Source organism: Dasypus novemcinctus, chromosome 8 (genome assembly GCF_030445035.2).
Source record: "Dasypus novemcinctus isolate mDasNov1 chromosome 8, mDasNov1.1.hap2, whole genome shotgun sequence".
Taxonomy (NCBI): domain Eukaryota; kingdom Metazoa; phylum Chordata; class Mammalia; order Cingulata; family Dasypodidae; genus Dasypus; species Dasypus novemcinctus.
The window spans coordinates 27946853-28091031 of record NC_080680.1 but is presented as its reverse complement, the minus strand read 5'-3'; the positions used below and the strand labels follow the sequence as shown (position 1 = coordinate 28091031).

Sequence of the window (144179 nt, the reverse complement as noted above, 5' to 3'; positions counted from 1 at the left end):
TCTGGTTTCTGTCACTTATAATTCTCTTTTTTTTTAACTGAAAAAATATATATTACTATTCACTACAGTCCATAGATTAGGTGCAGTCTAGCTCAAATACCACCCTATTATTAACATCTTGTAACATTAACATACACTTGTACTGCTTCATTGAAAAACATTCTTGTACTATAAATCACACTCATCATCTGCAACAGGGTTCGCTATGGTATATAGTTCATGTTTCATCCTTTATCTTTTTTCTCATAACATACATGTCCCTAAACTTTGCCTTTCAACCACAATTATACCTCCACACAGACACTACTAATTACATGCACTCTAATGTGCTGTCATCACCTCTATCCAATTCTAAGCATTTACCGTCAACCTTATTACCAGTTCTGCACAAATTAAGCCACTGCTCTCTATTTTCTATCTTCATTCTAACTTCTGGTGATTTTGGTGTCCTTCAACTTAGTCTTCTAGCTATTAACTCTATGGCTAGCTATTAACTCTATGACTTTGCTCAGTACATTTAGTTCATACTAGTGAGATCATACATATTTGTTCTTTGTGTCTGGCTTGTTTCATTCGACTTAATATCCTCAAGGTTAATCCATGTTGTCATGTGCATCACAAATTCATTTCTTTTTATAGCTGATTAATATTCCATAACTTGCATATACTGTATTTTGTTTATTCATTCATCAGTTAATGGACACCTGGGTTTTTTTCCATCTCTTGGCAATTGTGAATAATGCTGCTATGAATGGTGTTGTCAAATGTCTGTTTGTGTCTCTATTTTGAATTCTTCTGAATGTATAGCTAGAAGTGCCATTGCTGGATCATATGGCAGCTTTATATTTAACTTACTGAGGAACCACCAAATAGTCTTCCACATGACTGCACCATTCTACACTCCTTCCAACAGTGGGTAAGTGTTCCTATTTCTCCACATCCTTTCCAACACTTGTAGTTTTCTGTTTTTCTAATAATGGCCATTCTAATGTGAAATGTTATCTCATTATAATTTTGATTTGCATTTCCCTAATAGCTACTGATGTTGAATATCTTCTCGTGTTTTTTTGCCATTTGTATTTCCCCTTTGGAAAAACATCTATTCATGTATTTTGCCCATTTTTTAAATTGGGTAGTTTGTATTTTCTTGCTCAGTTGTAGAATCTTTTTATATCTCATAGATATTAAACACTTGTCGAATATGTGGTTTCCAAATTTTTCTCCCATGATGTAGGGCTGCCTTTTCACTTTGGTCAGATGCCTTTTCTGAGTCAATAGAGATGATCATGTGATTTTTCTCCTTTGATTTGTTAATGTGGTTGTCTTAGTTTGCCACAGGGCTGCCATTGCAAATTACTAGAAATGGGTTGGTTTTTATAATGGAAAATTCATTAGGGCTAAACGTTTACAATTCCAAGGCTTTGAAAATGTCCAAATCAAGTCATCATCAGAGATGCTTTCTCACATAAGGTGGGCTGCTAGCAGATACTAAAGTCTTGCCACATGTGTAGGCAAGATGGCAGGCCTGCCAGTCTGTCTACTTTTTCCTCATGCTCAGCTGTGGGTGATTAGACATCTCTCCCTGGGCTTCATCTTCTTGAATCTCTCAGGACTTCTCTGTCTTTCTGTGACTGGAGTCCTCTCTCACATGGCAGGGTCAAAATGGTAGAACTCCTTTTCACTGTGTCTCTTCTTTCTCTGAGTATTCTCAGTTTATGTAAGATCCAGAGAGAGGGAGAGACCCAACCTGGGTCACACTTCACTCACGTAATTCAATCAAAGTTCCCTTAACTGAATCTAATCAAAAGGCCCATCTACAATGTGTTTATAGGCACAGGAATTAGTTAGCTAAAGAACATAATTTTCTGGCATCCAGAGAAGATGAACCAGGACAGTAGTATATTACATTAATTTTCTTGTGTTGAACCACCCTTGCATACCTGGGATAAAACCCAGTTGATCATGGTGTATAAGTCTTTTAATGTGCTATTAGATGTGATTTACAAGTATTTTGTTGAGGATTTCAGTGTCTCTATTAATTTAGAGAGATTGGTCTGTAATTTTCTTTTCCTGTAATATCTTGATCTGGCTTTGGTGTTGGGTGATGTTGACTTCATAGAATTAGTTAGGTAAATTAGTTAATTTTTTGGAAGAGTTCAACCAAGATTGGTACTAATTCTTCTTGAAATGATTGGTAGAATTCACCTGGGAAACCATCTGATCCTGGGGTGGTTGTTGTTGTTTTGTTTTGTTTTTAACACCAGAGCCAGGCATGAATCTGGGACCTCATTTGTGGGAAGCCGGTGATCAACTACTGAATCACATCGACTCCCTTGGGAGGTTTTTGATGACAAATTCAATCTCTTTTTCTTTACTTGTGATTGGTTTATTGAGGTCTTATATTTCTTCTCTTGTCTGTGTAGGTAGTGTGACAATTTGAAATTTTTTTATGAATCCCCAAAATGAAAAGACTGTTTTTGAACTAATCCATTCCTGTGGGTGAGACTCTTTTGATTGGACTACATCAGTAAGGCATGCCTCAGCTTGGGTATCCACTCTCTTGCTCATTGTTAAATAAATAGATACAGAAAGAGAGAGAGAGAGAGACACTGAGAGAAAGGAAGCTGCCATATTGATCCTGCTATGTGAGATAAAGGAGAAAGTAGAGAGAGGGCTCCATGTTTGTGTACAGCTATAGAAATACAGAAGCCCCAACAGGCTGATAGAGATCCCAGGAGTGCACAGAGGCATGAAAAGAGGCTCCCAAGGAGCTCGGCCCATGGAGCAGTTCAAGGTTGAGAAGATGAGCCCTGCCATATTTCTGATTGCAATGTGGCAGGACACCCAGCATCAAGAGTAGTAGGCTTTGGTGAGAAAACATCTCTGATGGTGCCTTGATTTGGACATTTCATGGCCTTGAAACTGTAAGCACTTACCCCAAATAAATTACCTTTATAACAGCCAACACATATCTGGTACTTTATGTCAACAGTCCTGTGGCAAACTAAGACAGAAATTGGTACCAGGAGAGTGTGGTTCATGCTGCTTTCAATTAAAAAACATGTTGGAAGGGCTTTATAAATGGATAAGGGTTACTTTTGGGAGGAATTGAGAGAGATGCTTGATAGAAAAGGGCTATATTGATTTGAAGAGAGTGTTGGTAAATATATGGATACCAAAGATAGCTCTTCTAAGGACTTAGAAGGAAATGATGAATGTGTTTTTGGAAACTAGAGGAAAGGTGATTCTTGTTTTGAAGTGGCAGAGAATTTAGCAAAACCGACTCCTGATGTTAGATGGAAGGCAGATTCGAAAATGACAACCTTCGACATTTAGCTGAGGAGATTTTCAAATTTAATGTGTGAAATGTGGCCTGGCTTCTACTTTGTAGCTTATAGCAGAATGTGAGAAGAAAGAGATAAGTTGAAAACTAAACTCTTAGGCACAAAAAAACACAGAAATTGGTAATTCAGGAAATTCTAAGCTTCCAGAAAACAACCCCCAGGGTATAGTGCCCCATGTAGGGACTTACCTGAACTTGAAAACAGGCGGCCATTTACTTGTGAGTCAGCACTGGAAATGCAGTTATCCAGCAAAGACTTGTGGGAAGTTTTACTGTTTGATGGCTGTGACCCCTGATTCCTGCATGCTAAACCAACAAGCTTTTAGCAAGATCTGTATCAATGAAACCACTGTCAGCCTGGACTAAAAGAGATAGAGAGGAGAGAGATTGAAGGAGAAACAGCCTCAAGAGGAAAACCTTGGAAGCTAAGGTCTGAACATGGGACATCTTCTCAGGCAAGAAGAAGGACTTCACCCATGTGTATGGATAGGGTTAAGTTTGCCCTGGAATTTCAAGACGGTGAATCTTCCAGCCCATTGTTCAGGAAGATTTTGGCTGCCCCAGACTATAGAGAGGGTGGAGCACATTCCCCAAAGATTTGACAGTGTTAGGTTGCCACCCTGTTGTCCTGAGGGGGTTAGACTTGTTGAGCCAGAGATTGGGTAGAATGTTGCCACCACCTCCCTGTACTAAGGGTATCTCCTGGGGAAAATCTGGCTATAGTGTTCTTAGGGGATGAAGTTTGGAGCTTGGTTGCCACCACCCAGGTGCTTGATGAGGGTGGAACCAAGAAGATGCACTAGACAAGCTATGATGGGACAAACTCCCATGAGGCCCTAAAGAGAATGAGATGTGGTTCTAGAGATGACTCTCAGAATTTGAAATCTAGTGGAGTATAGTCTGCAGGTTGTTTTTTTTTTTAAACTGTTTGGGCCGTATGACTCCTGTTTTCCTTCCAGTTTCTCTTTATGGTACTGCAAATGCTTATTTTGTGACTGTTCCTCATTGGTATATTGGAAGCAGATAACTTGTTTTCTATGTTTCACAGGTCTACATATGGAGGAAAATGTTGCCCCAAGACAAACTTATATGCCTGTAACTGATTTTTATGAGATTTTATACTTAGCATTGCTACTGAAATGATTTAAGGCTTTCTGAAATATTGTGATGGAATGAATATTGGATATGGAAAGAACATGCCTTTTAGGGATTCAGAGGGTGGAGTGTGACAGTATTAAGTTCTTTTATGAGTCCCCAAAAGAAAAAGATTGATTTTGAAATAATCCATTTTTGTGGTTGTGGGACCCTTTTGATTGGTACTATGTCAGTGAGTGTGTGAGTCTCCACCCTCTACTCAGTCTTATATAAATGGAGACACGAAAAGAGAAACAGAGTGAAAGGAAGCTGCCATATTGATCCTTCTGTTGAAAAAAAAGGAGAAAGGAGAGAGAGAGGACTCCAGTTTCACCTACAGCTAGAAAAACAGAGAATCCTCAAGAGACTGAGGAGAGGTCCCTGAGTCTGGAACCAGCAGAGAACAGAGTCATGGAAAGAGACCCTGATGGGCTGGGCCCACAGAGTAGCTCAAGGCTAAGGAGATCAGTCTGGCTATATGCTTGATCACCACATGGCAGGACACCAGAATCAAGAGTTGTTTACTTTGGTGAGAAAGCATCTCTAATGGTGCCATGATTTGAACATTCCACAGCTTCATAATTGTAAGTGTTTACCCCACATAAATTCCCTTAATAAAAGCCAACACATTTCTGATACTTTGCATTGACAGTCCTGTGGTAAATTCAGACAGGTAGTTTGTGTGTTTCTAAGAAGTTGTTCATTTTATTTAAGTTGTCTAATTTGTTTGCATGCAGTTGTTCATAGTACCTTCTTATGATCTTTGTTATTAATGTGAGATTAGTAGTTATGGTCTTCCCCTCGTTTCTGATTTTATTTATTTATATCTTCTCTCTTTTTTTCTTTGTCATTCTGGCTAAGCATTTGTCAACTTTGTTGCTCTTCTTGAAGAACCAACTTTTGGTTTTGTTGATTCTCTCTATTTTTTGGTTGTTATTCTCAATTTCATTTATTTCTGCTTTAATCTTTTTTAATTCTTTCCTTCTGCTTGCTTTGGGATTAGTTTGCTGTTATTTTTTCTAGTTGCTCAAAATGTGTAGCTAGATCTTTGATTTTAGCTCTTCTTTTTTTTTGTTTTTGTTTTTAATTTTTTATATTTTAATGTATTTTTACTAAAGAGGTTGTGAACTTACAAAACAATCATGCACATGTGTGGAATTCCCACATAACACTCCTCCACCAACACAGTACATTATTGTGTAATATTTGTTACAGGTTATAAGATAATATCATCAGACTTACCACTAACTATGGTCTGTGACCTATATTTGGCATATTTTTTCCATACTCCCTATTATTAACGCAGTACATCTTTGGCACTGATGCAAGAATATTACAGTATTGCTCTGTCGTGGTCCCTAGGGGAGCAGCGACAGTCTCCCAGGTACAGTGGTGGGGACCGGGAGGGAGTGAGGGTTCAACAGTGAGCCCCTGATACTAATGACTATGCTTGTGAGCTGATAAACCCAAAATAATAACAAGGCCTAGAGCAACTTTGTGCCTGGGAATTTCCTTCTGTCAGCCTTCATGTTACTCAAATGTGGCCAGTCTCGAAGCCAAACTCAGCATGTAAATGCAATGCCTTCCCCCCAGCGTGGGACATGACACCCGGGGATGAGCCTCCCTGGCAACGAGGGACCACTATCAACTACCAACTGATGATGCAACTGGAAAATGACCTTATACGGAAGGTTCAATGCGGATCAGCAGAATATCCATGTCTACATAAAATACCATGACTTTAAAATGCTGTTTGACCTAAAGTAAGGGGGAAATGGAAAGGAGAAATGAGTTTATATGGCTACGAGTTTCTAAAAAAGAGTCTGGAGGCTGGCAGAAGGTTTGCCCTCATGCACAACTGAGCAGAGTCAGAGAGACAGATAAAGCAGATACAACCCCCAGATATTGGTTCCTTTGAGGGCTAAAGAGACCCATGGGAGTTATGGTCATGGCCGATGGGGTTAACTACCAGGGCAGATGGCCCCTCTTTGGAAATGGTGTTTATGTGTGATGAATCTGGACTCAGATGGGATCTCCCTTCATAAGACTTTCATGCTAATGTGCTGGAGGTGCAGTTAATGTTGGGGTTTAAGATATATTTAGGGGATTTGAATCTCTGGACTGACAATGTGATAGCCAGATCCTGAGCCTCAACAGACTCCAGCACCTACAATCTGATTTACTGGACTTACCACACTCAGCTAAGATGGAGGTGAAGAAGGACAACCACCACACCATGGAGCCTAGAGTGATTACAACTGAAAATGGGAGGATTGCATCCAGCATCCAGGTGGAATCTGAGCCTCCTCTTGACATAAAGGTGCAATGGACACAACCAATCCAGTGTCCACATAGAAGAGGTGGCATTGGATTGGGAAAAGTGGACATAATGGACAAAGGGTATGGGGAAAGGCAGGAAGAGATGAGAGGTGGAGGCGTCTTCGGGACATGGAGCTGCCCTGGATGGTGCTTCAGAGGTAATCACCGGACATTGTAAATCCTCACAGGGCCTACATGATGGAATAGAGGAGAGTATGGGCCATGATGTGAACCAATGTATATGAGGTGCAGAGGTGCCCAAAGATGTACTTACCAAATCCAATGGATGTGTCATGATGATGGGAACGAGTGTTGTTGGGGGGGGGGAGAGGGGGGGTGGGGGGGTGGGGTTGAATGGGACCTCACATATATATTTTTAATGTAATATTATTACAAAGTCAATAAAAAATTAAAAAATTAAAAAAAAAATACCTTAAGTGGAAAATCAGTATCATCCTCCATAAATTAAAAAATAAGCAGCACAGTGAAAAAAAAAAAAAAAAAAAAAAAGAATATTACAGTATTGCTGTTAACTATAGTTCAGAGGTGACATTGATTGTATTTTTCCCATGCTTCTCCACATTCTTATTCTTGCCACCTTGCAATTGTGATATACATTTGTTCTACTTCATAGAAGGACATTCTCGTGTTTCTACTATTAACCACAATTATCATCCACCTCTGGGTTCACTATGTTATTCAGTCCTTAGATTATTCTCTAGCTTTCTTTCACTTGACATTTATAACCCTAGACTACCTTTTCAGCCACAATCCCATTTATAAACCAGCTGTGTTAGTTCTACTCACTACAATGTTTTACCATCAACTCTATCCATTTCCACACTTTTTTAGTCAAGTTAATTGAAACTTCTACATATGTTAAGCATCAGTTTCCCTTCTCAGCCCTCCTATCTCCTAATAACCTATACTCTGTTTTAACTCTATTCGTTTAGTCTTCATATTTAGTCCATAATAGTAAGACCATGCAATTTTTGTCTTTTTGTGTCTGGCTTATTTCACTTACATGTCTTTAAGGCTCATCCATGCTGTCATATGTTTCTCAAATTCATTTCTTCTTACAAGCAACATAGTATTCCACTGTATGTATATACCACGTTTTGTTTATCCATTCATTGATTGATGAACACTTGGATTGTTTCCATTTTGACAATTGTGAATAATGCCAGTATGAACATCGGTGCGCAGATATCTATTTACATCATGGTTTTCAGTTCTTCTGGATATATTCCTAGTAGAATTGCTGGGTTATATGGCAGGTCTATATTTAGGTTCCTGAGGAACCACCAAACTGCCTTCAGAAAGAGTCTGCTCCATTTTACAGTACCATCAACAGTGAAGGAGTATTCCTATTTCTTCACTTACTATCTAGCACTTACTGTTTTCTGTTTTTTTTAAATAATATCCATTTTATGTAGTGTGAGATGGTTTCTAATTGTTGTTTTCACTTGCATTTGCCTTGCAGCTAGTGATATTGAACAAATTTTCATGTGCTTTTTGCCATTTGTATTTCTTCTTTGGAGGAATTTCTACTTAAGTCTGCCCATTTTTTAATTGGATTGCTTGTTCTTTTATTGTTGAGTTGTACAATCTCTTTATATAGAAAGGAAATCAATATTGGATATTTGGTTTCCAAATATTTTGTCCCATTCAGTGGGCTGCCTTTTCACTTTCTCGTCAAATTCCTTCGAATCACAAAAGTGTTTAAGTTTGAGGAGATCTCATTTATTCATGTTTTCTTTCATTGCTCATGCTTTTGGTGTAAGGTTTAAGAATCTACCATCTATCCCAGGTTGGGAAGATGTTTCCCTATATGTTCTTCTAGTAATTTTATGGGTATGTGTTTTACAGTTAGGTCTTTGATTGATTTTGAGTTAATTTTTGTATAGGGTGTATGATAGGGGTCTTTCTTTCTTTCTTTCTTTCTTTCTTTCTTTTTTGATATGGCTACCTAGTTCTTCCAGTGCCATTTATTGAACAGACTATGCTGTCCCAGCTGGGTGGGTTTGACAGCCTTGTCAAATATCACTTGACCATAGATGTGAGTGTCTGTTTCTGAACTATCAGTTCAGTTTCCATGGTCTATGTGTTTATTCTTATGCCAGTACCTTGCTGTTTTTACCCCTGTAGCTGGTAAGATGATTTAAAGTTCAGAAGTGAGAGTCCTCTATCTTCAGTCTTCCTATTTAAGATGTTTATGATTATTCAGTGCACCTTACCCTTCCAAATAAATTTGATAATTGTGTTTTCAATTTCTTTAAAAAATGCTGGTGGAATTTTTATTGGGATTTCATTGAATCGGTGTATCAGTTTGGGTAAAATTGACATCATAAATGAAATTTAGTCTTCCAATCCATGAGCATGGAATGTCCTTCCATTTAAGTAGGTTTCCTTTTTTAAAATTTCTTTTAGAAATGCATTGTAGTTTTCTGCGTACAAGTGATTTACATCCTCGGTTAAGTTTATTCCTAAATATTTTATTCCTTTAGTCACCATTATAAATGGAATTTTTTCCCTGACTTCCTCCTCAAATTGTGCATTACTAGTGCATAGAAATACTACTGATTTTCGCATATTAATCCTGTATCCTGCCATTCTGCTGAAGTTGCTTATTAGCTCTAGTAGCTTTGTTGTAGATTTTTCAGGATTTTCTAGGTAGAGGATCATATCTTCTGCAAATAGTGAAAATTTTACTTTTTCCTTCCTGATTGGGATGTAGTTTATTTCTGTTGCTTGTGTGATTGCTCTAGTTAGAGTATCTAGCACTATATTGAACAACAACTGTGACAGTGGGCATACTTGTCTTGTTTTCTATTTAAGTGATAAGCTTTCATTATTTCAACATTGAGTACAATGTTAGCTTTGAGTTTTTCATATATGGCCTTTATCATGTTGAGAGAGTTACCTTCAATTCTTACCTTTTTTAGTGTTTTTTAACAAGAAAGAATGCTGCATTTTATCAAATGCCTTTTCTTTGTCAATCTATAGGATCATGTTATTTTTCTTCTTTGATTTTTTTACATGGTGTATTATGCTGACTGGTTTTCTTGTGTTGAATCACCCTTGCATGCCTGGTATAAGAACCACTTAATCATGATGAATAATTCTTTTAATATGTAGTTGGATTTGATTTAGCAGGTATTTTGTTGAAGATTTATGTATCAATATTCATTAGAGAAATAGGTCTCTAATTTTCTTTTTTATGTAGTAACTTTTTCTGGCTTTAGTATTAGGGTGATATTGGCTTAATTGAATAAGTTTGGTAGTATTCCTTCTTGTTCACTTTTTCAGAAGAGTTTGAGTAAGATTGGTATTAAAACTTCTTTGAATGCTTGGTAGAACTCACTTCTGAAACCATCTGGTCCTTGGCTTTTCATTTTGGGGAACTTTCTGATGACTGTTTCAACCTCTTTACTCATGATTGGTTTATTAAGGTCTTCTATTTCTTCCTGGGTTACGGTAGGTTGTTTGTATGTCCCTAGGAATTTTGCCATTTCACTGCATTGTCTAGTTTGTTAGCATACAGTTGTTCAGAGTATCCTCTTATGATCTCTTTTATTTCAGTAAATAAAAGTGGTCATAAGTGGAGTCAGTAGTGATATTCCCATTTTCATTATTTATGTCCATCTTCTCTTTTATTTTTATTTTATTAATAACAGTTTTGTTCTTAAAGTAACTTTCATTTAATAGAGTACAGCTACTCCACATTTTTTTTGGGGGGGAGGAGGTAACTGCATGTGTGGGCCATCTTTTCCAGCATTTCACTTTCAGTCTATTGGTATCCTTGAGTGTAAGTTGAGTCTTTTGCATATAGGTAGCTCATATTTCCTTATCCATTCCCATTCTGTGTCATTTGATTGGGATGTGTAATCTGTTATCACTGAATATTACTATTGGAAAGATATTTCTTCACCCATTTTGACTTTTTGTTTTTTTCTGCCATATTTTATTTTTACCTATCTTTTCACACTCTTAGTTACATTTACTGTAATAATGTTCATTTCACATCCTCTTCCAAGCCTCTCCCTACTGTCTATTCATTTTACTATTTCCTGCAGAGCTGGTCTCTTGGTTATAGACTCTCTAAGTTTCTGGTTATCTGTGAATATTCTAAAGCCTCCCTCATTTCTGAATGACAATCTTGTTGGATATAAGATTCTTGGCTGGCAGTTTTTCTTTCTCTTGTAGTATCTTAAATAAACATACTCTCTTGCCTCCATGGTTTCTGATGTGAAATCAGCACTTGTTCCTCTTATGTGTCCCTCATATATGATGCATCACTTTTCTTTTTTTCTCCCAGAATATTCTCTTTGTCTTTGGCATTTGACATTCTCATTAATCAGTTTCTTGCGTTGGGTCTATTTGTTTTTATTCAGTTGTTTTTATTCAGTTAGTATGCTGTGCTTCTTGGACATGGATTTCCATGTCATTCAGTATGGGTGGGAAATTTTCAACCACCTTTTCTTAAAATATTCGTTCTGCTTCTTTTCCCTTCTCCTCTCCTTCTGGGACACCCATGACATGTATGTTTGCATGTCTCTTGCTGTCCTTTAGTTCCCTGGGAGCCTGCTTACTTTTTTCCATTCTTAAAATTTTTTTATCTGTTCTGTCATGTAGTCCCTTTTGGAAACCCTGGCTTCAAGCTCACTGATCTTTTTTTCTTCTGCCTCCTCAAATCTGCTGTTATATGCCTCCAATGTACTTTTAATTTCATTTATTGTGCCTTTCATTCCCATAAGATCTGCTATTTTCTGGGTATGATTTCTTTGTTCTCACCCACTGTCTTCTTAATATACTTAATCACTGTAGCCGACTCAATGAATTTATTAAGGAGTTTTTTGAACATCTCTGATTAGTTGCCTCAATTCCTTTATGTCATCTTTAGGCTTATTTGTTCCCTTGACTGAGTCATATTCCTGTTTCTTGGTACCATTGTAATTTTTTGTTGGTGTCTTGATATCTGGCTTACTAGATGTATTTATTGTAATTGCAGTTTTTCTCTTTAGTTTAGGGCTTTCTTGCTATTTCTTCCTTTTTGGTTGTACAGTAGGAGCTGAGGATGTAGTTGATAATGTAAGCTCTGAAGTGTGATGCTGCCCACATTGCCCCAGGAACCAATGAAGCTTTTCCTACCTTTCTCCTTTGTCAGGGTTAGGGATGGAACTACAGTCATGCATAGTAATCTAAGCTGTGCAGGCCAAATACCATTGTAATTGTCCAGAGAGACTGACAAAGCTCCACACCCCTTGCTCCCCTGCATGGGGCATGGATGGGGCTGCAAGTGTGAGCAACAAAGTATGCTTTGTGGGTCAAAACTGACTGCAGTTGCCCAGGTAGACTGACATAGCACCAGTCCCCCTCATCCCTGCCAGGGATGGGGATGCACCTTCTGGAAGCCCAACAATATAATCCATCTGGGCCTAAAGCACCTGCAGTTTCCCAGAGAGGCTGAGGGAATACTGGCCTTTCTGCCCTTTAAAGAGTAGAGATAGAACCACAGGTGCCCATCAGTCCAGTCTGTGCAAACTGAGAATGCCTGCAGTTGTCTCGAGAGGCTGAGAACACATCAGCCCCCTCCTATCCTATTGGGGTGTGGGGGTGGAGCCAAAGGCATCCAACAGTCCAGTTCATGCAGGCTGAAAGTGCCTGCCATTGCCTGGAGATGCTGAGGAAACACAGTTCCCCTCCTATCCTATTGGGGGGTGGAGATGGAGCCACAGATTGCTGACTATTCAGACTGTATGGGACAAAAGCAACTACAGTTTCCAAAAGATGCTGTGGAGACACCACCTTCCTCTTTTCCTACTGGGGGTGTGGTGGAACCACAGGCATACAACAGTCCAGTTTGTGCCAGCCCCAATGTGCCTGAAGTTGCTAAGGAAACACCAGACCCCTCCTATTCTTTGTGTGGGAGTGGGAGAGGAGTACTAGGTGCTCAATAAATCAATTTGTGCATTGCAAAAGAACCTGAAGTTTCCCAGAAACCCAAGAAAACAGAGCTACCCTCCTATCCTATTGAAGTATGAGGATAGAGCCTCAGCTATCCAACTATTTAGTCTGTGCTAGCCAAAAGCACCTGCAGCTGTATGGAGAGGTTGGTGCAACTCCCCCCACAAGCTTTCTCCCTCCTGGAGGATGGGCTAGTTCCTAGGCTAGGGTTGCAGTCCAATCTGGGTGAAAAGAAACTGGTGCCTACCATCACTGTGATTTATAGTCAGCCCTGTTTCCTGTCATGCAGAGCACAGAGTTAAAATTGTGGCTACCACTCTCTTTCTGACTTGAACAGGTTCAAACTTTAGCTGTTCTTAGGATTAGACTTTAGCCAGGTGAATTTACTAATAAGCTGAATTCAGCACCCATCTTTATCTTTCTCCCCCATTTTTGGTTAATTGAGGTTCCAACTCCAGTCACAGAATAGCTCCCAAGGCAGCTTGTGCCACCAGTGGAGGATGGGCACTGGCTTCCTTAGCCTGGAGTGCTGTATTTACAAATCTTCACTACAGATTGACAGTCTTCTCCTTCCATTGTTTCAAGGATGTTGCAGGATGCAACTTTGGTCTGGGGCCCCCAAACATGTGCTTTAAATGTTTCTGGATGATACTAACTGCCCTGTAGGATGAGCTGCCTCAGAGCTCCTTTTTCTGCCACCATCTTGCCTCATTCCTCTATCCTCTTGCTTAATATAAGCATTTTAGGGCTTACTCTCAGCCCTGCCTCTCAGCACTGCCTTTGAGGCATCCCATAGGTTCTGATATGTTGTGTTTTCATTTTTATTTGTCTTGAGATATTTACTGATTTCTCTTGCAATTTCTTCTTTGGCCCACTGATTAAGAGTGTGTTGATTAACCTCCATGTATTTGTGAATTTTCCCTTTTTCTGCTTGTCATTGATTTCCAGCTTCATTCCATTATGATCAGAGAAAGTGCTTTGGATAATTTCATTCTTTTCAATTTACTGAGACCTGTTTTGTGACCCAGCATAGTCTACTCTGGAGAAAGATCCATGAGCACTTGAGAAGAATGTATATCCTGCTCTCTTGGAGTGCAGTGTTCTATATATGTCCATTAGCTCTAGTTCATTTATCATATTGTTCATGCTTTTTGTTTTCTTATTGATCCTGTCCATACATTCTAGCCATTGGTGAGAATGGTGTATTGAAGTCTCCAACTATTATTTAGAGATATCTATATCTCCCTTCAGTTTTTTTTTAAGATTTTTGAAACTTCTTTGTTCCCCCCACCTTGCCATTTGCACTTGCTGTCTGCTCTGTATGTCCATTTGTTGTACATTCTTCTGTGTCTGCTTGTCTCCCATTTTTGCATCATCTTGCTGTGCTGGCTCTCTGCAGCACGGACTGTCAGCTCTCCATGTCATGAACCATCAGCTTTCCATGGCATGGGCTGCCAGCTCTCTACAGTGTGGGTCAGCTTGCCTTCACCAGGAGGCCCCGGGAATCAAACCTGGGTCCTCCCTTATGGTAGACAGGAGCCCAGTCACTTGAGTCACATCTGCTTCCCTCCTTTCAGTTTTGCCAGTATTTGCCTCATGTATTTTAGAGGATCCTGGTCAGGTGCATAAGTATTTATTGTTGTTATTTATTTTTGGTGAATTACCCATCTTAACAGTATATAATATCTGCGGCCACCCCTCGGGCTGAAGTGTGGTTTGCTGGCCTGGCAGGGGAGCAGCCGTGGTAGGCCTAATTCCGCTGCCCCCATAATAGGGTGGCTGGTCGGACTCACCGCCACCCCTGAAGGGAGCTCGGCATGGGCGCAGAGTGCCCTCGGGCCTCCCCTTCTCGGCAGCCATGCTTCCGCGGCCGCCCCTCCTCCCAGATAGCGCCACATGATGCCTTCTTTCTCCCTGCGCAGGCGCAGGGCAGAAAAATCCAGTCTGCCCTTTTCCCTCCCCCCGACAGCAGCAACAGCCAGGCGTGGGCGGAAAAATCCAGTCTGCCCTTTTCCCTCCCCCCGATAGCAGCAACAGCCAGGCGTGGGCGGGAAACTCCAGTCTGCCCTCTACCCCAGCAACAGCAGCCACCAATCACTAAATCCTGCCACTTCCCCCAGCACAGCAACAGCCAATCCCTAATCACCACCCCTCCCCCATCCAGTACCTCCCACTGACCTCTCTCCGGCAACCAATCAGAGCAGGGTGTGGCTTCGACCAATCAGCCTTCCCCAGCCCCTATAAAATTGTTGCCTCTCCCTCAATAAAGTTGGACTTGCGTGTTTACCTTGTCTCCGCGGTGGTTCTTCTGCCGTGCGCCCTCCAGTCCTGAGAGCCCCCGACAAGGGCCTGGCCTCCCTTGTCCCCAGTTCGTCGCCTGCTTCTCCGGGCGACCCCCTCGTCGCTGGCTTCGCCGGGCGACCCCGTCAGCCGAACCGCGCAACCCCTGTGAGACCGACCCCTTGTCTGCTGCTGGACCGACCCCTCGTCCCAAGTGGGACCGACCCCTCGTCCCGAGCTGGACCGACCCCTCGTCCGCAGCCAGACCCCACCTCTACCGACCGAGCAAACCGTCGCAAATATCCTTCTCCCTTTCTTATAGCAGTTTTACATTTAAAATCTTTTAAATCTGATATTAGTGGAGATACTGCATCTCTTTTTTGGATACTGTTTGTATGGTGTATTGTTTTCCAGCTTTTCACTTTCAGCCCAGATGTGTCCTTGGATCTAAGGTGAGTGTCTTGTAGATAGCATACAGTTGGCTCATTTTTTTTTTTTTTTTCCACTCTGCCAGTTTGTTGCTTTGGATTGGGGAGTTCAGTCCATTAACATTCAGTGTTATTACTGTAAAGGTGTTACTTACTTTGACCATTTCTTCTTTTGATTTCCTTTGTCATATCTTATTTTTGTCTCGTTTTTACCCTTTGAGTTACCTTTGCTAATAATCTTCACTTAAATATTCTTCTCCAAGCCTCTTTTGCCTATCTTTTCCTTCACACTATAACCTTCCCTTTTACATTTCTTGTAAAATCATTCTCTTGGTGACAGATTTTCTCAATTTTTGTTTATCTTTGAAAACTTTAAACTCCTGACACCCTCATTTTTGAAGGACGGTTTTGCTGGATAAAGAATTCTTGACTGGCAGATTTTTTCTTTCGTTATCTTAAATATATCATACCACTGCCTCTCACCTCCATGGTTTCTAATGAAAAATTGCCACATAGTCATATTGACCATTCCCTATATGTATTTAATTCCTTTTCTTTTGATTTTTTCAGAATTTTTTCTTTACCTCTGGCATTAGACATTCTGAACTATAGGTGTCTCAGAGTAGGTCTCTTTGGATTTATTCTGTTTGGGTATTTTGTCCTTCATATATGTTAATATTTATGCTTTCATAAGGGTTGGGACATTTTTGGCCATTTTTCCTTCAAATATTCCTTCTGTCCCTTTTCCATTCTCTTCTCTTTCTGGACAGCCATAATACATATATTTGCCCATTTTACACTGTCATTCAATTTCCTGAGACCCAGATTAATTTAGGAGATTTGTGTGAACATCATTAATTAGCTGTTTTAAATCTTGTGTCTCATCAGGATTTTTAATTTGTTCCTTTGGCTGGGCCATATTTTCCTGTTTCTTAGTATGGCTTGTAATTTTTTGCTGCTGTCTTGACATCTGATTACATTGGCAAGTTTACTCTAGTGGTCAGTTTTTCTATCTTAGCTATGATTGTACTTTTGAGTGATTTTGTTTCTTGGCTCACCTTTTATTTTTTTTATTCATATTGTTTGAATATATTAAAATTGTCCTTTTTAAGTTATCAAAAGACATCCAGGGAATGGATTTGGCTCAAGTGGTTGAATGCCTGCTTCCCACATGGGAGGTCCTGGGTTCGGTTCCTGGTATCTCCTAATAAGCAAACAAACAAGAAAACAAATGGAAAAAACAGTTTGGGGGAGCTGATGTGGTTCAGTGATGGAGTGATGACTTCCCACATGAGGTCCTGGGTTCAATCTTCAGCCTCAGTACCTTAAAAAAAAAAAAAAAAAAGAGGACCAGAGCTCACTATTGGGTCACAGACCAGGTCCAAGGGGACCCAGGGAGAGGGACAGGAGAGACTCAGAAATGCCTTTTTTCCCCTTCACTTTCCAGTTTGCCAGCAGTTGGTGTTCTTTGTCGAAGCTTTCCACAGAGGTGTCTCCTCCAAACTCCTCCGGCTGGTGTTTCCATGACAGTTAGAGTTCACAGTTCAAAGCCTGGCCCTGCTGTTTAAACTCACTGAACATACTAAACTCACTGAAACCACAGTCAGCTCTCTGCCGCAATCTTGCTCTTCCAAGGGATGAAAACATCCTCTTCCAGGGAGGAGAATGAATGTTCACTCTCCTTTTAGCCATGTGTGTTACTGAGGCTCTTTGCCTCGAGGGTGAGGGGTGGGTGCTGTTCCCTGCCAAGAGAGCAAGTAATTCTCAGTTTTCATTTTGGCCTCATTATCTCGCTGTCCCACTCCTTCCTGGATGATGTTTGGCCTTCCCCTGGTGTGCAGATCCCCAAAGCAGTCACCTTAAACAGCTTTTGCCCTTCCTCCTCTGTTTTTCTAAGAGAAATGAGCCCTGCCAATCTACTTTGATGCCATCTTCCCAGAACTCTCCTTCAGAGAGCTCTCATTGTGTCATTTCCCTTATGACTATTGGTGAGAAACTTATATTCTAATCTCCCAGTCCATTGTCAGCAATGTTATTTGAAAATATTGTCTCTCAATTTTTGGGAGATTTTTAACTATAAGTTCAATACCTTTAAGAGATTTAGCAGTAATCATTTTATCTTTCTTCTTCAGTCTGATTAAAGATGTGTATTACAAACTCTAGGTCAACTTGTAATTTATTTTTTTTAGTGTAAATAGTAAGTCAATAGTGGAGATAAAATGGAATCATTAAAAAATGACTATTTAACCTAATAGAAGGTAAAAAATAAGTAGAAAGGAAATGAATACACAAATATAAAACAGCTGACAAAATGATAGATTTCAGTCCAGCATAACAATAATCACATTAAATGTGAATGTCCCAGCTCTCCGTTCTATACAAAATGGAGAAGTCAAATTTCACTCTATTACTTTCTGTCTATTACATGAAAAACCTTGGACAAAAACATGACAAAAAACACCCAAAGATTCTGAATAATAGAAAACAGGGAGACTGCAAAGGACTGGAGGAATGACCCAGTGGAGAGTTCCCTGTGTGTTTGTGTGTCTAGGTTTGTACATTTGTGTGTGGTACATAATGCCTCCTGTATATCCTGACCTGGACACTGGAGAATCTCACAGCACAGAAACAGCAATGGGACAGACTAAAAGATAAGATAACCCTGTTCTCTCTTGCCCTGAAGGACAAAACCATTCTGATAATACCAGCCCTCTAATACTTTATCTCCCTCACTGTATGTGTGTGTGGGAGAGGGTCATGACTTTTGCCTAACTCACTCTGCACAGAAGCTAGCACTGCATCTGTGTAAGCCATCATAGCCCAGCAGCAATTATTCAGCTTCCTGTCTTTGCGTACAGGTGCTTGCAAAGGTTGTGTTTATGATCAGAGCCCTGATGATACTCCTCTATTCATTGCATCTTCAGAAGTTGTATGTATATATGATTCCTTTATTATAATGAAATGACTCTCTTAATCCTGGGTAGTATTTCTTGGTCTAAAATCTACTTTGATATCCATTTAAGCTTCTTTTGATTGTTGCTAACAAAGTATATCTTTTACTGTTCTTTTACTGTCCACCTATCTGTCTCTATATACAACAGGTTTCCTGTGACAATTATAGTAAGATCTTGCTTTATTTTCATCAAACTAAAATGTGGAGTCACAAGTTTTGTGAAAAGATCAGGGGGTTTAAGAATTATCCCCATATAAGGAATAAAAGTTAAAGTTTTTGTCAACTTAAGCTTTCTCTTTAGTTGAATAAGAAGTGAAGATTTAGCCACACAAAAGGAATGTGTCCTACTGTAATCTTCTCCAGTCTAGACCTGGATCTTCCACCTTAGATTTTCTTCTCTCACTATATGCAGGAGTCTCTTCAATTTTCCTCAGGCCAATGAAGTCCTACCATATTAGTAAAAACTTCATACATTCCATTTGAAGAGGTCCTATTGCATCATTTCTGGGTTATAATTTAAAATTCATCTTCTCAGACACAAGTATATCAAGGTTCCAAGCCATGAGCAAGTTTGAAAAATAGGTTATTGAATTCTGATTCACTCTTCTTAGCAGTAGGAGCTGTAGATATGCCAATTCTTTAACTGGATGATCTTTTTGAGTACACATCTATCGAATGCACTCAATATTTATCGAAATCCTATATATGCTAGTACTAGAGATAAAATAAGGAATAAAGTACAACTTTTGTCTTTAAATATTTTATCTAATGTAAGAGAAAAGCTACAAGGCAGGTGTTTTCAATGTAATATCTCCAACCATAGCTAGAATAGTATAACAAGATTTTATAGGAATTCATGGTTTTAGATTACCTAGAACATCTTATGAAGAGAAAATGATACTAAGCTGCCATCTGAGAAAAATGTCTAAGGTATCAATTGCAAATCAATAGCAAATAAGTTCCTAGGACAAATATATTCCTAAGGAAAATAAAATGAACAGAAATAGAGAGAGGAAAGAAAAAATTTCATTCTGTTATCTCAACTATTTCAATATGGAGAAATATTGAAGGCAAACTGAGAAGTTGAAAGACATGAAGCTAATGAGATAAGCAGGGACCCGATATTAAAAGCCTTTGTATTTTATACTAAGTAATAGGAACTTTATTCTGGACCCACTGAAAATTCATTTAAGCAGGAATATGTCAGATTTTTTCATCTGAAAGTTCAACTTTCTATATATGATCATGTGGTTTCTGTATTTTATTTTCTGTAGTGTATTGCATTAATTGATTGTCAGGTACTAAACCTTGCATTCCTGGGATAAATCCCACCAGAGTAGGGTGCATAACTCTCTTTATGTGATGTTGGATTGATTCAGTTTGCTAGTATTTTTTTGATAACTGAATCCATATTCATAAGAGATAGTGGTCTGTAGTTTTTTGTTTAGTTTTCTTTTTCTGATGTCTTTGTCTTGTTTTGGTATCAGGGTAATTCCAGTCTCATAGAATAAGTTAGGATGTATTCCTTCCTCTTCTATGTTTTGGAAGTTTGTGAGGAGTTGGAATCAGTTCTTTAAATGATTGGTAGACTTCAGTGATGAAGCCATCTGGATATGGATGGACCTGTTTGTGAGGGTAGATTTTATGATTAAAGTAGTAATAAGTCTATCTCCTCACTTGTTATAGGTCTTTTCAGATTGTCTATTTCTTCTTGTGTCTGTTTCTGTAGATTTTGTTGTTCTGGAAATTGGTTCATTTCATCTAAGGTTTTTAATTTGCTGGTGTACAATTGTTCATAGCATTCTCTTATATCTGGTTTTATTACTCTAAGATCTGTAGTAATGTTCTCGTGTTACTTTCTGATTTTAGTTCCTGAGTTTTCTCTCCCTTTTTCTTGATTAAACTAGTAAGTGTTTGTCAATTTTGTCAGTATTTTCAAAGAAACAGCATTTGATTCCATTGATGTTCCTTGAAATCAATGCATTAATTTTCACACTAATCTTTTTTCTCTTTTTTTTATTAGAGAAGTTGTGATTTACAAAACAAACATGCATAACATGCAGAATTCCCATACATTACTCCTCCACCAACATCTTACATTGTTATGGAACATTTGTTACAAATTATGAAAGAACATCATCAAAATGTTATTGCTAACTGTTGTTCATGGCTTACATTTGGTGTATTTTTTCCATTAACCACCCTATTATTAACACTGTGTATTGGTATTGCACATTTGTTATAGTTGAGAGAATGCTTTCATATTTGTACTGTTAACCACAGCCTATCATCCATGAATCACTATACACTCCATCCAAAGTGTACACTTAGTGACTCTCAGTTTCATAATAGAATTGTGCTGTCATCACCATAGTCAATTTTAGAATGTTTTCTTTACTTCAATAGAAAAAATCCCATACATGTTTATATTCCCCTATTATTGGCCCTTAGAACTGATAGAGTAGCTTCTTTGCAATTATGCAAGAATATTACAATATTACTGTTAACTTAATACCCTAAGTTACATTAGTTGTGTTTTTTCTAAGTATCACCATACTCTTAATTCCTTGTAATAGTGATGTACATTTGTTCTAGTTCATAAAAGCACATTCTTGTATTTACGCAATTAACCACAGTCCTCACCCACAAACAAGTTCGCTATGTTATTCAGTTCCTAGATTATTCTCTAGCTTTCTTTCAATTGACATTTATGTCCCTTGGCTATTCCTTTCATTCACAGGGTTAAGTTGTACTCACTATAATGTGTTACCATAACTATATCCATTTTGAGGCATTTATAATCCACCTTATTAAACATTCTACGTGCATTTAAGCATCAGCTCACCCTTTCAGCCATCATGCTATCTCCTAGTAATCTATACTTTAGATTTTGCATTAAGTGAATATTTTATAATGCAGTATTTACATTTCTTTAATGATTTCTTTCATGATTTTTTGAGATATTTCATTAGTGGTTGTTCTGGGGCTTACCATATACCTCTTAATAGATCAGAAAGAGCTTCAGATTTATACTAATAATTCCAGTGAGATATAGAAATGTTCCCCATTTATATCCCTAATCCCCATTCCCATTATTTGTGATATTATTTCTATACATATCACAACTATAAATGTTACAAAACAAATAATACCTTATTATAACTATTATTGAGTATAATTTTATGTCTTTTAAAGATGCTAAGATTAGAAAGGGGAGTGTATTAATCAGCTAAAGGAGTGCGCATGCAAAATACCAGAAATCGGTTGGTTTTTATAAAGGATATTTATTTGGAGTAGGAGCTTACAGATACCAGGCCATAAAGCATAAGTTACTTCCCTTACCAAAGTCTATTTCCACATGTTGGGGCAAGATGGCTGCCAACATCTGCGAGGGTTCAGGCTTCCTGGGTTCCTCCCTTCCTCAGGCTTCTTTTTCCTGGGCTGAGGGTTTCTCTCTTCCCGGGGCTTGCTTCTGTTTCTTATGTGAGCTTACTTCCCAGGGCTCCAGTTTAAGGCTTCAGCTTCAAACTCCAACATTAAAACTCTAACATCAAAAACCCCCCAACTCTGTCCTTTGCCATGTCTTTTATCTGTGAGTCCCCACCCACCAAAGACTGAGGACTTAACACCCTACTGGCCTACTTTGCTTGATTACTTAATCAAGCAAACCTCTGAATCCAATATAATCTAATATGCCCAAAGGAAAAGATCAGTTTACAAACATAATCCAATATTTCTTTTTGGAATTCATCAACAATATCAAACTGCTATGGGGAGCAAGTATAGCCTTTGCTATATTAACCTCCTTATATATCACTTCTTGTTCTCTTCATTTACTCATATAGGGTTATTTCTTTAGCTAAATATAGTTTGATCCCATCTCTCTCCTTTGTGCTGCTATTGGAAAATATTATACATAAATATTATAAATAAAGATTGGAGAAGAAATACGTATTTATATAATCTTTTATAATTACATAATCATCTTTACTGGTGCTTTTTTAAAATGTAGATTCAAAATACAATCTGTAGTTCCCTACTTTTCGCCTGAAGAATTTCTTTTTGAAAGTTCTCTTTGGTAGATATAGGATTCTTGGTTGAAAGTTATTTATTTTGAGCTTTTTGAATATGTTATCCCACTACATTCTGTTCTGCATTGTTTCCTAAGAAGTCAACTATTAATCTTACTGCAGTTAAGTTATAAATGGTAAGACAATTTTCTCTTGCTTTTTTAGAGAGTTTTTCCTTGGCTTTGACTTTCAGCATTCTTACTATGGTGTGTCTATATGTGGATTCATTTTCACTTACCCTATCTGGAGTTCATTTAGCTTTCTTTGGTGTGTATACTGATGTTTCTCAATAAATTTGAGACATTTTAATCCTTTATTCTACAAATATTTCTCTTCTCTCTTCTGGTATTCTTATTACATATATGTTTGTACACATAATGGTGTCCCACATTTCTCTGAGACTTTATTTTTCTTCACTCTTTTTCTCTCTGTGTTTTGGTTTGCATAATCTATATCATTCTATCTTCAAGTTCATTAATGCTTTCTTCTCCCAGTTCAAAACACTGTTGAGCTCCTCTAGTGAAATTTTCATTTCAGTGGTTATATTTTCAACTCCAGAATTTCCATTTTTGTTTGTTTGTTTCTAATTCATACCTATTTACTGACATTCTCTATTTGATTCAGTATTCTTATCATATCTTCTTTTATGTTTCTAATTACGATTTCTTAATTCTTTGAATATATTATAATGGCTACTTTGTCTAAGTCCAGCATATTCACTCTGATAGTCAGTTTCTGTTGCCTGAATTTTTTCTGATGTAAGGATTATATTTTGAGTTTCTTTGAATGCCTCATAATTTTTTTTTGTGGAAATTGGACTTTCTAGGCTATGTAGCAATTCTGGGGCTTGTTGTTAATTTCTTGTTTACTTATTTTGTGACTAGCTGTGCAATTTTAGTGAAGCCTATTTCCTCCCACACACAAAGCCTCTAATGTTGCTTCTCAAGGGACACAATCTTGGGTATGCCCACAGTCACTGTGGGATGACACTTTTTTTCAGGGCTCTTTTTGACTGCTTTTCCTGACCACACCCAGCCATTGTACTCCAGTAAATAGTGACTGATTGCTCTATTTTAACAATAACCTGAGACAATTACATCACAGACTGAATTTAATCAAATGGGCACATGTAAAGGGACATTTATAAATGTCAGTATTTGAGAACTTTATCTGATCCCAGAAGGGTTCTTTACATCTTCAACTTTCCCCATGCCTCTCCAATCAACTAGTAGGTCTACATCCTAGCTTTTATCTCCAATTTACCTGTCCTAATTTCCTTTCACCATAACTTCTACTGTTTTTGAGAATGCCCTTAGGGTTGAACTTCTCCATATTCTGATACAAATAAAGTCAGTTCCCTTGGGAGAAGGGGGTATTTGGAGCTCTGTGTCCTATGGCATACTTCTCCCCCAGGGTTCTGGTTCTGAGGGAGGGCAGGGGCCACCATATCTTCTCTCCAAGTTACACACCTGCATTACTTTTAACCTACATATATCAAGTGTGTTTCTTATAGATAGCATATTGTTGAATTGTACTTTTTATGCATTCTACCAATTTCTTTCTTTTCATTTCATTTTAATTTATCTATATAAATGATTCTCACTTAGGGAATAGTTTTGCTCCCAGAGTATATATGGCAATGTCCAGATATATTTCTGGTTCACTTCTGGAAGCATGGCACTGGAATCTAATGAGTAGAGACCGGGGATATTTTTAAACATCCTACAGTGCACATAATAGTCCCCCATAACAAAGAATTCTCAGCTTAAAATATCAGTGGGGCCACTATTGAGAAACATTTGTCTGTAGTATTTTTGAGTATTCCACTTTGTGTAACTTTTAAATTTTATTGAATTTTATTCAATTTCATTTTTTGAAATGTATCCATAAACCATAAAATCCATCTAAAGTGTACAGTAAATGGCATTTGGTATAATCACAGAGTTGTGTATTCATTACTGCATTCAATATTAGAGCATTTCAGTACTCCAAAAAGAAAAAAAAACCTACCCCTTAACAGTCAATCCCTCTGTCTTTCCCCTGTATACATAATTGCTAATATATTTCTGTTGCTATAAATTTATTTGTATTTACATTTTGTATAGATGGAGCCAGACAATATGTAGTACTTCATGGCTGGTTTCTTTTACTTAGCATACTACCTTTTATTCTGTTTTTTACCATTGGTGGAAGAATTTTAATATTACTATTCCCTATAGTCCATAGTTTGCTTTGGTTGTATTTTTGTCCAAATGTCACCCTATTATTAACATCTTGTAATGTTAACATACATTTGTTCTGTTTCAGAGAAAAGCCTTATATATTCACTATTAATCATAGCCATTGTTCATAAGAGGGCTCACTATGCTATACAGTCCCATTTTTCATTTTTCAACTTTCCTTCTAGTGATATACAGGACCTTAGACTTTCCTTTTCAACCACTATCATACCACTATATTAGCGCTGCTAATTACAAACCTATAATGTGCTTTCATTACTTCTATCCATTTCCAATCAGTTTTAGTTTTATTTTTTTAAAGATTTATTTATTTCTCCCACCCCCCTCATTGTCTGTTCTCTCTGTCCATTCACTGTGTGTTCTTCTGTGTCTGCTTGTCTTCTCTTAAAGTGGCACTGGGAACTGATCCTGGGACCTTCTGAAGTGGGAGAGAGGTGCGCAATCTCTTGCACCACCTCAGCTCTCTGTTCTACCGTGTCTCTTATTGTCTTTCCTCTGTGTCTCTTCTTGTTGCATCATCATGCTGCACCAGCACTCCTGCATGGGCCAGCACTCCTGCGTGGGCTAGCTTGCTTTGCAGCCCAGCACTCTTGTGTGGGTCAGCTCTCTATGCAGGCCAACTTGCCATGTGGGCCAGCTTGCCTTCACCAGGAGGCCCTGGGAATCAAACCCTGGACCTCCCATATGGTAATTGGGAGCCCAATCACTTGAGACATATCCACTACCCTCCAATGAAATTTTTTTAAAAGATTTATTTATTTATTTCTCTCCCATTCTCCCCCCTGCTCTGGTTGTCTGTTCTTTGTGTCTATTTGCTGCATCTTCTTTGTCTGCTTCTGTTGTTGTCAGCAGCACAAGAATCTGTTTCTTTTTGTTGTGTCATCTTGTTGTGTCAGCTCTCCATGTGGGCGGTGCCACTCTTAGGCAGGCTGCACTTTCTTTTATGCTGGGCAGCTCTCCTTATGGGGCGCACTCCTTGCGCGTGGGGCTCCCCTATGTGGGGGACACCCCTGTGTGGCAGGGCACTCCTTGCACGCATCAGCACTGTGCATGGGCCAGCTCCACACGGGTCAAGGAGGCCTGGGGTTTGAACCGTGGACCTCCCATGTGGTAGACAGATGCCCTAACCACTGGGCCAAGTCCGCTTTCTCTTCCAATGAATTTTAAACAACCTTTTATCAGTTCTGCACAAATTAAGCTACAACTTTCCATTTTCTATTCTCATTCTGTCTTCTAGTGACCTGTGTTCTAGTTATTATCTCCATGAGTTTGTTCATTTTATTTAGTTGATATTAGTGAAATCACGCAATATTTATCTTTTTTTGCATCTGGATTTCTTCATTCAACATAATATCTTAAAGGTTTATCCATGTTGTCATATGACTCACAACTTCATTTCTTCTTACAGCTGAATAATATTTCATCGTATGTATATAACACAATTTGTTTATCCATTCTTCAGTATGTAGACCCCTAGGTTGTTTCCATCTTTTGGCAATTTGTGAGTAATGCCAGTATGAACATGGGTGTGAAGATGTCTACTTGTATTCCTGGTCTCAGTTCTTCTGGGTATATACCTAATAGTAGTATTGCCAGACCACATGACAGATCTATGTTTAACTTCCTTAGGAACCACAAAACACTATCCCATAGCACCTATATCATTCTACATTCCCAGAAAACAGTGAATAAATGTTCCTGTTTCTCCACATTGTCTCCAATACTTGCAGCTTTCTATTTTCTTTTCAAATAGTAGCCATTATAATAGGTGTGAAATGGCATCTCATTATAGTTTTGATGTGCATTTCTCTAATAGCTACTGATGTTGAATGTCTTTTTTTTTCTTCTCTCCTTTTGTATTTCTTCTTTGGAAAAATGTTTTGCCCATCTTTTAATCAGGTCATTTGTCTTTTTATCATTGAGTTGTAGCACCTTTTTATATATCATGAATAGTAAACCCTAATTGGATAGTGATTTCCAAATACATTCTCCCATTGAGTAGGCTGCCTTTTCTCCTTCTTGACAAAGTCCTTTGAAGTGCAATAGTGTTAATTTTCAGGAGATACCATTCATCTGTTTGTTCTTATGTTGTTCATACTTTGGATGTGAGGGCTAAGAACCCACCTCCTACCACCAAATATTGAAGATACTTTCCTACATTATCTTCTAGGAGTTTTATGGTCCTGGTTTTTATGTTTAGGTCTTTGATCCACTATGAGTTGATTTTAGTATAGGGAGTGAGGTAGGGGTCCTCTTTCATTCTTTTGGTCATGGATATCCAGTTCTCCCAGCATCATTTGTCAAAGGGACTGTTCTGTTCCAATAAAGAGGACTTGGTAGGCTTGTCAGAAATCAGTTGACCAATTGTTAAGGGGTCTAGTTCTGAACTCTTAATTTGATTCCATTGACCAATATGTCTGTGTTTATGCAAATACCATGCTGTTTTGACCACTGTGGTTTTGTAATATGCTTTCAGTTCAGAAAGTTTGAGTCCTCTGACTTTGCTCTTCTTTTTGAGGATGTTTATGGCTATCCAGAGCTCCTTTCCTTTCCAAATAAATTTGGCAATTGACTGTTATATTTCTGTAAAGTAGGTTGTTGGAATTTTTATTGGGATTTTGTTGAATCTAAAAATAAATATGGGTAGACTTGACATCTTAATATTGGACATAGAATATCCTTCCAATTGTTTAGGTCTTCTTTGATTTCTTTTAGTACTATTTTGTAGATTCCTGAATACAGGTCTTTTTCATACCTGATTAAATTAATTCCAAGATATTTGATTATTCTTGTTGCTATTTCAAATTTTGACTTCCTCCTTAGATTGTTCATTACTAGTGTATAAAAACACTGCTCATATTTACATGTTGATCTTGTATCCTGTTACTTTGTTAAACTAGTTTATCAGCTCTAGTAACTTTGTCATTCCTAGTGTATAAAAACACTACTGATTTTTGCATGTTCATTTTGTATCCCATCACTTTGAACTGTTAGCTCTAGTAGCTTTGTCATAGATATTTTGGAATTTTCTAAATATTGAATCATGTCATCTGCTCAAAGAATTTTACTTCTTGTCCAATTTGGATGCCTTTTATTTCTTTTTCTCGCCTAATTATTCTAGCTGAAACTTCTAGCCCAATATTGAATAACAGTGGTGACAGTGGGCATGCTTGTATTACTCCTGATCTTAGAGGAAAAGCTCTCAACCTTTCCCATTGAGCACATTGTTGGCTATGAGTTTTCTATATATGCACTGTATCACCTGCATACTTGCCTATCATTCAGAGTGTTTTTGTCAAGAAACAGTGCTGGCTTTAGTTAAATGCCTTTTCTGCATCAATCAGCCAATTAAGATGGTCATGTGATTTTTTTCCTTTGATTTGTTAATGTGGTGTATAACATAAATTGGTCATCATACCAGGATTAAAACTTATTTCATCATAATATATAATTCTTTTAATATGCTTTTGGATTTGATTTTTAAATATTTTTTTGAGAATTTTTTGCATCTATATTCTTTAGAGAGGTTGGTTTATTCTTGTAGTCATTTTATCTGACTTTTGTATTAGGGTGATGTTGGCTTCATAAAATGAGTTAGGTTTTTCCCTCCTCTTCAAATTTTTGGCAGAGTTTGAACAGGATTGATATTATTTCCTCTCAAAATGCTTGGAAGAATTCACCTAATAAACCACCTAGGTTTGGGAATATTCTTTAATGAGAGATTTTGATGACTGATTCAATCTCTTTACTTGAGATTGGTTTGTTGAGGTATTTCTTGCAGTGTCAGTATAGGTTATTTATGAATTTCTTGGAATTTGTCCATTTCATTTAAATTGTCTAATTTGTTGGTATAGTTTTACATTATATCCTCTTATGATCCTTTTTATTTCTGTGGGGTCAGTTATGTTTCCCATTTTATTTATTTTTATCCTCCCTCTTTTTTCTTTGTTACTCTATAGCTAAGGGTTTGTCAATTTTATTGATCTTCACAAAGAACTTATTTTTTAAAAAGATTTATTTATTTATTTGTTTATTTATTTCCCTGCCCTCCCCCCCCACCCCAGTTGTCTGTTGTCTATTTGCTGTGTCTTCTTTGTCCGCTTCTGTTGTTGTCAGCGGCATGGGAATCTGTGTTTCTTTTTGTTGCGTTAGCTTGTATTGTCAGTTCTCTGTGTGTGCGGCACCATTCCTGGGCTGGCTGCACTTTCCTGCTGGGCGGCTCTCCTTATGGGGTGCACTCCTTGAGCGTGGTGCTCCCCTACATGGGGGACATCCCTGCATGGCACAGCACTCCTTGCGTGCATCTGCGCTGTGCGTGGGCCAGCACCACATGGGTCAAGGAGGCCCGGGGTTTGAACCGCTGACCTCCCGTGTGGTAGACGGATGCCCTAACCACTGGGCCAAGTCCCCCGCCTATTTTTTGTTTGTTGATGCTAATTTTTTTTCTCAATTTCATTTTTTTCTGCTCTAATCCTTTTTATTTATTTCTTTCTGCTTGTTTTGGGATTAGTTTGTTGTTGCTTTTCTACTTCCTCCAGTTTTTCAGTTAGGTCTTTGATTTTAGCTCTCTCTTCCTTTTTAATATTGGCATTTAGGGCTATACATTTCCCACTCAGCTCTGCCTTCACTGCACCCCATAAGTTCTGATAAGTTGTGTTCTTGTTCTCATTCATCATAAGATATTTGCTAATTTTTCTAACAATTTCTTCTTTGGCCCACTGATTGTTTAAGCATATGTTAGCCTCCATATATTTGTGAATTTTACTCTTTCCCTCTTAGCATAGATTTCTAGCTTCATTCCATTATAAGAGAAGATTTTTTTGTATAATTTTAATTTTTAAAATTTATTGAGACCTGTTTTGTGACCCAACATGCAGTCTATCCTGGAGAAAGAGCCATGAGAACTTGAGAAGAATGTATATACTGTTGATTTGGGAAGCAGTGTTCTGTGTATCTCTGTTAGGTCTAGCTCATTTATCATATTATTCAAATTATCTATTTCCTTTCTGATTCTCTGTCTAGTTCCATCTGTTGATATGAGTGGGGTACTGAAGTTTTCAACTGTTACTGTAGGGATATCTATTTCTCCCTTCAGTTTTCCCAGAGTTGGCCAGGGCACCCTGGTTAGGTCATTGATAATTATCATTGTTATTTATTCCTGGTGGAGTTCCCCTTTTATTAATATATAATAGCCTTCTGCATCACTTACAACATTTAAAGTCTCTTTTATCCAATATTAACATAGCTATCCCTTCTCTGTTTTGGTTACCTTTTGTATAAAATATCTTAATCCAGCCTTTCACTTTCAGCGTATTTATATCCTTGGGTCTAAAGTGAGTCTGTTTTAAATAGCATATGGATGACTTCTATTTTTTTAATCTAGTCTGTGTGCCTGTGTCTTTTGATTGAGAAGTTAATCCATTAATAGTCAATATTCTTACTGTAAAGGCAATACTTACACAATTTTATCATTTGACCTTCATATATCATATCTTATTTATGTCTGTTTTATTACCCTTTTGTTCACCCTTTTGGATAATTTGCATTTCTCTTATCTCTAAACCTCTCTCTCCTCTCTTTTCTTTTCAGTCTGCAGAGCTCTGTTTAATATTTCTTGTAGATTTGGCCCCTCATTAACAAACTCTCTTAGCTTTGGTTTATCTGTGAATATTTTAAACACACCCACATTATCGAAGGACAATTTTGCCGGATAAAGAATTCTTGGCTGGCAGGTTTTTTCTTTTAGTATCTTAAATATATCATACCACTGTCTTTTTGTCTCCATGGTTTCTGATGAGAAATCCACAATAAATCTTTTTGGACATCCCTTGGATCACTCTTTTCTTGCTGCTTTCATAATTCTCTATCCTTGGCATTTGACATACTGAATAGTATGTGACTCAGAGTAGGTCTATTTGGATTGTTTCCTGTTAGGAGCTCTTTGTGCTTCTGGGATATGTATATTTATGTCTTTCGTAATGGTTGGGAAATTTTCAGCCATTATTTCCTCAAATATTCTTTCTTCTCCTTTAACCTTCTCCTTTTGGAATGCTCATGGCATGTATATTGGTGCTCTTCATGCTATCATTCAATTCCCTGAGCTCCTCAATTTTTTCTATTCTTTTCTCTATCTCTTCTTTTTTAAAAATTTCAGCTGTTTTGTCTTCTAATTCTCCGATTCTTCCTTCTGCCATTCCAAACCTATTTTTGTATGCCATGAATGTATTTTTTACCTCATCCATTTTGCCTTTCATTCCCATAAGCTCTATTATTTTTCTATTCAAGCTTTCAAATTCTTTTTGCTCACCCAGTGTCTTCTTAATATCCTTTATGTCTTTAGCTGTATTTACTTTCAATGCCTTGAGTTGATTGAGTTTTCTTTGATCATCAATGATTAATTGCTCCAAATCCTTTATCTCATCTGGCATTTTGATTTGTTCCTTTGACTGGGCCATATATTCTAGTTTCTTAGTATGGCTTATAATTTTTTGCTTATATTTAGGCATCTGATTATGATAGTGAGTTTACTCTGATGGTAAATTTCTCTTTCCTAGGGTTTTATTTTTGTCATCAAACATGTGATATGACTTCTCTTTCATTCTTCGTTCAACTTATTCTAGGTATTTAAAATTTCCCCTTTTTAACTGATCAGTACAAGTCTAGGGACCCACTAACTTGGTTTAGACCAGTTTCCAAGGGCCTTGGGGAGGGTGACAATAAAGGCACCAAAGAGTTTCTTTTTTTTTAATTTCTTCTGAGGTACACTTTCCTGGCCTGCCAGCATCTAACACTCTTTGGCAAAACTTTCTGCTCAAACCCTAGTGGGGAATGTGTTCACTGGATCCACCACTGAGTGAGCAGTGCCAAGGCAATGTCCAGGAAAGTTCTTCCCTCCTGCATGGGCTTTTCAGAGCCAAGCCTCACAGTCAAACTTGATGATCAGAAGTCCCTCTCCCCCCTCGACCACACCCTAGGGAGGAAACAAATGCCCACTCCCCTCTGTGTCATCAGCTGCCAGTCTGGGTTGGTAAGGAGGGTGTTTGAGAAGGTGACCATCTTTAGGTCTCTGTGGGCTCCCACATGGAAACAATGGTGCATCCATACCTGAAGAGGACAGCTGGAAACCATGGGATCCAGCAGATCAAATTCATTGGACAAAAGCTAGATCAACAGTAAGCTCTGTTTCTTCTTCTCTCCTTTCCTGGGGAAATGGAGTCCTGCAGCCTCTCAGTCTGGAACCAAATGACCTGAAGCTGTCTTCTCTGAGAGAGCGGGAGTTGGGCACCAGCAGCAGTCCAAGTTACTCACAGATCTTCACCATAGAGTTTCCTTCTCTTAGCTCCTCTCTCTTCTGGGTGCTTCCCAGCACTCCACTGGTTTCCAGCGCCCAAGAGCAGTTGTTCTAGACAGTTTCTACCTGTACTCTAGCTATATTTCTCCCATGTTGTATCATTTTTAGTGGTTGCCCTACTGATTACAATATGTACTATGTACAAACAATATGTAATATATACACATGTGCAAAATTTTTATAACAGCACAGTCAACTACTGTCAACATTTTACCACTTCAAGTGGAATGTAGAAAAATATTACATATATAGGTTCCTTTTATTTTATACTTTCTGGTGTCTGTCTTAAATTTTAACTCTAAATTCATTGATAGCGACATCAGACAATATTATGTTTGCTTTCAATTATAAACCCAATATGAAATAATTAAGAAAAGCAGATTAGTCAATTTACCTGTATATTTACCCTTTCCATTGCACTTTGTTGATTTCTAATATTCCAGATTTCATCCCATTATTTTCTTTTTGCATAAAGTACTTCTTTCGGCTATTTTGTTACAGCGGGAGACAAATTCTTTTAGTTTTTTTGTTTGTTTTTAAATCTGAGACTGTCTTCTTTACTTCATAATCATTTCTGAAGAATGTTATCATTGAATATTATGGTATTCTGAGTTGAATTCAATTCTTTTCTTTAAGCACTTGCAAATTGTACCACTTTCTCCTGGATCCCATTGTTTCTGTTGAAATATCTGAAAGTCATTTAAATTGTTATTCCTGGGTATACAATATGTCTTTTTCTCTCTGCTTTCAAAGCTTTCTCTTTGTTTTTAGTTTTCATAAATTTGATTATGATGTATCTGTGTGTGAAAATTTGGGAGCATACCATGTTTATGTTTTGTTCAGCTTCTTGAATCTGTATGTTTATGTCTTCCATCAAATTTGAAGCACTTTTAGTCATTGCTTATTCAAGTATTTATCAGACTCTCTTTTCCCTTTGGTACTCAGGTAACATGATATCAGTTATTTTTTTATTGTTCCAAAGGTCTGTGAAGTTCTGTTCATTTTTAAAAAATCAATTTTTCTCTCTTTTGTTCAGATTGGGTACTTTGAATTGATGTATTCAAGTCACTGATTCTTTGTCTTATTTCATTTTGGCCATTAAGCTTATAAGATGAGATATTATTTTGTTTTTGTTGTTGGATTTTTCAGATTTTGGAACTCTCATTTGATTTGCCCTTATATCTTCTATTTCTTTCCTGAATTTTTCTGTTTTTGTCATTTTTTCCAAGAATTTGTAAATGCTTATTGGGGCAATTTTATTTTAGCTGCTTTAAAATCTATGTTTGCTAATTAATGCATTGGTGTTTACTTGGTGTTGGAGTCTGTTTTTTGTCTTTTCTCATTTCTGTTAAGGTTTTTCCTGGTTCTTGATATGAAGAGTAATTTGAGATTGTATCCTGGAGATTTTAAGAATTGTTACAAAACTCCATGTCCTATTTCAGTCTTCTGTTTTTTCAGGTATTCAACCTCTTCAGATTCAAAACATGTGTCTTGGCCCATTTTTGTGGGTTGTTCTTCAAATGGTGACTAATTTCTCAAGCTTTTTCAGTTATGCCCTGTTGTGTCCTACTTATATGCTGTCCCAATTTTAATCTGAAATTTGGACAGTATTCCACACTGGATTTCCATTCTCAAACATTTTGCTTTGCTGTTTCTTGTTGGTTTCACATGGAGTTTCTTAGAATTCCCCCAGGAATTCATACAGATACTTAAAAAATCCATGTATATAACTCCTCTCTATACTCCTTCCATTGTCTAGTTGGGAGGGGATAGAGTACTGCCTCATTATTCAGGATTGGGAAGTTGCAGTACCTGGTAGGAAGAAAGAAGAGTGATTCTGTTATTGGGAGGGGATAATGGGCAGGGCTCTGAAGTAGTCTCTCCTACTTTAGTGACTAATGGGGATGGAGAGGGGTATGGCATTTTCATGATGTTCATTTGGAATAGAACAGGTATGATCAAAATATTTCTATCTTATTAGGATGGCCTTTTCTTTATCCTTTGCTTAGAGACAGTGGACGTTCTTGGGACATTTTTGTTCGTGCCCAAAGAAACGAAATCTGTTGTTTTCTCCAGATTGCAGTCCTGTCTAGCAGTTAGACTGGGATATATGGAGTTAAAAACAATAACAAAAATAAACCTCATAGAATTCACTGTGAGGTCATTCCTGGAGTCCTGCAGTCTCTAGCTTTTTTGCCTTCTTTTCTCCATATTTGTATATTCTAGAAAGTATTGTAGTCCTCAAAATAAATTATATAAAAATTTTTTAAATTACTATTAAGTAATCATAAGAGTAATACGTTGATGAAGAATATCACCTAATTGTTAACCAATGATAATCTCTGAAATGTGAGAAATGAGGAATTTTAGTTAACATATTAGATATTTTATTCATTTTAATTTTTACAATGAGCATGTAAAACATTTATACTTTGGGAAAATAGTCAAATAAATAAATATTTGAAATACAGAATGTGATTCCTGATATCAGATAAAGACTGGAGATTTCTAAGACAATTATTCATAGAGATATATACCACTTCTTTTCAGGCCAACAAAAGAGTACATCTTATTCTCAATTTCTGATTCCTCAGGAATATGTAGATTTCATTATACTTCTAAAATCCAGTTTTTAAACCTTTAATTGCAAAAGGTACAATGTTTCACATTTGGTAATTCAACCAAATTAGGGATTTGACTCTTAAACAGAAAACCAAAATGAAATACAGTCAATGTGTGCGTATATACATATAGATAGAATATGTATATGTATCCTAATTCAGCCTAGTAAACATTTATTGAATTTTAATGTAAAGGCACAAAACAAATATTTATATTTTATGCAAAAAACAATTGCATTTTTGCAAAAAAAAAAAATACAGGTAAGACATCTTTATAAAGACAAAAAATGCTAAAAGTAAATTGATCAGACAACCAAGAGTGGCATTTCCATTTCTTGGAACTTCCGTTAAGGAAAGCTTGCTCCTTTTTCAAAGATTATTGATCCTGAAAAACATTTAAAGTGCCCATCTTAATACTGAATAGTACTGATAAGTAGTTATGGATATGCCACATTCTCTTAATACAGACATCCTCAGCATTTAAATATACAAGTGGTTTAGCATTTATAAGTGACAATAAAAGGGTGGAACTTTAGATTCTTTTTCTTCTTCTGATATTAAGGGGCTACTATTTCATTATCTGACTTATTTTCTTACCACAATCATTGACTAATTTTATGGTTTCTGTCAGAGAAGCATTACAAAATGTATCCTTCCTATTGTGTTGTTTTTCCTCTTCTGTAGGACTCAGAATCTACCAAACACTATATGCATCACTCTTCTTCATATTTAACATAAATAAATGTTAATGAATATTTCAGACTTTCTGGTGCCATCAGGTCCATCCTTCTTGATATTACGTGTAAGAGCTAATGCATTTGGCATTAGCTTAGGGGTTCTAGTAGGCCCCTTGCAAGACACTTTAACTCTTTTTGAGTGCAGTCTCTATAGAACTTTGATAATCAAAGTATGGGCATATGGCTAGCAGCATTGCCATTACAGTGGAGGTTGGTAGAAATGATTAAGAATCCTAAGCCCAGTCCAGAATTAGTGAATCAAAATTTACAGTTTAACAAGACTTCCAGGTGATTTGTATGTATATTGATGCTTGAGAGTCACTGTCTTTGAAAAACTTTTGTGACTTTTAATTTCTAGTTGTATTTTGAATGTGCACACAATCATTATTTCCTATACCTTTCTTCCAAATACCTCTGTGCAAATATACACATACAGATAAATTATACCCCTGAGCTCAAGCAAGGTTTTTCATTACAGCAATAAAGCAAATAAGATCCTTTTAAGTTTCTATGTTTTATGGAGATAAATATAACAATAAAATATAATATTAGAAAATGTAGTATGGAGGGGTGATATCATCAACATGGCAACATGTAAGACACTCCTCAGAAACAACCAATAAAAGAACAAATCCCACTTGCTTGGAACTCTGGAGGATAATAGAAACTGGAAAAGGATTACACAAACGCTGAATCAAAAATAAGGAAAAAAAAACACCAAAAAAGGTAGGAGGTCTGACCTGGACCCTTACTTGGTCCTGTACAGCTTAAGAATCACACAGAGGCAGCACGGCCTGGGCCTCTTTTGCTGCAGATGTAGGTCACAGAGCCACTCAGTACAGAGTTAGAACTGGCAAGCACATCCAGGCAAAGGGACCCAAGTCTGCAGAGACCTGGGGTGGAACACAGGGGCTCACTAGCAAGTGCACATGAAAAGGTCCCAAGGAAATAAAAGAGACCATGACAGAACTGATGGAAAGAGTTGCACACACTCAGCCCATTCTCTGATTGCAGGATCACTCAAATGAAAAAATTGGACCTTTTTGGATTGACCCAGTCTGGCTCCCCTGTGTGGGACTCCCTTAACAGGGAAGAAACTACAGGCAGAAAAGCCTCACAGAAAAAGAAAATAGGGTGGTTGGGAAGTTAACTTCTGTAAAGCAGGACAGACCTGAGATTTGGAAAGTGTAATAAAAAGGAGGTTCTGAGTGAGGGAGAGAAGACTGCTGGGGAGAAAATTGTGCACAAAAATAAATAAAAGATCAGAATTCTTAGAGAAGGAACAGAAGAAAGGATGCTTTCTCTGGAGGTGAAACAATGCACATAAAAAAGAAACCTTAAAATTTGTATCACCTATCCAGGACAAAAATCAGGTGTAGAAGTGCTGAGAAAACCTGAACAAACACAGGCTACTTGAAAAGTCCAGCATAAGTTGGATCAGGCATCAAAGAGGATCCTTAATACATAAACAGACCTTCAGAGTTAGCATATCAAAATAATCAGAAGCCCAGACAGCAGCAAAAAAATTTACAAGCCATACTAAGAAACAAGATATGGCTCAGTTAAAGGAACAAATTAATTCTTCAGAAAAGACACAGACTTTGGAACAACTAATGAAAGAAACTCAAACACATCTCCTAAATCAATTCAGATGAAGAAAAATATGGATAGAAATAAATTAAAGGTTGATATAGAGCTAACAGTTATTAAGACAATGTATGAGCAAAATAAGAATTAGAAATTTAAAAAGAAATATGAATTACGGCTATGAAAGACATCCTCATTTTTTTTTTCTATTTTTAATGGAGATTAAAAATACATTAGAGGGAAGCAGATATAGCTCAAGTGGTTGAGCGCCTGCTTTCCATGTATGGTACCTCCTAAAACAAACAAATGGGGGAAAAAAACCTCATTAGGGAGCAGATGTAGCTTAGTGGTTTGAGCACCTGCTTCATATGTACAGAGTTCAGTCCCTGGTGGCTCCCAAAAAATATATTAGAGTTATACAACAGCAAATTTGAACATGCAAAAGAATCAATTAACTAGAAGACAGGATAATTAAAATCATACAGTTGGAAGAACAGATAGAGAAAAGAATAGAAAACTTTGAGGAGTATTAAAGGTACTTGAGTAGCAGCATGAAGCATACTAACATCATGGGAATCCCAGAAAGAGAAGAGAATAGAAAAGGGTCAAAAAGAATATTTAAGGAAAGAAGAGCTGAAAAATTCCCAGCTCTTATAAAGTCATAAATATACATGTCCAAGAAGTATAGCATACTTCAAACAGAATAAAGCCTAATAGACCTACCCTGAGACACATACTATTCAGAATTTCAAACCAAAGATAAAGAGATAATTATGAAAGTAGCAATGAAAAGCAATTTGTCATAAGTAGGTAGTCAATAAGTACCAATTTCTCATCAGAAACCATGAATGTGAGAAGATAGTGCTATGATACATTCAAGGTACTGAAAAAGAAAAACGGCCAATCAAAAATAGTTTATCAGGCAAAACTGTCCTTCAAAACTGAGGGATAATATATAACATCCAGAGATAAACAGAAATTGAACAAATAAACAGATATTGTGGAGTTCAACACAAATTGATGAGCCCTATAAGAATTGTTAAAGTTGTCCTTCAGGTTGAAAGGAAAATAACAAGAGTGTGTGGCTTGGAGCAGTGTGAAGCAGTGAAGATCATCAATAAATGTAACCAAATGGGAAAATGCAAAACACAGTATTATTGTATCCTCAGTATGCAATTCTACTTTTAATTACTGTAAGTTAGAACACAATTGTGTAAGAAATAGTCATATATCCCGATAATGGACACCGAATATAAAGAGGTGATGTAGGACAAAACAACATAAGGAAGGGAAACAAAGAGATATGGGAGCAGAGAACGTATATGCTACTGAAGTTAAGTTGGTATCTTTTCAAATTAGTAGGTTATAGACATAGAATGTACAATACAGACCCTAGGGTTACCACAGAAAAATGTATTAAAAATACAGAAATGGAACTCAGAAAGGGGTCACTTAGATTCATCACAAAAGATCAACTATACAGAAAAGGAGGTCACACTAAAGGAAAAAGTGACAAAAATATATGACATTTAAAAACCTCCACGGGATGGAGGAATGGAGTGTGGATTGGAGTGGACTTACTGATATTCTATTCAGGAATATTGTGATTAGTAATCCAAGAAAATGTGGCATTGGTGTGGAGAAAGTGGCCATGGTGGCTGCTTGGGGGTAGGGAGTGGAGGAAGAGATGAGATGTGGGGGCATTTTTGGGACTTGGAGTTGCCCTGGGTGGTGCTGCAAAGACAGTTACCAGACATTGTATGCCCTCCCATGGCCCACTGGGTGGAATGTGGGAGAGTGTGGGCTATGATGTGGACCATTGGCCATGAGGTGCAGTGGTGCTCAGAGATGTATTCAACAAATGCAATGATTGTCTCATGATGATGGAGGAGATTGTTGCTATGGGGGGAGGAGTGGGGTGAGGGGGGTGGGGTGTATGTGGGGCCCTCATATTTTTTTAATGTAATATTAAAAATATAATGACAAAAAAAACACACCTAAGGGCAAAATGGTTGAAGTAAGTACTGCCTGTACAGTAATAACACTGAATGTTAATGGCTTAAACGTCTCAATCAAAAACCACAGATTGGATGAAAATGCATGATCCAACTATATGTTGTTTACAAGAGACTCACCTTAGATCTGAAGACACAAAAAGGTTGAAAGTGAAGGCTGCAAAAAGAGAATCCATGCAAATAGGAACCAAAAGAGACCTGGGGTAGCTGTACTAATACTGGACAAAATACACTAAGTCAAAAGCTATTACAAGAGACAAAGAAGAACACTTCAAATTAAAGGATCAATCTACAACGAAGAAATAACAATTAAAAATATTTATACATCAACCACAGTGTTCCAAAATACATCAGGCAAACACTGGCAAAATTCAAGGGAAAAATAGATGTCTCTACAATAATAATTGGAGACTCCAATACACCATCTTCATCATTAGATGGAAAAATAAATAGAAGATCAATAAGGAAATGAAGAACTTGAATAATATGATGAAGGATTTAGACATAACAGATAAATGCAGAACATTGCACCTCACAGCATTAGGATACACATTCTTTTCAAGGGTACATGAATTGTTCTCCAGGATAGAACACATGTTGGGACACAAAACAAGTCTCAATAAATTTTAAAAGACTGAAATCATATAAAGCATCTTCTATTATTGTAATTAAATGAAGTTAGAAATTAATTATGGGCAGAGAACTGGAAAATCCACAAGCATATGGAAATGAGGTAGCTCACTCTTAAACAATGGGTGAAAGAAGAAATACAAGAGAAATCAGTTAACTATCTTGAGATGAATGAAAAGGAAAACACAACATATCAAAATTTATAGGATACGATACGGCGAAGGTAGTGCTTAGAGGCAAATTTATAGCACTAAATGCTTCTATTAAAAGAGAAAATACTAAAATAAAAGACCTAACTGCATACTTGGAGAAACTAGAAAAGAACAGCAATCTAAACCCAAAGGAAGCAGAAGGAGAGAGATAAAGATTACAGCATAAAGAAGTGAAATAGGTAATAAAAAATACAATAGAGAATATTAACAAAACCAAAAGTTGGGTCTTTAAAAAGATTATTAAAACTGACAGGGAAACGGACTTGGCCCAGTGGATAGGGCGTCTGTGTCTACCACAAGGGAGGTCCAAGGTTCAAACCCGGGGCCTCCTTGACCTGTGTGGAGCTGGCCCACTCGCAGTGCTGATGTGCGCAAGGAGTGCCGTGCCATGCAGGGGTGTCACCCGGGTAGGGGAGCCCCACGCACAAGGAGTGCACCCTCTAAGGAGAGCCGCCCAGCACGAAAGAAAGTTCAGCCTGCCCAGGAATGGCGCCACACACACAGAGAGCTGACACACAAGATGACGCAACAAAAGGAAACACAGATTCCCATGCCGCTGACAACAACAAAAGTGGACAAAGAAGAACACGCATCAAATGGACACAGAGAGCAGATAATGGGGCGGTTGGAGGGGTGGGGAAGGGGAGGGAAATAAATAAAAAATAAATAAAAAAAAAACAAACAAAAAACCTGACAAACCTTTACCTAGACTGACAAAAAGAGAGAAAAATGAGGCAGGCGTGACTACTGACCCTGCAGAAATAAAAAGGATCACAGGAGGATATCATGAGCCACTGTATGCCAACAAATTACACAACCTAGATGAAATGGACAAATTCCTAGAAACATGCAAACAACTTACACTGACTCTAGAAGAAATAGAATATTGCAGCAGATCAGTTACAAATAAACAGATTTAAACAGTAATATAAACCTTCCAACAAAGGAAAACCCAAGGCTAGATGGCTTTATATTTGATAACGAACATTCCAAGAAGAATTAATACCAATACTTCTCAAACTCTTCCAGAAACTTGAAGAGGAGGGAACACTACCTAACTCATTATATTAAGCCAACATCACCCTGACACCTGATGTGGAGAGGGTGGCCACAGTGGCTGCTGATGGTAGGGAGACAAAAGAAGAGATATGGTGTGGGGGCATTTTCAGGATTTGGAATTGTCCTAGGTGGTGCTGCAGGGATGGATGCTGGACATTGTGTGTCCTATTGTGGCCCACTGGGTGGACTGGGGGAGAGTTTGGACTACAGTGTGGACCACTGTCCATGTGGTGTAGCGGTGCTCCAGCGTGTATTTGCCAGGTGCCAGTGGATGTGCTGCAATGATGGAAGAAGTTGTTGATGTGGGAGGGGTGGGAGGTATATGGTGACCTCATATTTTTTTAATATAACATTTAAAAGAAAGAAAAAATAGGTAATACAAGAAAAGAAAATTACAGGCCAATTATTCTTCGGAATATAGATATAAAAATCCTTAACAAAATACTAGCGAATCAAATCCAACAGCACATTAAAATAATTATATGCCATGATCAAGTGGGATTTATCCCAAGTTTGCAGTGGTGTTTCAATATAAGAAAACCAAGTAATGTAATACACTACATTAATAGAACGAAGGGGAGAAAGAAAACATGGTCATCTCAATTGATACAGAAAAGGCATTTGACAAAATCCAGCAGTTTTTTTCCTGATCAAAACACTTAGAAAACTAGGAATAGAGGGAAACTTGCCCTACAAGATAAAGGGCATATAACAAAAACCCACAGTTAACATCATACTCAGTGGTGACAGATTGAAAGCTTTCCCTCTGAGATTGGGAACAAGACATTGATGCCCACTGTCACCACTGTTACTCAACATTTTACTGGAAATTCTAGTCAGAACAATTTTAAAAGAAAAAGAAATAAAAGACACCCAAATTGGAAAGAAGTAAAACTTCCACTATTTGCAGATAAAATGACCCTATATTAGAAAGTCCAAAGAAATCAACAACATAGCTCCTAGAGCTAATAAATGAACTCAGCAAAGTGATAGGATACAGGATCAACACACAATAATTAGTACTGCTTCTATACACTAATAATGAGCAGTCTGAGGAGGAAATCAAGTAAAAAATTCCATTTACAACTAAAAGAATCAAATATCTGAGAGTAAATAACCAAGGATATAAAGGACAATATGAAAATCTTCAAAACGTTGCTGAAAGAAATAAAAACAGACCTAAATGGAAGGACATTACATGCTCATGGATTCAAAGATTAAGTATTGGTAAGATATCAAGTCTACCCTACATGATGTACACATTCAATGAAATCTCACCCAAATTCCAGCAGCCTTTTTTGGAGAAATAGGAAAAGCCAATTATCAAATTTCTTTGGAAGATTAAGGGGCACAAATAGTCAAAATCGTCTTATAAATGAAAACCAAAGCTGGAAGAGTCATGCTTCCTGACTTTAAAATTATTACAGAGAGTAATTTAAAATAATGGTAAATAATGGTAAATAATTTAAAATAATGGTAAAAATAAGAAGGTACTGGCTCAAAGATACATATATAGACCAATGGAAATGAATTGAAAATTCAGAAATAGACCCTCACAACTACGTCCAATGTTTTTTTAACATCAATTTTTTCATTACACATTAATAAAGAATCCATCCAAAGAGTACAATCAGTGGTATTCAGTATAATCATGTATTTCTGTATTCACCATCCCAGTCATTCCCTGAGTACTTTCATTATTCCAATAATCATAAACATAAAACAAACAAACCTCATCACATCTCAGTCTCCCTCTGCCTCAGCTGACATACATAGCTGCTATTATTTTTCCTTCTCTCTAGTATTTATATTTTGTATTTCTATTTTGTAAAAACAGTCTTATATATGCAATAGTCCCCATAATTTGTGTTTTACAGGTGGTTTTACTATTGTATACAGTCCCATGTTACAGGTTTTAGCTTTCCTTCTAGTAACATACATGAGCTTAGACTTTCCCTTTCTACCACTGTCATACCCAAGTTACAAACACCATGATATGCTTTCACCATTTGTATTCATTTCCAAAGATTTGCAGTTTAAACTTCAGCTTTCTAGTGATTACCCTTCTATTTTCTGGTAACCTATATTCTAATTAACTGCATGAGTTTACACAATGTATTTAGTTCATAATAGCACAGATATACAGTATTTGTCCTTTTGTGTCTGGCTTGCTTCACTGAACATAATGCCCTCCAGTTTCATCCATGTTGCCGTATGCTGCAATAATTTTTTTCTTAACTGCTCCATAATATTCCATTGTGCGTATACACCACAGTTTATTCATCAGTTGATGGATACCTGGGTTGTTTCCAACTTTTGACAATCATGAACGATGCCGATATCAACATTGATATGCAGATGTCTGTTTGTGTCTGTGCTCTCAGTTCTTCTGGGCATATCGATAGTAATGGTGTATTGCCACATCACATGGCATGTCTATATTCAGCTTCCTTAGGAACTGCCAAACAGTCCTCCACAGTGGCTGTACCATTCTACATTACCACCAAAAGTGGATAAGCATTCTTAACTTCCCTCATTCTCTCCAGCACTTATAGTTTTCCAACTTTTTAATTGTGGTTATTCTAATAGGTGTGATATGATACCTCATTATAGTTTTGATTTACATTTCCCTAATCATGTCGAACATTTTTTCATGTATTTCTCTGCCATTTGTGTTTCGTTTTTGGACAATTGTTTTTGAAAGCCATCTTTTTTAAAAAATTAATTTATTGTAGTATGTCACTCATACATAAACATACATAAACAATAAGTGTATAATAATAGTTATGAAGTTACAAAGCAGACATATATAACAACATAAGGACTCGCATAACTCACCATACCACCAATAACTTGCATTGTTATTAGACCTTTTTAACCCTAATGATTAAAGAGCATTGTCAAAATATTACTACTAACCAAAGTATTTTCCCCCAACCAACCCTATTGTTATTATCTTTATATCATTTATATATAACAATTAAGTGTATAGTAAAAAGTTGTGAACTTACAAAGCAAACAGGCATAACATCAAACAGGGGTCCCATATATAAGCCTATTTGTTGTGAGACATTTCTTACAAATTGTGAAAGGATATTGTCAAAATCTTGCTATTAATCATAGTCCTTATCTTACATTTGGTGTGTTTTTCCCCCAACCCACCCTATTATTTTTTAAATATATTTTTTATGACAGAAGTTGTAAAGTTATAAAACAATCATGCACATGTGCAGCAATTCCCAAACAACACCCCCAAAAAACACACCACATTATAGTGAAACATTTGCTACAGATAAGATAATATCATATGATTGATTCCATGTCCACAGTGTACATTTGGCTCACATTTTCCATACTGCCTCATTATTAGCACAGTACTTCTTTTACATAGATGCAAGAATATTATATTATTACTGCTAACCACAGTCCGTAGGTCACTCCAGCTGTGTTTTTCCTGTGTTTCTCCACATTCCCAACACCCTGCAGTAGTGATATACATTTGCTCTAGCTCACAAAGGACAGCCCTGCATCTGTACCATTAACCACAATTCTCATCCACCTCTTAGTTTACTGTGCTATCCACTTCCTGGATTATTCTCTAGCATTCTGTCAATTGATATTTACATACTATTTTCAGTCACATCCCCATTTATAAACTAGCTGTTATTCACTATGTTACCATCCACTCTATACATGTCCACACTTTAACAGTAAAGCTAATTAAAACTTCTACATACATTAAACATCAGTAGTCCATCTCAATCCTCCTCTTATCCCCTTTAAGAATCTACCACCTACCACCAGGTCTTGAAGATATTTTCCTACAATTTCTTCTAGAAGTTTTATTGTTCATGCTTTTATTTAGGTTTTTGATCCATTTCGAGTTAATTTTTGGATAAGGTGTGAGATAGGGGTCCTCTTTCCTTCTTTTGGCAATGGATATCCAATTCTTTCAGCACCATTTATTGAATGGATTGTTCTGCCCGAGCTGTGAGGGTTTGATAGACTAGTCAAAAACCACTTGACCATACATGTGAGGGTCTGTTTCTGAACCATAAATTTGGTTCCATTCGTCTATGTGTCTTTCTTTATGCCAGTATTATGCTGTTTTACCATGCTGTTTTTATAGCTAGGTAATATGATTTAAAGAGATGAAGGTTTGCTTTTCCTTTTTATGATGGTTCTGGCTATTCAGGACCATTTACCCTTCCAAATAAATTTGATGATTGTGTTTTCAATTTTTTTTTAATGCTGGTGGAATTTTTATCAGGATTACATTGAACCTGTATATCAATTTGAGTAAAATTGACATCTTAATGATATTTAGTCTTCCAATCCATGCGCATGGAATGTTCTTCCAGTTATTTAGGACTTTTAAAATTTCTTTTAATATTGAGTTGCAATTTTCTGAACACAAATGCTTTACATTGTTGATTAAGGTTATTCCTATTTGAGTTTTATCTGTCATATTTTATTTTCACCACCCTCTTGACACTTTTAGTTACTTTAATTGATATAAGCCTCATTTCCAGACTCTCTTCCAGGCCTCTTTCTCCTACTTTTCTTTTCAGGCTCTAGCACACCCTTTAGTTATTTCCTGAAAATCTGTTCTCTTGCTTAGAAATCCTCTCAGTTTCTGAGAATATTCTATTCTCGCCCTCATTTTTGAAAGACAGTGTTGCTGGATATAAGATTCTTGGCTGGAAGTTTTTCTCTTGTAGTATCTTAAATATACCAGACCACTAGACCACTGTCTTCTTGCCTTCATGGTTTCTGGTGAGACATTAGCACTTAATCTTATTGGATATCTCTTATATGTTATGTGTTGCTTTTCTCTTGCTGTTCTCAGAATTATCTCTTTGTCTTTTATGTTTGACATTCTGATGAGTATGTGTCTCAGAGTTGGTCTATTCAGATTTTTTTTCAGAGTATGTTGTGCTTCTTGCACATGGATATCTATGTCCTTCAATAGGGTTGGGATGTTTTCTACCATTATTTCTTCAGATTCCTTCTGCCCCCTTTTTCCCTTCTTTTCCCCTTCTGGGACACCCATGACATGTATGTTTGCATGCCTTTTACTGTCATTTAGTTCCCTGAGACCTTGTTCAAATTTTTCCATTCTTTTCTTCATCTGTTCTTTTGCATGTTCACTTTCAGAGGCCATTTCTTCAAGCTCATGGATCCTTACTTCTGCCTCCTCAAATCTGCTATTATATGATTCCAATGTTTTTTAATCTCATTTATTGCACTTTTCATTCCCATAAGATCTGTTATTTTTCTATGCATGCTTTCAAATTCTTCTTTGTGCTCATCCAGTGTATTCTTAATATCCTTAATCTTTTTATCCATCTCATTGAATTTATTAAGGATTTGTTTGAACATCTATGTTTAATTGTCTCAATCCCTTTATGTCATCTGGAGGCTTAACTTGTTCCTTTAACTGGGCCATAGCTTCCTGTTTCTTGGTGTGGGTTGTAATTTTTTGTTGGTTTTTGGCATCTGGCTTACTTGAGTGTTTATTCTGGGTGCAGTTTTTCTCTTTAGTTTAGAGCTTCCTGCCCTTTCTCTCTTGCCAAGCATGTAGTTTGTGCTGTAAGCTGTGGAGGCTCAAGCTACCCTCATTGTGCCAGGGACCGATGAAGCTTCTCCCAGCTTTCTCCTTTGCCAGAGGTAGGGACAGAGTCACAGCTGTTGGAATAATCCAAGTCACAGAGGCCTAGACTGTATTTACCCAGAGAGACTAATAAGGCTTAATGCCCCTTTCTCCCCTGTCTGGGACAGGGATGGAGAGGCAGGTGTGGAGAGCAATCTATGCAGTGCGTATCCAAGATGATCATAGTTGACCCGGTAGACTTCCAATTTTTGTCTGTCACTGAAAGTTACCTGCAGTTACCTGGATAGGCTGGTGCAGCATCTGCCAGCCTCCTCCCTACCAGAGGCAGGGCTGAAGCCTAGGCTAGGGCTCCAGGCCAATCTAGGTGAAAGAAACCAGTTCCTACCATCATTGTGATTTTCGGTCAGTCTCTTGGTTTCCCCTCAGGCTGGGGTCGGAGTCAAAATGGCTGCCACTGGCCTCTTTCCAGCTGGGGCTGATTCACACCCCAGCTGTTTCAAGGGTTTTATCTTAGCCAGCAGAGTCTACCAATCAGTAGCCAAAATCAGTCGCCAGTTGTCTCCTTCTCCCCTGTTTTTGGGAAATGGAACTTCCAATTCCAGCCACAGAATAGCTCCTGGGGTGGCTCATGCAGCCAGAGTAGGATAATCACAGGCCTCCATGACTTGGCCAGTAATTTCCTGGAAAGGCTGGAGTAGGTCCCCAGAGCTTCCTCTCTGCTGGAGGTGGGACTTGGGCCTAGGCTAGAGCTGCAATCTGATCTGGTTGAAAAGAAGCCAATCTCCACCAGCACTAGGATTTTCAGTACACCGTGCTTCCCCTCATGTCAGGTGTGGAGTTAAGATGCAGGCTTCTGGCCCCTTTCTGGCTCAGACAGTCTCCAAACTTTATATGTTCTCAGTATTATACTTTATCCTGCTGAATTTCCTCATCAGTAGGTGAAATTGGTGCCCAACCGTCTCTTCCTCCCCTTTTCTGTGAAGTGGAGCTTTCAATTCCAGCCACAGAACATCTCCTAAGGCGGCTTGTGCCTCCAGTGGAGGGTGGGCACCGGCCTCTGGGGCATGGAGCACTCTACATACGAGTCTTCTCAGCAGATGGGCAGTCTCCTCCTTCCATTCCTTCGAGGATGTTGCAGGATGCTATTCTGGTCTCCTGGAGCCCCCAAACAGGTTCTTCAGCTAGCTCCAGATAGCTCTGGGTGTTTACTGACTGCCCTGTAGCAGGAGCTGACTCTAGGAGCTCCTTACTCCACTGCCATCTTGCTGGTTCTCCCTTTTGCCCATCTTTTAATTATGTAGTTTGTCTTTTTATTGTTGAGTTGTATGATCTTTTGGTATACTATGGATATTAAACCCTTATTGGATATGTGATTACCAATTATTTTCTCCCATTGAGTCAGCTGCCTTTTCACCCTTTTTCACAAAGTCCTTTGAGGTGCAAAATTTTTTTCTTTTGTTGCTTGTGCTTTGGAAGTAACATTTAAGAAGCTATCGCCTACCACAAGATCTTGAAAATGTTTTCCTACATTTTGTTCTAGGAGTTTTATGGCTCTTGTTTTTTTATTTAGATGCTTGATCCATTTTGAGTTAATTTTTTATAAGGTGTGAGATAGGAGCCTTCTTTCTTTCTTTTGGATATGAATATTCAATTCTCCCAGGATTCATTTGTTGAATAAACTGTTGTGTCCCAGCTAGGAGGATTGACTACTTTGTCAAGCATAGACTCGGGAGGGTCTATTTCTGAGTTCTCAATTTCCTTCTATTCATCACTGTGTCTGTCTTTATCTCAGTACTATGCTGCTTTTTCCCACTGTAACTAGGGAATATGCTTTAAAGTCAGGAAGTGAGAGTCCTCAAACTTGGTTCTTTTTAAATATCTTTTTGGCTATTTTTGACCCCTTAACCTTAAAAATAAATTTAATAATAGGTTTTTCCACTTCTCCAAAAAAGTCTGTTGAGATTTTTGTTGAGACTGAGTTGAATCTGTAAGTTAGTTTGGGTAGAATTGACATCTTAATGATGTTTAGTCTCCCAATCCTTGAACTCAGAATGTCCTTCTATTAATTTAAGTCTTCTGTGTCTTTTAGTAATGTGTTGTAGTTTTCTGAATATAGGTCCTTTAGTTCCTTGTTTAAGTTTATTCCTAAATATTTGATTTTTTAGTTGCTATTATAAGTGGAATTTTTAAAAATTTCCTCCTCAGATTACACATCAGTAGTATATAGAAGCACTATTGATTTTTGCACATTAATCTTGTAGCCCACCACTTTTCTGAACTCATCTATTATTTCTAGAAGCTTTGTTGCAGATTTTTCAGGGGATTCTAGATATATGATCATATCATCATCAAATAATGAAAGTTTTACTTCTTCCTTTCCTAATTGGGTGCCTTTTTATTTCTTTCTCTAGCTTAGTTGTTCTAGCTAGAACTCTATTCTAGCACAATAACTAATAACAATGGTGATGGTGGGCATCATTGTCTTGTTCCTGAAATCACCTGGAAAGCTTTCAGTCTTTCACCATTGAGTATAATGCTAGCTGTAGGTTTTTCATATATGCACTTTACCATATTGAGAAAGCTTCCTTCTACTCCTGTCTTTTGAATTGTTTTAACCAAGAAATGGGGCTGTATTTTGTCAAATGCCTTTTCCACATCAATTAAGAGGATTATATGATTTTTCGTCTTCAATTTATCAATGTGGTTCATTACACTAATTTATTTTCTTGTATTGAATTACCTTTGCATACCTGGGATAAAACCCATTGAATGTGATTCTTTTAATGTGCTTTTGGATTTGGTTTGCAAGTATTTTGTTTAGAATTAGAGATATTGGTCTGTAATTTTCTTTCTTTTTTTTTTTTTTTGTAGTATCTTTATCTAGTTTTGGTATTAGGTTAATGTTGGCTTCATAGAATGAGTTTGGTAGTGTTCTTCCCTGTTCAAATTTTTGGAAGAACTTGAGCAAGATTGGTATTAGATTGTGTTTGAATGATTGGTAAAATTCACATGTGAAGTCATCTGGTCCCAGCCTTTTTATTTTGATGACTGTTTCAATCCCGTCACATGTGATTAGCTTGTTGAAGTCCTTTATTTCTTCTAGGGTCAGTGTACATGGCTTTTGTGTTTGTAGGAATCTGTCCATCTCCTCTATTTTGCCTAGTTTTGGGCATACAGTTGTTCATAGTATCCTCTTATGAGCTCCTTTATTTCTCTGACATCAGTGCTAAAGTTTCCCTCTCTTTTCTGATTTTATTTATTTGCATCTTGACTCTTTTTTTCTTTGTCAGTCAGCTAAGTGTTTGTCAATTTTATTGATCTTCTCAAAGAGCCAACTTTTGGTTTTGTTGATTCTATTTTTTTGTTGTTTCATTTATTTCTGCTCTAATCGTTACTATTTCTTTCTTTCAGCTTGTTCTGGATAAGTTTAAAGTTCTTTTTCTAGTTCTTCCACGTGTGTAATTATATCTTCAATTTTAGGTCTGTCTTCTTTTTTAATGTAATCATTGAGGGCTATTATTTTCCCTCTCAGCACTGCCTTTTCAGTGTCCCATATATTTTGATATGTTGTGTTCTCATTTTCAATTGTCTCAATCGTCTTGCAATTTCTTCTTTGACCTCCTGATTATTGAAGAGTGTGTTATTTCATCTCCATATATTTATGAATTTCTTCTTTTTCCATCCATTATTGATTTCCACCTTCATTCCATTATGATCAGGGAAAGTGTTTTATATAATTTTAATCCTTTTAAATTTTTTGACTCTTTTCTTGTGACCCAATATATGGTCTATCTTAGAGAAGGATACTGAGCACTTGAAATGAAAGTATACCCTACTGTTTTGGGGTGCAGTGCTGTATAGGGGAGGTCTTCCTATCCACTGTGCGGGCTTGGTAACTTATATTTGTGGTTTCAGCTTCTTCATCTCTCTATCTCTCACCCTCCTGGGAGTTGTGCAGCACTGTCCTGGTCTGCTGACCCCCAAAGCAGGTTCCCTGGACAGCTTTTGGCTCTTTCTCCTTGGTTTATGTGAGAGCACTGAGTTCTGCCTGTAAGTCAGATGCCATCTTCCCTTCAGTATGGTTTTGACAGGACTGCCACATCTACTCAATTGGGAAAGAATAGTCTCTTCAACAAATGATGCTGGGAAAACTGGATTTCCATATGCAAGAAAAATGAAGAGCAATGCCTATCTTACACCATACATAAACATTAACTCAAAATGGATTAACAAACTAAATATAAGAACCAGGAATATAAAAATCCTAGAAGGTAATGTAGGAATGCATCTTCAGGGTTGTGTGATAGGCAATGGTTTCTTAGACTTTATACCCAAAGCATAATCAACAAAAATGAAATACATCAATGGGAACACATCAAAATTAAAAACTTTTTTTTGCCTCAAATGACTTTATCATGAAAGTGAAAAGACAATGTACCCAAATGGAGAAAATATTTGGAAACCATATATCTGATAAGGGTTTAATATCTAGAAAATATAAAGAAATCCTACAGTTCAGCAATAAAAAGTCAGAAAATCCAATTAAAAAGTGTACAGAAGCCTTGAATCTCAAGAGGTTACACAAATGACCAAAATTAAACTAAATTGCTCAGCATCATCAGTTACTAAGGAAATACAAATCAAAACCACAGTGAGATACCATTTTACACCCACTAGAATGGCTACTATTTTTAGAAAAAGAAAATTACAAGTGTTGGAGAGTATGAGGAGAAATAGGAACACTCATTCATTGCTGTTTGGACTGTAAAATGGTGCAGCTGCTATGTAAATTTGGTAGTTCCTCAGAAAGTCAAGTATAGAATTACCATAAAACTTGGCAATCCCACTTCTAGGTATATACCCCAAAGTATTGAAAGCAGTGATTCAAACATGAATGTTGACAGTAGCATTATTCACAATTGCCAAAAGATGAAAGCAACTAAAGTGTCTAATAAATAGGTAAGTACAATGTAGTGTATACATGCAATGGAATATTCATGCCTAAAAAAGGAATGAAGTCCTTATACATGCAACGACATGGATTAAACTTGAAGACATCATGTTGACTGAAATAAGCCTGACACAAAGGCCAATATTGTATGATCTCACTGATAAGAAATAATTAATATTAGAAAACTCAGAGTCAGACTCTGGAATACAGGTTACCAGGGTCAGATTGGGGATAAGGAATGGGGATTTAATGCTTGAGTTTATAAAGTTTTTGTTTGGGTTGATTGTAAAGTTTTGGAAGGTGGTGATCGTAGTCCAAACTTGTGGATGTAATTAACATTCCTGAATTATATATGTGAATGTGGCTAAAAGGGGATGTTTTAGGTTGTAGAATTTTTTTTTTTAATTCAGTATGCTTCTGTCTCACTCTCAGCACTGTAATGACTATAAGTAGAATTAGAATGAAAGTCCCTTTGTTTATACCTCAGAAGATGACAATTAGAGCTATATCAACAACTGTGGACTAAGTATGTAGCAGATACTGTAAATGATAAATGGAATCTCATCCTTTCAATCTGTGGGAACAAAAGTTATGCATAGACATGACTTCAGTTGTTAATGGATTAGCTAATTTTTAGCTTTCACTTAAATAGTACATTAGTCAAAATCATTTCTGTTCTAGAAGAGAGAGTTCCAACCAGCTTAATGAATATTAGCTCATATAACTCAATTTTCCACTGAGGTTATCTGCTTCAGAGGGTCAAGATATTTCACAAATATCTGTAATCTGTCTAGTTAAATATCTACCAGTAATCTCTACCTAAATATCTGCCTTCCTTCATGTGGACTTCATTTTTAGGTTAGAGCTATACCTTTGAGGGTGAAGATGGCTCCATATTTTTTATGCCTTTTATTCTCATTGAGATTCCCATCTTCCAGAATCCATATGAATCCTTGCAAAAGACTTTGCTCACATGTGGATGACATGTCAAGCTGAGAACAACTGCTCTTTTCTGATAATGGGATACTCCAACCCAGTTTGGTTCAATGTGGATTCTACAGGATAGCTTTTCTGTATATCTAAATTGTGCATACATAGGATGGAACTTTTTCCATTACATCATATGTCAAGCTTAATTAAATGTATTTAATGAAATGGAGGGCCAAGGTGTCAGCAGAGTAGGGAGCTCTAGGAGTGAGCTTATCCTACAGTGCAGTTAGTAAACACCTAGATTTATTTAAAGTACTACTTTTGGCATGAGGGCAAGAGGGGTTGATTGAAAATCACAGTAATGGTATGGACCAGCTTATTTTCAACAAGGTCAGATTGCATGCCTAAACTAGGGTTGAGCCACACTTCTGGTGGAGAAGAGACTGGGAGTGGGGAACTGTACCAGCCTCTGTGAACAACTGTAGTTGCTTTTGGCCCACACAGACTATATTTTTGGGCACCTGTGGCTTCATCCCTGCCCCTTGGCTCTCTGGACAACTGCAGCTACTTTCGACTTGCATAGACTAGACTGTTGGACACATCTCTGGCTCCACCCCTACCCCTGACAGGAGAAGAAGGAATAGTGATCCCCCAGCCTCTGTGGGAAATGCCAGTAGCTTTCGGCCTAAATGGAATAGACTTTTGGACATATTTCTGACTCCATCATTGCCAGTGATGGGGTAAGAAGAGGTACAATGCTCCCTCACCCTCTCTGGGCAACTGAAGTCACTTTTGGCCTGCTCGGACTAGATGGTTAGGCATACCTGAGGTTCCATTCTGCCACTGGCAGGGGAGGGCAGCTGGTACTTTGTCAGTCTCCCTGGCTAACTGCAGTCAGTTTTGACAGCACATATTAGTTTGCTGCCTACAGTGCAACTCCATCCCCACCCAAGGCAGGGGAAGAAGGGGCTTGGAGCTTCATTAGTCTCTCTGGGCAACTACAGATGGTCTGGGCCTTCCTGGTTTGGATTACTGCACATGACTGCAGCTCTCTCCCTATTCCTGGCAGGAGAGACAGTGGGGAGAAGCTTCAACTGTTGCTGCAGCAATGCCCGCAGCTTCAGATTCCATGGCTTAGAGCAACAATAGCATCCTTGGCTCCTATTCTGCAGCCAGCGAGGGAAAAAGGGCAAGACACAGATGAAAAAGGGCTGAAAAAAATCAGATTGACTAAACAGGAGCCACTATAAATTTCCAAATTAAATAGAACCAAATACCAAAGATGGGCTGTACCACAATGCCAATCAAATTGAAAGCCCTAGACTAAAGAGATAAATGGCACACAGAATAAATAATCTAGTAAATTGGATGCCTATACACCAACAAAAAATTACAATACATACCAAGAATCAGGAAGATATGGCCCAGTCAGAAGAACATACTAAGCCTCCAGATGACATTAAGGAGTTGAAACAACCAATCATAAAATATTCAACCAAATCTCCTTAATAAATTCAAAGAAATGGCTAAAAAATTATAGATATTAAGACAACACTGGGTGAGCACAAAGAATTTGAAGGCATACATAGAAAAATAGTAGATCTTAAATAATCAGTGGGTCAAAGAAGGAATTGTGAGCAATCAAATACCTTGAGGTTAATGAAAATAAGAACACAATATATCAGAACCTTAACAACATATCAGAAAGTTAAATTTATAGCAACTAAAGTGTACATAAAAAAAGAAGAGCTAAAATTAGTTACCTAACTACACAGCTGGAAGAACTATTAAAAAGAACAGCAAACTATTCCCAAAGCAAGCAGAAGTAGTGAAATAACAAAGATCAGAGCAGAAGTAAATGAAATTGAGAAGAAGAAAAAAAGAAATGATTAACAAAACCAAAAGTTGGTTCTTCAAGATCAACAAAATTGACAAACTCTTAGCTAGACTGACAAAGAGAAAAGAAAGAATATATAAATAAATAAAATCAGAAGTGTAAGTGAGACTACTGACCCTACAGAAATAAGAGATCATAAAAGGATAATATGAACAACTGTATGCCAATAAACTGAACAATAGAGATTAAATGGAAAAATTCCTAGGAACATATAAATAATGTACACTGACCCTAAAAGAAACAGAAGACTTCAATAAACCAATCACAAATAAAGAGATTGAAACAGGCATCAAAGAATTCTCCAAAATGTAAAGCCCAGGAGCAGATGACATCTCAGTTGAATTCTACGAAGCATTCGAAGATTTAATAATTATCTTACTCAAACCCTTCCATAAAATGAAATAGGAAGGAATGATACCAAACTCATTCTATGAAGATAAAGATATTACAAAGAAAATTACAGACCCATTTCCCTAATGAATATGGATGCAAAAATCCTCAGCAGAATACTCACTAATCGAATCCAACAACAGTAAAAGAATTATTCATCATGATTAGTGGGTTTTATGCCAGGCATGCAAGGGTGGTTCAACACAAGAAAATCAATCAGCATAATACACCATATTAGTAAATCAAAGTAGAAAAATCACATGGTCATCTCAATTGATGCAGAAAATGCATTTGAAAAACTATAACTTTGTTTCTTGATGAAAATACTCCAAAAGATATGAATTGAAAGAGTCTTTCAGAACATGATAAGGCCATATATGAAAACCTCACAACTAACATTGTATTCAATGGTGAAAGATTCAAAGCTATCCCATTAAAAATGGTAAACAGACAGGGATGGCCACTGTCACCACTGTTTTTCAGTATAGTTGTAGAGGTTCTAGCTAGAGCAATCAGACAAGAGAAAAGCATCCAAATTGGAAAGGAAAAAGTAAAAGTTTGGCTATTCATTGGTGAAATGTTCCTATAACAAGAAAGTCCAGAAAAATCTATAGCAAATCTACTAGAGCTAATAAATGAATTCAGCAGAGGGCAGGATGGAAGATTAATATGTAAAAGTCAGTAGTGTTTCTTTACAGTAGTAATGAGCAACCTGAGGAGGAAGTCAGGAAAAAAATTCCATTTACAATGGTGATTGAAAGAATCAAATATTTAGGAATAAACTTAATGAAGGACATAAAGCACTTTTATTCAGAAAACTACAAAGCATTGCTAAAAGAAGTCAAAGAACTAAATAAATGGAAGGATATGACATTCCATGTTCATGGTTTAAAAGACTAAATATGGTTAAGATGTCAATTCTACCCTAATTAATAAACATATTCAATCCCAATAAAAATTCCAATAGCTTTTTAAAAGAAGAAATGGAAAACCTAATTATCAAATTTATTTGGAAGAGTAAGGGGCCCTGAAGAGCCAGAAACATCTTAAAAAGAATGAGTGAAGTTAGAGGACTCTCACTTCCAGACTTTAAATTATATTACCTAGCTACAACGGTGAAAACAGCATGGTACTGGCATAAAGATAGACATATAGACCAAGGAACCAAACTGACTATTCAGAATTAGACTATCACATCTGTGGTCAAGTGAATTTTGATAAGACAGTCAAGCCCACCCAGCTGGGCCCAGTCTATTCAACAAAAGTTGCTGGGTGAAGTGGACATCCATATCAAAAATAAAGAACAAAGGAGGTGAAGATGGTCAACCACCACACCAGGGAACCGAGAGTACAAGCAGGAGAATCCCATCCATCAGCCATATGGCTCTCGATTCAGAGGTGGAGTGGATATCACCAGCCCAGGGTCCACAGGATGGAGGAATAAAATATGGATTAGAGTGGACTTACTAGTATTCTACTATAGAACTATTGTGACTCTAGCAATGGAAGAAACTGTATCACTGATATGGAGACAGTGGCCCCGGGAGTTGCTGAGGGCAGGGAGAGGGAAGAAGAGATGTGATGTGGGGGCATCTTCTGGACTTGGTGTTGTCCTGAATGATATTGCAGGGACAGATGCAGGACATTATATATCCTGCCATAACTCACTGAATGGACTGGGGGAAGAGTATAAACTACAATGTAGACTATAATCCACACCATGTAGCAATGCTCCAAAATGTATTCACCGAATGCAGTAAATGTGCCACAAAGATGAAAGAGGTTGTTGATGTGGGAGGAGTGGGGTGGGGTGGGGTGTGCAGTATATGGGAACCTCATATTTTTTAATGTATCATTTTTTTGTGATCTATGTATCTTTAAACAAAAAAGACAAATAAGAAATTAAAAATTATAAATAAGTAAATAAAATTTAAAGGAGTTCCTAGCTCTAAAATTCAAAGACTTAATTTCCTACAATTTCAGGTTACCTACTTTCCAAGTTTATTTAGTTATAAACTCTACTTTTATTCTGTAAATTTATCACCTTTTCCATTTCATTCAAAAGACTACATCATTACTTTTTAAATAGCATGGTGCTTTTACTTCTTCAAGTTGAAAGAATGTGTATACAATCCTTATAATTTAGGAAGAAAATACCAGGCCTTAGATCTTAATCTGTAACTTAGTATACTCTTTTCTTTGAACACATGAATAACTGATACAACAGTTAAAAAAACCAATGATTAGTACATTTTTGTCACAAGTATGGTAGACAAGTGATAAAAACCCTCAAATCCCTTCTCTTTTACTTAAACAAGAAAAAGCATGTTTCACTAATCTTACATAGACACAGTACTAGAAGGCCTGTGTTTTTATTTCCGTTATATCTCCAAAGTATGTGGACTAAACAGACAATCAGTGAATGCTGGGATAAAATAGATGTCAACAGATTTTCCAGTGAAAGAGCTACGGAAAACTATAAAATTGTCTAACTTTTATGAAAATTGCATATATAATTTTAGGACTATAAAAGTCTTTATGATTATTCCATCTCAAATTCATGCTTTGTGTAAGAGCAAATTGAATATCAAAGGCAAACAAAAATCAGCACAAGGATATACAGATAATTACTATCAAGATTTCCTGTTTATCCCTTGTATCTTTTGTCTGGATTAATTATTCCAGAGTCTTGTCTTTCTCAGAAATTAAAATGACACGGTAGTTACAGAGAAAAATCTCAGGGTGGTGGTTTAAGTCTCTTGTATGTTTTTCTCCTCCTTTCTGCTCCCCCTTATCTGCTTTCTATCTTTCTTATTTAAACAGTCTCACTATCCTTATCAGAGAATTGGGGCACTGTTAGTTGACATGCAATTTACATCCACTGAAAGCCTAGAATTACACTGTATCAAACCTTTCTCCCCAGGCTACAGATAAGAAACTACAAAATTGAGATTTGGCTTTAGTTTATTGGTTTGTATTATTATATTGGATGACTAACTTCAAATATATTACTATATTTGCATATTTGCTGCAATAGATAAAATGCTTCAGTGAGGTATATCAGGGCATCAGAATTCCTAATTCCCTTTAAGATCGGAGTTAAAAATATTTTGACTTTCTTTTAAATAAGAAATATACCTAGGAAATTATTTCTTACAGAAATTTTCTTTTTTTCCATTGGAATAATATAATGGAAAAATGTCTTTCTCCACAGAAATCATTTCTTTTTAACATGGCCTACTTTCTGTCCCACTATTATAATAATAGTTTAGTCTTTATTAATATATCTAAAATTAAACAAAAATTCTAGAAATAAATGTTTTGTAACCTGGATCAATTTCCAGCATGACAGCATGAGAAGCTTCCCAGCAAAACTGGTGGAAATTATTAAAAAGTTATTTTTAATAACCAACAATTGAAAGTCTCTGGAAATGCTCTGAAAGGCAAACTGCAAGTAAAGAAAATCTATGAAAATTTAGTGTGAACAGGAGAATCTCTGGTATTTTAGCCAAGGACCTGCTTACTCCCTCCTCCTTCCCAGTTCAGAGAATCAGAAATTCTATTACAGACAGCTGCAGCCAAGAACACAGGGCTCCCTATATTCCCAGTTCCTAAGTGGATGAATTTTCTCATGAGGAGCACGACTTAGGTGTTTCTCATCACAACTGCTGTAGCTGGCTGTTGTTGAGACTGTCATAGGTGAATGTGATTAAGAGGTAGGGGAACTAATTTTCTGTCCAGCCTCCATTCATGAAACAGAGGCTCTACTGTGCATATGGAATGCTGAAAATACTGGGGTCCCAATAGCCATTTTCCCAGCTTATGAGGCAGTGGTTCCATTCACAGGAGAGAGAAGGTTAGAGGACTTCATGTTACTGCACTCCCCCCTACTCATTATTGTTCAGCTCCTACATTGGGGTGTCACTTGAAAGAAACTTGCCATTGGCCCCTCCTCAATCTCCAGAGACCTGGTGTATTAGTTAGCCAAAAGGGATGCTGATGCAAAGTATCAGAAATATGTTGGCTTTTATAAAGGGTATTTATTTGGGGTTAGAAGCTTATACTCAGAAGGCCCTAAAGAGTCCAACTCAAAATACTATAAGAGGTACTTGCTCACCCAAAGTCATTTGCCATGTGTTGAAGAAAGATGGCAGTCAATATCTGTGAGGGTTCAGCCTTCCTCCTCCTCTTAAGGCTCCGTGGTCCCAGCTTCTTCTGCTGTAGGCTGGGATAAGATGCATCTCTCTCCCCGGGACTTGTTTCTTTCTGGGCTTAGCTGCTCTGTTCTCTTCACAAGGTCAGATGTAGTCTATCAAGCTCATCTCTCTTCTTCTGCTATGAGCCTCTGCCATGACTAATGAGCTGTCTCTATTTCTCTGTGTTATTCTCCTATGTGTCTACTTCTGTGTGAGAATCTGTTTTATCAGCCCAAGGGGACTGGGAGTCAACACTAATTCACATTCTAATGATGTGGTTGAATCAAAGCCCTAATCCTAACATAATTTAATCTCTTTTGGAATCTGTAAATAATATCAAACTGCCACACATGACCAGAAGTTTTGCCTGGTAGAAATGCAGGTCATAAAACTAGCAACTCTTAACCTCCTTCCAAAGGAACTAGGTTTATTTGAAACATAGTATCAGAAAATATAAATCTTAGAACATGCTCAAAAATAGTGGATGTTGTGGAGAACAGAATTAGGAAGAGAGTCACAGATCTAATGAAAATACATGCTAAACTGTAGACCAGCTAGTTTGCAGGAGAGAACTTGGAAAGAACAAAAAGTGACTCAAAAATAGATGCATCATAATAAAAATTCTGACAAAGACAAGAAGAAAATCTTAAAGGCAACGAAAGAAAATGATGCATCACTTAAAGGGGAACTCACAAAAGATAACGGATGACTTCTCAGCAGAAACAAGGCTAGAAGGCAGTAGGATTACATTAAAGTACTCAATTATAAACTTGTCAACCAACAATCCTGTAAGAGCAAAAATTTTGTTCAAATGAAGGGGAAATACTAACTAGTTCAGGTAAGCAAAATCGGTGAGAATGTGTTGTTAGCTGATTCATCTTATTAAGAACACTAAAGTAAGTTCTTTAGTCTGAAATTCTGTGACCCCAGGTGATAAATGAAATCCACAGAAATAAAGAGCACCAGTAAAGGTAATTGTGTAATACATAACAAGTACTAGCAATGCATATTTTTTCCTTTATTCTCAACTGATTTGAAAAACAGTTATTTAAATTAATGAATACATAATGTATTATAATTCTATAAAATAATACATATATAATATATTGTTAGGCCTGTAACAACACAAAAGAGACGGATGGGAGCAAAACTGTAATAGGCTTAGGAAATGACAAAAGAGGGAAGAGTAGTAACTATAACAATGCATTGATGAATATGCAACTTTAATAGATGTAATATATACCACAAAAAGTGAGAAAGAGGATAGAGCTAAATAGGGTAACATTTCTGTAAATCATTAGTATTAAGGGAGTATAAATCTGACATTGATGCTAATAATTTGAAATGTGTATGGTAAACTCTACAACCACCACTAAAAATCTAATGCTGAAATAGAGCAAAAACGTCATTTAAAAAATTAAAATGTGTGATGGTTTGTTGCTGGATGGATGCCAGAAAATCGAGTCCTTAGAGCTAATCCATTCTTATGGGTATGAACCTATAGTAGATGGCTCTTTTTAATTAGATTACTTCCATGGGGCACGACCTAGGGTGGGTCTTAATCCTCTTATTGGAATCCTTTATGAAGGCAGTGATACAGAGAGAAACACAAGGAAGGGAAAAGAGAAAAAGGGACAGAATGAGAGAGAAAGCCACTGAAGCAGGAACCTGAAGCACTGAGATCTAGAAGAGAAGGGAGAAACCAGCAGACACTGTCATTGTGCGTTTCTATGTAAAAGGAATCCAGGATTGCTTACAGTCAGTCTTCAAGAAGACAAGCATTGCCTGATGAAGCCTTGATTTGGACATTTTCATGGCCTCAGAACCGTAAACTTATAAGTTAATAAATTCTCACTATAAAAGCCAACTCATTTCTGGTCTATTGCTTTTGGCAGCTTACAAACTAAAGCAAAAATGATACATTAGAAAATATCCACTTAATACTAGAGAAATAGTAAATAAAGAATACAGGAAAAATACTGCACAAAATATATGCACAATAAAAAGTAAGATGGCAGACATAAACCCAAGTATATCAATAATAACATTTAATATTACTGGATTTAAACAATCCAATCAAAAGGCAGAGATTGTCAGCGTGGATAAAAACCATGATCCAAGTATATATTATCTAAAGGAGAAACACTTTAGTTTCAGAGACACAAATAGACTAAAAGTAAAAGGATAGAATAAGCATGCTCATCATGTAAATGGCAGCCATAAGAAAGTTGGGGTGGCTACAATATCAGATAAAATATACTTTAGAACAAAAAATGTTACTAGAGATGAAGAGGGAATTTTATAATGATAAAAGCATAATCAATAAGGAAGATCTAACAATTTTCAATATATATGCATGCAATAGCAGAGCTCCGAAATATATTAGGCAAGAACTTACCAAAATGAAGGGAGAAATAGGCAATTCAAAAAAAACAAGTGGGGAATAAAAAGCCATTCATTTAGTAACTGGTAGAACCACTAGGCCCAAGATCAACAAGGAAAGAGCAGACTTGAAAACACTATAATCCAATAAGAACTAGCAAACATCTATAGGGTACACCATCTAACAACAGCAGAATATAAATTCTTCTGAAGCTCACATGGAACATTCTCCTTGATATACAGTGTACTAGACCATAAAACAAACCTCAATGTGTTTAAATGGATAGAAATGATACAAAGTATTTTCTACAACCACAAAGGAATGAAATAAAAAATAACATGAATACACTTGGGAAACTGTCATGTATGTGGGAATTAAACCACAGACTCCCATATAATCAAAGGCTCAATGGAAAAACCATAGGGAAATTAAAAAATATTTTGAAGTGAATAAAAATGGAGGTAAAACATATCAAAACCTATGAGAAACAATGAAGGCAGTACTTAGAAATGAATTTATATCTAGAAATGCCTATATTTAAAAGCAAGATCTCAAATCATTAACCTAACTTTCTGCTTTAAGACACTGAAAAAAGAAGAGTAAACTAAACCTAAGAGAAGCAGAGGGAAAGAAATAATAAAGATTAGATGGGAAATTAATGAAATATGGAAAAGAAAACTACAGAGAAAATCAAGGAAACCAAAAGCTGGTTCTTTGAAAAGATTGACTGAATTACAAACATTTATCTAGTTTGACCAAGGGGGGGGGGGAAAGAGAAGTCTCAAATTATTAAAATCAGTAGTGAAACAGGAAACATTACTACATACTTTACAGAAATAAAAATGATTATAAATGAATACTGTGGACAATTGTATGCCAACAAATTAAATAACTTGAAAGGACAAATTCTTAGAAAGATACAAACTGCTGAAGCTGACTCAAGAATAAGTAGACAATCCAAATAGAGCTGTAACAAATGAGACTGAGTAATAACAACAAAGTTACCACCAAGAACAACCCAGACACAGAAGGTTTGACCACCGAATTTTATTAAACATTCAAAGAGGAATTAATACCAGTTTTGCAAACTCTTCCAAAATATAGAAGAACACTTTCCATAAAATTTGATGTGGCCAGTTTACCCTGATAACAAAACCAGACAATGACATCAAAAAAGGAGAGCACAAATCCTCAACAAAATACTAGCAAACTGAATCCAGCAACATCTAAAAAGAACTATATACCATGGCCAAGTGGGTTTTATCCTAGGGATGTAAGGTTGTTTTAACATCCTAAAATCAATTAATGTAATATATCAATAGATTAAAAAACACAACTCATGTGATTATCTGTTAGATGCAGAAAAAAATCTGACAGAATCCAACACTCATCACGATTTCAATAATGAAGGTAGGAATAGGAGGGAATGTCCTTAACCTAATAAATGGCATCAAAGAAAAACCCACAGCTAATATCAAACTGAATGGAGAAAGTCTGGATGCATTCCCCTTCAGAACAGGTATGAGACAGGGCAGGTAGGCAAGAAAAAGAATTTTAAAAAGAATCCAGAGTGTAATTGCATCCATCAGCCATATGGGATCTAAGCCCCCTCTATATTTAGAGGTAGAGTGGATATCATCATCCCAGGGTCCACAAGATGGAGGAATATAATATGGATTGGAGTAGACTTGTTGGTATTCTACTATAGAACTGTTGTGACTCTAGAAATGGAAGAAATTGTATCATTGATGTGGAGATGGTAGCCACAGGAGTTGCTGAGGGCAGGGAGAAGGAGGAAGAGGTGTGATATGGAGCATTTTTGGGACTTGGAGATGTCCTGAATGATATTGCAGGGACAGGTGCAAGGCATTGTTTATCCTTCCATAACCCACTGAATGGACTGGGGAAGAGTGTGAACTACAATGTAAACTATGATCCATGTGGTGTGGCAGTGCTCCAAAATGTATTCACCAAATGCAGTGAATGTGCCTCACTAAAAAAAGGGGATGTTGAGAGAGAGAGAAAAAAAAGCATCCAGATTGGAAAGCAAGAGAGAAAACGAGCTCTATCCCCAGATGGCATGATCTTATATATGGAAAATCTTAAGGAATCTACTGAAAAACTATTAGAAGTAGTAAACAAGTTCAGTAAGTTTGTACGATACATCAGTATACAAAATCAATTGTATCACTGTACACTTGCAATGAGCAATTCTGAACTGTAATTAAGAGAGCAATTCCACTTACAATAGCATCAAAAAGATAAAAATACTTCATAATAAATTTAATAGAAGTTCAAAGTAACCTCTGAAAACTATGAAACATTGTTGAAAGAAATTAAAGATATAAATAAATGAGAAACATCCCATGTTCATGGATAGAATTCATATTAAGATGACATCTCTGCCCAAATTCATCTAAAAGATTCAATACATTTCACATCAGAATCCCAGCTGGATTCTGACAGTAACTGACAGTTTCATGATAAAAATCATATAGAATTGCATAGTACCCAAAATATCCAAAATAACCCTGAGAAAAAAGAAGAAATTGAATTGAAGGACCCAGTCTTTCCAATCTCAAAGCAAAAGTAATCCAAGACAGTTTGGTCCTCACAAAAGGATAAGCATATTGATTCTTAGTTTGCTAAAAGCTGCCAAAAGCAATATACCAGAAATGTTGGCTATACAATAGGAGGGGGCGGGGGGGGGGGGCAGAGTTGTTGTTTGCAAACTTACAGTCCCAAGGCTGAGAAACAAATAAAGGCATCATCAAGTAATGCTCTCTTCACAAAGACTGGCTGCTGACAATCCTGGACTCTAGGGGAAGGCACGAGGTGGAATCTACTGATCTTGCCTTCTGCTCTGGGCTCCATTGCCCACAGCTTCTGGCTTTGTGTTTTTCTCTCAGGTTTTTCTCTGAACTCCTGTGTCTTATTCTATATATTTATCCTGTTTATAAAAGACTCCAGGAAGAGGATCAAGAGCCACCCTGGGCCACATCTTACTGTAATTTTCTAATCAAAAGGACCTTAAATGAAGTAATCTAATCAAAAGTTTCACACCCACAAGAATGTATTAGTTTTCAGGACATGATTTTCTGGGGTCCATATAACATCAAACCATCTTACTGCACCCTCTGGACCATAAGGATATATGATCTTTCCATATACAAGATACATTAATTCCATCAAAATATTGTGAAAAGGCTTAAATATTTTTAGTAGGAGTATTTATTACAAAATCTTATAATCTTGACATACAGTGAAATGTCTGACTGGTTCCATGTTCAGTTAAGTCCTCACAGGGTGCACCATTCTCTTGGGACTCACTTTCCAGAAGCTCAGAATTTTCTAAACCATCAGTTTTTGGTTTCTTTGTGCCTCGGAGTTGAGTACTCAGCTTATCCCTTTCCTCTCACATTTTATGATGAGTTTCAAGAAGTCAGGTCACAATTTCCTCATTTAATTTGGAAATCTACTCAGCTAAATATCCAAGCTTGTCACTTTCAAATTTTACTTTCCATCCAACATCAGAGGACAATTTTGGAAAGCTCTTGAAAAACAAATATTTCCTTTTTTCCAGTTTTCAGTGACATATTTATCATTTCTGTCTAGGGCCTCATTAGAAGTACCTTTAATGTCCATTTTTCCACCAAGTCTCTTCAAAGCAATCTAGGCCTTTTATATCAAGCATCTCACAATTCTTCAGAATTTTCTACTTACCCTTTTATAAAACTCCCCGCATTTTTGGTATTTGCAATCACAGCTCCCACTCCTGGAAACAAAATCTGTTTTAGTTTGCTAAAAGCTGCTGAAAGCAATGTACTATAAATAAGTTGGCTTTTACAATGGGGTTTTTTGGCTTACATGCTTACAGTTTCAAGGCTTGAGAAGAGTGTCCAAATCAAGGTATCTTCTGACAACTCTCTCTTCCCAAAGACTGGGTGCTAGTGATCCTGGACTCCATGGGAAGGCACGTGGTGGTGTCTTCTGGTCTCTGCCTCTGCTTCTGGCTTCGTGTCTTTTTCTTAGCTTCTGTGGGTTTCTTTCTGAGCTCTTGTATCTTTATCTCTGTATCCATTCCATTTATAAAGGATGCCAGTAAGAGGATTAAGACCCACCCTGGGCCATGCCTTACTGAAGTAGTCTGATTAAGAGACCTCTAACTGAAGTGATATAATCAAAAGGTTCCACTTACAGTAGGTTCATACTCACGGGAGTGGATTCACTCTAAGGATATGATTTTCTGGGATCCATCTGGCATCTGACATTCATGTCAGTCAATGGGATAGAACTCAGAATCTACAAGTAAACCTGTGCTTCTTTGGTCATTTGAGTTTTTACAAGTGTGCCAAAACAATTCAATGGGGAGATGATAGACTATTCAAGTTGGTGCTAGTAAACCTGATAATCACATGAAAAATAATGAAATTGAAATCTTATTTCACTCGGTATGTAAAAGTTAACTCAAAATGGAACAAAGATCTAAATATAAGGCCTAAAACTATAAAATTCCTAGAAGAAAGTAAGGGTTAATCTATATGGTCTTGCATTTGGCAATGGAATCTTAGGTATGATGCCAACAACACAGACAACTAAAGAAAATAATAGGTAAGTTGGACTTATCAAAGTTAAAAACTTCTGTGCTTCATAGGACACTTTAAACCTGGGGTTCTTAACCTTTTTTGTTCCATGGACCCCTTTACCAGTCAGGGAAAAACCATGGACCCCTTACTAAGTCCACATTATACTGTGTATTATTTAATAACTATATCACACTGACTTGAATTTCACTTCAAGCTCACAGATTCCTTGTTTAAGAATCCTGCTTTAAATAAAAATACAACCTACAAAATAGGATAGAATATCTGCAAATCACATATTTGATAAGCAACATATATTTAGTATATTAAAAGAACTTCTATAACTCAGTAATAAAATAGCAAATGGCCCAGTTTAAAATGTGGGAAATAGTTCTAAACAGATATTTTTCCAAAGGAAAAAAATGAAAGGCCAATAAGCACATGAAAATATGTTCAACACCACTGCCAATCAGTGAAATGCAAATCAAAACCAAAATGAGGTACCACTTTACACCTCATAGGATGACTAGACTCAAAAAGTCAGAAATTGGCAAGTTAGCAAGGATGTAGAGAAATCTAAACCCACACATGCAATCATTTTGGAAAAGAGTTGGCAGTTTCTTAGAAGGCTAGACATAGAATTACTATATGAACCACCAATTTTACTCCTAAGTATATACCCATGAGAAATGAAAACAAATGTCCACAACAAATCTTATTCTCAAATGTTTATAGCAAAACCATTGATAATAGCCAAAAGGAGGAAACAGCTCAAATGTCCAACTGAAGAATGGATAAACAGTACTATAAGCATACCATGGAATAATATTTGGTCACAACAAATGAAATAATGTTACTTGCTGTTATATAACATGAATAAACTTGAAAATATTATGCTAATTGGAAGAAGACAGTCATAAAGGATCACATATTTTATAATTGTATTTATATGACATGTCCAGAATAGAGAAACCAGTCTCTGATTTCAGTGACTTTACAGTCCTAATACCTATCTCTTTTATTACAGGAATTTACATGACAAAATCACTTTTCAGAACTAAAATGAATATGTAAAGAAGTATATGTCATTTTTATAACTTATACTGTTACCAGAAAAGCTAAAGTCATTCTGATTTTGATGAAATAAATGTATATGTTTGATCATTTAATTCCCCTGAGTTGGTGTCTATTACTTGTAAATGAAAGGACTCCTAAAGTATATCACTTAATTCCTTCTTCAATCTGAAATGATAACAGATTCTTCCCCTTTGTAGAATGTAAAGACAATTAGGGACAGGCTAAGAATAAACATCTGAACAAATATAGCATGCATATATATACATATTTATCTATCTATATATCTATCTTCTAAAAAAATACTCACGTTTTGGTCTTTTTTTTCTTAGCTATCATTAATTTCATATGTATACTTTTTTATCTGTTGTCTTCTATCATCCTGATTTAAGTTGTATTTCATCAGTAATAAAAGGCAGAATACAGTGATTAAGACCACAGATTCTGGGGCCAGGTTATCCAACTTTCCATTCTGGGTCAACTTCTCACCTGTTATGGGATGTTCAACAATTCACTTAATCTTTCTTGCCTGAGTTTCCTTATTTGTTGAATAAATAATAATAGTATGTGATAAAATTTATAGAAATATATTTGTGTTTTTAAAAAATCCTGGCACACAGTAATACTATATAAGTTTTTGTTAATAAATTTATATAGAGTAAAATTTATTTTGTCAATAAATTTATATAGAGTAAAATAACTTTTTAAATACACTTCCAGAATGGACTGGGACATTAATGCAAGAAACAGATTGTGTACATATAAAAAAATTCACATATGTAAAAGGAGTATAATCTAATAGGGATGGGATGAGTTATTAGGTATCCTATATATTTTACAGTAAAGATGTTATCTGTGGGAAAAGATGAAGTTAGAGCTTCAGTTTATAAGACACACAAAATAAATTACAATGCATTAAAGAGTTAAGTGAAAGAGGCCTGGAAGAACACATAGCAAATATATAACCAATTTCTGGAATGGAATTTACAGTCTATGCAAAACAAACCAAAAAAAGCATAGGAAGTGATAATGAAAGATAACATTGTTATTTTAAAGAACATAAACCTTTACAATTTCCAGATGTTGAACTCTCACCATAAAATTGAAAATATACTAGGAAACAAATTCTTACAATTAAGAGTTACTAGATTTAATATCTACAATGTTAAAATAATCTTACAAATCAAGATAAGCCACATGTTAGAGGAATAGGGAAAAAATTGTATTAATTAGAATTGTTTGGTAGAGTTCACTCAAACTAGATGAGAAAAAAAAAATTGCCTCCTTTTTGAAAAATCTCAATGTTGTGTCTGAATTAAAGCAGAGTTAGATCCAAAGGGAGTAACAAATTCCTGAAAATATTTCCATTCTTTCCATCTTTCAGTCCTATGGGCTTCTCTGCTTGGCCTCATTCTTAGACCGTTTTCACATGTCAGTATGATGTCAGCAAGGTGGTCATAGGCCGACCCACTTTTCCATTGTTCTTAGAGTTTTCAATAAAAGAACACGGAGGATCATCTTTCTTTCAATATACATATATCAATTTTTATACAGAGATTCTGATTTTATCTAATTGGAGTAAGTGGTTATTTGCAGTGAGGGAGCTCCTTTGTGAGGAGGTACATCAGGGTTGTGGGTGAGAATAGGCAGAAATAAACCATAGATTACTAGGAACAAAGGGAGGGATGTGTCCCCAAAGGAAGGTGTCTTAGATGAAAATTATACACATCCATTAAAGTATAAAATAGTACGCCACCAATACATTACAAATGGATAATCATGAAAAAAAAACCAGATTCATTAGCAAATAAATAAACATTAAGAAAGCACATGTAAAATTTTTTCACATTAGAAGGGGTTTGATACATTATGCCCCAGAGGCATTGCTGGTAGGTATTAAGGTTTGTATGACTGGATGAAGTACAAATTTGCAAAATCTAATTGAGTATTTAAAAGGTTCATAATCTCTGACACATGTCTAAAAATCTCTTCTAAGCATGTAATCACAGAGTAAAGCATATTTACAAACAAGAGTATTTATGATATTATTATCTATATTAGGAAAAAACTAAAACTCAAGTAAAATGCCATCAATAAGAAAGAAAGATTAAATGAATTATGTTGATTTAATACCAATAAATATTACGCAGTCCTTCACATTTTGTATTTAAAGAATTTTTAATAATATAAGACTACATAGAACACTGTTAAATGTCAACAGAGCTTTAGTCTAGATTGAAGGATTATTGTTCATTTTCCTTTTACAATTTGATTTTCCAAGTTTATTTTTAATTTAATAAAAACTTTTTTAATCATAAAAAATTTAAAATATTTCTTATTTTAACCCTAAGTGACTAAAATGTTCTGTTTATAAGTAATGTACATTTTATAAAATGATGATAATCGTTGCATCATTGTAAAGGTCACTCAGTAAACATTTAAGTTTATTATTTTGATATTTCAAAAAACACTTTCCAGAAGTGATATACATCCTGATCAAGTGTATTTTCCACTAAATACTTTTAGACATATAAAGAAATTAAAAGGAGAAACAAATACAGACTGTCTGATTCCTCATTCAATGTACCATGATGAGAGAACTTAGAAAAACATGGAAAGAAAACAATATACTTGCAAATGCTATTTTTTCCATTCTTCAGGGATGAAATTATGTTTTACTTAGCCAATATTTTCCTTGGCAGTACAATCTTGGGATAAGAAAATTTGCCATTAAAGACTATACCAAAATTTAAAAATTTGCCATTAAAGAATATAACATGAAATTTATGAATCCGTACAAATGGCTAATGAACATGTTTAAAAAGCATTCACTTTCACTATAACATAAATAAGTGCATGCTAAAACAATCATTATAATACTTATAAATAATAAGCAGTGATTATATGTCATTTAATTTTTACATTAATATGAGTATTATTTTAGTAATGGGTTTTACTAGATTGTTCATATTTTTCTTCAATTGCAGATAGGAAATATAAATGAATAGAAATTAAAAACTTAGGTATGTAAGGCCCCTGGGCTCAGAGGTGCAGATGCTTTTGAATAGTTTTGAAATGTCCAGTGGACTTTCAAAACTTCGTATATTTGTGTAATTAAAATATATAAATTTGTACAACTGTGCTAAAACTGCTACAATCATTTCTATTCCATTGGCAGATCATCTTCCTGTGAAAACAAAAATCCTAAAAACAGCAACAACAAAATAAAGGTGCTAAAAAGAAATGGAACCAATGAAAACATTTTAAGCATCTTATAGCCATGTGGGGAACTAAAGAAAACTGAAGCACCAAAAGTCTGTTCTGTAACAGGCCTGTTAGCATAGTGCGTGTATGTCCTATATCACTGCAAAGTCAGTGCCCAACTTCTCCTAACCGAACTATTTCATTTAGAAAATATACTAAGTGAAACAATACACGATTCTGTAACTCTGAGTTGAATTATTCTCAGTCAATGCATTCAGTAATTTGTCCTTATCCCAAAGCAATTACTTCAAGGTTTGGGGTGCAGAGTTTAATCATGGTTAACGTATTAAACTTATCCTCATGCATTGTCCTCACAAGATAACTTATGAACTTATGGGTGCATGCTAGGAGGCTTTTTGTATAGTCTCTGCTCATTTTTAGCAAGAAAATATCCTCTTGATATTTACTGGTCTGTTTCCTTTTTACCTGCCAAATTACTTCATGTGGAATAATCTCCTCTGTAACTGTTCAAATAATAAATAATCTATAGACACATAGGGAACTTCCTTGTAGGAAGCCAGAGATAGAGCATTCACTCATCCCAATCGCTTTGCTTTCCTTCAGTGAATTTCCTCAGCATGTTTTAAAGGCTGATTACATCGCTCCATGAAGCTGTCTGTCTCTGACTGATAAAAAGATAGTTAGCAAAAAGGAAATCCTCATGTTCTCCAAGTTTCTTCATTAAAAATATGCTTTTTGTATTTGGTTGCAGGAAGAGCCAGAAATTGCTGTATATTCAAAAAACAAATTGATTTTAAAAGACATTGTATTCTTCTCTCAGTGAAGAATGCGCCACCCCACCACAAAATGACTTTTTATTTAACAGAGGCTATTAATGTGAGTCTCATCTAAAATATTACTTTCTATGATTTCATCTGAAAGGCTTTTCAAAAAGTTAACATGTATTTGTAGATGATAGTGTTAAAGATTTTTAAAGAGGGTATTAGGAAGTTTGACCAAGGAGCAGTTTGGGGTTGTTGCAACTCTAAACTCTTTAAGAGAGCATCACCATGGAAACAACACAACCTTTCCAGGGTGCTCTGCTTCAGAGTACTGTAATCATGTCACAGGTGATGTTATCACTCTCTTGTTTCTTGGAAAGACCCTAGACTGTGGAAACCTACCAAGTTCTCTGTGCCTCATCTTGACAATGCTTGCAAATAAAAAATAAGCTTTCTGTAGTCTTCCAATATACTTAAAATCCTATAACGGTATTTTGCCCAGGTGGTTCCCTGAAGGTGCACTGTCGTCAGGAACATTTAGTTTTCCAGTGTGGCTCAACCTGAACAGTCTGGCTTTGCAGCCCTCCATCTTCCGTTTATGGCCAGAAGGGCTATGTCTGCCAAATTATAAATGAGGCTGTATCTTCTCTCCCTGGACTCCTGGCCTTTTCCCATCAGTTATGGTCTCCTGACCACACAGCTTATTTTTTAAGTTTAAATCGTGATTTAAAAACCTAATTAGGCTTTCCTTGTCTCAATGTGCTGGTTTGGGTCCCCTCTTCTAGACAGAGTGTACCCTCCAAGTTCTAATTCCCCATGTGTTTTCCTGTTTGCCAGTGATTGTGAATGAAAAAAAATAACAAACATGCTAGAATTTTTTGAAAATTTGAAAAATGAACATGAGTGTCTAGCCTATTGAGAAATAAGATCATTTGAGAAAGTATTTTTTTAAGAACTTTTTAAAATAAAATTAACCTTGGATGGAACCCCAGTACATAAGACAAGTTAACACAGAGGTGAGGTTTCAGATCTTTTCTCCCTTGTCTATTATGTCAACAGATCCCTGGAGTTCCATTGAATACTACTGCAACAAGAAAAAGAATGGAGTTGTGTTTGGATTTGTCTGTCAGCTCATCTGTATATTCTAGGTGCTATAGGGGTTACTAACTCAACTGTGTACAGGGAATAAGAATTTAATATAAAGAAATGAATTCCTCTATATTGTGCATGCCCATTTTTAGGGCAGATTCTGCAATTGTAGCCATAGTGAAAAATTCTGGAGAGTGGGGGTAGGTGGAAGGATTGTTAAATAATCTGATTTTTTTTTTTTCAGAAAGAAGCTGCAAACACAGATTTTTCATGTGAAATACTCTGGTTTTTAAATGTTGGCAAATAATTAAAATATATAGTGCTGTTAACCAAAATAAACTCATCTGTGAACCAAATCTAGTCCTTAGGCATCAATATATGATTCTTGTACATTATTGCAATTTAGATGTTTAAAGACTTGCATCTCATTAACATCACCTTATCTTCACATACTATTTCTAATATATTCATTATTATCCTGAGAATATGACCACTTATTACCACTATCATGACTACTACCCTATTCTAACCACCATACCTCACCTGATTCTAGGCAATGCCTCCTAAGTGGTTTTGAGTTCTGCTTCTATTCTTTGTATACCTAATTCATTATTTACATAATAAAAAGAGGGATCTTTCCAGAATGCAAATCAGATCATGTAACTTCTTTGTTCAGACTTCTCCAGTGACTAATAAAACCTTAACCTGACTCCATGAACGAGCCCCAAGTCCTCTTTTAGAACTTGCCTTCCTGTCCCATTACTCTTGCTCAGTTAACACATTTCTGGCCTTCCTCTTGGTCCTTGAATATGTCTTGCTCATTGTGCTTTTGGGCTTTCACTTTACCTGTTTCCTCTTTGTGAATTGCCCATCCTCCAGCATGGCTTACTTCCTCATTTTATTCAAGTCTCTACTTTTCAGTGAGAGTTCCCCTTCCTTATCTAAAATAAGTTGATCTTACCATTTCCCATCTCCTTGCCAGTTTGATTTTTCTTCTAACACTTATCACTATCTTATATTGTTTTATATGCATCTATTTATTTTCTGTCTCCCTCAACAGATTGTAAGCTCAAAAGGATTGGGACTTTATCTTATTTTTCCTGCTCTACATAATATCTATAAGACTACCAGTTACACAACAAATGCTCAATCACTATTTTTAGGAAAGAATTAAGTGAAATAATTAGTATATCACCACTATTAACATAGCCCAGTAACACTACCTTAACACTAATCTTTTCTCTTTGTGGCTTAGACTTCTCACTGATCTTTCATTCTAGTCATTCTACATATGCTCCCTGATTAAATTTCCTAAAGCAGTAGCCAACCTTGTTAGTTCCATATTATATTCTAAGCCACCAACAGTTTTTTAGGAGTTCCTTCTCTATATACCTATGCACACTTCGGGCCTATGTTGCTTGTAGCCTTTATCACTGTTTGAAATGGTCTAGTTTCTTATCTATATCCATCACTAGAAAAACTCTAGCAGTGTCTTTTATAGTGAATATAATGGTTTACATTCCTGTAGCCCTTCAGAATTTATGAATATGCTCACATGTATATTACCTAACTTAAATGTGTGATGTTTAAAATTCATAAGGGAAAACCAAGACTCTAAGAATCTAAATGACTTCTTTAAATCATGCTCCTTTAATGGAGCATAATTTTAAGTAAGTATTTCAGATTTCAAGATTATTTTGCCCTTCCCATTGTAAGAAAACTGCATAGCAAACAAACCAAATTCAAATTCTTATGTTTGGCAGAAAGGACCTTAATAATTTGATTTTGAGCCACCTTACTAAATTTACTGACAAAATTTCTCCTTAAATATTCCAAAATTTAGTTATTTCATTTAAAAAATTGCTAGTAAAAAAACCTCTTTCTCCTTCTGAGGATATATATATTATTTCTCTATAACTGTAATATCTCTCCTACCTTTCTCCTATGTCTTGATCCTATCTTTTTTCCAAAGCGCAACTTAAAAACCATGACCTTAAAAATAACTTTTGTCGTATAGCAACAGATATCTATTCTGAACTGCCAAAACATTTTATCTAAAAATTTATTAAGGAAATATTAATTTTCAAACTTCTATATGTTGTTATTCAAGCAAGCACAAACCTAAATTCTATATACATAAAATGTGTTCCAGTTACTATACAATAAATTCATCTAGACAGTGTTGAATTCAGTTTATCTTTAGTTTCTCCATAGGTCATAGGCCTGGTTACCAGCTAAGATTAAATTCAGCTGCATATGGGAGGAAGCCAAAGTAAGTGACTTATATCCAAAAATGATATATGAGAAGGAGAAACATGGCTCCACAGTCATCAGAGATCCAGACTGCCCCTGCTGCTGCTAAACACCCCTTAGCACCAGACTTCTGTTATTGAGAAGGTCTGATTAGTCAAGATGTTTTTGAACTTCTATCCATGGCATTCATGTTACAGAAAAGAAGGGGGAAAGGGCGAGACACACCACAGCATCCATGACAGATGGATATACCTAACATAAGGAGTTCAGTGCCATGTCAGTTGGCCCTACCTTGGAGTTTCTGTTCCTGAGTGTGATGGAGTTGGACTCAGATGTGACCTTTCTACACATGCCTCTTCTGTTACTTTTACTGGACCTGTGGTTGGTGCTGGGGTTGGTGTATACTCAAGAGACCTGAATCTCTGGACTGTCCATGCGACAGCCAGGCCCTGAGCCTCAGCAGACTTGAAACTCCTACCCTCTGGTTTATTAGACTTACCCCAGCCAGCTAACAGGAAGGTGAAGAAGGTCAACCATCACACCAGGGAGCCAAGAGTGCCTACAAATGCAAGCAGGAGAATTGCATCCACCATCCATGTGGAATCTAAGCCCCCTCTCGATATAGAGGTGGAGTGGACATGACCATCCCAGGGTCCACAGGATGGAGGAATAGAGTGTGGAGTAGAGTGGACTTACTGATATTCTACTGTGGAACTATTTGTGATTAGTAATGGAAGAAATTGTAGCATTGATGTGGAGAAAGTGGCCATGTTATGGTAGCTGCTGAGAGTAGGGAGAGGGAAGAAGAGATATGATGTGGGGGCATTTTCAGGACTTGGAGTTGTCCTGGGTGGTACTGCAGGGACAGATGCAGGTCACTGTATGTCCTACCCTGGCCCACTGGGTGGGCTGGGGTGAGTGTAAACTACAATGTAAACATTATCCATGTAGTGCAGCAGTCCTCCAAAATGTATTCACCAAATGCAATGAATGTCCCACGATGATGAAAGAGGTTGTTGATGTGGGAGGAGGGGGGTGGGGGAGTATATGGGGATCTCATATTTTTTTTAATGTAACATTTAGAAAAAAAATAGAGAAAAAAAGATCAAAGGAAAAAAAAAATAAGGTTGAAGTCCAATAAGTGGAAAAGATGTATCTGACAAAAATTAATGAAGTTACATTGACATTGGACATAATAGATCTGAAAGCAACAGACAGATTCCCAAAATCAGGAAGGGAACTGGCCTGAGACCCACTATGGCTAATTAATTAGCAAATTTGGCTAGCTGTACTCCAATTCTGAGCACAGCTGAAGTTTAAAGCCACCAAAGCCACAAAGAGTCTACAGCCTTTGCTCTATCTCTGCCTCCAGCAGAAGAGAAAGCAGGGGTGATTGGAAAACATACAAGACTCCTGGGATGGTAGGGAATCGGTTCAGTGCTCCAAGGTTGTAGAGCTGCCAGCAGCCACTTCTTGGGCCCCCATACCCAGTATGAGTGAAAGTTGGGTGCATTTTGATCACTTGTTCAGGACAGGGTAAATTAACCCTGTCCACTTTAAAGGACTTCTAAATTCCTGGTCCCAACATGCCCCAGGAAAGAGGAAGCACTGTGTAGCCTGAACACTCTCTTGAGGCAGCGTGTGCAGATTTACCCTGCCCACCTCGTCCCCTCCCCCCGAAACAGGTTGTGGCAGTTAGAGTACTCAGGTCCCAGGGCCTGGGAGCTGTGCAGCAGGCCTGAAGGCTGGCAGCCTCAATCTCAACCATCTCTCCATAAGGTGCTACTTTAAGTGGAGAATTAAATGTACAGCAACACTTTAGGGCAGCATTGAACAGCTGGATGAAGTTAGGTAATTGAGTGAACTGGATAATTTAGGAAAGCATAGATTTGGGGAGGCATCAAAAAGAAGATTGGTGGCTTTTAGGGTCTCCTCACCAGAGCACAGTGGAATTGATGTACACCCCCTTCATGGGTCCTTGGGCCCATTCTGGCTGGGAAATCTGATCTGGAAAGGTTGTCACCCAAGGGACAGTCGGACTAAAATTAGTCCTCCAGGTAACAGTAGCTAGAGAAAACAAAAGGAGTATTACAAATATACAGAGAAAATAAAAAACAGAACAGATTAACATTCCCAAGGAGGAAGAGGGGAAAGAAAGCTTGCTCCTTAGGATGAAATAAGTACATATATAGTATAATCTCAAAAAATTGTACAATATATACAAAGTGAAAATTAGATGAATAAGAGCTGAAAAAATATGATTTGTTAAGCATGAGCTATTATAAAGTTTCAAAATATGTTGAACCCAGTGTCAAAAAAGGACCTTGAGCAAGAAGCCAAGCAATAAGAAAGCTGTATTCTAAAGAGAGAAACTGAGCAGAGAATAAACATTAAAAAAAATCGGATGCTGATTTTTACAAGCCATAAGGAAAAATAGAAATATATGGGCCAATCAGAGGAACAAATTAATCCTCCAGATGAAACACATGATATGAAGCAACTAATCACAAGTATACAAACAAATCTCCTTAATAAATTCAATGAGATGGTTAAAGAGATTGAGGACATTAAGATGTCAAATAGCCCTTTTTTGCAGAAATGGAAAGGCCAATTAATGAATTTACTTGGTAAGGTAAGGGACCCCAAATAGCCAAAAAATGTCTTAAAAAAGAATGAAATTAGAAAAGTCTCACTTCCTGTCTTTAAAGCATATGACTTAGCTACAGTGGTAAGAACAGCATGGTTTGGGCATAAAGATAGGCATATTGACCAATGGAACCAAATCAAGAATTCAGAAATAGACCATCACATCTACATCAGTGTTTTTGGACATGGCTGACAAGCCCACCCAGCTGGACCAGAATAGTCTATTCAACAAATGGTGCTGGGAGAAGTGGATATCCATATCCAAATGAAAGAAAGAGAACCCCTATCTCACACCTTATAAAAATTAACTGTATCAAGGACCTAAATATAAAAGCTACAACCATAAAACTCTTGGAAGAAAATGTAAGGAAACATCTTCAAAATCTTGTGGTAGGTAGAGGTTTCTTAAGCCTTACACCCAAAGAATGAGCAATGGAAGAAAAAAATGTAGATAAATGGGACCTCTTCAAAATTAAATACTTTGGTCTTCAAAAGACTATCTCAAGAAGGCAGCCTACTCAGTGGGACAAAATATTTGGAAACTACATATTTGAAAGAGGGTTTGATTTCCATATTATATCAATATAAAGTGATCATACAAATCAAGATAAAAAGACAAGCAACACAATTTAAAAATGGGCAAAAGACTTCAATACATATTTTTCCAAAGAGTATATAACAAAAATCACATGAAAAAAAAATGTTCAATATCACTAGCTATTAGGGAAATGCAGGTCAGTACTACCACTAGGAGATAACATTCGTACCTATTATAATTGCTGCTATTTTAAAAACAGAAAACTATAAGTACTAGAGAGAATGTGGAGAAAAAAAACTTTCCACTGTTGGTGGGTCTGTAGAATGGTGCAGGCTCTGTGGAAAACAGTTTGGTCGTTCCTCAAAAAGCCAAATATCGCGCTTATGTATGATCTGGCAATCTTACTACTAGAAATATATACCGAAGAACTGAAAGCAAAGATGTAAACTCATATTTGCTCACCGATATTCATAGCAGCATTATTGACAATCGCTAAAAAATGGAATCAGCCCAAGTGCCCATCATTGGATGAATAAACAAAATGTGGAATATACAAACAGTGGTATACTATTCAGTTGTAAGAAGAAATAAAATTGAGATGCATATGACAACATGGATTAATCTCGAGGATATTATGTTGAGAGAAATAAGCCATATACAAAAGGACAAATATCATATGATCTCACTAATATGAACTAAAATTTATGAATAAACTCACGGAGTTAAAATCTAGAGTATATATCACTAGGAAATAGAATGATGGTTGAGAAGGGGGAGCTGATGCATACATATTTTAAGTATGTAAAATATTTAATAAGGTTGGTTGTAAAGTTGTGGAAATGGATAGAGTAGATGGTAACACATTAGAGTGAGTGTAACTAACATTGCTGACTTATAAATGTGATTGTGGTTGAAAAGGGTGAGTTTAAATGTCAGTGGAAAGATAAAGGATAAACTTAGGACTGTATAATTTAGTGAGCTCAGGGGTGGATAAGGATCTTGGTTAATAGTACAAATACAAGAATGCTTCTATGAACTAAAACAAATGTACTTCATTACACAAGGTGGTAAGAGTATAGTGATGCATGGGAAAACACAATGTAATTTATTGGAATATAATTAATTGTAATATTGTAACTTTCTTGCATCAATTCCAAAGAAGGTACTATATCAATGCTAACAATAGCGGGTTTAGGAGAGTATGAGATTTTCCTTTTGGAGTGATGAAAATATTCTAGAAATGACAGCACAACTCTGTGATGAAACCGAGAGCCACTGAGTGTGCACTGGAGATGGATTGTAAAAGGCATGGGACAGTATAACACAGAGAACCCTGTGGTGGAAGATGGACTATGGTTAACAGTATACATAGGAGAAAGTTCTTTCATGAACTATAACGAACGTACAATACTAATACATGGTGTGAATAATAGGATGATCTATGAAAAATACACCAATTGTAAACAATGGACTATAGGCAGCAGTAATATTTTCTGGTGGTGGGGTGATGTATGGGAGTCCTGTTTGTTATGGATGACTGTTTTGGAAGCTCACAGATTTTCTAATTTAAAAAAATAATTTAAAAACCTGCTAAGTAATAGAAACTAGACACAATGTATTACATTTTGTATGATGACATTTATATAAAATGTAAATATAAATAAATATATAGAGACAGAAATAGATTAGTGGTTATGTAGGGCTGGGCATGGATAGAAATTGAGAGGTGACTGTTAAGGGGTATGGAGTTTTTCTGTTTGGAATGATGAAAATGATCTAAAACCACAGATTGTACACTTTGGGAACAGCTTTATTTTTTAAGTTTTTTTTTTTCTCATGCATCTCTTTTTATTTTTCGTCTTTATTTATTTTTAATATTACATTAAAAAATTATGAGGTCCCCATATACCCCCCACCCTCCTCATTCAACATCTCCCCCCATAACAACAATCTCCTCCATCATCATGAGACATTCATTGCATTTGGTGAATACAGTTCTGAGCACCACTGCACCTCATGGTCAATGGTCTACATCATAGCGCACACTCTCCCACAGTCCACCCAGTGGGCCATGGAGGGACATACAATGTCCGGAAACTGCCCCTGCAGCACCACCCAAGACAACTCCAAGTCCTGAAAACTCCCCCACATCTCATCTCTTCATCCCACTCCCTACCCCCAGCAGCCAAGATGGCCACTTTCTCCACACCAGTGCCACATTTTCTTCGATTACTCATCACAATAGTTCATGAATAGAATATCAGTAAGTCCACTCTAATCCATACTCTATTCCTCCATCCTGTGGACCTTGGAATGGTTGTGTTCACTCCACATCTATATCAAGAGGGGGCTTAGATTCCACATGTATGCTGGATGCAATCCTCCTGCTTTCAGTTGTAGGCACTCTTGGCTCCCTGGTGTGTTGGTTGACCTTCTTCACCTCCATGTTAGCTGAGTGGGGTAAGTCCAATAAACCAGAGTGTAGGAGCTGAAGTCTGTTGAGGCTCAGGGGCTGGCTATCACATGGTCAGTCCAGAGATTCAGGTCCCCTGTGTATACATTAAACCCCAGCACCAACTACAGTTCCGGTAAAAGTAATAGGAGAGACTTGTGAACAAAGATCACATCTGAGTCCAGCTCCATCATACAAAAACACAAACTCCAAAGTAGGGCCAATTGACAAGGCACTGACCTCCATCTGCCATGACCATAGAACCTGTGGGTCTCTGTAGCCCTCAGAACAACCAATACCTGGGATGGTATCTGTTTTATCTGTCTCTGGGACTCTGCTGAAGTGTACATAAGGGCAATTTTGTCTGATAACTTCCTGGCTCTTTTTGGAGACTCATAGCCATATAAACCCATTTCTTTCCATTTCCCTCTTTTATTCAGGTCAAAAAGCATTTTTAACTCCTGGTATTATATGTAGATTGAGATATTCTGCTGGTCCAAGTTGACCCTTTTATTCAAGGTCATTTTCTAGTTACATCATCAGCTAGTACTTGGTAGTAATCCCTCAGCACCAGGGAGGCTCATCCCCGGGAGTCATGTCCCATGCTGGGGGGAAGGCAATGCATTTACACGCAGAGTTTGGCTTCGAGACTGGCCACATTTGAGCAACACGGAGGCTCCCAGGAGGTAACTCATAGGCACCCTGCAGCTCTAGGCCTTGTTCTTATTTCAGGTGCACAGGCTTACAAGCATAGTCATTAGTATCAAGGGCTCATTGTTGGACCTTCATTTTTTTTTTTGGTCTTTGCCATTGCACTTGGGGGATTGTTGCTGTTCCTTTAGGGACTGTGATAGAGCTCCCCTGGCTAGGAACTCAGCACTCCCTCAGTTGTGGTTTTTAATTGTATCCACTATGAAAATATCCAAACATTTTTATGTACCCTGGATATATGCCCTGTAGAATCCCCTGCCAACCATGTGTCCCCTGTCAATAACATCCCACACCAGTATTCCTCCCCTACCATTGTTGAACATTTCTGTGATCCAAAACTTCTTCAAAAGTGAAGCCCAATATATTGCCAGTTTTCATTAATAGTAAAATGGAATACAGTGATGAGTTTAAGGGTTAGATATAAAATACATATTAATTTAGAAAAATTGAGGTAAAAATAAATTGGGGTATCAAAAAATTAAAAAATGCAAAAGCTTAGTTTTTGATGTTCTGCCTTCCATCATTGCAATAAGCATTGTCCTGTATGCAATTGGCAAGGCAACTACTTCCATCTTTTCCTCAGTGTCTACATCCTGTCTTTTTCTTTTCTTTTTTCCAATTATTAAGCTTATCTTCACAAAAGTTTTAGATCACAGTAATTTATATATACAATATACAGTACGCCCACGTATCCAACATAAAACCCTTTTCCCTTCCACAGCAATAATCTTTTTACATATTCATACTATATTTACTGAAACTGATGTACAGATATTGAGACGATACTTTCAAACAAGGTAACATTTGGGTTTACATTGTGGTTTATACTTTAGACTATACAATTTTCTAAATTTTTAATTATCTTATGTTTTACATTATGATTTACTTCATTTTAGCCTATCAGCCCCTATATATTTTTGATGTAATTTTACATGTCTTATATCTATCCTTCCGTACTCATGTGGAAAACTTCTATTGCCCACACAGTTACATTGGTTCCATCTATTCAATATCTCTTTCCCCCTCCCTTTAGGGCCCACAGTGACAGTCAGTCTTCGTTGCTTGAAGGACCATGTTCAGAGATACTTGCAACAGTGTTGAGGGCTTGACATGCTCAAATGCCCTAATGCACTGGGAGCCACCATTTCTCTTGAGAGATACAATTCCCTCTATTTGAGAGCATCAGTCCTCCCCAGAATGTGGGTATACCTTCACTCTCATTATATGGGTCTCTATCCAATAATATAACCCACTATGGCAAAATGAGCATACACATATTCCCTAGGAGCCTGTCCTGCATCAGAATATTCCCTTTAAGCATCTTAAACAGGTAACCTTCCTTATTATATTTTTGAAAAGGTTTTCTCTGCATTATACTCTCAACCAAATACCTGACAATCTCCTATGTTCGTATGTTGCCGCAACCTTCCCCCCAATATCTTGGGCAATATTACCCATCCTCCCATCCCTAGCCCCCCTCAAGCCCACAAAGCTCCACCCAAAGGTAACCCTATGCCCCCATTTTATCCCTTCCTTGTACAAATACTTACCTCCTGCTTATCATAGATTTCACCCATGTAGGTGTCAGCTTACATCCTTCCGCTACCCTCCAATTTCCTTTAAGCCTATCATCCAGTCTCTAGCTCTCTGAGGCAGCTTGGTTTACTTATTTCATATCATTGAGGTCATGTAGTATTTGTCCTTCAATGCCTGGGTTGATTCACTCAACATAAGGTTCTCAAGATTCATCCATGTTATCACGTGTGTTTGTATTCGTTTTTAAAGCTGAGTAGTAGTCCATTGTATGTATATACCACATTTTATTTATCCATTCATCTGTTGATGGGCATTTGGGTTGATTCCAAATTTTGGCAATAGTGAACAATGCTATTTTGAACATTGGTGTACATATATCAGTTTGTGTCCTTATTTTCAGTTATACTGGGTATATACCCACCAGTGGAATTGCTGGGTCATATGGCAAATCTATGGCTAGTTTTTTGAGAAACCGCCAAATTGTTCTCTAGAATGGCTGGATCCTTTTGCATTCCCACCAGAAGTGGATGAGTGTTCCCATTCCTCCACATCCTCTCCAGCATTTGTAGTCTTCTGTTTTTTTTTCATAGCTGCCAATCTTATGGGAGTAAGATGGTATCTCATTGTAGTTTTGATTTGCATTTCCCTGATAGCTAGGATTTGGAGCATTTTTTCATGTGCTTTTTAGCCATTTGTATTTCTTCTTTGGAGAAGTGTCTGTTTAAATCTTTTCCCCATTCTTTAAATGGGTTGTTTGTCTTTTTCTTTTCAAGATATAGAAGTTCTTTATATATGCAGGTTATTAGTCTCCTATCAGATATATGGTTACCAAATATTTTCTCTCATTGTGTAGGCTCTCTTTTCACTTACTTGACAAACTCCTTTGAGGTGCAGAAGGCTTTAATTTTGAGGAAGTCCCATTTATCTATTTGTTCTTTTGCTGCTCATGCTTTTGGTGTGAAGTTCATGGAGTCATTTCCTATTACAAGGTCTTGTATATTCTTCCCTACACTGCTTTGCAAAGTCTTAATGGTCTTGGCTCTTATATTTAGGTCTTTGATCCATCTTGAGTTGATTTTTATATAAGTTGTAAGTTGGTAATCCTCTTTCATTCTTTTACATATGGATATCCAGTTCTCCAGGCACCATTTGTTGAATAGGCCATTCTCTCCCAGTTGGGAGGGTTTGGTGGCTTTATCAAATATTATATGACTATATATGAGGATCTATATCAGAACTCTCAGTTTGGTTCTATTGGCCTGTGTGTCTCTCCTTGTGCCAATATCATGCTGTTTTACTACTGTAGCTTTGTAGTATGTTTTGAAGTCAGGTAGTGTGATTCCTCCAATTTCGTTTTTCTTTTTCAATATGTCTTTGGCTATTCAGGGCCTCTTTCCTTTCCAAATAAATTTTATAGCTAGTTTTTCTAGTTCCTTAAAGAATGCTGTGTTGATTTTTATTGGGATTGTATTGAATGTGTAGATCAGTTTTGGTAGGATAGACATCTTAATAATATTTAGTCTTCCTATCCATCAACAGGGAATATCCTTCCATTTATTTAGGTCTTCTTTGATTTCCTTGAACAGTCTTATGTAGTTCTCTGTTTATAAGTTTTTCACATCTTTAGTTAAATTTATTCCTAGGTATATGATTTTTTAAAATTTACTATTGTAAATGGTATTTGTTTCTTGATTTCCTCCTGAGCTTGCTCATTGTTGGTGTACAGAAATTCTACTGATTTTTGTGCACTGATCTTATAACCTGTAACTTTACTAAACTCATTTATGAGTTCTAGAAGCTTTGTTGTAGACCTCTCAGGGTTTTGTATGTATAGGATCATGTCATCTGCAAATAGTGAAATTTTGACTTCTTCCTTTCCAATTTGAATGCCTTTTATATCTGGTTCTTGCCTCAGCGCTTGAGCAAGTACTTCTAAGACAATGTTATATAGAAGAGGTGATAGTGGGCATCTTTGTCTTCCCAATCTTAGAGGTAAAGATTTTAGGATTTCACCATTGTAAACAATGTTGGCTGTGGGTTATTCACATATACTCTTTATCATGTTCAGAAAATTTCCTTGTATTCTGATCTTTTGCAGTGTTTTTATCAAGAAAGGGCTGCTGTATTTTGTCAAATGCTTTTTCTGCATCTATAGATACAATCATGTGATTTTTTTCCTTCAATCTGTTTATATGGTGTATAACATTGATTGATTTTCTTATGTCAAACCATCCTTGCATACCTGGAGTGAATCCCACTTGGTCATGGTGTATAATTCGTTTAATGTGTTGTTGAATACCGTTAGGAAGTATTTTGTTGAGGATTTTAGCGTCTAGGGTCATTAGAGAAAATGGTCTGTAGTTTTTTTTCTTGTGGTGTCTTTGTTTGGCTTTGGTACTAGGGTAATGTTGGCATCATAGAAGGAGTTAGGTAATGTTCCTTCTGTTTTGATTTTTTGGAGGAGTTTCTGCAGGATTGGTGTTAGTTTTTTCTGGAATGTTTTGTAGAATTCATCTGTGAAGCCATCTGGCCCTGGGCTCTTCTTAGTTGGGAGGTTTTTAATGACCAATTCTATCTCTTTACTTGTGATTGGTTTGTTGAGATCATCAATTTCTTCTTTCGTCAATATAGGCTGCTTATGTGTTTCTAGGAATTTGTCCATTTCCTCTGAATTGGCATTTTTGTTGGAATATAGTCTTTCAAAGTATTGTCTTATGATAGTCTTTATTTCTGTGGGGTCAGTGGTGATATCTCCTTTCTCATTTCTTATTTCGTGTATTTGCATCTTTTCTCTTTTTTTCTTTGTTAGTCTAGCTAAGAGTTTGTCAATTTTATTCATCTTCTCAAAGAACCAGCTCTTGGTTTTGTTTATCTTTTCAAGTGCTTTCCTATTTTCTATTTCATTTAGTTCTGCTCTTATCTTTGTTATTTCTTTCTTTCTTCTTCCTGTGGGGTTACTTTGTTGTTTTTTACTAATTCCTCCAAATGTGCAGTTAGTTCTTCAATTTTTGCTCTTCTTTTTTGATGTATGAATTTATGGCTATAAATTTCCCTCTCAGTAGTGCTTTTTCTGCATCCCATAAGTTTTGGTATGTTGTCTTATCATTTTCATAAGTTTCAAGGTAGTTATTAATTTCTTTTGAGATTTCTTCTTTGACCTACTGTTTTCTAAGAGTGTGCTGTTTAATTTCCATATCTTGGTGTGAAATCTGGCCCTCTGGCCTTCGCAGATTTCCAGTTTCACTCCACTGTGGTCAGAGATATTATTTTGTATGATTTTGATCTTTCTGAATTCATTGACCCTTTCTTTGTGGCCTAGCATATGGTCTGTCTTGGAGAATGATCCATGTGCACTTGAGAAAAATGTATATCCTGCTGTATTCGGGTGTAATGATCTGTATATATCTATTAGATCCAGCTCCTCTAATATACTGTTCAAAGTTTTTGTTTCTTTATTGTTTCTCTTTTGAGATGTTCTGTCCAACATTGATAGTGGTGTATTAAAATTTCCCACTGTAACTGTAGAGGCACCTATTCTTTCACTTAGTTTTTCCAGTGTTTGCCTCACATATTTGGAGGCACCCTTATTAGGAGAGTAAATATTTATGATTGTTTGATCTTCTTAAAAGATTATCCCTTTCACTAATATGTGTATCCTTCTTTGTCTCTCACTATTGTTTCGCATTTAAAGTCTATTTTGTCTGATATTAATATAGCTACTCCTGCCTTTTTTTGGTTATTGTTTGCTTGTAAGATTGTTTTCCAGCCATTCACTTTCAACCTCCATGAATCCTTGGGTCTAAGATGTGTTTCTTGTAGACAGCATATAGATAGGTCATATTTCCTTACCCAATCTTCCAGTCTGAATCTTTTGACAGGTGAGTTTAATCCATTGGCATTCAATGTTATTACTTTCAAGGAATTATTTATGTTAGCTATATTTTGTTTGGACTTGTGTTTGTCATATTTTGTTTGTTTTTTTTCCTTCTCTTTTTGTCTTTTTTGTTGTTCTTACAGTCTCCTCCATCTCTGCCTCTCCTATTTTTTTCTTTCTTCCTGCAGAACTCCCTTTAGTATTTCTTGAAGGGCAGGGTTCTTGTTGGCATACTCTTTTAATTTTTGTTTATCTGTGAATATTTTGAACTCTCCATCATTTTTGAATGCTAGTTTAGCTGGGTAGAGTATTCTTGATCGGAATTTTTTTCTTTAGTACCTTGACTATATCATACCACTGCCTTCTTGCCTCCATGGTTTCAGATGAGAAATTAGCAATTAATCATATGGAGTCTCCATTTTATGTGATGGTTCTCTTTTTTCTTGCTGCTTTTAGAATTTTCTCTTTGTCTTGAGCATTGGATAATTTGACAAGTATATGTCTTGGGATTTATGATGTTTGGGGTGTGTTGTGCTTCCTGGACATGTACATCCATCTCTCTCAGTAGATTTGGGAAGATTTCAGCCATTATTTCCTCCAATATCCCTTCTGTCCCCTTTCCCTTCTCTTCTCCTTCTAGGATACATATAATATGTATGTTTGTGCTTTTTTGCATTATCACTCAGGTCCCTAAGTCTAGCTGGATTTTTTCTATCTTTTTATCTATCAGTTATACTATCTGTTTGATTCAGATATACTGTCTTCCATGTCGCTAATTCTCTCCTCTGCCTCTTCTAATCTGCTGCTATTTGCTGAGAGTGCATTTTTGATTTCTTGAACTGTGGTGTTCATCACTATCATATCTGTTATCTTTTTGCGTATGTCTGCAATTTCCTCTCCAAGTATTTTCTTCATATTGTTAATCTCTTCCTTTGCTTCATTAAGTTTGTCTCTAATATATGTTTTGAGATCTTTAATTACTTGTCCGATGTTCTGTTCCCCTTCATGGTTTTTAGTTTGTTCCTTGGATTCGGTCATGTTTTCCTGATTATTGGTTTGCTTTGTAGTTTTTTGTTGCTGTCTGGTCATCATTTTATCTTGGCAGGTTTGATTAGTTCCTTAGATTCTTTGTCTAGTCTTGGGGATTAATTAGTTGTTGTTTGTGCATAAGTGTTATGTCTTCTCTTTGTCACTTTGTTCTTCTTACTCTATTTTCTTGTTGCTGGCTAAGTTCACTTTGAAGGAAAATATTAGGGCCAGGGAAAGCAAAATAAGTAAGAAAATAAAATGTATAAAGTAATATTGGTAATAAATGTTAACAGAGCAACAATGTGAGATCTGGGAGAATGGATATTAGACTAAGTTAAGTTGTGTAGAGTTATAGCAGTAAGTAGAGTGCCTATAATGAGATAGTCAACTAAATATGGGGAGGAATATAGTATGAATTAAAAAGCCAGTGTTTTCATGAGAGAACTAAAGAGAAAAGAAAGACAATAATATCAAGAGTGGATAAAAGACAGAAAATAGAACAAAGGTATTAGAAATAAAAAGGCAGACAATTTGAGGGCCACTGAAAAGGCGGGGGAATGTAAGAGAAACAGTAGATGATGGAGGATAGAAAGATGTGGGGGAAAGGGGATAGTGTCGGTGGCCAAAATCAATACGCACAGAATAGTGGAAATGGAGAATGAGGAAACACAGCAAGTATGAAGTGCTCTCTGTTGCACCTATTATATAAAGAGAATAAAATAAAATAAGAAGAAAAAGAGAGAAAAGAAAAAAGAGAAGAGAAAAATGGGGGGGGGGGGGAATAAGGGAGAAGGAACAAGCAAGAAAAAGAAAAAGAGGAAAAAACTACATAAATGAGAAAGTACCTTGGGGGATAAAACAGGAAGAAAGACCAGGAGAAAATGCAATATTAGCAACCAAAAAAAAAGAAAAAAAGAAAAAGAAAGAGAAAAAAAAAACAACGTTTTAAGCTAGGAATCCTCTTTTCAGTTAAATAATACACTTAGGGATCTGACCTTCCCCTTTTCTTCTTTCCTCACTTCTCTCTCTCCAAGAGCAGCAGGAAAGCTGCCTCAGAGGTCCAATAGGAGATTCAAGTGGGTCCTTGTTGAATCAACTCAACACAGAAGACTATGGCTCTTTATTTCCAGTGTGAGATCACCTACACCTCACCAGAAACCCCAAATATGCTACTGGAAGCTTGGATAGCACCTCCTACAGTCCCTCCCCCTTAGGTGTGCTAGGAGAGGTCTAATTGATTTTCTGACTCCACCTCAGACCAAGTTTCCTATCCCAGGACATTTAGGTAAATTGGCCTTTCTCAGCAGATTCACCTCTCCTTTCTTCCTAGACTCTCCCCTTGACAGCTGGTACACTCCTCCAAGTTCAAGGAGTGAGAGAGAGGAAAAAAAACACAAATGCTAAGGACTAGAGTAATCAAGGATCTCAGATGGACCGCAGGGCGCAGTGGATTCAGGGATGGAAAGTCTGTGATATTGCAGACTCAAGGTGTGTGAGTCTCTGGAGCGTGGGCCACCAGGGTTTAGGGGACACAGACCTGGAAACCACGCATCCGGTTAACAGGGGGCCTGGGAGCACCATAGCACAACACAGCCTTCAGGGATCCCCACAGCTGGGTGCCAGCCCTAGGGGGAGGGGTCCCGCCCATAACCTCTGACATCGACCTCCGTGTCAGAAACCCAAAATTCCACCTCTCACAAGAATCTCTTCTGTCACTGTCTCGCCAAATCGACATCCAGACACCTCCTGCCCTGCAAGCCCCCGAAACAGCCTGCTCAGGGTTTGGGAGCACCACTGCACAACAACGATTTCAGGGACCACCATGGACAGGCCGCCAGCCCTAGGGGGAGGGGTTCCACCTACAACTTCTGACCTCCTTGTCAGAAACTGTAAGTTCCACCTCTTGAAAGAATTTCTTCTGTCACTGTCTCACCAAATCGACATCCAGACACTTCCTGCCCTGCAGGCCCCTGAAACAGCCCACTCAGGGTTTGGGAACACCCCACACAGCAAAGATCCCAGGGATCACTGTAGCCCGGCCGCCAGCCCTAGGGGGAGGGGCTCCACCCAGAACCTCTGACCTCCATGTCAGAAACCCAAAATTCCACCTCTTGCAAGAATCGCCTCTGTCATTGTCTCACCAAATCAACTTCCAGACACCTCCCACCCTGCAAGCCCCCAAAACAGCCCACTCAGGGCTTGGGAACTCCCCAGCACAGCAAAGCCTTCAGGAATTGCCACTGCCAGGCCGCCAGCCCCAGGGGGAAGGATCCCGCCCACAACCCTGACCTCCGTGAAAGAGACCCAAAATTCTACCTCTTGCAAGAATCTCCTCTGTCACGTCCCACTAAATCAACATCCAGACACCTCCTGCCCTGCAAGCACCTGAAACAGCCCATTCCAGCAGGACTCCAACCCTACTCAGCTGCTTCTTTGCAGGAGAGATTATGAGGTGCACTCACTCAGACGCCATCTTGCCTCACCTCCTGGGAACAGCTTTATGGTCCCTATTAGTGCTTCTAATCCATATAGTTCTGAAAATTGCCTGTTTGCAAAATATGCTGAAATTGATGCAAGAGAAAGAAACTGGACTTAATGTGTTCTCATTAGATACGTGTAAAAAAGAAATGACTATGATGATAACATTCCAATCTTGGATGCACTAAAAGTCATCACCAGTATTTTGTTTGAATATGCCATGTGTCAAGGAGCAGAAGCTTTTGAAATCCAGCATTCTGGGTTGACAAATGGAATCTTCAGGAAATATTTAAAAGATAGGTCATTAGAAGACAAGAAAATTACTAAATGAAGTTGCAGAAGAGATGGGTAAAAAGTCACCTTACCAAAGGCAGACAGGTTTTAGAAATACAAAGTAGTTTATCAGAAAAGAGAGCACTTACTGATCCAATACAAAGAATAGCATGTTCTGCAGAATCTCTGATGTGGGATCTGCAGTGGGCCAAGGTACATGAACTTCCAGCAAGTATGTGTCTTAAATCTCAATGTGGAGTTCAGATTCAGTTAGGATTTACAGCTGAGTTTTCCAATGTTATGATAAATCTAAACCATTATAGCCCAGAAACCACCTGAAATAATAATGTGTGATGCTTATGTTATTGATTTCCCACTTGACTTAGATATTGATCCAAAAGATGCAAATAAATGGAGTCCTGAAGAAACTGACAGTTATTTAGTGCCAAAGAATCTTCCCAAGCATGACCTTTATACTAGACTCAGTTCACTGCAAAAATTAAGGGAACATCTAATTTTTACAGTTTACGTATCATATCAGTACTGAGGATTTGAAGATACTGTAGAAGAGAAACAGGAAGTAAATGTTGGGAAAACTCTCATTGCTAAATTAGACATTCATCAAGGTTTAGGAAGAAGATTTGCTTTCAAACTTGTTGTTATGTCTAAACCCTTGCCAGAGACCTGTATCCACATCAGATGCAGCTGGATATTATCATTCTTCTAAAGATTCATTCCCCAATATTTACCATTTACATCCTCATAATTCAAGCTATGTTCTGCCATCAGATAATTGTCATTGCAGCCGGATTCCAGATGCATTTATTTCATGACATCAAATCTACCATAATTCATCCCAGTTTGGTAGAAGTAATGTACCTGAAGAGACAACCAATGAAATGCCATTTAATTTCTCCAAAGGGCTGTGAATTACTGAAAATGGAATTCCTTGGTTTTTGAAAATTAGCACATTTCCAGTAGTACTTGGTGAGGCATTGTGGAAAAGCAAATGTAAAGAAAGAGTAACAACTTTTTCATAGCAAACTCAGGAACATCTACTTGGAGATGCTGAATTGTTTTCTTTAGCCAGTGACTTCTTTTTTTTTTTTTTAAGATTTTGAAAATTTGATTGATTTGTTCAGTGAGAAGAATGTAAGGACACTTGCTTTTATCATGGCTGCTCTGAAGTAGGGCAATGAGAATGGTATTATTGTAGAATAAGTCATTGTATTTTTAGGACCAGAAGAAACCTTGGTGGATCTTTAGGCTTACTTTTATCAGTGGGAGAAACATATTAAGGCATCTTGTCTAAGTGAAAGCAATGGACAGAATTGAGGCCTCTGTATTTCCATTTCTGCCTCCTTGAACAGTTCTGAGACAGGTATTATTCTTGTAGATAGATTTGGTAGATAGATAGAGTCTATCTGTATACTCTAAAGTAAATGTACAAACTTTAATTTTTGATTATAGGACTTTGCTGGAAGTATCAATTAAAAGGTCATTATGTAATCTTATATAAAATGGGCCAAAATTTCTCATTCATAAGGTCATCTTAGTAGAAGCAGGAAGTTGAGAGGTAAAATGTTTTTGCCTATGTTAAAGTTAGACAGCAAAGGTTAAGAATTTAGATGTAATTTAATAATTTTGGTAACTGCTTAACTGAATCGCCTAAACATTGATAGTATCTGTTAGTAACATGCATCTTCTTCTTGAGTTTTACTGGCCTTAGAGGAAAGACAACATTTCTATTAGGTTTGATTCCACTTTTTAAAAGGAGGTTAAAAGGAGAACTGGTAATATCAAGTTAAATGATTGAATTAGTCTTTTTCACATGTCACACAAAGAAAACCCCAAATCCAGAGAACTTCACTTGATGAATTCTACACACATTTTAAAAATAATTAAACCAATCCTTTACAAACTCCTTAAAAATAGAAAAGGAGGGAATACTTTTCAACTCATTCTGTGAAACCAGTACACCTTGATACCAAAGCCAGACAAAGAAATAACAAGAAATAAAAATTATAGACCCTTATGAATACAGATGCAAAAATCTTCAACATAATGCTAGCAAATCTAGCAAAGCATATAAAAAGGGTCATACATCACAATTGTGGGATCTGTGGTGAAGGGGTGTGATATGGGAATTCTACACATGTGCATGATTGTTTTGTAAGATCACAACCTCTGTAATGAGAATATATTATACAAAAAGGGTTATATATCAATACCAAATGAGATTTATCCCAGGAATGCAAGGTTAGTCTAATATCAAAATATCAATTAACATAATAAACCATAGCCAAAGAATAAAGGACAAAACATACAAGGTAATATTAATGACTCTGAGAAAACAGTCTACAAAATCCAACACCCTTTCATGATTAATAAACTCAACAAACTACGAATAAAACAAAACTTTACCAGTTTGATAAAGGACATCTGCAAAAAAACCCACAGCTAACATTGTGCTTAATGGTAATATACCGAATGCTCAATATTTTGCTCCTTAGATCAGAAATAGTACAAAAATATCGACTTTTACCACTTCTATTCAGCATTGTACTTAAGTTAAAGTAATTAGCCAAGAAAAAGAAGTAAAAGGCATCCAGATTGGAAAAGAAGAAAAACTATCTCTATTCATAGATAACATGATCTTTCATAGCATCAGAAAGAATGAAATTAAAGTTTTATATGCTAAAAATTACAAAACATTTTTTAAAGAAATTAAGGAAGCTCTAAGTAAATAGAAATATATTCCACATGTTCATGGATTGAAAGATTGTTAAGATGGCAATAGCCCCAAATTGATTTACAGATTCAATGCACTTTCTTTTAAAATCCCAAGTGACCTTTTTGCAAAAATTGATAGACTAATGCTACAATTTATACAGAAGTTGAAGAACCCCAAAACAGCCAAAACGATCTTCACAAAGAAGAACAAATTAGGAAGATACACACTTCCCATTTTCAAAACTTACCACAGTAATCAAGACAGTGTGGTTGGTAGAAGGATGCAGACAAATGGAAGAGAATAAGAGACAAGAAATAAATCCTACATTTATGGCTTTTTGACAGTGTTTCCAAGACAAACGGGGAAGATACAGTCTTTTCAAAAAACAGTGCTGGGACAACTGGAGAGCCACATGTAAAAGAATGAATTTGGACATCTTCCTCACACCAAAGGCAAAAATTAACTTAAAATAGATAATAGATATAAAACTATAAAAATTTTAGAAGAAAACATAGGGAAATATTTTCAGGATCTTTAATTAGGCAGTGGATTCTTAGATTTTACACAAACAACAAAAGAAACAAGAAAATATAGATAAATTGGAACTCATAAAAAATTTAAAACTCTGTGCCACAAAGAATAACATGAAAAAAGTGAAAAGACAACCCACAGAATGGGAAAAAAAAATTTCCAAATCATTTATCTGATAAGGAGTTATATCTAAAATAAAGAACTCTTAAAACTCAACAGTGAAAAACAGCCCTATTTTAAAATGAGCAATGAATTTAAGTAATCAATTCTCCAAAGAGAATATGCATGTTAACTATTTTCAGAAAGGGCAAATCTAATCACAATGAGATACCACTTCATACCCAGTAGGATGGCTATAATCAAAATGACAAACAATAAAGTATGTGTTGTTGAAGACATGGAATGGTTGGCACCCTTGGACATTGCTGGTGGGAATGCAAAAACCATGTAGCTGCTTTGTATAAGATAGTGTTCCTATATGACCCAGCAGTCCCACTGCTAGGTATAGGTATATATTGAAAACATATGTCCACACAAAAAGTTGTACACCAATGTTCATAGCAGCATTATTCATAATAGCCAAAAAGGGAAACAACTCAAATGTCCATCTGCTGATGAGCAGATAAACATAATGTGGCATATACATACAGTGGAATATTACTCAGCCATAAAAAGAATGATGTTTGGATACATGCTAGAGCATAGATGAGCCTTGAAAATTTTATTATGCTAAATGAAAGAAGTCAGACACAAAAGGCCAAATACTATATGATTACACTTGTGAAATGTCCACATTAGGCAACTCCACAGAGACAAAGTGGATTAATGATTACTTAAGGTTGGTGAATTTGTGGATAATGGGGGAGGGGGCAAGGTGGGTGGGTGACTGCTAATGGGTATGGGGATTCTTCTTTGGGTGATAAAAATATCCTTGATTGTAGGGAGGGTTTCACAGTTCTGTTAATATATTAATATAATACTAAAAGTCATTGAACTATACACACTAAGTGGGTGAATTTTATGTATGTGAATTATATATATCAGATACATGGGAAAATACAAATAATATTTACTACATCTAACAGCAATATTGTAATATTTTTGCATCAATTTCAAAGAAGGTATTATATCAACAGTAAGGGTAAATATTAGGGAGCATGGGATATTTTCTTTTGGTCTAAGGAAAACATTTAAAGTTTACTGGGGCAATGACTGCACAACTCTGTGATGAAAGCGAGAGCTACTGAGTGTACATTTTGGGTAGAATGTACAAGGCACAGGACTATAATACAGTGAATCATGTGGTAGAAGATGGACTGTGGTTAAGAGTACAAATCTGAGAGTGTTCTTTCGTGAACCATAACAGATGTACAGTACTAATACATGTTGTTAATAATAGGGGCCATATGAAAAATATACCAAATGTAAGCTATTGACCATAGTTGGAGTTATATTTTGATGATGTTCTTTCACAATCTGTAACAAATTTTCCACAACAGTGTAAGGTGTTGGTGGAGGGGTGATGTATGGGAATTCTGTATATTATGCATGATTGTTTTGTAAACTCACAATCTCTCTAACAAGAAAAAAAACCCCATATTCGACCAATTAAAATAATCTCAAGAAATTTAAAAGAGATTATGTTCTAGAATCACAACACAAATATTTTAGAAAGCAAATATAAAAAAGAGTTAGAAAACAATGCTTGGGAATTACCAAAATAAAGCTAAATAACTTATGGATTGGAAATATATATATAATCCAACTAACAAAACTTTTAGAACTGAATGATAAAGAAAATACCTCATATTAAAAATATATGTGATTGGGGAGCAGGTATAACTCAGTGGTTAAACACCTGCTCCCCAAGTACAAGGATCCAGGTTCAATCCCTAGTACTTTCTCTCTCTCTCTCTCTCTATATATATACGCACACACATACATATATATATGTATGCATATATAATTTAAGCGACATTTAGAGAAATCAGTAGTCTTACATTGTTCTTGTTTTTTTTTTTTCAAGGCGGTATTGGGGACTGAACCCAGGACCTCATACATGGGAAGCAGGAATCAACCATTTGAGCTACCTCTGCTCCCCTACATTGTTCTTCTGAGAAAATAAGAAAGGCTAAAAAATAGTTGCTAAATATCTCATTTTAAATGTTAGAATAAAGAACAAAATAATAAATTTGAAGAATTTAGAGGGATGAATTAAAAAAAGCATCAATCAGTAAAATAGAAATAAGATACAATAGAGAGGAACAACAAGCCAAACAGTTGTCTAAAGCTAATGAAATAGACAAACCTATGATGAGATTGGTCAAGAACTAAGAAGAAAATAAGCAAGAAGATAAAGTGAAGATGTAACTATAAATATATCAATGTTTAAAAAGGCAATAGTATAAACAAACTACAAATTTGAAAACTTTAATGAAATGGATAAATTACTAGGAATAAAAAGCATAACTCACCTTAACTGTATCAAGAAAAAGTAAAAACCAGAATAAGCCTATATCCATTAACAAAAATGAAATCCAATATTAATAATCTTTCTACCAAAAACTCCTGGATGATTTTACTGGCAATTTCAAACAAAAATTTAAGAACTGAATAATTCCATTTTTATGCAACCTCCTTCAGAAAGATAAAAGAAAAAATAGAACAATCCATCATACATTTGATAAGGTTAGCATTATCATTGATGCTATAACTTCATAATATGAAAAAGGAAAATCCTTATTCCTGAATTTATATGGATAAATTATATGGATTCTAATCATAAGAATTTAAAGCTGAATCAAGAAATGTATAATAAAAATAATAATAGTTATATTAATAATGCAGTATTATAGCATGACCAAATCAGCTTTACCCTATAAATAAGAGGTTGGTTTAACATAAGCAAATCAATTCATTCAAATGATCATATTAATGGATTAAAAATATGTAGAAAAGGCATTTAATAAAATTTGGTATCCATTCTTGATTAAAACTCTAACCAACTAAGAATAGGTATAGTAGCAGATGCTTGTATTCCTGTTCCTCACATTGTTTCTGATCATTTGATTTCAGCTCAGCATATACTTTAAAGCATTTGACTAAACATGTATTTGTTTCCCAGAGCCTCCATGCTTTCTCTAGAAAGCACAAAAGCCCTTGGTCTTTACATGGACAGCCCAGAAAGGCTAAGCAATTAATACACAGGGGTAATACTGAAACAATGGGTTTGAGAAAAATGTTTGAAGGATGCAAATAAAGATAAGAAATTTTAAAAACTGAACATGAATAACATTCTCAGAGAAAGGCTTAATTCTGGAAGAACATAGTAGGAGTAGGATTTTCACTTTTTCTCCTTTAGGAACTTATTGGAGTCAGTAAACACTCATCAAGCATCTCCTTTGTCAGGCTCTATGCTTCCCATGTATATTCTTGGAAGAGCAAATGAGTCCGTAATCTATAAAGTAAGAAGCAAAATGGCAGATAACCAAGACAGGAAATTAGAGATTTTGTCAAGAGTTTATATTCCTGCAGGCTCTGAGAACTTTTGATTGATTTAAAATAGGATAGGGATGTAGTCAGACAGGCTCTAGAAATGTGGAAAAATGAGCTCTGTATTGGCAATGGAAAGTCTAGTACCATTTTTGTACCACTAAAGTTGACTCAAGTGTTTTGAAAATCAAGAGAGACAATTCCAATATAGTTTCCTCCTTTAAGAGAGTATGGATTTAACATTTTTTCAGCACTGAGTGAATGACAGCAGAAAGGAAAGTTGTCAGTCAGGATTAACCACACTTTTAATATCTGATAAAGCAAAAATAACCATATTTTTTGTTTAGCATTAGGTATCTAAATAAATGTTGCTCAGTAGATCTGACTTTAGGCAAAAGATTGATTATTGAGTAGTTCAAATAGAGTATTTTCCTTTTTCAATAGAGGAAATTATTCCTTCTCTCATGTTGAGACACTGAAAATGATTTTTTAAAGTAACAAATGTCATCAGACCTTTTATAAGGAGTTTACCTACCTCAAAGCACATTGTCTTTTGATGTTGCTAGAATGGAAAGGTCAGGGTGAACTAATGAAATTAGATACATACTGCATGTTTTAAGGCAGCCACAAGCATTGTTCAGAGCACCAAACAAACATGAACAACAACTCACTCTGGTTTGTAGGATAATTTTTCTGGTTTTTAAAAGATGGCATGAGCTATCATCTTAGAGTATATGTTTTGATGGAGAGGCTTGATTAGACTCCCATCTATTACACCCTTTATCTGGTCACCTGATGGAATTTTTGAGTCTCACAAATGTCTTTTTTTGAAAGACTTGAGCCCAAGTATGTTACTTCTCTTCCTTTACATTCAGACCAGTATTTTGAATTAGAAATTTTGAAGAACAAGAAATATTCTGTTTAAAAGCATTTCTCTTTTTAAAAATTGTGAAATGGCTCCTTCTCTACTTTTTAATATATGATACACAAAAACTAAAATGAATCCTGGAATATATCAACAGATATTGTCAAGGAAAATGAGAAATGCAAAATTACTAATGAAATGGTAGGTTAAACCAGGGGTTGGCAAACTTTTTCTGTAAATGGCCAGATAGTAAATAGTCTAGGCTGAGTAGGGCATAGAGTTACTCAAAGTTCCCATTCTATCACAATATCAGGCATAGACTATAAGTAAATTATTAAGCATGGCTGTGTTTCAAGAAAAGTTTTTTGATGGACACTGAAATTAGAATTTTATATCATTTTTACATGTCATAAAATATTATTTCTCATTTGCCTTTTTCAACAATGAAAAAAATGTGAAAACCATTCCTAGCTCATGGGCTCTACAAAAGCATACAGCAAGCCAGGCTTGGCCTGGGAGCCAAAGTTTGCCATCCTCTGGATTAGACATATATCATGGGCATGAATCTTACTATTCAAGTAAAGTATTCAGAACCTAAATTTTTAATTTCCACCACAATATAACTTAATTCATAAAACAAGCCTGCTTTCTGCAAGGATGGTAGAAAAAATTTGTCCTGGTATTGAGGTTGAAGTTTTAAGAGGCTGATGTAATGATAAGGCACCTGATCTGGGTATAGGATAAGGTACATCTATTGCTCATTGTCATCTATCCATGCTGGAATCTCCTGATTCTTTTTCTGGTTGATTCTTTTGGCCTTTGGTTATTAATCAAAACAGGAAAATGCTGAATTTAAGTTAACAAGGGTTCTTTCTCCTTTTATACCCCTGACACTCTTTTTCCTGTAGTATACTCAAGGATAGGGCACTCCGTGAGCTGTGGGGCTGTTTAGACAGGCCATACAGCCATACCACTTGGGTACCTCAATCTACCATACTACAGAATGATAGTTAATAGAAATAAAGGAGATTTCTCAGAATAAGCTAAATAAAATGCTTAGAATATCTGTGACAATGGTACAGTATTAGTATTCAAAGTAGTTCAGTGTGAAAGGGTAAAATCAGCTAGATTTCCTTCCTAAAATGCCATTTGAGTTATTTTTACCCTAAACATAGCATGCATTCTTAATTTAACTACTTCATATTTCACTGGAAATGTATTTTTTCTGACCCATTTCTAAACTATATTCTTTGACTTGATCCCACATCTGGTATCTTCTTATATGTCCTCATATTTCACCAATATTAAAGTTTACCTCTGTGTGAGAAATACCAGGCCACACCTGTGTCATCACTCTGAGAAGGTCACAGGACTTCAGTCATGAAATAAAATTTGCATCTTAGTGGAAAATTAAGGGTTCACTTTGGAATAATAATTCATTATTAAGAAAACTTTGTTTTTCTGGTACAGGCAATCCTCAGACACTTCATGCTTTGTACTTTCTTCATTTAACAGTCTAATGATTCCAAAAATCATCACTTTTAACATGGTTATTCCTTAACTACTGCTAGAACTAGCCAAGGGTTAAAGAAGAGGAAGAACTGCCAGTTTCAATGATGCAGTCTTTTAAAAACAATTACAACAGTGTTGTTCACAGAATTAACCATAAATAGTTCTCACACTAACAAATCTAAGAAAAAGATCATGACCATGCCCACATCTTTTCCTCCTCCATATACTTCTGAGATTTTCTTTGTAGAAACACAAAAATTCTACACTTAAAAATACATTATACAATTTTCGTATTTTCAGCAGGAGGGTAGGTAGAACCTTGAGTTATCAGAGAAAGGATAAAATACAAACAAGAAAAGTTGATTGTAGAGACTGTTCTTCCATAAGACTGCATTGCAAAAACCTTTATTCAAGTTATATTTTTGAAAAGGGAACTAGATATAATACCTGTAAAATCATTGCTTTACACAGGGAAATCTAAAAGGAAAACCACAAAAGGAGTATAAATTTAAATTCTGTTGTAGGAAACTTGATTGTGTTCAGCTATCTAAACACACCATCCTTGGCATGGCTAACCCTTCCCATGCCTCCAGTCCCTGCAAATACAAAACAGAATTATTCTGCATTTCAAGAAGTGAAACTAATTAAGTAAATATAATTAAATATTAAAATTAAAATAATAAACATTAAATAGTTAATGTTTATTAAATTGACATTAATTTTAGATACATCAAACTTCTGATGATATAATTGCATTTTGTATCCTATTTGTACATTATACAATAAAATATTTTTGTGTAATTAATGAATACACTGATTTCCAAATTATTAAGGAAGCTAGAGCTTTGTCCTAGAAACAGGAGATGTGAGTTTCACTACAACCTGTGATACCCACTAGCTGTAAAATCATGAGAAATGTTGGCCTTAGGTTTGTGTAGCAGTTTGATATTATTGATGAATTCCAAAAAGAAATATTGGATTATGTTTGTAAACTAGTCTTTTGTAAACTAGATTATATTGGATTTAGAGGGTTACTTGATTATTTCATCAACTAAATCATTTGTGCCAGTAGGGGATTGAGTCCCTGCCCTTTGGTGGATGGGGACTTGCAGATAAAAGACATGGCAAAAGAACAGAGCTGGAGGGTTTTTAAGGTTGGAGTTTTGATGTTGGAGTTTGATGCTGAAGCCTTAAGCTGGAGCCCTGGGAAGTAAGCATACAGAGGACAGAGAGGCAAGCCCCAGAAAGAGAGGAACCCTGAGCCCAGAAAGAAGCAAGACCTAGGAAGAGAGGAACCCAGGAAACCTGAATCCTCGTAGACATTGGCAGTCATCTTGCTCCAACACATGGAAATAGACTTTGGTGAGGGAAGTAACTTATGTTTTGTGGCCTAGTATCTGTAAGCTCCTACCCTAAATAAATACCCTTTATAACAACCAGCAGATCTCTGATATTTTGCATCAGCACCCCTTTGGCTGACTAATACAGTTTGTCATCTGAAAATCAGAAAATTGAAGTGTTTTATTTCCAAAATTCCTGTTTGTTCTAAAAACTTAATTGAAGTACATTTTTGACAAGCTTAATTGTTCATGCAAATTTGCTTATGTCTCTGCACTGAATCATTGCTTCATTTGATGGTAAATTCTTGTTCAGAAAAACAAATCTCATTTATAATAATTTCCTCAGGGAGTCTATAATCTGCTCTATGGTGACCTGATTTAAAATATAATTTTCACCTGCACATTTATGTTACCAGATTTAATTTAGGTTCTTGACTATGCTGCAGAAATGAATTTTAAGAGCATGTTGGGTGAGTTAGGGCAGTAATTTATTCAGGTAGGAAGGGAAGAGAAATGGAGAAAATAACAGATCAGAGGTCCCAGGTAGAGAGGAAGGGGTTGAAAAGTGATAAAGTGGGCTGATTCACAGACTACAATTCCTCGTTATAGATTATAAATGCCCAGGCTTTACTTGCTTGACCACATGGCAGAGGAAAAATGGTGAGAGCAGTGTGCAGTGGGCAGGACAGGTCCACAGGCAAGAGAGCACACGAGAGAGAGTGGACTTAGGCTCTGTTCCTCCTTTTTGAACTGTTAATTATTCCACCATTTTGCTAATGGCAGGGGAGGAGTTCCAGCTGTTTGCTGTTTTGATTGATTATCCCGCCCATCAATCCCCATGGAGGCCCAAGGATAAAGTCCTTGGGGAATATCCAGGGCTTCTTCTGGCTTCTAGAAGAAGTCTTTGTTCTGAATGGCAGAATCTTGGGGACGGTCTTCCAGCAGCCAACTTGGGGGTTATTGATGCTCCTGTGGACTCTCTGCCAGGTTCCAGATCTATCTATTGATTCCCTATCTTACTAGCCTGCTTCATTTCAATAGAGTGATGTGAGAATACATGAAGAGGGGTCAAAGATTATTTTTCCTGAGAACTAAGCAGATAGGCAGGGTGGGTTTCTAGTAGATCATTTAAGTGTCTAATGATCTGATTCCTGGGTCATTGACTAACTAATAAAGAATCAGTGAAGGAATTAGGCAAGTTTAATAATCTTAAATTAGTATGACAAGAATAGTTTCTAATGCCAGGATAGTTTAGAACACAAAATTCAGGATGAAGGAATATAGAGATCCCAGTCAGTGTCAAAATTCATAATAAGAAAATTATGATGTCATAATAACAACATAGGTTGACATACTTTTTCTGTAAATATGTACAAACTTTTTACATGAATACTTATCACTAGACCTGAACTGCAAATAATATTAGAAGGAGTTTTTCAGAATGAAAGCAAAAGACATTATCCAGTGGATTGAAGTGGCATAAAGAAATAAAGATTGCCATTAAAGGTAACATTATGGGTAATTATAAATGCCAGTTGAGGGAAATGAGAAAGGACTCAAAATGGTACACTGCAAAAAAATGAAATAAACATTAAAGTAGGCATTAAGGGAAGAATCAAGGGACAAAAAAGAAAAAAAGAAAAAGGTATAAGACTTTCAAAGAGCAAGTAGCAAAATGTCAGACCAAAGCCCTGCATTATCAGTTGGCTAATTAAATATAAATAGATTAAGATCTCCAGTTAAAAGGCAGAGATTGACAGAATAGATAGAAAAGTATGACCACATAGGGAAGTGGACTTGGCCCAGTGAATAGGGCATCTGTCTACCACATGGAAGGTCCGCAGTTCAAACCCCGGGCCTCCTTGTCCCATGTGGAGCTGGCCCATGTGCAGTGCTGATGTGTGCAAGGAGTGCCGTGCCATGCAGGGGTGTCCCCTGCGTAGGGGAGCCCCACACACAAGGAGTGTGCCCCATAAAGAGAGCCACCCAGTGTGAAAGAAAGTGCAGCCTGCCCAGGAATGGGGCCACATACACGGAGAACTGACGCAGCAAGATGACGCAACAAAAAGAGACACAGATTCCCATGCTGCTGACAACGACAGAAGCGGACGAAAGAAGAACATGCAGCTTATGGACACAGAGAACAGACAACTGGGGTGGGTGGGGGTGGGGGGAGAAATTAATTAATTAATTAATTTAAAAACGTGTCTACAGAAATGGGCACCTTTATAAAATAAAAAATATGACCACATATTCCATTTACCAGAGACTAACCTTAAATTCAAAGATACAAGTAGGTTGTGTGAAAGATCAGAAAAAAATGTTTTGCGTAAATAATGACCAGAAGAAAGCAGGGGTAGGTATACCAATATCAGATAAAGTAGCCTTTATGTCAAAACCGGTTACAAGGGATATACAGTGACACTATATACAGGTAAATGGATCAATTCAAGGCGACGACATAACAAGTATAAATATATATGCACCTAATAGCAGATTCCCAAAATGTATGAGGCAAATATTGACAGATTTGAAGGGATAACTTGATAGTTCTACATAAATAGTCAGTATTCAGAGACTTCAAACACTACTTTCAATAATGGATAGGACAGCTAGACAGAAGATTAAAGGAAATAGAATCCATGAACAATACTATGAACCAAGTAGACCTAACAAACTTATATAGAACACTTCTCCGAACAGCAACAGAACATACATTCAAGTGCACTTGCATTATTCTCCAGGGTAAGCCACATGTTAGATCATAAAATAATTCTCAACTTTTATTGATAAATATTGAAATCATGCAATGAATCTTTTAAAGTCTTTTCCACAATGAAATTGAGAAATCAATAATAGAGGGAAATGTAAAATTAAACAGTATTTGAAAATTAAACAATACATTCTTTTTTTTTAAATTTTTTTATTCTGTTACCATATATGCAACCTAATATTTCCTGTTATAACTATGTTCAGATATATATTGTATTCACAATGTTATGCTAACATCACTAACATCCACTTCAAAAACATTTCCATTGTTCAGTAGAACCCTGTACTTTTTTAAAATATTTTTTTATTTCCTAATTTCCCATTGTTTAAGCCAAACCATGTCATGGTATATGCCAGAGCAGCCTAGGAATTAAAACAGATTTTTGGTACCACTAGAGTAGGGTGCTGCTCTATGGATGGCAAAATGTGGAAATGGCTTTGGAATTGGGTAATGGGTAGTGGCTGGAAGAATTGTGTGGTGCTTGATAGATGAGACATAGATTGCTTTGAAGAGACTGTAGAAATATGGATGCTAAAGTACTTTTGATGTGGTCTTAGAAGAAAACAATGAATGTGCTATTGGAAACTGGAGGAAAGGCAGTCCTTGTTTTAAAGTGGCAAACTTGAGTTCTTCGAGAACTCGAGTTTTGTGAGAACTTCGCAAAATTGAGTTCTGATGTCAGATGGAAGGTAGAATTTGAGAGTGATGTGCTTGCCTATTTAGCTAAGGAAATTTCTAAACTAAGTTTGGAAAGTACAGCCTTGTTTCTCCTTTCAGTTTAGAGTACAATGTCAGAGGAAAGGAATAAGCTGAGAACTGAATTCTTGGGTACAAAGAAACCAGAAATTGATTGTTTGGAAAACTGTAATCTTTGGGAAAGTGAGTCCCAGAGAATAGTGCTCCATGTGAGGGTTTAACTGAAAATGGAACCAGTCAGCCATTTAACTGTGAGTCAGGATTGGAGATGCAGTTATCCAGAAAGGATCTGTGGAAAGTATTACTGTCTTATGGCTTTGACCCCTGTGTGCTGCATGTAAAACCAACAAGTTTTTTGTGAGAGCTCTATGAACAGAGCCACTGCTAGCCTGAACTAAAATGGATAGTGAAGAGACAGATTTAAGCAAAAATCACTTCAAGGGCAAAACCATGGAAGATGAGGTCTGCACTGAAGACATCTTGGGCCAAGACAGCAGAACCACACATGTGTGGAAAGGATACATCTGCCCCAGCACTTGCAGAGGGCAGGCCTTCCACCCTGTTGTCCAGTAAGAGTGCTGCCACCCTAGTTACAATGGGTGTGACTGTTCTACACCTACGGGAGTTGATTAGATTTAAGAACATATTTTTTTCTGGAGTACATACAGATTCCAACCACCATACTTCATCCTCTGGACCCCAAAATGACATGTTTTTTTCCTATGTGCAAAATGCATTCATTCCATCACAATATCCAAAAAACCTTAAGTCATTTCAGTAACAGTATTAAATAAAAAATCTCATCAAAACCAGTTATAAGTGTGGTCTGTTCTAGGGCACAATTTCCTTGTCTGTGGACCTATGAAACTAATGAAATTCTTGAGATTGGTAGGATATTGTAGACTATGGGTAGACTCTTATGCATTCCAGCTAAGGAGTTATATCAAAAACTGTTGGAGGAAGAACCTGACTAATTAAAATGGAAAGAATGGGAAATAGGGGCCTCAGAGTGGCTCAAACAGGCACTGGTGCTGGCCCCAGTTCTACCCCTCCCTTCCTTTGAAAAACCTTTCCACCTGTTTGTTACAGTAGATAAAGTGACAGCCTTGGGGATTCTAACCCAAATCTGGGGAGGTCAAAGGAAAGCTGTAACCTTCCTTTCCAAAATCCTGGATCCTGTCTCCAGGGGATGGTCCAGATGCATTCAAGCTGCAGCAGCAACCACTCTCCTGGTAGAAGAGAGCAGGAAGCTGACTTTCGGAGGAGCCTTAGTGGTTAGCACCTCTCAACAGCTCAGAACTATTTTGTCTCAGAAAGTGGAAGGTTGTTGACTGATTCCCCAATTCTGAAGTAGAGGTTATCCTAGTGGGGAAAAAAATGACTTGGTATTGACAACAGACCATAGCCTAAACCTGGCCTCCTTCCTTTGAAAGAGTGTCAGACCCAAGTCTGGTCTGACCTTGGGGACCTTCCCCTGCACTCAGGGAAAAATTATTCATAGATGGGTCTTCCAGGGTCCTAGAAGGAAGGAGGCACAATGACTATGCAATTGTAGATGGATTAACTTGTGAGGTGAAAGAAGCTGGCCAATTGCCCAATGACTGGTCAGCTTAAACTTGCGAATTGTATGCATTAAATCAAGCCTTCAAATTATTAAAGGAAAAGGATGGTACAGTCTATACTGACTCTGTATGTCTTTGGGGTAGTCCACACCTTTCGAAAAATTTGGGAAGAGAGGGGATTAACAGCAAAGGAAAAAGGCTAGTCCACGGGGAATTAATAAAACAAGCATTGGCCAATCTACACTTACCCAGGGAAATATCAGTGGTGCATGTAAACAGACACCAGAAAGGTCAGACATTTGAAGCAAAGGGCAATAGGTTAATAGATGAAGAGGCTAGAGAAGCTTCCCTTAGTTCCCCTTTGGAGTTGATCGTGATATCCTCCATTCCTGAAGAGTTTGGGGTCCCCACATTCTCTGAAAAGAAGGTGAAAGTTGGAGCAGTTAGGAGTGACTCTAGATGATCAAGGGAAGTGGCTCCTCCCAGCTGACAGGCAAATGTTGAATGAACAAGTGATGAAGAGGTATTAGCAGTCTTACACCAAGGGAGTCACTGGGGGTACAGGCCATGTGTGATCTAGTTCTTAAGTATTCTGGATGTGTGAGCCTTTATACTGTAACTAAATGAATAAGATAACAATGTATGATTTGCCAAAAGGTCAATAAAAAATGTCTTAAGGAAGCTAGAACAGGGGGGAAGGGAGCCAGGCCTCAGGTCATTCCACAGCATTGATTACTCTGAAATGACCCCAATGGGTCAGCTAAAGTATGTTTTGGTTATTGTAGATTATCTGACAGGATGGGTGGAGGCATATCCTCTAGCCTCAGTTACAGCATCACGAACTTATGAAATTATCCCTGAACAAAGCATTCCTCATTATGGGTTAGTAGAAAATGGAGACTCGGACAATAGCTACTTTACCTCCTATGCAGTACAGATTATGCAAAGCTTGAGTGTCACATGGAACTTCCATAAACCTGGGCACTTTCCATCTTCAGGGAGAGTGGAGAGAATGAATCAGACTTTAAAGAACCATTTTTATAAATCGGTCTTAGAAACAAAATTACCCTGGATTAAGTGCTTACCCGTTGCCCTGTTGAGGAGTAGAACTGCCCTTAAGAAAGAACTGGGAAATATCTCCTTACAAATGCTTTTTGGCTTGCCTTTTCCTAGGAGGACTGGAGACTTCCCTTCCTTAGAGCAGAAGGTTCTCTTCCTTAAGAGTTATATATTGGTTTGGTCCTCTACTTTGTCATCCGTCAGACATCATGGTTTGCTGGCCCAGACCCTGCCTCTCGAATTCACTATCCATCAGCACCAATCTGGCAGTTAGGTCCTAATCAAGTAAAGGAAGGAGTCCAAACTTCAACCAACCTGAGAAGGACCTATCAAGTTTTGTTGACAACTGAGACTGCAGTCTGGACAGCAGAAAATGGCTGGGCCTACTACTTTCAGGTAAAAAGACCAGTACCTGAACTAGACAATAAGTATGCAACAACAGTGTGAGTCCTGGGAAAAAACTCCAACCTCCAATCCCTTAAGGATCACTCTGAGAAGGCAGCAGTTGGGAGGGTATATCAGAAAAGGGGGAGGGACTGGTCAGACTCTGTATTAGTGAGCTTTGTGGGAAGATATTCCTCCACTAAGACAGTAGCCTATTATCTATATCCAACTTGTCTAGTGCCTTAATAGACTAGCAGATGAAGGACTTAAGTTTCTGAAAATGAGAATATTATACTGCTTAAATTGATAGTAAACATAACCAAAGGCCTAGAGTCCCAGACTACAGTTTGATGCCTGCCAAGTGATAAAGTATGGAGATTTAGGATATTAGCTGTGGCCAAGTAGGTGAAATACATATCTATGCCTGGAGTTACTGAGACCAAGTTATGTCAAACTCCCCCATTGTCTCGATTGGAACTTTGTGTGGTAGACTACTGCATACAGGGGGTAGACCACTGGGGATGGAGGAGGCTGTACTCACTGGAAACCGTTGGAGGACAAAATAGTTTTTTATGAAATACCCCACCAGACTGCAAGAACTGTCATCATAACCCAGTAGTAATAAGTATTACAAAGGCAGACAAATTCAGCAACAACCATTATTCTTCCTTTGCAAAGTCTAGGGGATGGGGGTGGATGTTACAGGTAAAGATCCTCTGGGAGTTTCCATATTTGAGCCCTTCCTCCCCCCATAGATATGATGTCAACATCCCTCCAGCTAATCCTTCAGAGTTACTAAGGGAAAACCCACCAAAGCCCAGTTTCTCAATTCAGAATGATCCCAAAACAGTCAGGATACTTAAGGCAGAAGATTTAAAGCAGAGCATAGAAATAGATATGAAAACACAAATGCCTGGGTTGAATGGGTCAAATATACAATCCAGAGTCTGAACAAAAGCAACTGTTATGCTTGTGCAACAGGCCGGCCCACTTCTCATATCATACCTTTTCTGTTAGGTATGGACAAGCATGAAAGAGAGTTTTAAGTGTATGGTGCTCCTCTTCCAGAACATTACTCCTGGTGAAAATCGCAGTATGTTGTCCTCTCTCTTCCCTCCTGTCAAAAGGGAAACTTCAAAGCCATACCAGCTTCCCACCTTGGTCCAGGAAGTCATTCTGCCTGTCTCTCTAGATGGGGAAAATGGCTCCAGGACCTTCAGACCCTGGCCTTGTGTACATGAGTATGGAACCTGACTGAGGATAATAGTGGCATTTCTCCAGTTTGGCCATACCATGAGCAGACCTTTGGTGGTACTGTGGAAGGGGCATCCTCCAACCATGTTAACTGAGAAGTGGGGAGTTACCTGTGCTCTCTTCAATTGGCCATCCCATTTATCCTGGCATTTGAAAAGAGGAAGAAACACAAAACCAGGGAAAGAGAAAAGGAAGAGATTTCCCTGTTTCCTTTGATGTCCAAATTTTTCTAGATAGTATAGGAGTTCCCCAGGGAGTCACAAATTAATTTAAAGCTAGAAATCAGGTAGCTGCAGGGATCTGAGTCATTCTTGTTCTGGTGGGTCACTGTTAACAAAAATGTAGATTGGATTAACTATATATATTATAATCAATAAAGATTTATCAATTACACTAGGGATACAGTTAAGGGAATAGCAGAACAGTTAGATGCTACTAGCTGAATGGCATAGGAAAATAGGATAGCCATAGACATGATGCTAGCAGAAAAAGGAGGCATCTGTATTATGATTGGAGGTAATTGCTGTACCTTCATCCCCAATAATATGGCCCCAGATGGGACTATCACCAAAACCTTGGTAGGTTTAACAGCCTTATCTGAAGAGTTAGCAGAAAATTCTGGCATTGATAACCCACTCATGGATGGTTAGAGAGATGGTTTGGAATATGAAAAGGAGTGGCACTGTTTGTCCTGAGTTCCCTTATCATTGTGGCTGGGGTACTCACAGCAGCTGGATGTTGCATCATCATCCCATGTACCCAAAGGTTAGCTCAAAAACTATTGAAACAGCCCTAACCAAACAGATGCCCATACAGGACAAGCAAAACATCTTATACCCCCTTATAAAGGAAGATCTCTATGTTGAAGAATGTGAGGAGGCTTTTAGCAGATTTGGGGAACTAAATTGTAAAAACTAAAAAGAATCTAAAAGAAAGAAGGAGTATTTGTAAGGAAAGGGTTAAGTTTAGTTTGCATGTGGTGGAGCCAGAGCAGGCTCTGCAGTTGGAGGAGGGAGGGAAAGGGGTTCTAGTGGCTTTGGCGCCAAGAATTTGAAAAGTGGCACCAAAGTGAGGGTGGGGCCAAAGAGAGGGCAGGGCAAATGGTGAGAAGTAGCGCTGAATTTGAAAAGCAGCGCCAGGTGTCAAAGTGGCACTGAGCCACCAGAATGTACAGAATAGGGAGCGGCAACTCAGATGGGGAACCCAGATAAATTAGACATCTCAGAAAGGCTATAACTTTTGAAGTACCCAGTCAGCAGGGAACAGGGGAGGGACCTGTGTGTTAGGTTCAGGGTATAAATGTCACTGTTTCTTGCTGTTTGGTGCACTGGTCATTTTATCCAGGTTGCATGCCTATTCTTGCAAGACCCTTAATAAATTCTTTCTCCTCCACAATTGAGTGAGTTTTTGTTCTTTTACAGGTGCAGCTTTCTTTCTAACACCAGCAATTGACTACAGACACTTTTATAACAACTTCATTAACATATAATTACTTACCATATAAAAATCCATTTAAATTGTACAATTCAGTGGATTTAATTCACAGATATGTGCGCCATCACCACAGTCAATTATTAAATATTTCACTACCTTGAAAATCCTTTATCCTTTAGTTATCCATTGCTATCATTATCCCAACCCTAAGTAACTACTACTCTACTTTCTATACAGATTTTTCTATTCTGAACGTTTCATATAAGTGCAATCATAAAATATGTTGTCTTTTGTGACAGTCTTCTTTTACTTAACAGAATGATTTCAATGTTCCTCTATATTGTAGTAGGTGTCAGTACTTCATTTCTTTTCATGCTCAAACTATATTTCACTGTATAGATATATCACATTATTTTCTTTTTTATTAGAGAAGTTGTAGTTTTACAGAAAAAACTTGCATAAAATAGAGTTCCCATATACCACTCTATTATTAATACCTTGCATTATTATGGTATTTTTGTTATAATTAATGATAGAACGTCTAAGTAATTGTATTAATACTATTAATTATAGTCCCTGGTTTACATTCGGGTCCATTGTTTGTGTTACACAGTCCTGTTTTTTTACTTTTAATCTTATAACATATACAACCTAAAATTTCTCTCTTCTAACCACATTCACTTATATAATTCTGCTGTATAATAGTGCTGTTAATTACATTCACACTGCTGTGCTACCATCACCACCATTCACTATCAATTCTTTTCCATCAATCTAAATAGAAATCTTGCACAATTTAAGCATTAACTTCCCAATCCCTACTCCCACACTGGCCCCTGGTATCCTATACTCTACTTTCTGATGCTGAATGTTCTTGTTCTAATTATTTCATATCAGTGAGAACATAGAATATTTGTCCTTTTGTGTCTGACTTATTTCAGTCAACATTGGCCTTCAAGATTCAACCATGTTGTCGCAGGTATAAAAACTTCATTCCTTTTTAGAGCTAAATAATATTCCACTGTACATATATACATTTTATTAATTCAAATTTCATAGACACTTGAGTTCTCTTTTATTTTTTGGTTGTTATGAATGTTGCCTATAAACATTTATTGGTGAGTTTCTGAAAAGTTAAAGGTTTTCATTTCTCTTGAGTATACACTTCGGAGTAGAATTGTTGGGTTTTATGGTAACTATGTGTTTAACCATATCAGATTGTTCTCCAAACTGTTGCATTATTTTCATTCCCCACAGTGTAAAAGAATTCCAATTTATCCAAATCCTTGTTAATATGTATTATCTATATTTGGATTATACTCATCCTGGAGGGTGTGAAGTGATATTTCATTGTGATTTAGATTTCTACTTCCCTGATGGATAATGATGTTGAACATCTTCACATGTACATATTTATCATCTGCATTTTAATTTGCTTTTGTGTCTATTAAGGTATTTTTCTCATTTTTAAAATGAGCTATCTGATTATTGAATTTTATTAGAAGAATTATTTTAATATTTTAGATACAAACCCTTTATTATATATGTTTATCACAATTATTTTCTCTGATTCTGTGAATTGCATTTCCCAAACTTCATTTTTTTAAAAATTCCATTCACTGTATTTTTGATTTTGTATGTAAAAACTCATCACCAAACCAAGGTCACATAAATTTTCTCCTGTTTTCTTCTACAAATTTTGTGGCTTTGCATTTTACCTTTTGGCTTATGATCCATATTGAGTTATTTTTTGAGTGTGAAAGGTGTAAGACCCATGACTAGGTTCACTTTCTTGCATATGTACATACAGTTTGTTCCAGCACCAATTGTTGCCTTTGCTTCTTGGTTACAGATAAAGTTGACTATATTTCTGCTGGGGAATCTCTGAGTTCACTATGGCATTCGTTCATCTATGTGTCTATTCTTTTACCAATATCAAGCTATCTTTATTATGAAAGCTTCCTAAGTCTTAAAATCTAATTTTGTCAATTTTTTTTCAATATTATGTTGGTTATCCTAGCTATTTGGCCTTTCCATATAAACGTGAGAATCAGTTTGTAAATATCAATAAATTAACTTGCTAGGAATTTTGTTGTGATATTGTGTTCAGTCTATAATATAGATCAAGTTAGGAAGAATTAACATCTTAATATCAAGGCTTCTCTGGTTTCTCTCATCAGAGTTTGTAGTTTTCCACATAGTTTAAATACATATGTATTTTGTTAGATTTATACAGAACTGTTTCATTTTTTATTGCTATTGTAAAGGATCCGAACAGACATTTTATAAAAGAGGATGTTTATAAAGCAAATAAACTTATTTATTTGCCTTATAAACAACATTATTTGTCACTAGGGGATTATAAATTGAAACAACGAGATAGCACCACATACCCACTAGGCTGGATAAAATTTTAAACCAACAATACCGATGGTTGACAAGGATGTGAAGCAACAGGAACTCTCATTCATTGCTGGTAGGAATTCAAAATGGTACAGACAATTTGAACAATGGTTTGAAATTTATTTTAAAACTAAGCATAGACTTACCTTATCGGTTCCAGCAGTTGCACTCCTGAATGATTATGCAACCAATCTTAAAATTTACGACCATGCAAAAGAATGCATGTGAGTGCTTAATGCAGCCTTTGTATAATTACCCAATAATGGAAGTAATAAAGATGTCCTTCAAGAGTTGAATGTATAAAAGAACTGTAATATTCATACAATGAAATGTCTTTGGTTATTTGCAAAGAAATGACTTATCATGCGACAAAAAGACATTGATGAGTCTCAAATGAATACTGCTAAGTGAAAGAAGTCAGTCTGCAAAGATTATGTACAATTATTTGGCACTCTGAAAGAGGCAAACTATAGAGATGGCGAAAAGATCAGTGATTACCAAGGGTCCCATGGTGAGAGGAGGGTTGAATATGTGAGTCACAGTGGATTTTTTAAGGTAGTAAAACTGTTCTATATATTATAATGGTAGATCATGTCACAATGCATTTGTCCAAACCCACAGAAATTTACAGTACAATGTATGCAAATTAAAAAGAATCATTTGAGAGAATGAAGAATTCCAGGATGGAATGAAGAATGTGACAAAATAGTCTAATTATACTCCAAATGTAAGAAATAACCTCACTCGGAAGGTGGGGGTGGGGAGAGATATTGATCTGAGTAACTTTAGAAATGTTGGAAAAAATGGCATCAAGGTAGGTAAGCAGAGCCCCAACTCTTTCACAAAAAAGGAGCAGAGAAAGGGAAAGGATTTATTCAAGGGAGTTGCTTTGACTGTATATAGAACAGTAAAATGCTCTTCATCATCCAGTAGCAAACTGGACAGATAAAGAAACCCAAGGAAAACGGTGAGTTGCTTGCCCCTGTGACTGGAAATAGCACCTGTACTGTGCCCTCAGGGCAAGTAGCCTCTGTGGAGCCCCTAGCTCCCTGCTGCCAATGGAGTGGGAGGGAGCATTCCATGGGAGGAAGTGGGATCTGAAGGAGAGTGGTTTCTTTGCAGTTTGTTTGGCCTGGTGAGACCCCTTTGAATCTTGCAAGGGATCCTGACCGGACAGGGAGAAGGGAGGGAGGATCTTTTCAGGTGGGTGATGCCCAGCCACCTGGTGAGAGAAAGGAAGTAGATTATAGAGGAGACAGAGACAGGTGCCTAATTAGCAGGACTCTGGCAAACTATTAGAAATCTAATCTGCCAGAGGGAAAGGGGGCAGATAGAGCTAGATAAGCTTTTTGAAGTCTAGTTAACCTGTGGAGCCAGTTTAGCTCAGTGGAAGAATTCCTGTCTTGCATATATGACGTTGTTGTTTGATTCCTGGGCTCCCTTAGAGAAAAGATCCAGAGAATGACTCACTAGGTTGTCAGGAACCCAGCTGACACCTGAAGACAGGGAACATACAGATATTTTTTTATTTGTTTATTTGAGATTTTCTTGGATCTGTTTTTTACTTTTTAAAGATTCTTTTTCTTCTTTCTCCTTATTTTACTTGTGAAAACCCAGTATATCATCTACGAAGGGCAGGCTGCAGGGCGATTGATGAACACCAGCAGCTTGAGAAGTTCCTTAGGGGCCTAAGAGGGAAGGATGGTTTTCCTGGGCTGTTTTTGTTGTTGTTTTAGTTGTTTCTTTATTGTTTTTTGTTTCCTATGTTTCCCCTTTCTTTGTTTCCTTTTTTTTTCTTACCTATTTTTTTCTATGTACTTTATTTCTTTCCTTTCCTCTGTTTTTCTATCTTCTGTTTTCTGCTGTTTTTCTTTCATTCCACCTCTTTTTGTCAGGCTTTAAAAGTCTTTTTTCTCTCTCTCTTTTATTGTTATTTTTCCTTTTCCTCTTTTCTCATTCTGACCTTTAAATTCAGTCTATATAATTTTATCTATTTTGCTTCTTTTTTCTTTTTTTTTCTATTCCACTTTTTATCCTTACTCATCTATACATCTAATGATTTTTACTCATGTTACTTATTTTCCTAGATATTATTCAGTTCCTCTTCTATATTTTTATTATTACTACTACTATTCTTTTTCTCTTCATAATCTCTTTCCTTTTCTCTGGTCATAATATTTAGTTTTCAAGGGAACACAAACAACAGCAAGGAAATAGAATAAGAGGAACCAAGTGTCAAAGAGAAACATTACCATATACACACACACAAAATAAAACCCTAGAATAGAAAGAGAAGCTAACCAACTGAACAATCCCATCAAAATAAGCAAATACCTAGACACCAACAAAAAATGACAAGCCATACTAAGAGACAGGAATACATGACCCAGTCAAATGAAAAAACTAAAAAACAGGAAGAGATACAGAATGTAGAACAACTAGTTAGAGATGCCCAAACAAATATGAATCAACTTAATGACGTGAAGGAAGATACTAAGGATATTAAATAGACACTGGGAGAACATATTGAAGAAACTGTAAACACACATAGAAAGATAACAGATATGATGGTTATGAATGGCACAATGCAGGAAATCAAAAATACACTGGAAGCACATAACACCAGATTTGATCAGGCAGAGGAAAGACTCAGCAATTTGGAAGACAGTGCATCTGAGATCAGATAGATAGACAGAGACTAGAACAGTTACATAAAAAGGTAGAAAAAAATCCAGCAGAGAAGTAGGGATTTGAATGACAGCATGAAATGCACAAACATATGCATTAGTCATCCCAGAGAAGAGACGGAAAGGGGACAGAGGGAGTGTTGGAGGAAATAATGGCTGAACATTTCCCAACTCTTTTGAGGGACATAGATGTACATGTTCAGGAAGTACAGCACACCCCAAGCAGTATAAATCCTCACAGGCCCACCACAAGACATATACTTGTCAAATTGCCCAATGCTCAAGACAGAGAGAGAATACTGAAAGCAGCAAGAGAAAAGAGATCCATCATATGCAAGGGAAGCTCACTAAGATTAAGTGCTGATTTCTCATCTGAACCCATGGAGACAAGAAGGCAGCGGTACGACTAAGTTAGAGGTGATAAAAGAAAAAAAACTTCAGCTAAGAATTCTCTGTCCAGCAAACCTCCCATTCAAACATGAGGATGACTTCAAAATACAGGTAAGTGGAAATTAAGAGAGTCTGCCAATAAAAACCCTGCCCTTCAAGAAATATTAAATGTAGTCCTGCACATTGAAAAGAAAAAACAGGAGGAGGGTTGGAGAAGAGTGTAGGAAAGGAAATTATTGGTAAGAATAACTAAAAAGATAAAAAGAGAAATAAGAAAAACATATGGCATACAAAAACTTAAAGAAAATATGACTAATATAATTCCTTGACAGTAATAACAATTAAAGCTAATGGATTAAACTCTCCAATAAATATCACAGATTAGCAGAATGGATAAGGAAATATGATTCATCTATATTCTGTCTATAAGAGACTCACCTTAGAACCAGGGATGCAAGAAGGCTGAAAGTGAATGGTTGGAAAACATTTTTACATGCAAACAATAAACAAAAAAGGACCAGAGTAGCTGTACTAATACCAGACAAAATAAGCTTTAAATGCAAAACTATTGTAAGAAACCAAGAAGGGCACTATAATCTGTCAAGAAGAAAGAACAATCAGACATTTATGAACCTAACCAGGTTGCCTCCAAATACATTAGGCAAATATTGGAAAACATAAGTGGAGAAATAGATGTCTCTACAGTTATAGTGGGGGATTTTCATACACTTATTATCACCATTAAACAGAACATCTTGACAGAGGATCAATAAAGAAATCTTGAATAATAAATTAGAAGATCTGGACCTAATAGACATATACAGATGATTACACAAAAATACAATGGGATATACATTCTTCTCAAGTGCACATGGATCATTCTCCAGGATACACCATATGCTAGGTCACAGAACAATGCTCAATGAATCCAGAAAGATATAAATTATACAAAGTAATTTCTCTGACTACAATGGAATGAACCTGGAAATCTGTAAGGGGCAGAGAAGCAGATTAGGCACAAAGATATGAAAATTAAAGAACACACTCTTAGACAATCAAAGGGTCAAGGAGGAAATTGCAAAAGCAATCGGTAACTACCTTGAGATGAATGAAAATGACAACATATCAAAACCTGAGATGCAGGAAAAGCAGTGCTAAAAGGTAAATTCATAGCAATAAATGTCTACATTAAAAAGCTAAAATCAAAGGTCTGTACACTTGGAGGAATTAGAAAAAAGGACATTAAATAAATTGACAAACCTTTAGCTAGAATAACAAAGAAAAAAAGAAGATGCAAATACATAAAATAAGAAATGAGGAAGGGGATATCACCACTGACCCCACAGAAATAGAGTATCATAAGATGATACTTTGAAAAATTGTATGCCAACAGGATGGATAATTTAGAGGAAATGTACAAATTCCTAGAAACACACAAGTAGCCTACACTGAGGAAAGAAGAAATTGAGGACCTCAACAGACCAATCACAAGTAACGAGATTGAATTTGTCTTCAGAAAGCTCCCAAATAAGAAGACCCAAGACTAGAGGGCTTCATAGGTGAATTCTACCAAACATTCTGGAAAGAAATAACACCAATCCTGCTTAAACTCTTCCAGAAAATAGAGGTGGAGGGAATATTACCTAACTCATTGTATGATGCCAATATCACTTGAATACCATCATCATAATATCGCATTAAAGTAAAACTATAGACCAACCTCTCTAATGAACCTAGATGCTAATAGTGCTTAACAAAATACTTACTAATTTTATTTAACAACACATCAAACAAATTATACACCATGACAAAGTGGGTTTCATACCTGGTATGCAAGGATGGTTTAACATTAGAAAATCAACCAATGTAATACATCACATTAACAGATCAAAAGAAAAAAATCAGATGATCATCTCTATAGATGCAGAAAAATCATTCAACAAAATGTAGCATCCTTTCCTGATAAAAACACATCAGAACATAGGAATAGAAGGAGACTTCCTCAATATGATAAAGGGTATATATGAAAAACCCACAGCTAACATCATATACAATGGTGAAATTCAAAAATCTTTCCCTCCAAGATCTGGAACAAGACAAGGTTGCCCACTTTCCCTGCTACATTTAACATTGTGTTAGACGAACTTGCTTTAGCACTTAGGCAAGAAAAAGATATAAAAGGCCTGGGTGATGCTGTAGGGAGAGTTACTGGACATTGTATGTCCTCCCATGGCCCACTGGGTGGAACATGGTAGAGTGTGGACTATGATGGACCATTGACCATGAGGTGCAGCAGTGCTCTGAGATGTATTCACCAAATGCAATGAATGTCTCATGATGATGGAGGAGATTGTTGTTATGGGGGGAGGACTGGAGTGAGGGGGGTGGGGGTATATGGGGACCTCATTTTTTTTAATGTAATATTTAAAAAAAATAAAGACAAAAAAATAAATAAAAGGCATACAAATTGAAAAGGAAAGTAAAAATTTCACATTTGCAGATGACATGATCCTATACATAGAAAGCCCTGAGAAATCTACAACAAAGCTTCTAGAGCTGATAAATGCATTCAGTAAAGTGGCAGGTTATAAGATCAATTTGCAAAAATCAGTAGCATTTCTGTACTAATAATGAGCAATCTGAGATGGAAATCAAGGGAAAAATTCCATTTACAATAGCAACTAAAAGAAATAAAGCCCTAGGAATAAATTTAAAGATATAAATGACTTGTAAACAGAAAACTACACAACACTGTTAAAGGAAATCAAAGATACCTAAATAAATGGAAGAATATTCCCTGTTCATGGATAGGAAGACTAAACACCATTAAGACGTCTATACTACCCAAACTAATTTACGGATTTAACACATTCCCAATAAAAATTACCACAGCATTTTTTTACTGAATTGGAAAAACTAACTATGAAATTTATTTGGAAGGGCAAGGGGCCCTGAATAGCCAAAGACACTGGAAAAAAAAGTAAATTGGAAGAATCACACTACCTAACTTTAAAACATACTGCAGAGTTACAGTGGGGAGCTGGCATGGTACTGGTAAAAGGATAGCCATACTGACCTATGGAACCAGATTGAGAAATCTGATATAGATCCTTGCATATAGAGTCAACTGATAGTTGACAAGGCCACTAATCCCATTCAATTGGGAGAGAATGTACTCATCGACAAATGGTGCTTTGAGAACTGGATATCCATATCCAAAAGAATGAGAGAGGAACACCTTCTCACACCTTGTATAAAAATTAACTCAAGATGGATCAAAGATCTAAATATAAGAGCCAAGACCATAAGAACTTGGAATATAATATAGAGAATCATCTATAAGATCTTGTATTAGGAAATGGTTTCATGAACTTTACACCCAAAGCACAAGCCATGCAAGAAAAAATAGATAAATGGGACCTCCTCAAAATTAAAAACTTTTGCACTTCAAAGAAGTCTGTCAAGAAAGTGAAAAGGCAGCCTACTCAATAGGAGAAAATACTTTGTAAACATAGATCTGATAGGGGCCTAATATCCAGCATACATAAAGAAGTTCTACACCTCGAAAATAAAAAGACAACCCATTTAAAAAATGGGCAAGTGATTTGAATAGACACTTCTCCAAAGAAGAAATACAAATGGCTAAAATGCATATGAAAATATACTCAACATCATCAGCTATTAGGGAAATGCAAATCAAAACTACAATGAGATATCATCTTAAACCGATTAGACTGATGGCTATTGAAAAAAAAAAAAAAACAGAGGAATACAAGTATTGGAGAGGATGTGGAGGAATGGGAACCCTTGTCCCACCCTTATGGTGGGAATGTAGAATGTAGCAGCCATTATGGAGGACACTTTGGTGGTTCCTTAGGAAGACAATTGCCATATGATCCAGCAATCCCCCTGCTGGGTATATACCCAGAAGAATTGAAAGCAGGGACACAAACAAATACATGCACACCAATGTTCATAGTGGCATTATTCACTATTGTCAAAAGTTGGAAACAACCCAAATGTCCAGCAAAAGATGAATGGATAAGCAAACTCTCGTATATACATACAGTGGAATATTACTCATCTGTAAGAAGGAATGCTGTATTAAAACACAGCATAATATGGATGAACTTGAAGACCTTATGTTAAAGTCAAGCAAGCCAGGAAATGAAGGGCAAATATTACATGACCTCACTGGTATGAATTAAGCAATTTGAGCAGACTTACAGAGCTAGAGTTTGGAAGATAGGTTTACAGGAGATAGAAATGGAGAAGAGGTTGTGTGCCCATGTCCATATGGGCAAAATCTATGATAAGGTGGAAGGGTGTAGTTGTGCAGTGGATGGGCAAGACAGTGGTGCAGTGATGCTATTGGGTTAGGTAGTTCTTGTCTATGAGAGGAGTAGGGTGGGGATGGGTGGGTTGGACACTCCATGGAACTGGGGGGAGGGCTGCAGGAGGAAGCAAATGAACTCTGGGCATTTGCCTGTATGTGGTTGAAACTACAATGTTGGGAATGCTCTTATGGCAAATATGGCAGGGGAGGGTTACTGGTTTAGGGTGTTGGATGTGGGGGGCATGAGGGAGGGGCATGCCTGGGGCAGGCTTCTAGGGATTGAGTGTTCATCCTGTCCTAGTGTGTTGTATCTGTGGGTGAACATCCATACAATGAGGGGGAAAGTGTTGGACTTCCATCCTGGGGAGACCTGCTTTGTTCTCAAATAGAGGGGCAGGAGTCTGTCGAAAGCATAGGCAATGTCTAATAGGGGAGGAAAGGCCAGTATGTCAAGCCCTCAATGTTATTGCAAGTAACTCTGAATCTTGTTCTTCAAGAAGTAGAGCTTGGTGGTTGCCATGAGTCCCCAGGGGAAGGGAGTGAGGAATAGAAGAGTTGGAACATGAGGCATTTTGGGGGCATTGGAATTGTTCTATATGATCTTGCAATGATGGATATAGGCCATGATAAATTTCATGAAAATTTATAAAATTGTATGGTCCTAAATGTAAAACATAATGTAAGCCAAGGACCATGGTTAGTAGCAATGCTTCAATATTTGTACATCAATTGAAACAAATGTACTATCCACATGTAAAATGGTATTAATAGGGGAAGGGGAAAGAGGAAGGATATTGGGTATATGGGAATCCCCTATATTCTGTTCATGACTTTTCTGTAAACTAAAGCTTCCTTGAAGATAAAATGAAAAAAAATTAAGGCACTGGGGGAATAAACAGAAGATAATGTCACTGTACATACGAGACATCAGATCTTACAGTGAAGAAAGACATAATGTTAATTATTTTAAATTTTATATTTTTAATTATTTCAAATCTTTAAAATCTTGTATTGCTATGTTTAAAATTATTATGTCATTTTCTTATTAATTGTATTTGGTTAATTTGTTGGCTTCATTTTTGAAGAAGTTTGCATCATAGAAGGGATACAACTGTGGCAGGGGAGAGTCATTGGTTCGGGGTCTCAGTGATGGGGCGTGCATGAGAGGAGGTTCACCTGGGGCATACCTATAAGGCATATGAACATGTTCAAATGTTCATGGGGCATTGCCATGGTGGGTGGAGATCCACACAATAATGAAAAGAATATTGAATTCCCATCCTGGGGAGCTCTGCCACATTCTCTAATGAGACAGCAAGAATCCCCTGAGTACAGGGGCAGTGACTAGTGAAAGAGGATGGACCATTGATGGGCCCTTGATAATGAAGACTGTACTTATGAACCTTTACTTCTGAAATTAAAACAGCCTATTATTATAGGTTTCCTAAGAGTTACCTCCTGAGAGCCTCCTTGTTCCTCAAATGTGGCCTATCTCTAAGCCAAACTCAGCATATAAATGCATTACCTTCCCCCCAGCATGGGACATTACTCCTGGGATAAGCCTCCCTGGCACTGAGGGATTACTATTAAGCACCAACTAGCAATGCAACTGGAAAAAGACCTTTTCCCAAAGGGGAAAAGGGTAAAGACAAATGAGTTTATATGTCTAAGAGGCTTCAAAGTGAGTCAGGAGGTCATTCCAGAGGTTACACTTATGCATGTCTCAGCAGGATCTCATTGACTGTAAATATTGCCTCAAATAGTGGGACTCCTGAGGCCTCTGGAGACATCCAGACAGAATAGGCAGGGCAGACAGCTCAGGAGTTTGGTACCCTACTAGTGGGCCCTACTGTGGAATTTATACTCCTGAGTATGACAGAGCTGGACTCAGTTGTGATTTCCCTACACATAGCTCTTCTGCCCCTTCTGTTTAAACCTATAGTTAGTACTAGAGCTGATTGGTATATGTCCAAGAGACTTAAATCTTTGGACTGTCCATGTGCCAGTTGGGCTCTGAATCTCAGTGGAGTTGCAACACCTACTCTCAGTTCATTGGACTCACGTAGGACAACTAACAAGGAAATGGCCATGGACAATAACCATCCCAAAGAACAGAGAGAGTCTGCAACTACAAGCAAGATTGTCCCATCCATCTGCCCACGGGATCTAAGCCCCCTCTCAAATAGAGGCATCATCATCCCTGAATCCTCTGGATTGGAAAATAAACATGGACTAAAGTAAATTTACCTTTACTCTGCTATAGACTTGTTACTCTAGTAATGGAGGAACTGTTATCATTGATCTGGAGGCAGTGGCCACCAGAGGTTCTGAGGGGAAGGAGAAGGAAGAATAGGTATAATATGGCAGCATTTTTGGGAGATTGGAATTGTTCTGCATGACATTGCAATGATGGATACTGGCCATTATATATCTTTGTAACTTACAAAATTGTGCAGGAGAGAGTGTAAACTACGATGTAAACTATAATTCACACTTTGTGGCAATGCTTTAATATGTGGTCATCAATTACAAGAAATGTACTACACTAATGAAGGATGTTGTTAATGCAGGCAAATGTGTAGGGGCATATGGGAATCCCCTATATTTTTTATGTAACATTTATACAGTTTAAGTATCTTTAAAAAGTTTTTTTAAGTATTAAAGAAATGACCAGACTCTGTAAGACCAAAGGCAGAAGAAAGTGTACATATGCACTATACTCTAGCTGTTGAATTTGTTTCCCATGGGGATAAGTACTAAGAATTCTAAAACCACTATAAATGTTTACTGGAACTGAACAATTAAGTAGGGGTCAATGGTAGCAGCTGTGTTTCTCATGTTAGGGTATAGACAAGCAATGGGAAAAGGCCAGTATAATACATGTGTTAATGAATTAGCATTGGTGACATGAGTATGAAGTCATGTTTAGTCAATATATCTGCAGATGTATATATATTGAAAGATATATAGATATGTGTTTTATATATAGGTTAGTTTATGGATATGTATTTCCTTGTTCTGTAAGTTGATAGGGACTATAAACAATGATAACCAATAGCAACAAGCATATCCAGTGCCCAGATTTATTTTGAATGTGGCAGAAAATAAGCAAGATGAACCTGGAGCATCTTATTGTGCCAGAAAGTAAGGAAGTATTCAGCTAAAGTATAAAATAAATATTCATGGTCCATATTTATATATAAATGATTGAATATTTAAATGAATGGGGGATACTGGAGGATCCTGGGGGATCCTGGAGCATCATGTATTGCCATAAAATTAATAAGTTCTCAAAAAAGTAACCCACAAAAATGGGGATAAGTGAAAGAGCACAGGAGCCAAATGAAAAACTCTAAATAGCCAAATTTGGAACAATTTGAGCAAAAAAATAATGTAATATTGGATTATGACCCAAACTATAACATAAATATACCTGAGTCCATACCGATATAAGTAAATTATTGACTAAATAAATAGTGTGTGTGGGAGGGGAAATAGACATTTTTCCCACGCAGAACAGAATTCCAAAAAAATTATGTATATACTCTGGTCTTAAGATGATGTAGCATAATTTTCCACTCCTTGAATGTGGGCTGTCCATATTGACTTCCTTCCAAAGATTATGATATGGAAAGAGGGGGAAAAGAGCAACTTTATAGTGGAGAAATGTGACAAACACTACCTCAGCCAACTGATCAAGGTTAACATCAACAATGATAAGTCATGGTGACAACATGTACCCTTGTTATGATGCAGTTAGAATGGCACTTTACCTCTGTGATCTTCCTCCCTGAAACACATTACACCAGTCTAATCATGAGCAAAATATCTGACAAATTCCTATTGAGGGACATTTTCAAAGTGCTTAACCAGAACTCCTCAAAATTGTCAAAGTCATCAAAATGGTGAAATAATAGCCATAGCCTAGAAGAGCCTAATGAGACATGACTACTAAACTTAATGTGATATCCTGGATGGGATCTTGTAACAGAAAAGGGACATTTGGAAAAAAGTGTATAATATGAATAAAATATGGACTTTAGTTATTAATAATGTGTCAATATTGGCTCAATAATTATAACAAATATGCCATACTAATGTATAGGTGAAACTGGCTCCTTAGTATATGGGAAATCTCTGTTCTGTCTCCTTAATTTTTCTGAAAATCTAAAACTGTTATAAGTTTATATAGAAAATGCTTACATACATATATATGCAAAGATATATTAGTGATGTTTTGTACTATCAAAAAAAAAAAAGCAGTTATGTGACAGTTTGGGACTTTTATGGACCCCAGAAAATCATACCCTTAGTTAATACATTCCTATGGGTATAAACCTTTTGTTGGTGGGAACTTTTGATTAGATTACTTCAGCAGAATATGAACCAGGGTAGGTCTTAAACCTGACTGAAATTCTTTACAAATGGGATGAATATAGAGAGACAGAGGGAAACCCACAGGATCTCATGGAGGCTAAGAGTGAAAGCCCCAGAAACCAGAAAGCTAAAAGTAACAAGACCTGGAAAAGAAGGTAGATGCTACAATTTGCCTTCCCATTTGGCAGAGGAGTCCAGAGTCTCCATCTCTGGCAGCCAGTTTTCACAGAGAAAAGCATCACCTGATGAAGGCTTGATTTAAACATTTTCATGGCCTGAGAAATGTAAGTAAGTTAATAAATCCCCATTTTAAAAGCCAACCTATTTCTGGTATATTGCTTTTGACAGCTTTTTGCAAATTAAAACAACTTATATGCTAATTTATAGGAAAAGAGGTAGATTTAATATGTGACAATGAATAAATCCAGAGAACATAATTTGGAGTGAAAAAAGCAAGCTACAGAAATATGAATACACAAAAAATAGTGTAAATTAGTTTTAGTTAAATATAGAAATAATTATAGATATACTTAGATATGTATATGAATATAAATATAGATATGGATAGATACAGATAAAAGTAGAAAAACATGCATGAGAAGGATATACTTTGCTTCAGAATAGTGATTAATTTTGGGAAAGGAATGTATAAAGTGTACCAGGAGACTACTTTTAAAAGTCTTTTCTCTGAGTCATTATATTTCTTTTTAAAGAAAATTCCTAGTTAGATGACAAAGCATCAGTAGTTTAAAAAGCATGGTGTGTGGAAGTGGATGTGGCTTAAGCAATTGGGTGCCTGCTCCCCACATGGGAGGTCCAAGACGCTGTTCCTGGTGCCTCCTAAAGAAAACAAGCCCCAATGAGCTGCAGTGAGCCACAGTGAGCCACCATGAGCTGAAATGGGTCAAGTGGTTGGGCACTCACCTCCTACATGAGAGGTCCTGGGTTTGGTTCCCAGTGCCTTCTGGGGAAGATGAGCAGACAAAGATCAGACAGATGAGGGTACCATCTTGGGGCCTGGGGGATAGAATTTTTTTTTTAATTCTTTAAAAAACAAAACAAACAAACATTGTGTGTGTTTGTTGCAGTTTGAGATTATTTTTCAATCCCCAAAACAGTAAGATTATGTTTGTGAATTTATCTATTCTTCTCGGTGTGATGCCTTTGGTTATATTGAGTTCAGCAGGGGGTCTCTGATTAAGATTACTTGACAAAATCACTTTAGGGCCTCTGATGGGGCTCTATCAGTAAGCCGTAACTCGGCTTGAGTTCCTGCCCCCTTTGTAGACTGATATAAATGGGTACTCACTCAAGAAGACATGGGAAGAGAGATAATTCTGTCATTTTGATCCTGGGCCCTAGGAAAATATGAGCCATTCTCCTATAATTTGCAGCTTAGCAGCTGAGATAGTCTGGGAAGAGATGAGCCCTATGCCAGAGACTGCTATAGGAAACCCTGAGATATATGGCCCTATGTCAGCCTACAGCTGGGCCTATGGAGCCTAAGAGGAAGAGGAAGCCCAGGAAGGAGAGACCAGGCAGAGATCAGCAACCATCTTGTTTCAACATGTAGCAACTGACTTTAGTGAGAAAGCAACCTTGAGTTGGACTCTTTAGGGCTTTGAAATGGTAAGCTTTTACCCCAAAGAAATACCCTTTATAAAAGCCAACAGATTTCTGGTACTTTGTATCAGCACCCCTTTGGCAGACTAATACAGTGTTGAATACAGTAGATTTTTTAAATTAGTCTATATTTTTATGTATTTTAAAATTTATTTCATAATGCAAAAAGGAAAATTCATCTAAAGAAAAAAAACTCATGATAATGAATGGAAGAGGAAACATCCATCTCAACATGTTATCACATGAAATCTCAGGCTATTATAAATTCAGATGGAGGGAAATAATATTTACACTGTTTTAATAGTTTTAAGATTATCTGAAATACCATGTTTGGTTATGAATTCTATAATTTTAAATATATACTGAAATTCCAAAGATTATATATTCTCAAATAGCAAGGCACTGAGAGGAATGTAAATTGAACTTCAGCAGCTAAGGAAAATGTGGACATTTGAGCTTGGGTAAAAACTTATTTTGGGAGTGTTTGGTTCAAATATTTTCAAGGTTGTCATATAGAAGATGGTGTTTTCAGTTCTTTAAGTCTCTAAAATTTTGAATTAGAAGAAAAAAGATGGATGAAAATTTGATGATAACAGAATTGAACTCAGTATTAGAAGGGATGAAGCATAAAAGGAACAAAGATTAAGAATTTTACGTGCCATGGAAGACTGCTTTACAAAGAGTATGTAGATCCTTTCACTAAAAATGTTAGTTGCAGAAGCTGATAGATTGCTTGTAAAGGCATTTCTGTAGTGGTTGAAGATTGAGATAATCTAAATGTCATCTAAGATTTTTCCTAGTTGAAGGAGATATGATTAATTTACTGAGAATGATCATTCCCATTAAATAAAAATAAAAATAAATGTTATTTCACAGTATTTATTTCAAAGCAAGGGATTTAGATAATCTACTTGCCTTAAGTGGCACCATTCCTTAATGTCATTTCCAAATGTTTCAAGAGAAGCATGAGACTGGAATACCAGATATTTTCTAAACACCAGGGATTCTCAAGACTCCAAACAACCTTGGTCACCTATTTATGAAAGCAGAATCAACTGCCAGGTCAAAAATTCAGTTATTGGGCTCTGGAGTTTGGTATGGGATACATGACAACCCTATTAAAACCTTGATCTATTAATTTATAAAATCTTATAAAACAAAAGATATAGCTTGCAATGAATATCATTCCTCCCCATTCCAATGGCCTGAAATAGAGTCCATTTTGTTTAGAAGCTCAGGTAAAGGTTGACACAATATGTTACTGATGTTCCATTTGCAGTAGGTGACTGCTGCCTTTACGTTTTCCAGTGGGTGGTTAAGAAAAGATCTGCAAAATATTCACTCCTATGTAAAACACAATTACAGTGAGGATACCAGGGATGAGTTTCCAGGACACCATTTCATGGATCATTGCTCCAGTCCCACTGACTGGTACAAGAACAGTGTTCTTTCTATCTTTCCTCACTGTGGGAGTCCAGCCTCTGTGCCCAAAATGGACAGTTCTGGCACTGATCATCAGTGATGCCCAGAAAGTTCCCATTTACTATACTAGATAGTATATACTATACTAGACAGTAAATCATCCTTGAATTGTTAAGATCATTATATTGATCTTAATATTTTCTTCCATTTTTAGCCCTGTTTAAAAATAAAAATGAACCAGGATGAGAGACTCACATAAGGCAACGAATTGCAGTATGCTTTTCAAAGCCAATAGCTCTTCACTGTACTTCTGAATTTCTATTGGCATGAAGAAAAATTACTCTCACAAATACTCTCTGACTATACTGTCCAATATGGCAGCCACTAACTAATGTAATTAGTGAGCACTTGAATTGCAACTAGTATAACTAAGGATTGAACTTTTAATTGAAATGAAATCTAAGTATAAAATACAAAATGGTTTTTGAAAACTCAGTAAGAAAATATATAATAGTTCACATTAATAAATTTTGCATTGTTTGCATGTTTAAAATTTAGATATATTGGCATAAATAAAATATATTCTGAAATAATTTTCTGCTTTTTACCTTTTTAAATGTACCTCTAGAAAATATAAAATTATACTCGATTCACATCATTATTGCTTTGGACAGTGCTGGTCTAAAAATTCATTTTTTTTTCATTGAGTGGATGAGATAGGGCAAATATTTTTAAAATGATTTAAATAAAATGTGATGATCTTTTCATAATAAGAAAACTATAGGGTGCATGTATGGAGAGAACCTAGCCTGGTCCTAGTGGAAGTGAAGTGGACAGCATGGTCATGGCAGATAAATGGCACATGCAAAGAGCCAAGGGCAGGAGCTAGCTTGTGGCATAGGGCGACATAAAACAAGAGCGGTTTGACTAGAAGGTAGCACTCTGGAAGAGAGAAAGTGCTGAGTATTTTAGTTGGAGGGAGGTCTAATAAGTGAAGTTCACTTGTGTGGTCTATGGGAAGCTAATAATGGATTTTAATCTAAAAGTGTCATAATCAGATCTGCTTTTTGAGTAAAACCAAACACACACTCTCTACACACACATTGATGACAGTATGGACAATTGGAAAAGGAGTAGGAGTGGAGCTAAACCATTTTATGGAATGGAATAAACACAAATTGTAGTAATTTCTCAGCCTGGTGTAACTCCTCCTTGGGTTATATTGAGCTACCTTTCTATTTGGAGGAACTCACTTCTTCTCCCCACTCTTTTTTAACCTTATAGTTGAACTGGAGCTGTCTTCCTTGAACTTGACCCAGCCATCCTGACCATAAAGATTGTCAAGAGGTGGGCTCTGAAACTAGCTAACCATCATTAGCATCAGAAGTGATTAGTCTAGGGATATGAATATGATCTGAGCCAAAACTATCAGCGTTTTCTACTTGGGTTTTATATATTGTGAATATTAAATGTTTATTGGATATGTGATTTCCGAATATTTTCTTCAATTGAGTCAGTTGTCCTTTCACTTTCAGGATAAAATCCTTTGATGCACAAAAGTTTTAAAATTTGAAGTAGTCCCACTTATCTAGTATTTTATCTTCTGTTGCTTGTGCTTTGGGTGTAAAATCTAAGGAACCATTGCCTAACATAAGATCCTGAGAAGTTTCCCTTCCTTTTCTTCTAGGAGTTTTATAGTCCTGGATCATATTTTTAGGTCTTTGATACATTTTGATACATTTTGAAGAGAGTATTGTTTCCCAGTTGAGTAGAATTGGCAGTCTTGTCAAAAATCAATTGATGAATAGACTTGCCATGTGACCTGGCAATGCCATTACTAGATATACACCCAGAAGAACTAAGAGCAGTGTTATGAACAGAAATCTGCACACTGATGTTCATGGCATTATCCATGATTGAACTATTATGAACTAAATATATTGTGCAAACTCATGGAGTTAATAATTAGAATAGGTTACCAGAAAAGAGAATAAGGGTAGTGAATGGGAAACTGAGGTTTAGTAGTTTGTGAACCTTTGGAAATGAATAGAAATGGTGAAAGCACATCATAAGTGTTTTGTGGGAAGATGGCATTGAACTAGTCAGGCAGGCCTCAACTCTCATAGAAATTATGGAGAAAGAGCCAAAGACTGCATGAGGGACCTGCTTTGGGGGCCAGCAGACCTGGACAGTGTTAAACAACTTCCAGGAGAGTGAGGGACAGAAAGATGAGGAACCTGAAACAACAAAAATGGTCATAAAACCCCCATGTGAGCCAGAAAGGCTCCCCTTCCCCACCCCAAGATATCAAGCTGGGGTAAAACCTCTGGCTAACTACAGCTGACTGAGAGGGGAACAGACATCTTCCTCCCTGTCAACTGCAACAAGGGTAGGGGGAGGAGGAGTTGGGGGCCTTCTCTTTAGTGAATTCACCCAGTGGAGCCTGCTTTGAATCTCAGCTATGGCTAGACCAAAACACAGGAAAGCAGAGAATAGCTCTGTGGAAAGGTGCACTGACTGAGTGCTATCTGATGGCCAGTCTGGAAATTGCATGGACAAAAATTGCTTCTGGTTCTTTCTGTACTCTGACTCCTGGGAGAAAATCTGTACCCAATTAGTGAGTCCCTGGCCTAATTTTGATAACTTAAGCTGGCCTATTTTAAATATTTAGATTAAGTTGAACAAAATACCAAAGAATTTCTGTGAAAAAATTAAAGGTAAGACAGAAATTGACCATCAAAGTAAATTCACCAACATATTCAGATGTCCAGACATCAGCAAAAAATTACAAGCCATACGAGGAAATAGGAAGAGATGGCCCAGCCAAAGAAACAATCCAAATATCCTGAAGAGATGTAAGATTTAAGACAATCAGTGATAACCACAAAACTCTAATACAATTCAAATAATTTAAATAAAATATGACTAAAGAGACAAAGGATATTAAGAAGACATGGGTGAGCATAAAGAACAATTTGAAAGCCTGCAAAGAAAAGTAACAGACCTTATGGGAATGAAACACAAGATGGGTGAGATTAAAAAGACATTAGAGGCACAAAACAGCAGATTTGAATTGCTTGAAGACAGTGATTTTGAAGACAAAACATCTGAACTGGAAAAGGCAGGAGTATAGAAAGAGAAATATTTGGAAAAAATGGAACAGAGTCTCAGGTAATTGAATGATAATACAAAACTCAAAAAATATAAATTATTGGTGTTCCAGAAGAAGAAGAGAATGAAAAGGGGGCAGGAAGGATATTTGAGGAAATAATGACTGAAATTTCCCAACTCTTATGAAAGACATAAATATCAATATCCAAGAAGGACAACATTCCCCAAACAGGAAAAATAAATAAATCAATAGACCTACCCTGAGACACCTACTATTCAAAATGCTTTTCAAAAATGAGGATGAGTCAGTCTTCACAGAAAAACAGAAAATGATAGATTATGTTACCAAAAGACCAGAATCATAAGAGATACTAAAGGGAATGCTGCAGCCTGAAAGGAAATAAATGAGGGTGAAAGACTTGGAGAAGAGTGTAGAAATGAAGATTATTTGAAATGTAAAAGGTAAAAAGAAAGACAATAGAATGATAGGAATACAGAAAGCCAAACGACAAAATGAATGAAGTTATGCCTTTACATTAAGGACATTTAATGTTAATGCATTGAGCTTACCAATCAAAAAACAGACTCATAGACTGGATTTAAAAATGTGAGCAATTTATATGTTGTCTATAAGAGACTCACCTCAGACATAAGGAGACAACCAAGATAAAAGTAAAAGGTTGGAAGAATATATTCCATGCAAATAATAAACAAAAAGAGCTGGAGCAGTGATACTAATGCAGACAAAATAGATTTTAAATGCAAAATTGTTATAAGGAATTAAGAAGGTCATAACATATTAATAAAAGGGACAATTCACCAAGAAGAAATAACTATACTACATATGCACCTAACGGGAGTGCCCAAAGATTCATGAGGCACACACTGGCAAAACTGAAGGGGAAAATAGATGTTGCTACAATAATAGTGGGAGACTTCAATACACCACTCTCAGTATTGGATAGAACATCTGGACAGAGGATAAATAAATAGAGAACTTGAATAATATTATAAATGATCTAGACCTAACAGAATTCTATAGGGCATTGTCCCCCAAAAAGAAAAGGATTTGTATTCTTTTCAACTGTCCATGGATCCTTCTCCAAGATAGCCCATATGTTGGATCACAAGCCAAATCTTAATAAATTTAAAAAGATTGAAATTATACAAAACAATTTCTCTGATCATAACAGAATGAAGCTGGAAATCAATAATGGACGAAAAGAAAGAAAATTCATAAATATATGGAGACTAAACAACAAACTCTTAAATAATCAGAGGGTCAAAAAATAAATTGTAACAGAATTCATCAAATATCTTGAAATACATGAAAATGAGAACACAACACATCAAAGCCTATGGGACACTACAAAGGCAGTGCTGGCAGAGAAATTTATAGCCTTCAGTGATTACATTAAAAAAGAAGAAAGAGCTAAACTTGAAGATCTAACTGCACACCTGGAGGAAATGGAAAAAGAACAGCTAACTAATCCGAAACCGAGTCAAAGGAAAGAAATAATAAAGACAAAAGCAAATATAAATGAATTTGAGAACAAAAAGAAAAAAAGGGAAAATCGGCAAAACCCAAAGTCAGTTCTTTAAGAAGATCAACAAAATTGACAAACCCTTAACTAGACTGACAGAAAAAAGAGAACACATGTGGGCGTGCCCCTGGGGCCTTTAGCTATATGGCTGGCCGGGCCGTTAGCTAGATGGCTTTCGCCTCGGTGAGCTGAACTTCTCGAATGCGTTGTGAGTGACAATGGGGCCCCGGTATCACACAGCCAGGTTAAACACACAGTAACCACCCCGGAGACGCAGGCTCGTGGCGCAGGTCTGGTTTATTGGGGAAGTAGTAAAGCTTATATAGGCAGGGGTGGGGGCTTGAGGTGACGTATCAATTATAGACAGGCTAAAGGGATTGGGATAATATGAAGCAGCTACTTGATGGAATGAGGTAGTTTTGAAATTGGCATGCACGGGCTTCTCTGGTGGGAAGCTGGCTAGGAAGAAGGGAGGTGCCTTTTGTGATAGTCATTGTGTATGCTTAGTGGCCATTCTGGCTACATGTTGTTTGCCAGCAAGCTCACCAACAAACACACAAATACATAAAATCAGAAATGAGAAGGGGGACAGTACAACTGACCCTGCAAAAATGAAAGAGATCATAAGAGGATACTTTGAACAACTGTATGTCAAAAAACTAGACAATGTAGAGGACATGGACAAATTCCTAGAAACACACAAACTACCTTCACTGACCCTAGAAGAAAGAGAAGACCTCAACAAACCAAGTGCAAGTGGAGAGATTGAAACAGTCATCAAAAACCTCCCAAAGATGAAAACCCAGGGAACGGATGACTTCACAAATGAACTCTACCAATCAATCAAAGATTATCTAATGCAAATCTTACTCAAGCACTTCCAAAAACTTGAACAGGAAAGAACACTACCAAACTCATTCTATGAAGCCAAAATTACCCTAATACCAAAACCAGATACAGATACTATGAAAAAAGAAACTTACAGACCAATATCACAAATGAGTATATTAATAGATGTGAAAGTTCTTAACAAAATACTTGCAAAACAAATCCAAAAGCACATTAAAAGAATTATACACCATGATCAAGGGGGTTTTATCCTAGGTATGCAAAATGGTTCAACAACAAAAAAATGAATTTGTATAATAAACCACATTGATAAATTGAAGAAGAAAAATCACATGATCCTCTTAATTGATGCAGAAAAGGCATTTGACAAAATGCAGCACCCTTTCTTACTCAAAACAATCCAAAGGATAGCAATTGAAGGAAGCTTTCTCAATATGGTAAAGTGCCTGTATGAAAAACCTTTAGTTAGCTATTCTACTTAATGGTGAAAGGCTGAGATCAGGATCAAGACAAGGATGCCCATTGTCATTATTATTCAACATAGTGCTACAAGTTCTAGCTAGAGCACTTAGGCTAGGTAAAGAAATAAAAGGCACCTAAATAGGAAATGAAGAAGTAAAACTTTTATCTTCACTGATGATATGATCCTATATCTACAATCTCCTGAAAAGTCCACAGAAAAGGTACTAGAAATACTGGAGTTCAATAAAGTGGTGGGATATAAAATTAATATTCAAAAATCAATTGCATTTCTATACACTACTGATGGGCAATCTGAGGAGGAAATCAGAAAAAAAATTCCATTTATAATAGCAACTAAAACAATCAAATATATAGGGATAAACTTAGCCAAGGACCTAAGGGACCTGTATTCAGAAAATTACAAAACATTTTAAGAGAAACAAAAGAAAATGTAATAAATGGGAGGATATTCCATATTCATGGATTGCAAGAGTAAATATCATTAAGATGTCAGTTCTACCCAAACTGATTTACAAATTCAATACAATCCCAATAAAAATCCTAACAGCACTTTACACAGATTTTGAAAACACCAATTAATAAACTTATTTGGAAGAGTAAGAGGCCCTGAATAGCCAAAAATGTCTTACAAAAGAAATAGTTGAATCACTTTCACTTCTGGACTTTGTCATATTACTTAAGTACAGTGGTAAAAACAATAGCACTGGCATAAAGACAGATTAACCTATGGAACTGAAGAGAGAACTCAGAAATTGACACTCCCAAAAAAAGTCAAGAGATTTTTGACAAGGAAGTCAAATCCACACAGCTGTGCCAGAGCAGTCTATTCAACAAATGTGCTGGTAGGACTGGATACCTGTATCCAAAAAAAAGAAGATCCCTTTTTCACACCATATACAAAAATTAACTCAGAATGGATCAAGGCCCTAAATTTAAAAGTGACAACCATAAAACTCCTAGAAGAAAATGTAGGAAAACATCTCTAAGATCTTGTGGTAGGCAGTAGTATCTTAAATGTTACATACAAAGCATGAGCAAAAAAGGAGAACAAATAAGTAAATGGGACCTCCTCAAAATTAAACTCTTTTGTGCCTCAAGGGACTTTGTCCAGAGAGTGAAAAGGCAGTTGACTCAATGGGATAAAATATTTGCCAATCCCATATCTGATAAATGTTTAATATCCATATATATAAAGAGATCATACAACTCAACAACAAAACAGACAAATTACCCAATTAAAGAATGGGCAAAAGACTTGAAAAGACAATTGTCCAAAGCAGAAATAGAAATGACAAAGAAACACATGAAAAAAATGTTCAACATCACTAGTGATTAGGGAAATGCAAATCAAAACTACAATGAGATATCGTTTTACGCCCATCAGAATGGTGACTATTAAAAAGGCAGAGAACTACATATGTTGGAGGGTATGGAGAGATAGGAACAGTTGTTTGCTGTTGGAGGGAATGTAGAATGGTATATAGCCACTGTGGAGGACTGTTTGGCAGTTCCTGAAGAAGTTGAATATAGACTTGCCATATGACCTGGCAATACCAGTACTAGGTATATAACTGGAAGAACTGAGAGCAGCAACACGAACAGACAACTGCACAATGCTGTTCATAGTGGTATTATTCATAATTTTCAAAGTTGGAAACAACCTAGGTGTTCATCAACAGATGAATAAACAAATTGTGGTGCATACACACAATGGAATATGATGCAGCAGTACGAACAAATGAAGTTGTGAAGCATATGACAAACCTGGATAAACCTGAAGGACATTATGTAGAGTGAAGCAAACCAACACTAAAGGACAAATACTGCATGATTACACTATTATGACCTAAATATATTGGGTAAACTCATGCAGTTAATAATTAGAATATAGGTCACCAGAAAATAGGTGGGTTGAGAATGGAAAGTTGAGGTTTAATCTGGGCAGAATTGGTAAAAATGTTGTCTGTAAGTATTTGGAAATGAATAGAAATGATGAAAGCACATCACAGTGTTTGTAACTAGCAGAGCTATTAAATTGGTATGACAGTAGTTAAAAGGGAAAATATAAGGTCATGTATATTACTAGAAGGAAAGCTAAAATCTGTAACATGGGACTGTATAAGATAATGAAACTTCATGTAAAACATGAATATGGGTGATATTACATATGTAAGACTGTTTTTACAAAATATAAATAAACTAAAGAGATGGAAACAGGATAGCAGTTATGAACAGCTGGAGAAGCATAGAGAATGAGATTGAGATTTTTTGTTTGTTTTCTATTATTTTTATTGGAATAATGAAAATGCTCTAACAGTAATTGACATGATGAGTGCAAAACTATGTGATTATAATGAATACCAGTGATTGTACACTTGGATGGATTCATGCTTTATTAATATGTATCAATAAAATTGATTTGTTAAAAAAAATTAATTGATAAGAGTAAAGTGCCTGAAAAGGAACTCTTTGGGAGTAAACTTTCAACAATTTGTTCAGATGCCTTTTTCTGTTCTTTTATTTTTGTGAATTTGAAATAAAAGTCAATTAAAAAAATTAATTAAGCAGGTTAATAAAACTAAAATGTTCACAGCCACTTATGTATAAATTTCTATTGTTTAATCAAACACTGGCCTCTAATAATTTAATTTCTGTATTAAGTAATCAAAGCTCTATTTTCAAAAATAATCAACTTTCCATAATTGTAAAAGGCATGAGACTGTATTACACAATGAATCCTGTGGTGGAAGATGGACTTTGGTTAAGAGAACAAATATGAGAAAGTTCTCCCATGAACTGTCATAAACATATAATACTAATACAGGGTGTTAGTAATCAGTTAGGTTGAGGGAAAAATTCACCAAATGTAAGATATAGGTTATAGTTAACAGTAATATCTTGATGCTCTTTCATAGTTTGCAACAAATGTTTCAAAACAATGCAAGGTGTTGATGGGGGGCTGATGTATGGGATCCCTGTATGAATTATGCATGTTTGTTTTGTAAGTTTACAACTTCAACAATATACTTATTGTTTATGTATATTTGTGTATGAATGATACTTCATTAAATTTTTAAAATGAAAGAAATCCATTGGCCATAGATGTGAGGGTCTATTTCTGAATTCTCAATCAATCCCATTGTTCATCTATCCTTTTGCCTGTAGTATGCTATGTTGACCACTGTAGCTTTGTGTGAGTCCTCTGACTTCTTTCTTCCTTTTCAAGATGTTTTTGGCTATTTGGATTCCTTTACATTTCCAAATAAATTTGATAATTGGCTTTTCCATTTCTGCAAAGTAAGCTTTTGTAATTTTGATTGAGATTGCTTTGAATATGTAAATCAGTTTGGGTAGAACCGATATCTTAACAATACTCAGTCTTCCAAACCCATGAATATGGAATGTCCTTCCATATACTTAGGTCTTCTTGTATTTCTTTATTTTTTTTAAATTAGTTTATTGAAGTATATCACTCATACATAAACATACATAAACAATAAGTGTATAATAATAGTTGTGAACTTATAAAACAAACATATATAACATCATACGGGACTCTCATTAACTCACCCTACTACCAATAACTTGCATTCTTGTTAAACCTTTTAACTAATGATTAAAGACCATTGTCAAATTATTACTAACCAAAGTAATTTCCCCCAACCAACCCTATTATTATTATCTTTATATCATTTATATAACATACATAAGCAATTAAATGTATAGTAAAAGTTGTGAACTTAGCAAGCAAACATGCATAACATCATACAGGGGGCCCATACATCAACCCTCCACCAACACCTTGCATTATTATGAGATGTCTGTTACAAATTATGAAAGAATATTGTCAAAATATTACTATTAATTATAGTCCTTATCTTAAATTTGGTGTTTTACCCCCAAACTATGCTATTATTATTCTTTAAATATACGTTTTATGACAGAAGTTGTAAACTTATAAAACAGTCATGCACATGTGCAGAATTCCCAAACAACACCCCTCCATCAACACACTACATGGTGGTGGAACATTTGGTACAGATAAGATAGTATCATCTGATTGTTACCATTTCCATAGTGTACATTTGGTTTACATTTTCCATACTGCCTCATTATCAACACAGTACATCTTTCACATAGATGCAAGAATATTATATTATTACTGCTAACCACAGTCCATAGGTCACTCCAGCTATATTTTTCTCATGCTTCTCCACATTCCCAACACCCTGCAGTAGTGATGTGCTTTTCCTCTAGCTCACAAAGGACACTCCTGCATCTGTACCATCAACCACGATTCTCATCCACCTCTTGATTTACTGTGCTATTCAGTTCCTAGATTATCAATTGGCACTTATATAACTACTCTACAATTTAAAGTCACAGTCCCACTTATAAACTAGCTGTTACTCACTATGTGTTACCATCCACTCCATCCATTTCCACACTTTAACAGTAAAGCTAATTAAAACTTCTACATACATTAAACATCAGTAGTCCATCTCAGTCCTCCTCTTATCTCCTTTAAGAATCCACCACCTACCACCAGGTCTTGAAGATATTTTCCTACAACTTCTTCTAAAAATATTATGATTCTTGCTTTTATTTTTAGGTTTTTTATCCATTTTGAGTTAATTTTTGGATAAGGTGTGAGATAGGGGTCCTCTTTCCTTCTTTCAGCTATGGATATCCAATTCTTCCAGCACCATTTGTTGAATGGACTGTCCTGCCTGAACTGTGTTGGTTTGACAGGCTAGTCAAAAATCACTTGACCAACCATATATGTGAGGATCTGTTCCTGAACCATCAGTTTTGTTCCAGTGGTCTATGTGTCTGTCTTTATGCCAGTACCATGCTGTTTTTACCACTATAGCTAGGTAATATTTAAAATATGAAGATGAGGGTTAGCTTTTCCTTCTTATAATGTTTCTGGTTATTCAGGACCCCTTACCCTTCCAAATAAATTTGATGATCATGTTTTCAATTTTTTTTAGGCTGCTGGAATTTTTATTGGGATTGCATTGAATCTGTATATCAATTTGAATAGAATTGACATCTTAATGATATTTAGTCTTCCAATCCATGAGCAGGGAATGTTCTTCCAGTTATTTAGTTATTTTTAAATTTCTTTTAACATTGAGTTGCAGTTTTCTGAATACAAGTGCTTTATTTTATTGGTTAAGTTTATTTCTGACTATTCGAGTTTTATCTGTCATATTTTATTTTCACCACTCTTTTGACACTTTGTTACTTTTATTGATATAATCTTCATTTCTAGACTCTCTTCCAGGCTTCTCTCTCCTGTCTTTTCTTTTCAGGCTCTAGCACACCCTTTAGTATTTCCTGAAAATCTGGTCTCTTGCTTAGAAATTCTCTCAGTTTCTGTTTATCTGTGAATATTCTAATTTCACCCTCATTTTTGAATGACAGTCTTGCTGGATATAAGAATCTTGGCTGGAAGTTTTTCTCTTGCAGTATCTTAAATATATCAGATCACTGTTTTCTTGACTCCATGGTTTCTGGTGAGAAGTTAGCATTTAATCTTATTGGGTATCCCTTGTATGGTATGCATTGCTTTTTCTTGCTGTTCTCAGAATTCTTTGTCTTCATTATTTGACATTCTGATGAGTATATCTTGGAGTAGGTCTATTTAGATTTTTTCAGATGGGAGTATGTTGTGCTTCTTGAACATGGATATCTATGTCCTTCAATAGGGTTGGGAAATTTTCTACCATTATTTTTTCAAAGATTCCTTCTCCCCTGTTCCCCTTCTCTTCTCCTTTTGGGATACCCATGACACATATATTTGCATGCCTTTTACTGTCATTTAGTTTCCTGAGACCTTGTTTAATTTTTTCCATTCTTTTCTTCATCTGTTCTTTTGTATGTTCACCTTCAGAGGCCTTTTCTTCAAGCTCACCAATCCTTTCTTCTGCCTCCTCAAATCTGCCATTGTATGATTCCAATGTTTTTTTAATTTCATTGATGGCACCTTTCATTCCCATAAGATCAGCTATTTTTTTATGTAAGCTTTCAAATTCTTCTTTGTGCTCATCCAATGTCTTCTTAATATCCTTAATCTCTTTAGTCATCTCATTGAATTTATTAAAGAGATTTGTGTGAACATCTAAGATTAGTTTTCTCAACTCCTTTCTGTCATCTGGAGGCTTATCCTGTTCCTTTAACTGTGCCATAGCTTCCTGTTTCTTGGTGTGGGTTGTTATTTTTTGTTGGGGTCTTGGCACCTGGTTTACTAGAGTATTTATTCTAAGTGCAGTTTTTCTCTTTAGTTTAAGGCTTCTTGCCCTTTTTCCCTTGCTGGTTGTGCAGTAAGAGCCAAGTATGTAGTTGGTGCTGTAAGCTGTGGAGGCTCTAGCTGCCCTCATTGCACCAGGGACCAATGAAGCTTCTTCCAACTTTCTCCTTTGCCAGGGGTAGGGACAGAGTCACAACTGTGTGGAATAATCCAAGTCCTGCAGGTCTAGACTGTAGTTTTCCAGAGAGACTGATGAAGCTTCATGCCCCTTTCTCCCCTGCCATTGGGCAGGGATGGAGCTGCAGTTTTGGGCAGCAATCTATGCAGTGCAGTTCCAAGATGACCATATTTGCCCAGTAGACTTCCAGTTTTCATTCTGTGCCACCCAAAATTACCTGCAGTTACTTGCATAGGCTGGTGCAGTGCCCACCAGCCTCCTCCCTGCCAGAAGTGGGGCTGATGTGTAGGCTAGGGCTGCAGGCTGATCTCAGTGAAAGAAACCAGTTCCTTCCATCACTTTAATTTTCCATCCTTGCTTTCCCTCAGGCTGGTGCAGAGTCAAAATGGTGGCCACTGTCATTTTTCCAACTTGGGCAGATTCACAACCCAGCTGTTCCCAGGGTTATATCTTAGCCAGAGGAGTCTACAAATCAGTAGCCAAAATCAGAAGCCAACCATCTCCTCCTCCCCTGTTTTTGAGAAATGGAGCTTCCAATTCCAGCCACAGAATAGCTCCTGGGGTGGCTCATGCTGCTAGAGTAGAATAATCACCAGCCTCCACAGCTTGGCCGGTAATTTCCCAGAGAGGCTGGCCTGGGTGTCCGCAACTTCCTCCCTGCTGAACGTGGCACTGCAGCCTAGGCTAGAGCTGCAATCTGATCGGGATGGAAAGAAGTCAGTCCCCGCCCCCAGCACTGTGATTTTGAGTCCACCCTGCTTCCCCTTGTGCCAGGCATGGAGTTAAGATGGTGGCTCTTTCTGACTTAGACAGGCTCAAACTTTAGCTGTTCTTAGGATTATACTTTAACCCGCTGAATTTACTCATCAGTAACTGAATTTGGTGCCCAACCGTCTCCTCTTCCCCCATTTTGGGGAAGTGGAGCTTTCAATTCCAACTGCAGAACATCTCCTGAGGTAGCTTTTGTCTCCAGTGGAGTATGGGCACTGGCCTCCATGGCATGGAGCACTCTACTTACAAGTTTTCTCTTTGGTTCTCTGGGCATTCTCCTCCTTCCATTACTTCAAGTATGTTGCAGGATGCTCTTATGGCCTCCTGGAGCCCCCAAACAGGTGTTTCAGCTAGCTGCAGATAGCTCTGGGTGTTTACTAACTACTCTGTAGCAGGAACTACTCTAGGATCTCCTTACTCTGCTGCCATTTTGCTGGTTCTCCTTGTATTTCTTTTTGCAATGTTTTGTTGTTTTATGTGTATAAGTCCTTTACATCTGTTGCAGTTTGGTATTGTTTATGAATTCCAAAAATAGATATTGGACTGTGTTTGTAAACTGGTCTGTTCCTCTGGGCATGTTAGATTGTATTAAATTAAGAGGTTTCACATTTACTTGATTAAACTATGATTAGGTCTCTGTTTGGACCATCTCAGTAACTCCCTTGGTGGGTGGGAACTCACAGAGAAAATGACATGACAGAGGATAGAGTTGAGTCTTGATGCTGGAGCCCCAGGAAGTAAATACACAGGAGAAGAACACAGAGGAATAGAGACAGCTCCATAGACCCAGTAGAGGCCCTGGGAAGACAATGAGCCTGATAGCCCACAGCTGCAGGTGAGCCTGGAGAGAAACAAGCCCCAGTAGAGAGATGAGACTTTTCCCAGCATACAGCTGAGATTCGAAGAAGCTGGGACCACAGAGCCTTAAGAGGAAGAGGAAGGTTGAACCCTCACAGACTTTGGGTGAGAAAGTACCTCTTATGATACCTTGAGTTGGACTCTTTAGGGCCTGGTAACTGTAAACTTCTGCCCCAAATAAATACCCTTTATAAAACCCAACAGATTTCTGGTATTTTGCATTAGCACTCCTTTGGCTGATTAATAGAGAATTATTGGTGAAATTTATTCCTAGATATTTATTTTAGCTGTTATTATAAACAGAATGTTTCCTTGATTTCCTCCTCAGATTGTTCTTTACTAACATATAGAAACACTACTGATTCTTGCATGCTCTAAAATTTATTTCTTTCCTCCTGCTTGCTCTAGAATTAGTTTGCTGTTCTCTTTGTGATTTCTCCAATCCTGTAGTTAGGTCTTTGATTTTAGCTTTTTTTTTTAATGTAAGTATGTAGCCTATAAATTTCTTCCTCAGGACTGCCTTCACCACCATCCATAAGTGATTATATGTTGTGTTCTCATTCTCATTCATCGCAAGATATTTACTGATTTACCTTGCAATTTCATTTTCGACCCACTGATTATTTAAGATTGTAAGAGTGTGTTATTTAACTTCCATAGTTATGTGGATTTTCCAGCTCATCTGTTATTGATTCCCAGCTTCATTCCATTATGGATACAGATGATTTGTGTAATTTCAATCTTTATAAATTTATTGAGACTTGTTCTTTAACCCAATTTGTGGACTCTCCTGGAAAATGGTCCATATACACTTGAGAGGAATCTATAGAGGATGCAATGTTCTGTCATTCGTTTATCACATTTTTCAAAGTTTTCTGTTTCCTTACTTATCTTCAATCTAGCTGTGCAATCTATTGATGAGAGTGGTATATTGAAGTCTCCATCTATTATTGTAGAGCCATCTATTTCTCCCTTTAGCTTTGTCAGTGTTTGCCTCATGTATTTTGTGACGCCATTGTTAGGTGCATAAATATTTTTGACTTGTTTCTTCTGGATGGATTAACCCTTTTATTAATATATAATGTCCTTCTTTCTCTCTTCTAACAGCTTTTGACTTAAAGTCTATTTTTCCCAATATTAGTATAGGTATCCCAACTCTTTTTTGGTTACTATTCACATGAAATATCTTTTCCTGACCTTTCACTTTCAACCTATTATGTCTTTTGGTCTAAGATGAGTCTCTTGTAAATAATATATAGTTGGACTATGCTTTTGTCTCCATTCTACCAATCTGTGTCTTAGATTAATCCATTAACTTTCAGTGTTAGTTATTTCTCTAAAGGCAGTACTTACTTCAGCCATTTTGTCCTTTGGTCTTTATATGTTATATATATATATTTTTTCCTGTCTCTCTTTTCCTTCATTGCAGCCTCCTTTTCTATATAGTTGATCCTTTGTGAAGTATATGCCTCATCCCTTTATCATTTCTGTTTCTGTATATTTTAAAATACTTTCTTTGTGGGAACCCTGGGGTTTATATTGCACAACTAACATCAGAACCAAATTTGAAAAAAATACCAATTTATCTTAAATAGGATACACATTCTCTGAATCTTCATTTGTTCACACTAATCCAAGTCACCCTCTCATGTTTTTTCCTGCCTTTCAACCTGTATAACTCCCTATAGTAATTCTTGTAAGATAGGCCTTTTGTCAACAAACTCTATCAGTTTCTGTTTATCTGTGAATATTTTAATCTTCCCCTTATTTTTGAAGGACATTTCTATTGGATAAAGTATTTTAGCTGGCAATTTCCCTTCTTTAGTTCCTTAAATATATCTTGCCCCTGCCTTATCACCTCTATAGTTTCTGATGAGAAATGGGCAGTCTTGACAATCCCTTGTATGTGACAAATTGATTTCTTCTTACTGTTTCTGAATTCTCTCTATCTCTGGCATTTGAAATTCTGATTAGTAGGCCTATTAGGATTTATTCTGTGTGAAGTACACTGTACTTCTCAGACATGTAAATTTATGTTTCATAAGAGATGGGAAATAGTCAGCCATTATTTCCTCAAATATTATTTCTGTCCCTCCCTTTTTCCATCTCTTCTCCTGCTAGGATATCATGACATGTTGCGTTCATGTGATTCATTCTGTCACTCAGATCCCTGATACACTGCTCAATTTTTCTCTATCCTTTTCTCTGTTTATCTGACTCTATGATTTCAATTGCTCTGTCTTCTAGTTCACTGATTCTTTCATCTGCCTGTTCAAATCTGCTGTTGGATGCTTCTTGTCCTCATGGGTAATTTTTTTCTTCTAAAACACCTTCAATTTTTATTCATAGTACAAAAGTATTTCTTAGAAAGCAACACAGAACAGATAACATGTAACTTATCCATTAAAACCTGAACAGCCAAGTTGAAAGTCAGTACAGGTTTTTTAGTTTTACTTAAAAAACTTTCAAAGGTACACACTGGGAATTAAACTATGTTTTTGCTTCTTTCAAGGAACATACCATACATGTTTCTAGTCAGTAATTATACCAAACATTTTACTAAACCAAAGCCAGACAGATGGTTCTTGAAGTTGTTTGCCACCTCCTCATGTTGAGCTAGAGCAGTGGAACACCATTTGGTAGGAGAGATTTGACATGAAGAAGAAATTGCAGAGTTTTCAGCATCATTTTTTTACTAAACTCACAACCCCAAAAGAAAACCTAACAGATTGATTTTTACAGAAAGGATTTTAAGTAAACATGCATAAACACATTTAACATGCTCCAAGGAAAGGATACCTCTTGGTCTCTGTTCAGCACACAGCTCATATCAACCTTGCCCAGTCTGTCAGAAGCACCAATGTGAAAAAGCAGTTTTGCCTTCATAGCACTAACATCTACAAAGCACACAGCGTATAATACTTTGATCTTTAAGTGGATAATCATGGGAATTCCAAGATTAGATCCACTAGGTTAGCCTGGGTGTTCATCTATAATAATATTTTTTTCAAAAATAATGCTTAAAAGAGGCTTCTTAAAAACAGTGGGATTACATCAGGACCAGCAAAAGACAGTGATAAAAGGCCTAGAAACAAGCTAATTTTCACATGTAGCTTTTAGGTAAAGGGCTTTCAGTTGATTGTTGTGGCCAAGACTAACTATAATAATAGGAGCTCTGGAAATCTCAAGGTAGTGACACCTGAGATAAAAACACTCCCAAATCAAAAACCCACAGCTGACCACTTGGGCTAAAGGCCTGAAACTCTGACCCCAGTGACGGAACTGGGCCTGCACAGAAGATTCATGCAGAGCCTGCTGTGGTACCAGGGCCAGGGAGTGCTCATGATGGTGGACTACTCCACACTGTTGACATAACCATTTATGCTGGGGAAAGGGCTTCTCCCAGAAGTACAAGGGAGAGGTGTT

General features: G+C 36.7%; 1 pseudogene; it reads left to right on the top strand.

Annotated features, from left to right (window-relative positions):
- Positions 1-31823: 31823 nt before the first annotated feature.
- On the top strand, positions 31824-90869 carry LOC101415556 (mucosa-associated lymphoid tissue lymphoma translocation protein 1 pseudogene; annotated as a pseudogene).
- Positions 90870-144179: the final 53310 nt, after the last annotated feature.